The sequence below is a fragment of the Hyaena hyaena genome, unplaced genomic scaffold (assembly GCF_003009895.1).
Source record: "Hyaena hyaena isolate Hyena2069 unplaced genomic scaffold, ASM300989v1 scaffold_146, whole genome shotgun sequence".
In the NCBI taxonomy this organism is placed as follows: domain Eukaryota; kingdom Metazoa; phylum Chordata; class Mammalia; order Carnivora; family Hyaenidae; genus Hyaena; species Hyaena hyaena.
The window spans coordinates 313,782-425,422 of NW_024080778.1; the positions used below are offsets into that span (position 1 = coordinate 313,782).

General features: G+C 39.3%; 1 protein-coding gene, 1 long non-coding RNA gene and 1 pseudogene across 4 annotated transcripts; 2 read left to right on the forward strand and 1 right to left on the reverse strand.

Moving 5' to 3' along the window:
- Positions 1-409: 409 nt before the first annotated feature.
- On the reverse strand, positions 410-101,821 carry EGF (epidermal growth factor). 3 transcript variants are annotated; one of them, XM_039238758.1, is made up of 24 exons: positions 101,695-101,821; positions 74,112-74,311; positions 71,497-71,678; positions 70,910-71,137; positions 69,960-70,162; positions 53,908-54,033; positions 52,518-52,640; positions 47,697-47,819; positions 46,441-46,566; positions 44,481-44,617; positions 42,055-42,203; positions 37,594-37,698; positions 35,694-35,917; positions 31,954-32,121; positions 30,853-31,002; positions 26,795-26,914; positions 23,525-23,641; positions 22,796-22,921; positions 17,993-18,115; positions 16,479-16,623; positions 10,496-10,660; positions 6,327-6,444; positions 3,176-3,281; positions 410-1,233 (listed from the first exon to the last, which is right to left on the reverse strand). In XM_039238758.1, exons 1-24 carry the CDS (start codon positions 101,819-101,821, stop codon positions 1,061-1,063), a joined length of 3,564 nt encoding a protein of 1,187 aa, XP_039094689.1. In that variant the 3' UTR covers positions 410-1,060. The 3 variants fall into 3 exon arrangements, with proteins under 3 accessions (XP_039094689.1, XP_039094691.1, XP_039094690.1); XM_039238760.1 differs by lacking the exon at positions 53,908-54,033; XM_039238759.1 differs by lacking the exon at positions 17,993-18,115.
- LOC120236139 lies at positions 10,634-38,421 on the forward strand. The gene is made up of 3 exons (XR_005529584.1): positions 10,634-10,689; positions 11,467-11,575; positions 38,254-38,421. It is a non-coding gene; the product is annotated as an uncharacterized LOC120236139 (long non-coding RNA).
- On the forward strand, positions 49,797-50,664 carry LOC120236151 (annotated as a pseudogene).
- Positions 101,822-111,641: the final 9,820 nt, after the last annotated feature.

The window sequence follows — 111,641 nt, forward strand, 5'->3', positions numbered from 1 at the left end:
TAGCTACAAGAATGAAATTTAATTGAACACCTTATGAAGTTTTATTTTATAAAGTTACAGCAATAGATTTCAAAATTATTTTCAAAAGTGTAAAAATAAGAAGCCTGGAAAATCGCTTTGGTTCAACTCTAATATCCCTTAGACTACAATTTATTGCTTAACCAGGAATACAATAAAATGTTTATATTTATGGTGATTTTATTTGAATAATTAGAAGACATTGATCGTTCAAAACAAAAATAAATCTAGAAATGTGTTTACAATTTCATCTTTGAAAATAAGTAAAAGTTCTGTGCAAATACATGAAGGGAAAATTTACCATTTTTATTTTTAAAAATTCCATGGGGAAAGGATAGTAATGCTTGAGAAACACTGGTCTCTTGGGTAATGTTTTAATATAAAATATTTTCATTCAAAGATTTTAAAAAAGAAACATAAGCCAATTCTGAAGAAATCAGGTTCTCGGTACATTAATTTATCAAATTTCATTCTGTGAGATTACCAGCATGGACCACACCTGTGATAAGTTAAATGCCCACAATGTATCATACCAGTGATTTTAATATTCTAATCATCTTATGAGATTGAGCTAAATGTTCTCTCCACGTAAAAGGAATTTCTTACAACTGACCAAGCCAGTGTGTTTGCCTTCTTTCACCCCAGATTTCTTCTGGGGCTGCAATGAAAAAAATATCTGTCTGCATTAACTAGTGAAGACAACACAATGTACAAAGCAATATGTACTTTGGTTTCTAATGAGTTTCCTAGTGATTCTTCCCGTGACTCTTCCTTGAAAATCTGTAGCAGTTCTGGTTGGAGGAAGAAACAAAGCACGACATATTTGTCTCCAGGATGCTGACTAGGTGATTAGCTGTAGAGATTGTGACACCAAAATCTGTATTTTCCCTATACTTTTTGAAATGAAGTTTTACTGTCTATCAATACAGTTTATACATCTTGACCTTCCTTTTAATTCCAGTGTTCACTGAGTCAGCTTCTTTTGGTGTTGTAGATCTGGGGCCCTTTGTTGCAATAAGGGGTTTGCTGACAAGAGAGATTGCTACTTCTCAACCCCCAGAGCAATGGGCTGTGCCCCAGCGGAGGGGAGATGAAAACCCCACTGCATTCCAAGGGGACTAGAGCCTTTATCATCGGATGGTGGAATGCAGCAGCCTTGCCCTGTGCCCATGTACACCTGGGGCTCATTTCTCTGTGATGGCAGCTGTACTGACCCTATACAAAAAGAAAAAGAAATTTTAGGATTCACATCATTCACAAATCCAGCAAGAGAGGCCCTCATAATAGTGGTTGGAGAGTAGGCCTAAAAGATGAGACACAAGATGAATCCATTCTCAGACTACCTGGACCCAATTTTTAAAGCAAAAAGTGAGTCTTGGTTGGATGGGATGACTCAAAGGCTATGCTACCTGACATTCCTCTTTAACTCTCTCTGTGCACTTCTTCTCTCCCCATCTGGGAGACTTGAGAACAGAGGTCAGGTTTTAAATACACTTGCATGCCTATCCCCTAGCATGGGGACTCTGTCCCTAGCACTGTGCACACTTAATCTGCACCAACTGATGTTGGCTGAGGTCAACGAATATAGTTCCATGGATCCAGCCCAAGCACAGTCTGTATCTTAATGAGCTTTCCAGAAACAGAGAAGAAATTGGCTCAGAGCCAGTCTCGATCTTTTATCTCATTCTCCACTCTATTTCCTTACCTCGGATCTTTTTGTGCACTTTCACCACATATATTTATGAGACAGCTGGACGTGATTGTGGGGGTGTGATCACTCATACTGGAAGACAGTTTTATGAATGGCCCACAGAGAATGGGTCAAGCTGCAGGAGAGTGAGCAAAGAGGGAGATATTCTCATCTCTTCCTGTGTACTCAGCTAACCGAGTCCTTAGTTCTTTTTTGGAGTTTAACCATACCTTGGTCAAATCATTGTGCTACTGATTAACTGGCAAAGTTATATGTACCTTTACATTGAATTACTTATATAACAAAGAACTCTGTGCTTTTGGCTCCTCAAGGAAAAGTAATATGTAACTACAAGGTATTCCATTACTTTCTGATAATGTGAGTAATAACAAAACCCAAATAACTTTTGAAAATGCTGAATGTATTCGTTACGCAAGTAACAACACTGGTAACAGTGTATATAAAAAACTATATTTACTGTAATTTTAACATTCAATTCTTAAGTGTACCATAATATCCAGGGCCTTCCTCAAGGAAAAAAAGTTCTACTGAATTTGGATTATACGGCAATACGTGTATGAGACAGAAATGTAGAATGAGTTTTTCAAAACAAGAATCCCATGTTTTCTCTATAAGGAAATCTGGAGAGGAGAGTATAGTAACAAGTATATTAACAAAAAGCAAATGTCAGAAAATATAAGTAGAGTTGAAGCCCCTCTCAGCAGAGAAACTATTTATGTTGGCTCAAAGCTTCTCTAAAACTTTCTAACAGCATATGATTCAAAACATATTCAACTTTGTCCTGTGAATTATGAAATAAAACTGACATTTGAGCCCCATGACCGAGATGTTTATCATAATGCAACTCTTGGCAAAAGTATTATTTTAAAGGGTGTCTAACTCCATTTCCACTTTAAGCAGAACTGAGTTCCAGAGAAGCCTGAGAACGTGGTTAATTTTATGGCCCCTCTCCCAGTAGCCTGAATGGACTTCACAGATGGTCAGGCATCTGGCTGGGGGCTAGCTCCTGAGAAGACTTGAACACTTCCAAGTCCCCAGGAGGACCCCCAGATCAACTCAAACTCAGAGGAACCTTCCTAGTAGAACATGGAACACATTTTCTTGGAGCCATTTGTAATTTCACCAAAGTATACCTACAGCTACCAATACAGATCCCAAACCCCAAGAATGACCTCAAAACCCAACCTAATTCAAAATATGGAATCACTCATTGTGTACATTCTCCAAGTGATCTAGCAGACTGGTATGTGACCAGAGTTTTGAGCAAACATGGTGACCTCACATAAGATAGGAATCCAATCCAAGTATATTTCTCTAAAGTTCTATGGCATTCCAATATAGCCCAGCTGCTCACATAGCTTATACAATTCAACCATTGTTTCTATGATTCAACAAACTTTCACGATCAGGAAAACATTCAGGATCCAAGTAAAGAGAGCCATTCACCTGTCTCCAGAGAGGAAAACTGGTTAACATCTGCTGCCTCACCGTCCTTGAGGGCCACAGATTGACTTCCATTTCTGAAATTTTGGTGTTCCTTTATAACCACAAACTGCAGAGAATACAAGAGAGGGAAGGAGAGAGAAGACATTGCTATAGTTCATAAATTATCTCAATGTACATTAAACCAAAGTCTACGGCTTCATTATGTTCATGCTATGGAAGGTGAAAGCTGAAAGGCCCTGTCAAATTTATTGCTCTTGCTAATGAAAAATTCAAGAGCTGTGTGTTTTCCTCATTAAAGCAACTAGGCACTACCAATGGCTTTACTGAAGAATCTTATTCTAATTCTGGAATCCCAACTTTTGGGTCATGGATCCCAAGGATCCCACTGTTTTACTTTAAGCAATCCAAGAGTCCACACAGGTTCTAACCATTGCCCAAAAGCCAGATAAGATCTCATATATGTATGTGACCCAGCTGTTCAAATATGTGCTTAGTTTAAAAAATTCACTTAAACATGCTATCAAGTTCTAAGTAATTTGAGGTCATTAATGGATAATAATAACAAATAGTGGAACTACTATTTTGCAGGGATCCACCAAATACTTTCTCATAGTTGAATACTTTGGGAACAGGAATTCTAAAAGGCAGGCCAAGAAAAATCCAGCCATTTCTCTTTGGTCAAAAAGTTGATTATTTTGTTCTTATTGTGTTACCCATAATCGACTGAGCACTTGCAATGGAGGCTAACCAGAGTTCACTGGCTCACATTCACACTAGATAGATTAGCTATTAAAACAGATCAATAAAAAAAATAGATCAAGGGGCACTGGGTGGCTCAGTCAGTTGAGCGTCCGACTTGGGCTCAGGTTATGATCTCACAGCTTGTGAGTTTGAGCCCCACATCAGGGGCCTGCTTCAGATTCTGTGTCTCTCCCTCAGATTCTGTGTCTCTCCCTCTCTCTCTCTGTTCCTCTCCTGCTCAAGCTCCATCTCTCTCTTAAAAATAAATAAGCATTAAAAAAAAAGAATCGGTTTCACACACACACACACACATCAATGATAAGATTAAAGGAAATAAGTTATCCCATGCCGAGGACAAAGGATGTAATTTGCAAAGTTCTTCCTCACTGGTGAGTAACCCAGCAGAGGGACTGTCCCAAGATTTTAGCTGATCATGAGCCCATCAGAAATGGGTTCTCTACAGGAACAAAGCCCAGACTCAGAAATACAATGAGGAAAAGGGAACAGAAAAAACCTCCCTGCTAACATTTCCCTTTGAGAAAAGTATAGGAAGAATACTGACTGGAGTTGATTAGGGAGAGAAATGTTGGTGAATCCCATGAACATGTGTTTTCATTTTCTTATTTTCCACAATGCTAATTATCCTTCACTGCTTTCTCTTCATTAATGGTTTCTCTGCAGCAACATATTGCAAAATCACTACATGACCCACTGTGGAAGGGCACATACACATTATTTCTGAATGAAGTCAAAATCCAGCCCTCTGTACTGCAAATTTTCCAGCCACATGTGTTTCTGCCAAGAGAACAAAAGCCCTAGAATTCTGGGCTGAGCTGGAGAAGGCAGCTGATGGAACCAGATTCGGGTCTGCTGCTTCTCCTGCTAGTTCAGATGCTCAGGTCTCTCTCACTCCCACTGATATCTGCAGCAGCAGTTGGTGTCAATGACAATTATGGTGGACAGTTAGGACAGCTAGGGGGACAGAGCTCGGCAGCCTGAGACCTCCTAGTATAGCTCTTTGACAACATGTTGCTAATAACAGTGCCAAGTGTTTTTGATTTTTTAAAAGACTAGACAGAGATTGTTTCTCTCACTCTCCCCTGATTTCAGTAACATGAAATAAACTTGCTACCCAAAACCTGAATGAAATACCATATAGACCAACAGATGCAACAGTGGTCATTTAGAAGTCTACATAGTCAAGAGGTCTCAAAGAACTGAGGACATTCTATAGGTAAGTCCACCCAGAAGCACACACTTATGAAATCTGGAGATATAGAAGTGGTCTTAGAGGACATCTAATCCAAACCTCTCAGTGTCCTGAAGAGGAAACAGGGGTTAAATGGCTTGCTGAAGATTAGACAGCCAATTAGTAGGAGGGTAAAGCTAGATTTCACAAGCTCACTTTGATTTGTACTCAAATTTCAACCAGAAAATAAGTATACACTGAATGCCTATCTTACAGCTTCTTAGCAGGGACAGTGATCACCTGGTAGGTAAAACTGTGGCCACGAGACAGCTATCCTCTGGGAAGGCACAGTGAGATGAAGGTGGGGTGGGGGGCGGGGAGAAATAGTGTGGGAAGGAGGCCTCTGCCCTTCCATCATATCTTCCTAATAATCTTTTCCCTATTTGCCTGCAGGTTTCAATCCCACCCCCAAGCATCTGCCATATATTCCAGCCTCATCTGCAGTATATACAACAAATTACCAGCAGTACGTACTGAACTGGTCAAGTATCTCTGACAGGTGTCTGGAAATGGAAATTCGAACAGCTTTAAGAGAGCTTAGCCTATCCCAAACTTGCTGTGTACTGTTCCAAGATCAGTCGCTGAAGTGGGTGATTTATGAAGCATTTTGAACTTCCCAATCATTATGCTTTTTGGAAAATGTGTAGATCTGCCAGATAAAATACAGGACACCAAGTGAAATTTGAATTTAAACTTAACATTCAGTGTAAGTATGACTTTAACCATGTATCCTATATTTTTATTTGCTAAGTCTGGCAACAATTCTGGTGCTGAATTCTATAGATTTAAAAATGTATGGGAAGAAAAAAAATATTAAGAAAACGAGAGCATCAACTGTATTTCAATGAATAAATAAATAAACAGCTACAGTTAGAAACCAGAAGAAGCAAAGGAAGGAAGGAAGGAAGGAAGGAAGGAAGGAAGGAAGGAAGGAAGGAAGGAGAAAAGAAAAAAGAAAAGAAAGAAATTAGAGCAAAATCTTGGGTGTTTTTAAGACATGATTTGAAAGAGATTACCTAAAAATTGGGAAAGACTTTTCATATAACCCATAAAAATGTAAGTTATAGAAAGAAGGTACATGAGAGAACACATAATGAGAAAAACATTAACTGGGATCCATATGAAGCCAATGTTTTGCTTCGTGTACTTTGGTCACATTACCCAAGGTTGGGGACAGGAGGCCATCCCAGCCTCGCCATCTGTAGACATGCTACTGCTAACTTCTCTGCTCGATTCTTCATGAGGATTCTTTAAATTTTTGGATGGCAGCTTCTTTGTCCTGCAATAAAGCCAAAATGTGAGACAATGTCAAAACAAAACCCAACCAACCAGAAGCCCTCTTAGTGAGGGTCAGAGACAACCGCTTTTACTACTGAAATGTAGGTACTTAAAACATTCACATTCACTCACATCTACTGAGTACTAACTATACTCCAGGCACTACCCTAGTACTGGGGATATAGCAGTGGAGAAACAACAAAGTCTACCTTAACGGACCTACAGTTTGGAGGGCAGGGATTGTCTACAGAAATAATATCACAGCAACTATGACACAGACTATGTGAGCTCCATTTTATCAGTGAAGCCTGTGGGACTGGAGGATTAGCAGTGACTTGCCCAAAGCACATAGCTACTGAAGGCAACTCAGGAGCTGGGTCATAACGACACAAAGCCTAGGCCTCTACCATTGTCCTGGTGGCCTCTCCTGCTCAAAGGCATCAGATGCAAGGACACACGGAGTGGAGAACACAAGAGATTACTGCCCCATACTTGCCAAGCTAGGAAACAGAATAGGTTTCTTGCCTCCAAATCTAGCTTTATAAATATTTACTTGTTTGACAAACATGAAGCACAAAGTCTATAGAAGGCATGGTGTCAGGCACTGAGGGGAAGGATAGAGTAAAGGGAGGGAGATCTAAGATTAAGCTGGGACCCCTGTCCCCAAAGCAGTAGCCTCTAGAGGCAGAGAGATGGGTACATAATGTATTGAGCAGCCATTTAAGGCAAGGTAATGGAGGAAATGTGATGGCAAAGACAACTAGGCAGCTCAAGATTCCAAAACAGTGCTGCTCTCTTGGGCAGGTGGCAGCTAAGTCCCTCTAGGAGTGTGACCCTCTATCAAATAGGCCTGCCTGGACATCTGACCAAGGGTAGTAAGGAAGGTAGATGCTCCTATGAAAACCATTCTAGAAACTGAGTTCAGTGTGACAGATGGTACCAGGTGGTGGCATGGGCTGTTACTGTTTTTAACCAAAGGCATCTAGGAAAGTACTGAAGCAAGTGGGTAACAGAAACAGTTCCAAGTTGCAAAGTAACAAAGTTATAGTTTGTCACAGAATTCTTCCTGTTGATTTTCTTACAAGGGAATCCTTCCAAGAAATCAAGCTTTATGAAGTAATAATATTACAACATTAATTCCACAAGCATACTTTTGAAAGATATACCAGACAAAGAGTGTTAAATGCTCAATCTAGACAAGGCAGGCAAGGGGGTAATACAAAAGGAGGAAATAACTTATTCTAACTCTTGTAAAGGAAATCATTCAGGGGCACCAGGGTGGCTCAGTCAGTTAAGCATCCAACTTAGGCTCAGGTCATGATCTCACTGTCTGCGAGTTTGAGCCCCACCTTGGGCTCTGTGCAGACAGCTCAGAGCCTGGAGCCTGCTTCAGATTCTGGGTCTCCCTCGCTCTCTCTGCCCTTCCCCTGCTCACACTCTGTGGTTTCTCTCTCAAAAAACAAATAAACAATAAAAATTTTTAAAGAAAATCATTCAACATGCCTAAGGTCTGTACTTATTGGTATACTTTACTGACATGGCAATATTTAGACAAGCAGTTTTAATTTGATCTTCTCAGAGTCAATATAGCAAGAGTACAAATTGCAGTCAAACACATAACTGAAAATCTGAGTAAGCAGTTCCACTGATCAGAACTATTAAGTGAATAACCATAGATTTGCTCAGAAAGAACTTTGCAACTCTGGATGCATTTTGGTAAAAAGTAAAAGAAAAGGTTCTGATGAGTTTCCTTCATAAAGAAATAGTTCTTACCACTTTTTATTTAGGTATACAGGGGTCAGAAGCCAAAAACGTTCTTATTTGTACATCAAGCCAACACTGACCGGCTGAGCTGGTCTTTGAGTTCTAAGTCCAAAAGGCCAGCAACCTGACATTAGCTTTCAACCCAGAGCTCTGAAGAACATTAACAAAACATATAACTTATTTACTATGTCATAGCCCATAGAATAAGAAAAACTATTTAATAATTATAGCACACATGAACTTGAGTTTCTTGTTTCCATTTTTTCTACACTATTTGCCAAGCATCTACTTTTCTTTTGGCACTCAGTCCAATGGGATAAATCTTGATTATTCAATATTCTTTCCACAAATCCAATACCAGGTTAAAAAGTGAAATGGTTATTGTTGGAACTCTGAATTACAAATTTCAAGTTTGTGCTTGAGAATCTTGTCTCTCAAGATGTAAAAGGGTTTAGAGTATGTTACTCTTTAGGGGAAGATTATAGTTCCTTAAAAAAAAAAATCATCATTAGATTAAATGTCATTATTAAACTGGCATATTAAATCCTATATGCCAGTTCTACACTAAACTCTTTACTTAACTTAATTCAATTAATTTTGCAATAACTCTTGAGATAAGTACTGTTTATTTTATAGCAAAGGAAATTAATGAATACAAAAGTTTTAGATAAGATGCCTGATGTTACTTAAGCATGACAGGGACTTGCACCTGTGTCGTCTGATTCTTAGAGCCCATGCTATTAGCCACAACACTAAGAAACAGCACGATCTCAGACTAGCACATCTTGGATGACATGCTGAAATTCCCCATAAGGCACAACACTGGCCTCCTGAATGGTTGTGTAGCACTGGTAAACGTGACTGGGTTTTTATCTGCAGATGGTGGGATACGTATTCCCTACATTCCCAGAGAACAGGGACTATTAAGTGAGTCTTAGGCTCTTTAGCCATATAATGATGAAATTGAAGTAGATAAAAAGTCCCCTTCACCCCGAATGTGTTTTGACTCAATAGTTTTGTACCACACAAACCATAACAGCACAGAAAATGCTTTTCAACATTGATGATAGTGGAGGACGATGTCCTTTTTTAAGGAAATGGAAAATAATGGGTGCACCTGGGTGGCTCATCAGTGGACTGTCTAACTTCGGCTCAGGTCATGATTTCGCTGTTTGTGGGTTCCAGCCCCGCATCGGGCTCTCTGCTGACAGCTCAGAGCCTGGAGCCTACTTTGGATTGTGTCTCCCTCTCTCTCTGCCCCTCCCCTGCTCACACTGTCTCTCTCTTCTCTCTCAAAAAGTAAATAAACTTTTTTTTTAATTTTAATAAAAAATAATGGAAAATAAGCAAACAATGTGATAACTATCCCATCACCTTAATGTATTATGTTTTTAATTTTGAAGTTTATTTTATTTTTGAAAGATAGAGACATAGCATGAGGAGAAGGGCAGAGAGAGAGAAGGAGACACAGAATCTGAAGCAGGCTCCAGGCTCTGAGTTGGCAGCACAGAGCCCAACTTGGGGCTCGAATTCACAAACTGTGAGATCATGACCAAGCTAAAATTGGAGGCTTACCTGACCGAGCCACCCAGGCACCCCTATCTTTTTAATTAAATGTATAAATATTTTTGTTCCACAGAGTTTGAAATTACTAAAAAAGAGCAAACCCAAAAGGAACTTCTGAGTGAGGGAAAATACTGACTCCATTGAACAGAAGTAATAGTATATGGAAAGTTGACTCAGTGGGAAAGACAGCCATGAGAAATTGAGTAGCCTATGGGGGGAAGCATGTGATGCTAAGAGAAAGAAGTGGAATATAAAAGTGCATTATGCTCAGTGACAACCCTAGAAACAACATAGACATACTGACAAAAGACTGGAACAGAATAAGGAAAAGTAAAGCCATGATGTTTCAGAGCAGTGCAATCCTGACACATTTCTTGTTTTCTTTGACTCTACTCCACCTTTTTAATAAACGTAGCAAGGTTGTAACAAAAGTTCATCTCACGGAGGCAGGCATTCCCCTGGGGGAGCAAGAGAGCAAGGTAGAAAGTGCCAATGGAGGGGCGCCTGTGTGGCTCAGACCGTTGGGCGTCCAACTCCTGATTCGGGCTCAGGTCATGATGTCACAGGTTCGTGGAATCAAGTCCCGCATGGGGCTCTGCGCTGACAGGCAGAGCCCGCTTGGGATCCTCTCTGCCCCTCCCCCGCACGCACACGCACGCTCACGCTCTCTCTAATAAATAGATATTTAAAAAAAGAAAGTGCCTCTGGAAAGAAAAGGTCACCTGTAGTGGTGCGCCCCCCACAGGCCCAGCAGCAGCAGAAGGACGAGCGCCACCACGCCGACGGCGGCCCCAGTGACTCGCCGCTGTCTCCCTAGGCCGGCGTGGCGCAGTTCCCATTTCAAGTCTCGGTGCTGACATCGTTCCCCGACATAGCCAAAAACACAGCTGTAACAACACAGAAGCAGAGGTCAGCGGTGAGCCCTGGCCAAAAACAGAGTTTTCAGATTCGAGACGCAGCTGTCTTTCCACCTCTGCGTTTCCAGGCTCCGCTCTTTAGAAGCATATGGGAAATCCATCAGGGGTCAGTTGAAAGCACTCTGATTTACACGTTAATGCGGCATGGACTTCCCCTGAGGTCTGTTTGCTCTGGGACGGATGGGGGATATTTGCATACCGCCTCTATAAGGCATTGCGGAACATTGATTAAAGATCAGCTTCTGTTAGGCTAAAATCCCGAGGAGCTACCTTTAAGACCAGCACAAAGCAACTCTGCCCTAAGAGCCAGGAGAGTTTTTAAACAAATGTTTGGCTAGATTGCAGTGAGTATAGGTCAAAGGAAGGAAGAATTTGAAGGCAGAGCCGCTCACTTGGGACTAGGCTTATAAAAAGAATGTGTAGTCTCTGAACAGGAAGTACAGCCTAGTCAGCTAGGGAAACATTTATTTTCTTTTTTCAAATTTTTTAATGGTTATTTTTGAAAGAGAGAGAGACAGAGCGTGAGCAGGGGAGGGGCAGAGAGAGAGAGAGAGGGAGGGAGACACAGAATCCAAAGCAGGGTCCAGGCTCTGAACTGTCAGCACAGAGCCCGACGTGGGGCTCAAACTCACAGACTGTGACATCATGACCTGAGCAGAAGTCGGGTGCTTAACTGAGCCACCCAGGCACCCTTCTTTCATTTTTAAAAAATCACCACTGACCCAAGAGAAAAGGTCTTAGTGGCAACACGTGAACTTTTGTTTACTTTCTTCAAGGGAGAAAAACCTAAATGGAGGAAAAGGGGCATGCAGGCGCAGTACCTCATTAGTGAAACTGTAACTAGCGTCACCAGCCACCAACACGAGGTCGACCTTTTAAATAAAAGTAAGTGAAACAATGCTGCCATCTACTGGGAATGTATACTTGCAGAAATTATGGGATCCTGGGTACAACTATATTCTATTACTCTTCACAAGGGCATAAACTTCAAAAAAATAACCTATTAAATATTTTGAGATACTCACTTGTCAGGAACTTCTTCCCCCCCTTGGCCCTGAATCAACTATCCACTATGTCCATATCACCCCTCATTCCAAAAGGACTTGAAGGAATGAATACACAGGGAATTGGTACTGGTCCTCATGATGGGAAGAGACAGCATGAAAGAAATATTGGATGGAGTTCCAGAAGACCTAGATCCCAGGCCAAGTTCTACCTTGAGTTGGTCATAAGAGCACTGGAAAGTCTCTTTCAGGGAGAGAGGGAAAGGAACTAGCATTTGCTAAGCACCCATGTGTCTGACATTATGCTAGGCACTTGTAGTCATTTTACATTCAATAGCAAATTCCCATTTTATAGATGAGAAAAGTGAGGCTCAAAGGCTGAAGTAATTTGTACCAGGTCATACAGCTAGTGAATGGCAGGGATTTTGTTTGTTTTTGTTTGTTTGTTTACTATAGCTGACACACAATGTTACATTAGTTTCAGGTGTACAACATAGTGATTTGACAAGTTTATATGTTTGCTGTGCTCACTGCAAGTGTAGCTAACATCTGTCACCATATATCACTATTACATCATTGACTATATCCCTTATGTTGTGTCTTTTATTCCTGTGACTTGTTTATACTCTAACTAGAAGCCTGTGTCTCCCCACTTCCCTCTACCCATTTTGCCCAAGCCCTCCATCTCTCTCCCTTCTTGCAGCCATCAGTTTGTTCTCTGTATTTATAGGTCCGATTCTGCTTTTTGTTTGTTTACTCATTTTTTAAAAGATTTCACGTAGGAATGAAATTATTTGGGAATTTGTCTTTCTTTTTTTTTTTTTTTTTTTTATTTCTGAGAGAGAGACAGCATGAGCAGGTGAGGGTCAGAGAGAGAGGGAGACCCAGAATCAGAAACAGGCTCTTAGCTAACTGTCAGCACAGAGCCCGATGCAGGGCTTGAGCCCATGAACCGTGAGATCATGACCTGAGCCGAAGTCGGACACTTAACCAACTGAGCCACCCAGGCACCCCGGGAATTTGTCTTTCTGAGTCTGACTTACCTCACTTAGTATAATATACTCTAGGTCCATTCATGTTTTCTCAAATGTCACATCTCATCCTTTTTGTGGCTGCATCACGTGAGCACACACACACACACATCTTCCTTATCCATTCATTCATCTATCACTGGACACTTAGGTTGCATCAATAACTAGGCTATTGTAAATAATTCTTGCAATAAACATAGAAGTGCATACACTTTTATGAATTACTGTTTTCATTTTCTTTGGGTAAATACCCAATAGTGGAATTGTTGGATCATATGGTATTTCTGTTTTTAATTTTTTGAGGAAATTCCATACAGTTTTCCACAGTGGCTGTATCAATTTATATTTTCACCAACAGTGTACGAGGGCTCCTTTTTCTCCACATCCTTGCCAATACTTGTTACTTTTTGTCTTTTTGATTTTAGCCAGTGAATGGAAGGTTTGATCTGAATGTTTTTCTGATGTCAAAGCCTGTGTTCTTTCTGCTCCATTGAGCTACTTCCAAAAAGGGTTTTGAGCTCTCTGTACCTCTGAAAAGCCATTCTTCTTGGGGTGCCCGGGTGGCTCATTCGGTTAGGTATCCAACTTCGGCTTAGGTCATGATCTCACACTTCATGAGTTCAAGCCACGCATCGGGCTCTGTGCTGACAGCTCAGAGCCTGGAGCCTGCTTCAGATTCTGTGTCTCCCTCTCTCTGTCTGCCCCTCCCCCCTCATGCTCTGTCTCTAAAATGAATAAACCTTAAATTTTTTTTTAAAAAGAAAGAAAAGGAAAGCTATTCTTTTAGAATGGTATGTGAAAGAGAGGACAGGATCTGAGTGTAGGATGTATAAACGACCATCACATTATTCCAGGCGTTACTGGATACTGTTTTAACTCTAGCTATCTTTGGTTATAGTCGTTTACTACCAATGCCTAATAGCCTCTTTTAAACTGTTGGATACTAATCTCAGAGATTTTAGGGTCTTAAGGAATATGCCAATTACCTGGGCAAGAGTGCTGGGGGAGCCAATGTTGCATTGGTCTTTCTGGGCTGTATAAGGCCCAGAGCAGTCAGTAAGCACTTCACATGGATGGGCCGCCCACTACTAGTTCTTTGGGTTATTAACTAGCTCTGTTAAACCAAGCAAAAGATTCCTGTGTTTATTTATTTAAATCAACTATTCAAACCTGAGTTTGTTTAAATCATTTTAAGAAATCCTGGACTGGGAGGGTGGGAAAGAGGGGAAGGGGGGTGATGGGCATGGAGGAGGGCATTTGTTGGGATGAGCACTGGGTGTTATATGTAAACCAACTTGAAAATAAACTATTTAAGGAAAAAAAAAAAAAAAAAAATCCTGGACTGAAAAAAGGTCAACAAGACTGTTACCCACTGTGGTGAACTATGATCAAGAACTGAGGGCATAGGTGTGCAGCATTTCTCAAACTGATTTGACCACAGAACTCTTTTTTTTTTTTTTTTTTCGTGAAACATTTCACAGCACTGGTGCTGGAGGATCTTGGTCTCGAGAAGACCTGCCCAGAGGATGTGGGGTGGTTCAAAGCCAATGCAGAATAAATGAGGACCTCCTCTTAGCTCAGGAGGCTTGGTCTTCTGAGACTCTCCAGACCAGGGAATCTTTGAGGAAGACATGGGCGTGGGGACTTCAGTTCTCACATCCTCTGCACCCCCAGGAAACTAGGGGATCTCTGTATCTGAGGGGAGTTTCCATTGCCTTCCAGTAAGGAAAGTAGCCCTTTCTAAACCTGCTCACAGTGCTAAGAACATTCTGCAGAAGGATGCCCATGAAGTGTTTTTAATAAAAGTTAGACTGGTGAGCACTTCTAGAGATGTGTTATTGTAGAATTTTTAAGAAATCTAAGGTGAGGTCAGCAGGGCAAAAGAGGAAAGGGTTGAATGTGTGATTAAACCACAGTTTTATTAAAGGTAGAATTCAAAAACAAAGTTGTGATCTAGATTAATGGGAACTCTGGTGATATTTTAAATATTGTTTTTGATTAAAGGTGCTCAAATGTGAGTATAATCTCTAGTTTAATTGTCATTTTGTAGCAACTCATGTTTAAAACACTATCAGGGAATAAGATATTTTCATCAGGATTTAATGACAGAAAGAAAAGCAGTGTACTAAAGGGTTCATAAATCATTTAATGAATTGGTCCTATTGGGTCAAATGAAATAATGTACTAAATACAATATGTAATTGCGAAATACCTTTCACATTACTGTAATGTCTTTTATAATCTAAAGGTAAAGTAGCATAGAGAAAAACAAACCATGGCCTAATAAATTTGTCTTCATAATTTCATTATTTTGGATAATAAGAAATTACGAACAAGTAAAAAAAAAAGACACTTATTAATCAAAATCAAGGATAACTATTGTGAATATTGGATTTATCTTAGGAAATTACAACATGCAAATATGAAGATGAAAGGGCACCTGGGTGGCTCGGTTGGTTAAGCTTCTGACTTGATTTCAGCTCAGGTCATGATCTCACAGTTCATGGGTTCGAGCCCCATGTCAGGGTTGACACTTAAGTGTGGAGCCTGCTTGGAGTTTGTATCATAGAGAATCATAGATTCTCACAGAGAATTCGTGTCATAGAGAATCATGTCTCTCCCTTTCTTACTGACCCTCCCCTGCTTGCTAGCATTCTCTCTCTCTTTCTCTCTCTCTCTCTCAAAATAAATAAATAAACATATGAATATGAATTCTATGAGAATTGAATCATTTTCACTAATATTCATGAGCATTTTTCATTATTTTTGTCTAGCTGACACAATTTATAATGCAAGACCATTCTCTTAGTCAGAGGATATAACTTGTTCTTCTAACAATTTAGACTATGTTTCTGCTGATTACTATTCATAAAATAATAAAAGCCTTTAAGCTTATAGCATGTATTCATAGATCCGAATATTTTATCACTTTTTCCTCAGGCACAGGGAAAATTATCAATGAATCAGGACTCTAGCCATAGGAGACCTATTTATTTTTCAGTACCTATCAGTTCCCCCTGATTGACTTCAAAGTGTGAAATCCATTAAAAGTAAAACGTGATGCGGAACTAGATGTTGTGAGTGTGGTTTTCTCAAAAGCCCCAATGGAAATGTTTTCTGAGAAGTACGGTAGAGGGACCTATCGCTTCAGGTCATCCTCAAACAGCTTTTCAGTTGACCACATCCACGGTGAACCCGTCACGGGGACAAAAAAGGAGCAAAGGGCAGCAGGTGCCGCTTCCAACACTTGTTACTAAACAACAAAAATGTAAACACCCAGTATTAGAAAATGAAGACAAACAATCTTTTTTGCTAGTTTTGAAAACTGAAGGTAAGAAGTCCAATGTGAATATATAATAGTTTTGTAAATGCAGAAACATATTGTGGGTGTTCTCCACATATGCGGCAGAATATAAATCAAAAGTTTTAAGGAATTCTTTCACAAACCCAAGTTTTCAGCCAGAATGAGAGGTTTACGTCCCAGACTGTACCAGTCCTGACATCAAGTTAAGTAAAAGGGAAAATCACCAATTCTTTAAATGTGTATTTACTGTGGGCACTTGGGGGTGGGGGTGATATGCAGGGAGGGTGCAGTATGGACACACACACAATTTATCTATGTGTATTTATATACTTCTCCCTAGCAAAAACCTACTCATAGAAAAATCTCCTTGGTACAATTCTATCAGTTAGCTAAAAGTTATGGGCTGCAATATCATATCTTTGTGCCACCACAAAGATAGCTTGACTTACTTGCATGCGTATCTGTCCACTGCTTCAATATACATACACACACCATTATAGAGGCAGTACCCATCATAGGATGGGGGGCATTCCTGGTAACCATTTCGCACAGAATAGCGGCCATCCTCCATGGGAACAGAAGGAAGAGTAGAATCTACAAGAATCAGAGACATTACTTTTACTTTCTGAAGTGATTAAATCGTTCAGGTCTCAATATCAGGAATTAGTCTCTGTCAACAATTTGTGATATAGTGTCTTTTAGTGACAAGAACTGTCACAAGTGACTCTAGTGTCACTTTCCCAACCAGACTTCATGTCATTCACCATGAAGCCAGCCATTCTTTCCTTAGGTTCAGTATTATCTGACAGAAAGCATACCGGAGGCAAGTAAGAGGTTGGTCAATTGTAAATAACTCCATGAATCCCAAGTCACTGGTCTCATTATCAAAGCACATCTGTCATCCGCAAACTCAAATGAACTGTGTGAAATGACAGATAGGTTTAAGAGGGTCTTACTGAACAACAGTATCTTTTTAGGGCTCATAAATCACCCACCAATATACAATCCATTACCCCCAATATCCTGACGGCCTCAAAAATTTCTCCCGTATGAGGCTTTCTTCTAAAAATAGTTCAAATTTCAGGGGAGCCCTCAAAGCCAAGTCTAGCAACTTTGACAGAAAAGAAATGTTACCATAACAGAGGGAATGTCAAACTAGTAAAGTTCCTTTTATTGAATGGTTCTCTGCTCATTAAAAGGAAAACATTAGGATGTGTAGCTGACTATATAAATATTAGCAGTCCTTCAATACTTCTAAGAAGAGCAAATTACTTGAGAAAAATAATGTGTTAAAAAAAAAAAAAAAGATCTGAGTAAGTGCAGAAATTTCCCCTCTTGGGATGTTTTCTGCTTGCAGGACTGAGACAGGTAAATTGCTGGCAGTGGTGAGGAAAGAGTTCCCCATCCTGGTTTCCAAGGTTGGGGTGAAGCCAGCCACCTTGTGGGGATGGTGAGAAGCTACTGCTTTTTGGGGTTGGGGAGAGTCTTGAGGAAGCAGAAGTCAACCATGAACATTTAAAAAGAAAAAAAAAGAGATGAAGTTCTAATTCAGATCAAGAAATACTAATTTTTTAAGGTAATATTTTAAAATCGTTAAGAGTGATTCAAAATGCTAAGGGTCTAGATGTCCTTCCTGACCTGCTTTGACCTGCAAAGTTTTCCAGCAGTCCCAGAAATCAACGTTTCAAATTAAGACATTAGTCGCGTAGTTAAACAGAACCATCTGTATTCCCACCTTTATTGAATTGTGAATAATAAAAGAAGAACTTATTCCAGATGCTATTAAATTAAGAAAATTTGGACTATTTCACATTCTCAAGCTTAGTATCAACCGATTCAGGAAAGTAAACTCACCAGCCGATTCAATCGAATGATTTCCAGACTCTCTAGAGCAAATATATTGGGGTACAGAACTTTCCAAACTTAAGCCCCTTCCTTGGATCTAGACCACCCACCAACCTACCAGGACATGTCTGTCCAGGTTCAGACAGGCTGCCGGCACACATGCAGGTGTAGTTTCCCTCTGTATTTACACAGGTGGCATTTTCCCCACAGCTGTGCAAGCCCAGTTGGCACTCATCAATATCTGCCAGAAAGAAAAAAGGAAGTAGGGAAGAGAAAAGTGAGGTGCAGAGGAGGAAAAAGACTTATACTATTGGAAGAGCCAACATTCTGGAAGGGGAGCATATTCAACTTCTGTCATGCTGCATGCTTTCAGAGCCTTTGCATATTTTGATTAACAAATTATATCATGAGGGGCACCTGGGTGGCTCAACTGGTTAAGCGTCCAACTTTGGCTCAGGTTTCATATTGCGGCTCGTAAGTTCGAGCCCCTGCATCGGGCTCTGTGCTGACAGCTGTCTGGAGCCTGCTTCGGATTGTCTCTCTCTCTTTTCTGCTCCCCTTTTCCACTCACACTCTGTCTCTCTCTCTCTCAAAAATAAATAAACATTAAAAAAATTTTTTCAATTAAATCATGAATGTGGGACACAAAGATGAATGGGGTCACTCAGCTGCCTGCCCATTCAGGTGTTCTAAACTCCTGAAATAAGACTGGGATGTATTCCTATTGCTGGATGTATTCCAACAGCCGTTCAGTGGGAAGGTCGGAGATTGGCAAACTATCTCTAGGCAAACATTTAGAAAATCAAATCCTAAAAATTCATTCTTAACTTTTGCAAACAGATCTCCAGTCATTCACATATATGTTATATCAAACAAAGCATTTCTGCTTTTTTTCCTGCATAAATATAAGCAAGTCATCCCTTTCTTTCCCAACTACCATCATTTTCTTTCTCAATTACCATCACCCTAACATTGAGATCCTTCCCATCTTCAATTTTACATTACTAATAGAATGGACTCCCTCCAGTCCCTGTATCCCATCTCTTCCCCACTCTGCTCCTAAACACCAGTGCCAGATTACTCTTCCTAAAGCACATTGCTCATCAGTACACCACGTGACTCAAATGCTGCCAGTGGCTCTCTGTTGCCTAGAGCTGAGCTGCGCAAGATGGCAGCCATCGTCATGTGTGTGTATGAACACCTAAACTACAGCCAGTCTACACTGACCTATGCTGTAGGTATAAAACACTTCCCAGATTTTGAGGACTTAGTACCAAAATAAGAAATAATGTAAAATATGTCAATAATTTTTATATTGATTACATATCAAAATATTAATACCTTTGATACTTTGGATTTAATACAATATAAAAATTAATTTCACCTGTTTCTTTGCACTTTTTGTAACGTAGCTATTAAAAATATTAAAATCAGGCAAACCATGAGAGACTCTTGAATGCTGAGAACAAACTGAGGGCTGAGGGGGGGTGGGGGAGAGGGGAAAGGGGGTGATGGGCATGGAGGAGGGCACTTGTTGGGATGAGCACTGGGTATTAGATGGAAACCAACTTGAAAGTAAACTTTAAAAAAAAAGAAATATTAAAATCATATATGTAATTTACACTACAGTTTTATTGGACAGTGCTGGTCTAAAGAAGTAAAACCCTAATGACTGACCTTCAGCGTTTAGTCTCCTACATCTGTAACCCAACCCACTTGTTATGAACTGAATTGAATCTCCCTCAAAATCTATGTTGGAGTTTTAACTCTCAATGTGACTATATTTCATTTTTTTTAATGTTTATTTATTTTTGAGAGAGAGAGAGTCACACACAGAGTGTGAGCGGGGGAGGGTCAGATAGAGAGGGAGACACAGAATCCAAAGCAGGCTCCAGGCTCTGAGCTGTCAGCACAGAGCCTGATGTGGGACTCGAACCCACAAACTGGGAGATCATGACCTGAGCTGAAGTTGGCTGCCTAGCTGACTGAGCCACCCAGCTGCCCCTCAATGTGACTAAATTTAGAGATGGGGACTTTATGGCAGTAATTAAAGTTAAATGAGGTCATAAGAGTGAGGCCCTAATCCAATAGAATTGAAATTCTTATCAGAAAAGGAAGAGAATGATCTCACAGCTCTTCAGTTCAAGACACATATCAGGCTCTGTGCTGACAGCCCAGAGCCTGGAGTTTCAAATTCTGTGTCTCCGTCTCTCTCTATCCCTCACCCGCTTGTGCTCTGTCTCTCCCTCTCTGTCTGTCTCTCTCTCTCTCTCAAAAATAAATAAACATAAAAAAGATGTTTAAAACAATGCAAAGGAAGAGACACCAGATCCCCCATTCCAGAATGACAGCAGAGAGGCCATGTAAGTACGCAGCGAGAAGGCTGTGGTCGGCGAGCCCGGAAGAGCTGCCACCAGGAATTGAATCAGCCAGCACTTTGATCCGGACTTTCTGGCCTCTGAAACTGTGAGAAAACACTTTTCTGTTGTTTAAGCCATCCAGTCCGTGCCGTATTTTGCTCTGGACGTCTGAGCAGCCTGAGACATCCTGTTGCCAGCCTGTTTCTGTTTCTCTCACACCCACTCCACTTAGCGCTCAGCTGGGCCATTCTCTACCCCCGCAAATAGACCTATAATATGTTTATGCCTGGAATGTGCCCTCTTCCTCCACATTTCTGCCTCATAAAAATTTACTTTTGGGGTGCCTGGGTGGCTCAGTTGGCTAAGCGTCTGACTCTTGGTTTCAGCTCAGGTCATGATCTCACAGTTTATGGGTTCAAGCCCCACATCAGGCTAAGCCTGCTTGGGATTCTCTCCCTCTCTGTCTCTCTCTCTCTCTCTCCCCCACCAAATAAATAAATAAATAAAAATTCTGCACGCCACAAGGTCCATCCACAGTGATGCTTCCTTCATGAAGTCTTTCCTAATAACTCACACAGATATTCTTCCAGTTGTGAACTTTCACTATAGTTTTTACTTCTCCCATGATGCACGTCCTTCTTCCCTACTTATCATTAGCTCCATTTCTTCTAGATCTGACTCTTCTCGCAAGCAAGCTCTACCTCCACCATTCTGCCAAACGGTTCCTAGTGCCGTGGCTTTCAGCTAATAGGAGCCAAACAAATATTGGTCGCATTGAACTGCTATCCTGAATGGCTCAACCTGAGTCTTTTTTTACTCACTTCCTGTTATGATTTCTCTGAACTATTACCTTGAGAGTCAGAGAAAGCTTTTCTAAGAAGCAGAAACAAAGATATAGCCTTGGCCAAAAATGCAACCACTCTTAAAAATAAGAATAACAACAATACTTTTATATGGTGCTTATTATGTGCGGGCATGGCTTAAAGCACTGTATCTACATATATATGGAGAAGCAGGAGGAAAGAAGGAGGGAGGAGGAGAAACTCAGAGAGAGGAGGAGAGAGAGAGGAGGAGAGAAGCAGAGAGGGAAAACGACACAGAGAGAGAGAACAGGAACAGGCCCGTTCTTCCATGTGGCCGAGGACTCCATCCATGCCAACTAGGCAGGCTGGGCCGTGATGCCCTGTTGCGTGCTCACTACTGGAAGGAGGTATGTGAATGACACAGTGAGAATCCAGAGTGCAATGAATTTAAACATCCAAGAAAGTATACCTTCTTTTTTCTTCAAAGTAAATTAAATATAAAGCCTGTTTGTCTAAATTATCTATGAGCCCGCTTAATTAGAGCAGTGACATTTTCCTGACTGACAGCCAAATATGTGCTTAAAGGAGCATTTACAAATGACTGTGGACTCCACAAAGTTAATCTGATAAAGGTCTGATTTAAACCAACCAGATCCAGAAAACTGGTAGTTATGACTGATTTCATCTTTAACCTCAACATGTGGGAGAAAGCAGTAGCATTTTAGTTTCTTATCGGGCCATCTGCCCCTCACCATGAAAAGATTTGTATGTTTTCAGAAGGAAAAGAAAATACTGACAGAGACATGTTAAAGCCCTGTTAAACTTCAGATAACCACTTTGCCGGGCCACGAGGGCTTCAGGCAGGTCCCTACTTGTGCAGCGCTACTATGCTACTGACACTTGGAATGGTACCAGACATCCACTAAGTGAACTCCCAACCCAGAAGTCACACCCAGATCTTGGCAGAGGATGGCGATTATGAAAGAAATCCTAATCACTCTTTACTTGTATCTAAATGTCAGTGGCTTGAATCTCCCATCTTTTTTTTAATGTTTATTTAGTTTTTGAGAAAGAGACAGACAGAGTGTGAGCAGGGGAGGGGCAGAGAGAGAGGGAGATACAGAATCCGAAGCAGGCTCCTGGCTCTGAGCTGTCAGCACAGAGCCATCAGCACAGAGCCCGATGCAGGGCTCAAACCCACAAACCTCAAGATCACGACCCGAGCCAAAGTCAGACACTGAAATGACTGAGCCATCCAGGTGCCTCTTGAATCTCTCATCTTTTGAAACTTATCAAGAGCCACCTGATGAACCCCTTCATAGAACCACTCTTCCTTTCCTTCATGCACATGGCAGTGACTTCCAACAAACCGACATCAGCTCTGCAGTTCCCCACAGTTACTGCCAAATTCAGTGACAGCGAAAATGCTGTACAATTCCCCCCATGATGGCTCGAGGTATGGAGTGCTGGTGAGGCACTGGGTTCATTCAAACCCCAGAGAAAGAAAGGCAGAACGGCAAACCACCTCTTCAGGGTCTTGAAGCTGACGACTACAGTCATAGCACAAAGGCACAAACCTGACTATTCATCAAGAACTGAGAGATGTCAGTTTGAACATCACACAACTTCTCTTTCAGTCCTTACATGGGTGGCTCTTAAATTATAGCCTGTCTTCTCCTGACCCACCACACCCACCGTGTTTCATGATTATCTGAGGCCAGCCGCCACCCTCCTCCCTCGGCACACATGCTTTCTTACCAAGACAGTGAATCCCATCTCCTCGGTAGCCTTCTGAGCACTGGCAAACGTAGCCACCTTCAGTATTGATGCACTTCGAGGAGGTGGGAGGGCAAGTGGCGGTGCTCATCTCACACTCATTTATATCTGTGGGCAAAATGATCAACTAGTGAAATCTGTAGACAATCCTGGTATGAATGAGAATCATAGGAAAAAGTAATCGTTAGCTCAAATACAATCATTCGGCCGCTTGCAGACTGCCTTCCGAATCAATTTTTACAGATTTATTAGGTATCCGATTAGCTAAATATGGGTAAATAAATCACATTGTGCCAGAGTTTCAGACCATGAGAACTGACATTTTTACAGTAATCATTAACTTAAAATTTCAAGACTATCAATATAAAATAGAAACCTATCCAGCACAATCTCAGCTTTAACGGGGGAAAGTTGTATTTTCATTGGAATTGGTGAATTCATAAATTTGACTTGAACTCCAATTCAGTTTCTGAAGCTAATCATAGTTTTTTCCTTAATGTCAATTGCATATATTATGTAATTTTAATGTAAGCTCACTGAAATATAACCACATGTATTTCATATATTCTCTATATACCTTCCATTATCTCTTTAGCTAATATCAAATAACTTGCTCAATCTTGCCGATTACATAAATCCTCTGGAGATTTGAATCAGCATTATCTGATTCACTGTTTTCCAGATATTATGTGTATTGGCCTTTGCTCTTACCAGAACACAGTTTTCCATCCCCAGTAAATCCTTTCATACACTGACATGTGGCATTTTCTCCCTCTGAAACACACTGAGCCCATGTACCGCATCTTACAGGACCACAGCCATCGTTATCTGCAGACAGGGAGGAACCCATCAGATTATTTGAAGACCTCAGGGGGGAAAATGGACTTGAATGTTCTACAGACCATTCCAACACTTCCTTTCCTGAGTTCTGGGGTAGTTAACCTCCAAATAGAAACAATTTATTGACCTGTAAGCTCTATCTATATTAAAGGGTTCACCGGCTATATGTTTCCATTTACATGCTCACAATAAATCTCTAGCCTTAAAGAACTATTCGATGTTCAAAGAGTCCTGTGTGAACTTGTTTATAATTTTTTAAAAAGCATTTGCAAAGCTGAACTATAAAATTTCTAGGAGTAAATGGACTCAAGTTTCAGACGTTTTGTTTATTTGAGAATTTCCAACCCTCATGACATACAGTAGGGGTCAATATATTCTTATCCCTCAAAGAGAAACAGGCCTATATAACAAATAGATCTGTGTGCCACCATGACAGAGAAACAATAAATAACAAGTTACTGCAGTAATACAAGATACAATAGATTTATTGTCAATTTACTAAGATTATGTTTCATATATAAGAGAAATGTATGTCACAATGTATGTTTGTTATCAAGATTTATGCAGTGACTTGCAAACCTCAAGGCACTTTTACAAAGTCATGAACCGTACAAACTAAATGCCATAAATGGATCATTTCATTTCATACTCCATTGAAATGCAAATGCCCCAAGGGATGGAGCTACATGTTGAACCATAAATATGAGCAAGTTTTGTTTTTTTTCCCTTTGACTCTTATGTACATAATCATTCTCCAAATGTCTCCTCCCTTTCAAAGTGGAGGGGATCTGACATACCACTGCAGAATATGAACTATCATCTCTCTATTCACTGGTAAGTTTGCTCATCTGCGTACTAAGGAGTAAAAGAAGCACTCTAAAGTTGTCCATAAATAAAAGAAAGGTAAATGCTCTAAGTAGGATTCAGCTTCCACATGAATGTAGACACTGGGTAAGTGCATTTGATTTGCTTCACTATTTGAGTGAGGTTTCTCTTGTGGGAACACATGCCCTTCATTCTTGCTTGGTCATCTCCTGTCACTCATGACTCTTCAAGATGGATAAGTTCAGACTGAATCAATTATATTTGATTTGGCATGTATTTGGAAGACTAGAGCTCAAGTCACAAGGCTGTTCAGCGTATAGTGGACAGTATCCAATTACCCAACGCATTTTAAATCACTTGAAGAATTGCCTTAAATTAGAATATGATTCAGGATTTATTTGGTAACTTGCAAACCCCAAGGCAGCTTTTGCATAATGAAAAAGAAAAATAAGAATAGAAAGGCACACACTGAGCCTGATGAGGTGTATAAGGACTAGTTCATCTAGGGCCTAACAGGCCATGTTAATAATTTTACATTTTAATCATGAATTTAGAAGAACTTGTTCTTTTAGTAAACTTGGCAATGAAACTTTTTTATGATTGGAATTCTTTGCCATCTTGTATATAGATCTACTTGCTATATACCAGTCTCTGTGTCTTTGGTGAATAAGAATATATTGATATTAAACTAAAATTTATTATAGCACTTTCAAATTCTTTTCAGCATAGATATTTTGTTTCAATGAAATCTCACTATAAAACACAAATATGACCCTTAGCCTAACACATGTAGAACTAAAACTTTATAGACTAAGACAAAATAGAACACAGTTTAAATATGGAAAGAGGAGGTAGTTTTCACAAAGTCAATCAATTCCATCTATTCTGCACAAGGTACAGTATAGTCTCAGGTATGAAGTCAGACATAGCCTATTATATAGTATATATGTATTCCAAATCTTTGGCCATCCCCCCTCCCCCCGCCCCATCCCACCCATGTGTCTAATTTACTATCTTTCATTCATCTTGGTTTTGGAATCCCTCAAACATTAGTCTTTCAGATATGCTCCATGAACCTTTAGGGAAATCCCAGCAACTTTGCAATGGTTCTCTATACTGCTAATATTTATATAGCTCATCATGGTATCCCTAGTGCTTAGCATGGTGTGTGGCAAACAGTCACTAAATGAGGAATATTCCTACTATGATAATGTTTTCCTGACTTTTTCTCTTGACATGAATTAATTATTTGGTCATAGTTTGCAAAACTCTTTGCTAGAGTCCTTACATTAATATATCTTAGTCTCAGTTTTCAAATCTGTAGAGTGATAGGTTGTGATAAGAATCACATTAGAGGGTAAAGTATCTGATAAATTCTATCAATTTATAGATACAAAATTATTTTTGTATCTCTGTACAAATTATTATTACCAAAAATATCCACCTCTGTGTTTGCATTTTATTTTTTTTAAAAAGTCACACTGATAAGTTCTTATAAGGAGATGTAAGAGATCTCCAGGGTCTGGTACACTGGCAGACTAGTCTGCAGACCACAAAAGTTGCATGAGCACTTGAAGTGTATCTAAGATCTTAATGTGGAGCTTTCAAATTTGTTTTTAGCCACAGATATTTTGTTAAAATAAAATCTTAGTCAGAAGCATAAATAAATAAAATGTTTCAAAGTAGAGCTGCTCTGATTATAGGGCAGAGAGCAGAGTAAAGAAAGGGTGGATTTGCAGAAGTTCTAGGGCTGAGCTAAGCCCAATTTGAACACCATTGACCACATGAGTAAATAGAATATGGAATATAAAAGAATTAGGTTCCCTAAATTTGTTATATACCAATAAAATTATTTGGGGGAAAAATGTGCAATATAGAAGAAAACAATTCAATATTTGCTCTTTGTAAACTTTGGAGCAGCTAATGCAACCAACCTATATTTGCTTATCAGTTACTATCTACTTTTTCACACTAATGGAAGTATAGCTAGATGGACTAAAGATAAAAAATACTAGGGATGGATAGGGATACACTCAAATCTGTTTGTCTTATTTTTCACCTTTGTTTCTAAGTTAGATTTCTTCAAAGAAGTTTCAGTTCAAAGATTCTTAATAAGTAAAGTTCATGTCCTATCTAATAGGGAGACATTTTCCTCAGGCACACGGTTCAGAAAAGAAGGAGCAAAATTTGAGTCCAAAGTCTGGCTTCACTAGTTTTGTGTAGATTTAGCCAAGTTAGAGAGCGAATTCAAGATTCTAATTAGAAGGATGGAAATTGTTGGAACCAAAGCTGTCTTGGAGAACTCATCATGCATACCTGACACCATGATCTCAGCCACTAGCATATGTTGAGATTCTGTACTGTTCTCTTCAGATCCTCTATTCCCAGATAAGACATCCAGTGGCATTACTTGGCTACTTAGATCTGCTTCACTACCTACTGAAGGTCAAAAAAAAAAAAAATACAGTTAATTTACCTTTTATGATTCAAGAAAGTTTTGATTTAATTTATATTTGTAGCTGTTTGTTGGTTGTAAGTTCAGACTTATTCTCACAATAAGAGCACTCAACTAGCAGTATCTTGGTGACTTAGAAAACCACTTGACAGTTGAGGGCGGGGAGAGCCAGTGGGCAAAAAGACAAGACTATTTTAGGTATTGGCAAAAACAATGAGTAAAATACCAAAATCCTAATGGAAATAATCAGCTCATAATCACAGCCCACTGTTACTCCGGGCAAATTAATGAGATGATCTCCCCAAACTGCCTTCCATACATATTCTTTCTTCTTTAGGCTGCCTTCAATAAATTTTTTAGCCTCATTTTACCTGTACTTAGAAACATGAAGGGGCACCTGGGTGGCTCAATCAGTTGAGCATCTGACTTTGGCTCAGGTCATAATTGATCTTGCAGTTTGTGAATTCAAGTCCCTCGTAGGGCTCTGTGCTGATAACTCAGAGCCTGGAGCCTGCTTTGGGTACTGTGTCCCTCTTTCTCTGCCCCTCCCTTGCTCACATTGTGTTTCTCCCTCTCTCTCTCTCAAAAATAATTAAACAATAGAAAAAGTTTTAAAAAGAAACATGGAAGGGTATAAACAAGCCATAATTTAACATAGTCATGGGACCCAGCACATGAGAGAATGGATCCCCTAAAACACTTAGCGTCTTCTCTAAGCGTGGTCCATGGACCCCTGGGCTCCCATTGCACAAAGCTCACAAGGTCAAACTACTTTCACAAACACATGTGATATTATTTGCCTTTTTCCCCTGTATTGACTTTGATACTAATAGGGCAAAGAAATTAGGCAAAACTACTGGTGCCTTAGTATGAATTAAGACAATGGCACCAAGTTCCACTAACAGTCATGTTCTTCACTGCACACACACACACACACACACACACACACAGCTTCACTTAAGAAGACCCATGATGATTGGGGCGCCTGGGTGGCTCAGTCGGGTAAGTGTCCAACTTCGGCTCAGGTCATGATCTCGCGGTTCATGGGCTCAAGACCTGCATCCGGCTCTGTGCTGACAGCCAGCTCAGAGCCTGGAGCCTGCTTCAGATACTGTCTCCCTCTCTCTCTGACCCTCCCCTGCTCATGCTGTCTCTCTCTCTCTCTCAGAAATAAATAAAACATTTAAAAAAAAAAAAAAGAAGAAGACCCATGATGAAACAGTAAGAACTGTTAATTTTTTTAAAATCACAACCATGGAATACTTGGCTCTTTAACATTCTATATAATGAAATGGCAAGTATATATAAAACACTCTGTGTACACACTGAAGAGATGATGTTCGTCTGGAGGAAAAGCATGTTATGTACTCTTTGAGTAGCAAGTTGAAACTAGCCTCTTTTTTCATTGGACATAATCTTTACTTGGAAGACTGACTGACAAAGCAGGTTATTAACACTTGAAAATTTGGCAAGCATCTTCCAAGAATGAAGTGTGTTGTTTTAAGAAAAGCAATTGACAGTACTTGTTGCCAACGATAAAACTTCAGCTTTCATGTGAAACGTAGAATTCTGAAAAATCTTTTCCACCACACTGAGCTTGATAAAATCCCAAAACTCAAGGACTTTTCAAATGGGTTTGATGGTAATAATTAGTGAGTGTGCCTTGGAGGGGTGTGTGACACTTGAAAGATATGCACAAGTCGGCCAACCAGTATTTTCAAATGACTAACATGATGACACAAAATCATACATTGGTAAAAGAGTCACTCAAAGAACAAAAAAAAAAAAAAAAGGAGAAAAAACCCATTGGATTTTGATATAAGAGGTGACAAAAAGTTTATTGATGTGGCTTCAGATTCCACACTGCAGCTAAGGTTTAAGAAACTACCACCTGTCCAATCTCATATGGTATCAAAAGAAGATACACAAAAAAGGCATCTGAAAGGCTATTAAATTTTCAGTCCTCCCCCCCCCTTTTCCAAATCCATGTCTGTGTGAGGTCAGGGTTTCTTCATAGGTTTTGACCAAAACAACACAACAGATTTAACATGGAAGCAGATATGAGAATCCAGCTGCCGTATATGAAGCCAGACATTAAAGGTATAAATGTAAAACAATGTCATTATTCTCCCTACGTATTTTTTATTTTAGAAAATATAGTTATTTCATAGTGTGCCTGGATGGCTCAGCTGGTTAAGCATCTGACTTTGGCTCAGGTCATTAACTCACCGCTTGTGAGTTCGAGCCCCGTGTCAGGCTCTGTGTGGGCAGCTCAGAGCCTGGAGCCTGCTTTAGATTCTGTTTCTCTCTTTCTCTCTGCCCCTCCCCCACACATGCTCACTCACTCTCTCTCTCAAGAATAAACATTAAAAATTTTTAATAAGAAAGAAAATATAGTTATTTCATTTATTTCCCTAAAAATACGTCATGTTCACACATAATAAAATATTATTATAATTTTAATATTTTTTAGTTTTGTTTTTAATTTTTTTAATGTTTTACTTATTTCTGAGAGAGAGAGACAGCAGGAGAGAGTCAGAGAGAGAGGGAGGTAAAGAATCTGAAACAGGCTCCAGGCTCTGAGCTAGCTGTCAGCACAGAGCCCGACATGGGCTCGAACCCACGAACCGTGAGATCATGACCTGAGCTAAAGTCGGACGCTTAACCGACTGAGCCACCCAGGAGCCCCTTTAATTTCTAATATCATAAATATTGGTAAATTTAACCCACATTAACAAAAGCTCTTTGGAGTTTTCAATCATGTTTAAGAGTGTAAACGGGTTCTGGGGTACCTGGGTGGCTCAGTCAGTTAAGCATCCGACTTGGGCTCAGGTCATGATCTCCTGGTTCATGAGTTTGAGCCCTGAATCGGGCTCTGTGCTGACAGCTCAGAACCTGGAACCTGCTTCAGATCCTCTGTCACACTCTCTTTCTGCCCCTCCCCCACTCACTCTCTGTCACTCTCTGTCTCTCTCTTTCAAAAATGAATTAAATGTTTAAAAAAAAAATTTTAAGAGTGTAAAGGGGTCCTAAAACCAAAAATATTGAGCACTGTCGTTCTAAAGCAACAATTAATATAAATTTCTGAAAACCCAAAATAACCAATTCTGATCCATGGATAATCAATCCATTTATTTGCTGTTAATCTGTTACATAACTTATACCTTGCCTACCAGATAAATGAATTAAAAATTTTTTAAATAAAATTTAAAGTCTCTTTGCTATGAAGACATCAAGAGATGAATCCAAATATTCCTTCATTATTTGCATACACACTCAAGGAAAGCAAATCAGTGCTTTTGATCTACTCTTCCATGACATTTGATTGACTCTTCCGTCTTCTTCCTCTAAGTCATAGTTAGTTATTTAAATGTGGATCACAAGCATTCTCAGGCTAGATTCCCTACACTTATTTAATATCCTAAAGTTACTTACTATAAAGGACTTTGGTTTTTCATACTAAGACCTGTCACGTGGAAGGAGGATTGTATATGACTACCTTTAAAACTGAAGCCATAAAATTTCTAAACAAAATGTCTCTAAACTTTATCTGAGGTGGTAAAATGCTAACGCTTATTTCCAAATTTGGGCCACTCCATTGTAAATGGGGGACCAGAGGGCTGGAACTTAACATTTTGAATATTATCTTTTATTTGTTCATTTTACAACTAGAAGAAGGAGGTCAATTGAATTTAGCCGTTAATAAGGAGCCTCAAAATAAAACATAAAATATAAAAATAAGGAGCCTAAACTCATAGGAAAGAGAAACAAAACAAAACAAAACAAACTTGGCATCCCTAAGACCAGGGAAGCTTTTAATAACATAAAATACTAAAAATCAGCAAAAGCATAGGATTGATGTAGAACTATATTCCTGAGCCAGAGTAAAATAATTTAGCCACATAATTTATCATCTTACCTGCCGGTATTTGATGACCATTCAGAGCCAGACACATTTTCCCATCTGGGGCTTTCACAAAACCTTCACGACACAAACACTGAGCAGATCCAAACCTTTCTTTGCAAATATGTTCACAGCCTCCATTTTGGTGTAAGCAGGGATCTGCTCCTTGTAGGGAAAAGAGGTACATTCACAGATGGGCTTGGAGATGAAAAGAGTGTCATTGATACAAATCACAGTGTACAGTTTTTGGGGAGAGAAACTTAGTGTATCTAAATGGAGCCTATATCAAGAGCTATTTCAGAAGAGCTTCTAAAGGAGCCAGTTGTAAGACAAGCTCAGAATGTTATTACGTTATGAGTATTTATTGAGTATAGCCAGTACTTTCGTTCAAGAAGCTCTTTAGGCAGATGTGATCCTTATTTCCTGATTCATCATCTAGTCAAACCGACAGGGGGCAATTCAGAAGGAAGTTACACAGGACACTGGATAATGCTCACTCACTGGCACTCTCAGGGGGTAGGGAATGGCCTCAGTATAGACAGAAGCTTCCACGGCAGGTGTCTAAATCGCACCCTCAACCCCTGACCCCACCCTCAGTGCCTTTACCAAAACGTCCTTGAAAAGGAACATTTAATAAAAGCTGGTCAGGAGAAGTAAAGATGAGATTGGAGAGATAAAGCCTAAATTTAGTACCAAGTTGTCTTAGTTTAAACTCAATCCACATCTTACAAAATCTTTTTTAAAATATTTACTTATTTATTTATTTTTGAGAGAGAGAGACAGAGACAGAGAGAGAACAATAAAGAGATCACAAACAGGGGAGGGGCAGAGAGAGAGAGAGAGAGGGAGACCTGGAATCTGAAGCAGGCTCCAGGCTCTAAGCTGACAGCAGCCAGCCTGATACAGGGCTCGAACTCATGAATGGTGAGATTATGATACGAGCCGAAGTTGGACGCTCAACCAAATGAGCAACGCAGATGCCCCTGCATCTTACAAGATCTTAACATCTACACAAATTAGTGAGAATTACAATACCCCCCTCCTCTTCTCCCATCAAACAATTAAAATAGTTGCAGATTCCAGCCAAAGAAAGACTGTGTAACATGTCCAGTGTACCTGGTTTTGCCAATGGATGAACTACAACCAGTGATGAGGGCTTCAGCATGCTGCCTCGAAGACGTACCCTATTTTGGCCAGTCCTCTTGTTCATTCTTATTACCGATGGCATAGTCCAATCAGAGAACCACACGTGATCCTCAAACACAGCAATAGCAAATGGGTGACCTGGAAGCAGTTTAAATCCATTACGTACATCTTGTCTTTGCCATGATTATTTTAAAAAAGGACAAGGCTTACAACATACTCACACAACTCCCACACCAAATCATTCCTTTAATATAGCTGCTAAGCAAGATACACTCCACTACTACAGCTGCATCAAGGAGAACCCATATGATGAGTGAACCTCATCTTATAATGGGAGCCCAGGAGGTCTTAGCATTGTCATACAGCATGTGGGAAGTGGAAGAATATGGGTTGACTGACAGAATATCAAAAAGAAGAAGACCAGGATGGGAATGTTTCCATGTTTGGTGATTCTGACACTACAGTAAGTGATTTTTACCTCTCTTTGCATTAGGTTCCCTGTCTTTTGAATGACTGTAATAAAGGCTGTTGTATGGATCTTTAATAATTTGAGGTAATTGAATAGCTGTCTCTTTAAATTCCCATCTCCACCAACACATTTCCCTGCATTTGCCCCACCTCCTTTCCTAATTCTCTTGTTATGTGCTATTAGTCCACTGACCTGTGCTCCTGGTCTCATTCTTCCTGCCTTCTCTCGAAACTTGTCTGTCAATTACCCCTTTCTTTTACATCTTTACTTTCTTCATTCTACTAGCTTCCTTCTCTTAGCGGATCAATATCCTTATCTCCTTGGCCTCTCGCATATTTTTGTCTTTTTCTTTCCCTTCTTAACCAAGGTTTTTAAAAGTCATTTATTATCTACTGCCTCCATTTTCATGGCTCCTATCAACCCCTAAGTGGGTTCTTCTGACCCCACCTCAATTAAACCCACCTCACCATGCTCCTGGAACTGATAAGATATTCAAGTATTTAGAGTTAGCTAGGAGATACTGTAAAACACTATCTCAAGTGGTTAGAGGCTAAGCTAGGGAGCTCCAAATTGGGAAGCTTTAATCATGTCCAGTCATATTTTCCAGGACAGTTTTGCTTGTTTGTTTCTGATTTTGCTTTTCTTTTTGTCTTTGCAAATGAACAATGGGTTTGATAGGTTAGAATAAATGTCTCCCTCTTCTGGCAGCATACTCAGATGACTTGTCCTGGTGACCATGAGTCTCCATCCATCATTATGGACCAGGGCCATTAAGATATATTTTAGTTTCTAGTCCTTTGTCCCCAATTAAAGCCATAAATCATCAAGGAAATTCTTTTATATAGCTATGAGGTTCCTTTGTTATGGTAAAAAACATCTAACATAAAAGGTATCATCTTAACCTAAGTGCACATTTCAGTAGTGTTAAGTACACTCACTTTGTTGTGCAGCCAATTTCCAGAACTTTTTAATCTTGCAAAACTGAAACTCTATATCCATTAAACAACAATTTTCCATTTTCCAGTCTCCCTAGTCCTTAGCAAAGCACCATCTTACTTTCTCCTTTAATGAATGTGACTCTTCTAGATACCTCAAATAGATACAATCATACAATGTTTGTCTTTTGTGACTGGCTTATTTCACTCATCATAATGTCCCCAGGGTCCATCCATGTTGTAGCATGTGTCAGAATTAGCTATGTTTTTTAATCTTTTTAATAAATTTATTTTTCTTATTTTTAATATTGAAGTATAGTTGATGAGAATTAGCTATTCTTTTGAATAAATACCTCACACTACACATAGTCTTATTTTTTTAAGTTTATTTATTTATTTTGAGAGAGGCAGAAAGAGTACGAGCAGGGGAAGAGCAGAGAGAAAGGAAAAATCTCAAACAGGCTCCATCGTCAGCACAGAGCCCAACTCGGGGCTTGAACTCACAAAACTGTGAGATCACAACCTGAGTTGAATTCAAGAGCTGGATGCTCAACTGAATGAACCACCCAGGTGCCCCTTCTTTATTTTTTTAAATAGAAGAACCACAGTTGAATGTTAAATTCAGAGCAAATTCCTTCAATCTTGACATTAAAAATCCTTAGCTAGCAGCGGAGAAGTTACCATTTATAACCAGTAGATGGCACTGTAATGATGGAAATGGTCATTTAGTTATTATTAAATATTTGATAATAACTTTTAATAGGAAGTCATATTAGTCATTAGATTACAGCAGCAACAGAAATCATTCACAAAATATCTGTTATGCCTTTGGTTTAGTATATGGTATGTTTACATTCTGGTTAGGAATTTTCAAATTCCTGTATACTTTCATACAGCAAAGCTATAATTTCCCATTTATTTAGGTGATGTATTTTTTAAATAATATACAACCCCCTACTAGACTTCATGACATCACAGGAACCATATTTGTTTTACTCTCTACTGTATTTCCACTTTCATCAAATAATTCAATAAATATTTGTCAAGCGCATGGGTGAATAGTTTACGGTCGCACATAAGCTTTTAACTTATTGTAAAGTGTACCTTAAATTTTTAAAGATTCTTGTAAGTATGTAAAATATTCAGTTAAACTTACCATGATCTATATACTTCATAATACAAATCTAGAAATTCATTTCCTCTAAACCAAAAAGGATGGACAAAATGAATGCCTTACACAGATTATTAGTTAGCCTCTTCATAAAAAAGACCATAGTTCTGCATCTTCTCAACCAACGATGTAGCGTATTCAATATCTCACTGGATCTCACTTTAATATTCAATCTATTACTAAATTCTCTCAGTTTTTCATTCACAATGATTTCTTAAATGCTCTAATCCTCCATTGCACTTTGAAATGGCAGTGTTGTATCCAAGGCCTTCATCAGCTATTGAGTGGACAACTGTTGTAGCCTCCTGACTAACTTTCCTTTCCTCCAGATTCCAATCTCACCCTTATGCTGTTACCTAAGTGGTTACCAGTCTTGTCATATACATTTCCTGCTCAAAAACATGCAATGGCTCCTGGTACATTCAGTATTTCTCTTTTAACATTTAGCATAGACTACAGCATTTTAAATATATTTATGAACATATAGAACATTCCATGCAAAATCTGAAAATATAATAGGATAGAAAACTATATTTATTATTCTTTGCGTATAAATGGATATTTATTAATGTCTAAAGGTGATACTATCACAGTTGTAGAAATGACATAGTCTAAAACATAAGAAATGACAACAATTCAACCAAGTTCTTATTCCTAAAAGATCCTAAAATGTTTAATATTTTCCTTCTGATTTGGGCAAATCTTGGCAAAGAGAAATGATTATATGTCACTATGTTTTGTCCAGTATTCCAATATGAAATTAATCTTTGTAGCACAGGAATCCCCCAAGAAGTATGTCCGTCTGTTTGTCACCATATCGTTTTATCATATGGCTGAGGGAGGGGGGACTCTTAGGGAGGAGTGTGTGTGTAAACATATTTTGTGAGGTTTGTTTGTTTTTATTTGAGAGAGACAGAGCAGGAGAGAGAGGCAGAGAGAGAAAGAAAAAGAATCTTAAGCAGAGCTTAAGCCAATGCAGGGCTCAATCTCACAATCTTGGAATCATGACCTGGGCTGAAATCAAGAGTCAGACACTCAACGGACTGAGCCACCCAGGCACCCCAAACCCATCTTGCATTTAACACTCATTAACACTCAGGCCAAGATGAAGAAATCACCCATCCCAAAGCCTCACCTACATCGTTCTGGGCAAGTCTTTGGCGTTTTGAACCATCCAGATTGGCCATTTCGATCACAGACTGCTTGGCATCACACCAATACAATTTGTCAGTTAAGTAATCAATAGTTATTCCACTGGGCCAGACCAGATCCGAACTAGCTATAACCAGTCGGCCAATGCCTTGAAGGGAAGAACTTTCAATTCGTGGATTAATCCCCATATCAGTCCAGAATAATCTCCTTTAATCAAGAAAGCATACAACAAATAAAATTTGCATGAAAAAAAGCTTCCATTCTTTCATCACTGAAAATGTCAATGTAAATCACTTTAGATAGAATAAACTGAAGTGGTACACTAAGTAACATAGAGAATATAGCAGTGGACATTGGAAAAATAATTCTCAATAGCAAAAATTATCTTTCCTTGTAAAGCATCTTGGACAGGAAATGCTGTATTAAGGCTCAGGTCATTGGATAAAGAAGAAATTATTAGTTTGAAAAATTGTACTATATTACTAATTGAAAGTGTGTTCAAGAGCATATTCTTAAATTAGTGTTTCATGCTGCAAAAGGCAATAAAATCTTGTTAGCTTGTCCCTCTGCCATGCATACATAAACTCACTATATATGTTAAATTACAACATAAAGGGAATGGCATATTTATCTGTTATCTAGTTTTATACAATGTACTCAGCTGGTCAATTTTAAGTTCCATAAATCAGATGCTGAGGTGCATTTTTTGTGGTCAGTGTGTTCATTACCTTTTATGCTGGTTAGTTTGGAGATGGTTATAGTCCTACTTTTTTAATCATATGGCTGGCTCCAAATCAATTATCAATTACTACCAGCCTATTATTTTCCATAGACCATTGTAACATTGTCACTCAAGCAAAATAGGGTTAGTTTTTTTTTTCTTAAATAGTTTATTGTCAAGTTGGTTTCCATATAACACCCAGTGTTCATCCCAAGTGCCCCGCCCCCATGCCCATCACCTCCCTTCCCTTTTCCCCACCCATCAGCCCTCAGTTTGTTTTCAGCATTCAAGAGTCTCTCGTGGTTTGCCTCCCTCCCTCTCCGCAACTATTTTTCCCCTTCTCTTCCCCCACAGTCCTCTGTTAAGTTCCTCCTAATCCACCTATATGTGCAAACATACGGTATCTGTCCTTCTCTGCCTGACTTATTCTGCTCAGCATAACACCCTCAGGTTCTATCCATGTTGCTACAAATGGCCAGATTTCATTCTTTGTCATTGCCATGTAGTATTCCATTGTATAGATAAACCATATCTTCTTGAAAAATAGGGTTGGTTTTTAATCCTTTTGTTTTAACAACTAGGAAGGAAATCCATTATTCTCCTTAATTCTCTAAACCTAAACCACCATCTGTCACCAATGTCACTAAATTCACAATTAAAAACATAGTCTTCTAATATTTTATGATTTCTACTTCCACATGTCTAAATCTAGGAATAACCTATCATTTGAACTCATCTTATAATTTTTCTAAATATAATTCATAAGCCATGTAATCTAAATACCATCCTCCACTCGGGAAAGCAATAATGTAGAGTTTTAAAGAAAGTAGTTTAATGGGCTTGTGTCTAATTGATTAATGAATTACAGCGCACTCCTTTTTTTTAAAAAAATTAAATTTGCTTAAAATGAAGGTTATCTGAATAATGAAGCCTGTAAGTATGAATAGAAAGTCAAAATCCATTAAAAAGATGAGAAAGTTATAGCTATGATAATAACTAGCTATATCATTTCTGAAAATTTGAACAAATCGCATGGGTTTTTCTTGACTTCTGATTTCACTGAACACTTGAAGTATTAAGACAAATTTTGGACACTAGTATATCAAACATGAACTGTCTCATGACCTCTATGGGAAAGTGCCTTATTTTTACAAATACTTACTTGGCCATTGGATGAACAGCAATTCCTCGTGGCTGAGAGATGTCCTCCTTGATGATTATTTCACGATGCTTTCCATTTAAATCACTCCCTTCAATGACACATTTCCTAAAATGTATGTAATATAAAGGAGCTTGTTACATAAATTTTACTTCTCTTTTTAAGTTTATTTATTTGTTTTTAGAGAGAGTGAGCATGAGTGGGAGAGGGGCAGAGAGAGAAGGAGAGAGAATCAGAAGCAGGCTCTGCATTGTCAGCACAGAGCCCGATATGGGGCTCAAACCCCCAAACCCCACGATCACAACCTGACCGAAATCAAGAGTTGGATGCTTAACCAACTGAGCCACTCAGGCTCCCCTACATCAACTTTACTTTTTATACAAAAAAATCTCCTTTTCTCTGTTACTTACTGAAATGCAAAGATAGGCATTCTAAACTACCTCCATCACATACGCACACACGCACGCACACACATACACACACAGGTCAGGACACACACCCATGAATTCTACTTTTCTTAAACAGCCTTTTAGTTAGCATCCCAATGTTTATCTCGTGCGTTTAAAACACACAGTGAAAGGATAAGGTAAGAAGGGATGGTGTCAGGAGCCTGGCAGGGACAAAGCCAGTGGTGCAAATACCACCAACCCCTTTTCTTCACAGCCTCCCAGCTCCGTCTGAACCCAGCGAAAGCCAGAGGAGAGGATCTGTCAGCTTCGTGGCCATAGGTCACGGGAAGGAGAGAGAGGAGGCCTCAAAGGGCCACACAGACAGCCAGCACAAGGACAGTGGGGAGAGATTTATACTGACGTAATTTTCTTCCATATGATTCTAAGACAAGTAGGAGTACTGAAATATTATTTGCTGTTCTTTACATTAAAAAAATAATAACCTTTGGAATCTGGCAGGGGAGAAAAATCCTTGTTTCCTCATTTTTCCATTGATTTGTTAAACAGACTTTATGGTCAGATAAATACTGAGCACCTACTGTGTGTCAGGGATTGGCCGAAGCATTGGAGACAACAGTAAACAAAACCTTGTCTTTGTCCTTACAGAGCTTAGAGTTCAGCAAGAGAGGGAGAGAGAACTATAGCATGGAGAGTATAAAGAATGCAATCGGCGGACTCGAGGCAGAGGCTTTATTGCAGCACACTTCCACCCCGCGCACTAATCCGGGCTTCCCAGCAGCACCCAGGAGGAGGCAGAACCGCGGGCAGAGGGGATAAGAAGAATCACCCCTCCCCACCACATGCTGTGTGCTCAGCCTTTTCCCTACTGCAAACCAGAGTATAATTATCTTTAATTCGTTCAACAAACACCTGGAAAGGCCTACTTCTTGTTCTCGTGGGCAATGTCTGCATGAAACAGGCCTGCTCAGAAACACAGGGAAGAACTACTCTCTCTTCCCTGTTCTGCTAAACACTAAGGAAATCTCTGTGTGGTTTATTCGAGTGCACTTTCTAGCCACTCGGTCAGGAAGGGGCTTCATACATTCCCCCTCGCAGGTTATATGAAGGAGAGAGGCAGAGCTAAAACTGGCTCAGGGCCTGTGCTGGTCAAGTACAACTCAAGGCAGTGGATAATTTGAAGCCATATGTACTCCAGGGCCACTTTTAAAAGATAATTCTATTCCCAGATGAAGTGATAGTCGGAAAGGTACTGCTGCGTAGAAGGTATTTCTGAACTCAATGTGTCAAATTCACTCAATCACAACTGTCACTGTCACTGTCCCTTGGTGGGAGGGAAGGAATTCTGAGGCCACTTCCTTGTGACCAAGGGAGATAAAGCTGTCAGTTCTGATCTCACTGGTACGTCATCTCTAAATTCTTACTGTTTTGAGCAGGAGTGAAATGATGAGAATCAAGACGGACATAAGCTCCTGACCCTGGAGCTGTCTTAGGCAAGACTGCTGGAATTTACTTTCAAAGCTCCCCAAGGGGTTCACCCAATAATAGACCTCTATTTGATTCAGCCGGGAAGCAAATCTCTAACTCCAGTGTTGGTGATGGGAAAGGAAAGACAAGGACGGACATTTGGGTGCACAGGAGTTCGAGCATGACCCTTTACCCAGTGGAGCATCGCTCTCTTTTATCCACTATCTAATTGGTCTCCTTGCCACTGGGTTCCTCCAAAACCCACCCTATTTCCCAGATAGGAGTTGTTCATCCAGAACCATAGAAGATCAATTTATACCTCATGATAGTTTTTGTTACCTCAGGAGAAGAAGCAAACATATTATTTTTACCCTCCTGATTCATTTTTTGAATGGGACTTTGACTTCCAGAATCAGGATTCCTTAAATGTTAAATAATAGCATTGCCATTGGAATGATCAATTAGCTTCCTTCCTATGTTTAGATGATAATTTGAATCTGTCTTTTCCTCCGCCAATATAAACTGTAAGCATCCACTCTGGTTCTTTTAATTGGTTAAAAGTTCACATATAATCTAATTTCATGAACTTGGAATCTCAGTTATTTAAAATCCAATTTCTAGCTAATATCAAGGTTTTCAAGCTATAAACCTCTCATTTCCAGACAAATTAAAGGTTTTCTTGTAACAGCTGCCTTTAGAAGGAAGAGGACTTAGAAGGGCTTGTTATTACGGAAGGCAACGAACTAGGAAATTTGAGGTCTGATTTTCCAGGACACGGAGGTGTGTGACGATCTCCTGAAGGCATCGCCTTGTTGTAGGTACCACGGGGCTATTAATCAAACACTGTTAAAATTAAAGGTGCCATGCACATGTGGGAAATATGAGGAGACCCGGCATCCTCACAGAGGCCAAGAGCGGCTGACATCTGCTGTCCTGATCAACGCTTACCCTTCTGAGAACAGCCGTGTACAAGCTCTGTTATTATGCACAGCTGACATTTTAAAACGTCCTTTCAAGTAGGTTCAACACAGAGGAGGCTGTTATTATGATTTTTATCATCACCACAACTGAAATTCGAGATCTACTTCTTGCTGGCTGCTTGCCATTGGGAGTGTTATTTTACATCTTTCATTCTCAATGTTTTAATCTTTAAATTGGGGACAAGAAACCTCACCTTTTTCAACGGTGTCACGGATATAAAGCTCTTAGCACAGTGTCTGATGCACTTTAGTGATTCAATAAAAAAATGTCCAAAGAATAAAGTGTTATGTTTAAGTGAGTGAATGAATGAATGAATGAAAATATATTTACCCTGGATATAAAGGTGCCATATTATTGATAACTATACACCATTCCATACATCTGACTCATTTATAGAACACCATTTGTTTCCCATGGATTATCCAGAGGGAAAAGATTTTCTGGAACATAAAATACCTACTCCCAAGCATATAAACCCGTTCCTTGGGACTAGGAAGAAGTTCTGTGTTGGGACCACTGATTTCATAGAGGTGAAATACTAATTAATTCTATCTTCTTTTACTCTGTACGCATAGATACAGATATTCAGGTTGGCTACCATTACACTTTATGGCTTTAAAAAAACATCCTAGAGCACAGAGCATTTCAATACCATTCTGTGACAGCTGCCTGTGTTCTCTGGTTAGCAACCTGTCTCAGAAGCAACGACTGGGCTCTCATGAGCACACCTAAGAGACACAGCCCCTTCCCCCATGACATCCCCCATCCCCTCCCTACCTGGCCACATTCCCAGGGCTCACACAGGTCACACACACACCAAATGCAGCTGCCACTCCTGCTGTGCCCAGAGGGCAGAAACATCACAGTTTCTCTCTAGTTCTGTTCTTTCCCACGTAAGGGAAAGTAGACCATCTCTTCAATCTCATGGGTACTCTCCTCACAACTCCCACATGAAGCCCTGCTCCCTCCTTCATGTTTATTAACAGGGAGCCAGCATGTGGATCTTAGTCTGTAAAATGAGAGGGTTGGGCTAGTTGATCCCTGAAGCCCCTTCCATTGCTCCCTCTGGGTGTGTACACCCCTCATTTGGAAATTATTTATGCATGGCCTTACTTGTACATCTCTTGTACTGATACGTAGACCAAGCATTTGTACTGGTTTTGCTGTGTACGTGTGCCTTAGGTCCCTGGATGAACTGTAAACTGACCACAAAGATGGACAGTTTCTCACGCTCCTATGCATTTTCCTCATTACCCAGGACAGGGCTTTAGCCATAGCAGGTGCTCAAAGGATGCCTGTTGAGTGCATTCAGACAGGCTTTGCATTTCTTTGATTACCACAGCCTGAAGTGCAAAAACACATGCTACTTTCTTGGTTCTCATAATTCTCCCTTGGATACAGATCCAGTCTTGATGAAAAGAGGAACATCCTGCTTGGTGGTGTGGGGGGAGTGAAGGGAATATGGACGGCGTTAGGGGCATTTTCCCTCCAGTCCCAGCCAAGTGCCCAGCAATATTTTCTTGAGTACGAAGTGGAGGATGAGGCCAGCAGCATTACCTATGCCATCACTCCCATCCCTCGTAGCTTAAAACTGAAGGTGGAAGCATACCCTCTGTCTGTCCAGTAGAATTTCCGATCAATCCAGTCTATGGCAAGACCTTCTGGCACATCTACTGCTTCCTCAATAAGCCTTTCTCGCTGAGAACCATCCATATTAGCTCTCTCTATCCACTTCAGGGCTGTATGGGCAAAATATATCTACAAAAAAGAACACAGGCATTTCTCTCTGATTTCCTTTTAAAAAAGTAACGTGGAATATATACAAATGCAGTTGGTAACCTTCAGATCATACAGTGTAATCATTAAGAGCTTGGCTTTGGAGATAGACACACCAACAACGGAATTCCACCTCTGCTGCTTCCCAGATATGTCCTGTTAATTCAGATGTGTGCACTGCTTCCTCAGTGTCTTAGACTCATTGGTTAAATGGGGATAATAATACCAAATGCATTATCATACATATATATGTGAATATATATGTATATATGTGAATATATACGTATATATGTGAATATATATGTACATATATATGTACATTATGTGCATATATATAAAAAACTCCTTAGCCCTGTGCTTGACACAATTTCTATTGCTGCTTGGTAGTTTATTAATCTTTGATCATTGGTTAATAACAAAGCCATTGCACTTGAACTCTAATGGCTTCTACAGCCTGAAAGGGTGCTACTTTCAGATGAGCACCTGAAAGCTGGCTGTGTCTTCTACTGCTCAATTCACAGCCCTGCACTGTACTCCAAGTAGGGAGACACAGGTTCCTCCCTCGGTTTTGGCCCTTATTTACCTCATTGTGCTGACCAAGTCATTTGACCTCAATTTTCTCAAGGGTAAAGATGACAAAGTTAGACTAGATATTTGCTAAAGTTTCTTTTACCTCTAACCATATTTAATTTCATTTTAATCCGCCTTGTTCAACAGAACATACCTTGCAGGTGCAAAGCTCTCTTTCAGTCTACTATGCAGACTATCAAACAGGCACAAGAATTTTGTGAGAGTGTTAAAAACTGCCATGAGTCAGCTGACAATTTAATGACAGCATGTGTGTAATTTTAGCCATGAGTGCATATGTGTGCATAAACCTGTAATCAATGATGAGAATGCTCATAAACATTCATTATCTAATGAGTTATCATCTTTCAAGATAAAATAGAAAAGGTTCTATTCCATAACACAAAAATGGGGACTTCTTATATTAAAAAACACTAAGCTAGAGCTCTTTATCTCAAATTCAAATGTGCACATGAATCGCCTGGATCTTGTTAAAATGCAGATTCTGATTCAGGGGTCAGGGGTGGAGCCTGGAAATCTGCAATTCTAACAAGCTCCAGGTGATGTTGATGCTGCTGGTCCAAGGACCACAGTTTAAAAAGCAAAAAATGAGAACTGGACCAGAGAGATGAAAACTAGCCACAAGGTCATTCTAGGTCTCTTTATTCACCTTATAAAGAATGCTGACCGTGTAGGGAAAAAAACTATTTTGGTAATAAATGAGTCTTGAAGTGATTGTTTCTATTGATTATTTCTTTCTGTTAATATCATTCTTCCATGGAATCATATAGATTTAGTTCAGGGAAAAGAAAGAAGGATTTTTTGCTAGTGTTTAAGTACAAAACTTCTATTTGCAAAAACAGTTATGTTTGGCATCAATCCATAGCAATCAAACACAGAATCGATTTGCTTCACTCTGTCTCTTTTGGCTGTTTACCATACTGCTTCAAATCAGGAAGAAACAAAAACACAAAGTTTAAAATTCTAGGAATGAATGCACTATCTAGTAATAACTAAATGATTGATTAAGCACTATGTAAATTTATAATTACTGTGTGATTAACCTCCACAAGACAGTGTGACATATCATTTCAAGCACATTGTAACCTAGCACAAATATAACCAGAAATTAAAGATCAAATGGTCAGGTGATGATTCAGAAATTTTAAAAACTTAAAAAACAAAATTGATTATTATATAGACAATGTTGTAAGACTGTCATTCCCACATGAGCCATAAAATCTGTGTTTCTGATTTCCACGCTTGAGAGGTCATTGAATTCCATCTTTCAGGAACTTATATTAAATGCAGATGACTAACCCATACTTCCAATGTCCCACCCCAACCTCCCACTCCTTTCCCTATCAGCAAATAACTAAAAACCTATTGATGGCAGTCTTCCTACGTGTATGACATTCTGCTAGCCTCCCATCCTCATCTCCCAAAATGAAACTAAATTAAGGTTTTGCCCAATCATTCCCAATAAGATGGCAATCACAATAAGGACCAGGGTAGGGTTACGAGAACAGGAACATCCTTAAAATTTCCCAAATGATGTTCCTACATTTCTCTGTGCCTAATCATTCTGAGCTTAGCAGAGGATTTTCAAGTGACTCAGGTCATCTGTCAGGATAAAATCCTCTACTCTGTCTGTAAAGCACAGCCCCATCTGTTCAGACGACAAAACCATACCTTATTTTCCACAGGGTCGTGATCAAGGGCAAAAACCATTCCCATTTGGTGGCTGAGCAGGGATCCATAATCTGTTCCATCAAAACGCACATGTCGAATATCTTGAGAATTGGCAAATAGCAAAAATGGCTGTGGTCCTGTTAATCAGATTCAAGTATGGCCCCATTTTAAAATATACCTTGGAACCCAGAAAGCACTTCTGACTCTTCCTTTTCATTGTACCTACTTTCTGCAGTTCTCGTCTTCTTAACTTCCCACCAATGTGGTGTAGGCTAAGACAGGCAAGACGATTTCTTGTATGAGGCAACATTTTACCAGAATTCCATTTTACCAGATTCCACTCTGCCTAGGTGCTGGCTTTTAAAATGCAAATTACTTGTCAAAAGAGCCAGCATCAAATAGCGAATACTAGAGCTAGATGGTGCAAGTCTTAGTGCTATACTCTCCTTGATTCACACATATAGAAACATATTAATATTAGCAGATTGCATTAATTAATTAATGTCCAAATAAATACGCTTCTCTGACCTGGGCACTTCTGAAAGGGAAGCATGATCATTTGAGTTAATAAAAAGACCCCTGATCATTTTCAGAGCTCACATTACACTACCGTCACTGAAGCCCTGAGAAGTTAAGAGTACTGGGGTCTAAGGCAAGCTCTGCAAGGTCATCATTATGTTATCCGAGATCACAAGCATAATGAACTTTGGGAGAGATGACATCAATTTCATATAAAGCTAGGATTTCTAAGGCTGCTGCAGGATGCAAGAGATATGTCAGAAGACAAAAAAATTGGTCAAGCATACAGCTACAAATTAAATCTTGATATAAAAAGGACAAGATTCGTCAAAGTATTTTGATGGCTACATTCACTGGAGAGATGAAAATAAAATCAATCAACAAATATTTAGTAAGCATCTCTAAAGATTATTCTGGTCGTGACTTTCACATATACTGGCATGCTATGCTTGACATTATGGCAAATCTTTGCTGAGTACTAATTGACTTAGAAATATTCCTCAAAGCCACACTGAGATACCATCTCACACCGGTCAGAAGAACTAAAATGAACATATCAGGAAACTACAGATGCTGGGAAGGAAGTGGAGAAACGGGAACCCTCTTGCACTGTTGGTGAGAATGCAAACTGGTGCAGCCCCTCTGGAAAACAGTGTGGAGGTTCCTCAAAAAATTAAAAGTAGAGCTACCCTATGCCCCAGCAATAGCTATACTAGGAATTTACCCAAGGGATACAGGAGGGCTGATGCATAGGGGCACATGTACCCCAATGTTTATAGCAGCACTTTCAACAATAGCCAAAACATGGAAAGAGCCTAAGTGTCCATCAACTGACGAATAGATCAAGAAGATGTGGTTTCTCTATACAATGGGATACTACATGGCAATGAGAAAGAATGAAAACATGCCGTTTGCAGCAACGTGGATGGAACTGGAAGGTATTATGCTGAGTGAAATAAGTCAGTCAGAGGACAGATATCATCTGTTTTCACTCATATGTGGATCTTGAGAAACTGAACAGAAGACCATGGGGGAAAGGGAAGGGGAAAAAAAAATAGTTACAGAGAGGGAGAGAGGCAAACCACAAGAGATTATTAAATACAAAGAACAAACTAAGGGTGGTTAGGGGATTGGGGGAGAGGAAAAATGGGGGATGGGCATGGAAGAGGGCACTTGTTGGGATGAGCACTGGGTGTTGTTTGGAAGCCAATTTGACAATAAATTATACTCATAAAAAAAGAAATATTCCTCAAAACCATGATTATTATTTATGTGATTCCTATTTATATTTACAATGTGATTTTGTGTTCCATCTCTGAAAATAAAAACTCGCACTTTCTACTCAAAAGCCAAAAGCAATTTAACTCTCCATCTTTCTAAGTAAAATGTTTTCACATAATCTTTTTGCAAAGACACCCGTTCAAATATTCACAGCACTAACCTGATGCTACACAGGTTTTTTGGTCCAGTTGTAGGTCATACCCAGGAAAGCAACCACATTCCCAGGATACCGGGCTAAGAGGGAGGCAGAGCTGGCTACATCCACCATTATCGGGTGATGAACAACCTGCAAAAACAATCCCTTGCTAATGATGCCATGTCATTCAAAAATATAACAATTTTTCATCAAAATATTGAATGAGCTAAGTATACATTGGCTTTTAAATCCATTTCCACAATCATTTATACTGCTGCCAACAAGTTTATTTTTCAGACCCTAAGAACAAAATGTCACCGCATTCCATTTTCCTGTAACTCGATATCTTGAGTGTTAACCCTTCCCATCCCAATATCCCTAGTCCTATTCTATCACTGAGCATGAAAACAAGTGCACTGGCAGTGGCTGCAATAAGAAATAGCTTTTGATGAATTGGACAGCTGATCTAACTCTTGCTGGTGAGTAATCTATTTTTTCTCACATGTATTTGTGGCCTCCTGATTTCTTTTGCTTTCTTTATTTAAAAAAAAAAACTACACATAACTCTTCTGCTAATTTTAAGTTATAACCAGCCCTCTATAATGCTTCAGTCTCTATGAAGATCAAAGTAGAAAAATATTTATTAGCTGCAAGGAACAGGCTAAGAACTCTGCGTCCATCATCTTTCAATGCTGGCCACAGATACAGAAGGCAGGTATGACTAACTTCTACAGATGAGAAAAATAAGAATAAGGGAGGACAAGTAACAAGTCCAAAGTAAGACTGCTACTAAGGTAATGCTATCTCATCACTGTCCAACTTCAAAGCCCTTGCTCATAACCACTACTCTATGCTGTCTAAAAACAAAAACCATATGGGGCGCCTGGGTGGCTTAGTCGGTTAAGCGTCTGACTTTCGCTTAGGTCATGATCTCACGGTTCGTGGGTTCGAGCCCCGCATCGGACTCTGTGCTGACTGCCAGCTCAGAGCCTGGAGCCTGCTTCAGATTCTGTGTCTCCCTCTCTCTCTGACCCTCCCCTGCTCACGCTGTCTCTCTCTCTCTCTCTCCTAGAAATAAATAAAACGTTAAAAAAAATTAAAAAAAACAACAAAAACCACACAAACAAAAACATGATATAAATCTACATGCTCCTCTGTTGAATAAGTATCTTTCTATTTGTAATGTTGAAAAATCTATTCCCCTCTATCAATGAGATCAATCTTCAGGGGTCACTCAGAAAATTAATGTTTTCAAACAAGCAAAAAGTAAATAAACTTACCACTACATGTTTTTCCATCTGTCTCAAGCACTGAGCCTTCAGGACAGAAACATAGGGGACCATCTGATGTCAGAACACAGTCATGGCTACATTTAGATGCATTGCTTGGACAGGAAATTAATTCTAATCAATGAAGCATAAGGTCAAGATTAATGTTACACCAGATTTGTAGAAATTTAGCAAAATCAGCTGCTAATAAAACATGCTGTGCTGAAAAGAGTAAGTTAAATCAAGACCAGACATTTATGAAATACTTTGGTAAGGAAGCTGTAAAAATAAAGAAAAATTTCAAATCTAAATAAATTAAAGAAAGACCTCTCATTTTGGAAAGTGATTCTAGCTTTCTCTAAGTTTCTTTTATATCAAATAATATTTTCAAAATTATTAATCATCAATATTCCAAAATATTTTTTATATTTTTATTTTTGAGAGAGAGACAGCATGAGCAGGGGAGGGACAAAGAGAGAGGGAAGCAAAGAATCCAAAGCAGGCTCCAGACTCTGAGTCGTCAGCACAGAGGCCAACATGGGGCTCAGACCCACAAACCATGAGATCATGACCCGAGCCGAAGTCAGAAATTTAACCAACTGAGCGACTCAGGCACCTCCATTCCAAAATTTTTAAAATGGAACTTAGCCAGATCATTTGCAAATTCATCTGGAAAACTAATTGCATATGTAAGAAAAAGTAAGAACATTGTATGAGTGTGATTAGGTATAAGAGAATGAGAGGCTCTTAATAAATATCAAAACGTATCCTAAAGGAGCCTTAAGTAAAACATTGGGTAATGAGTGTGGGAATAGACAGAAAGGATAGCAGAATCAGATAGAAAGCTCATTTTAGAAAAGACTCAAGTACACATAAGAACATACTATGTGAAAAAGATATTTTAAATCAGTGAGCATATGAAAGCTCATTCAAGCATGTGAAAGCTCATTCAGTATGGTACAGAAATAACCATGAAATGATTTGGGGCAAAAGTTAAATCCCTACCTTACACCGTACATCAAAATAAATTCCAAGTAAATCAAAGATTAAAATATAAAATACGTGTGCTTTAGAAGTTTTGACAATCAAGTGAGATTATGAATGTCATGCATGGCACATAATGGATTCCATAACACATTAATATCATGCACTTAACTATATTTGCCAACAGGTAAACACATGGTATTGAAGGAGGCAGGCACAAATGTAATGGGTAATTTCCAAAAAATTCATTAGCATCCATCTATTTTTAAATGCCCTAAATGCCATAAGCACTTATGACACTGAGACTGACCTATTCCCATCCTCTGTGAAACAGGACTAGGCAACATACATGATTTTAAACATTAATTTATGGGGCGCCTGGATGGCTCAGTCAGTTAGGCTCCCAACTTCGGCTCAGGTCATGATCTTGCGGTTCGTGGGGTTCGAGCCCCACGTCGGGCTCTGTGCTGACAGCTAGCTCAGAGCCTGGAGCCTGTTTCGGATTCTGTACCTCCCTATCTGTCTGAGCCTCCCCTGTTCATGCTGTCTCTCTCTCTCTCTCTCTCAGAAATAAATAAAACATTTAAAAAATTTAAACATTAATTTCTATTTAGCTATTTTAGTAGATTCAATAAGAAACCTATAAGAAGGTACTTGGTTATGTAATCTTAAATTTGAAGTCAGCACATCCATATAAATTCATAGTGTTTTCTCTTTTTAAAAAGTGTATTCTTGGGGCGCCTGGGTGGCTTAGTCGGTTAAGCGTCCGACTTTCGCTTAGGTCATGATCTCGCGGTTCCTGGGTTCGGGTCCCGCGTCGGGCTCTGTGCTGACTGCCAGCTCAGAGCCTGGAGCCTGTTTCAGTCTGTGACTCCCTCTCTCTCTGACCCTCCCCTGCTCACGCTGTCTCTCTCTCTCTCTCTCCTAGAAATAAATAAAACATTTTTAAAAAAAATTTTTAAAAGTGTATTCTTGGCTCTGATGCCCCAAAAGCCTGAACACCATGGCTAACTTAGTAGCAGATTATATTCTCTAAATATAATTTTCTCATTAAAAGAAGCAATGCCCTTTAAGAAACTGCTAATTCCAAATATAAAACAAAGAATATACAAGACAAGTCTGGAAAACATGTCCTATGAGAGAACAAGGAAACTATTGAAGACCACTAGGGTCTTTGAAGAGGCTCTCACTGGCCAAGGAGAAGACAATTTGCTCATCGGTACGGATAACAACTGCAGTGGGTTGAGCCATATTAAAAATGTTAAAAACCCATGAGTTGATAATATTCAATTTTTTTAAAAAGTCACTGTTCATCTTTGGACAGTGTTAAGGAACCATATATAAACAAAGAAGAAAAAATCCAACATTTATCCTGCCTTAACTCTAAGAATTGTATCTTCAGGTAACCAAAAAGCTAATGAGAGAAAGTACTCTTTATGAAAGTATTCCAACTAATAACTAAAACTAAATAATACAACTAGATATCACCATTTGAAACCCTTGGTGAAATAATACATCTAGTAGATTATTGTTAATGGCTGCCACCACCATTCATTGAAAGACTATTGGGCTCTTTCTCATTTGCAACCATCTTAGCAACTGCTCTTGTTTAGAGATTGTCCCGCACCTAAGGCAGGGAGATGGTGTCCACACAGAACATGAAAGTCACTGGAGTAGATCAACTCTAGGCTCCAATTCATTATGAAAAGTGGAAAGTATATACCCGAGTACAAGAAAACTCTGAAAATCATTAGATAAGGCCAACAAAACTGGTCATCCTCACCAATAACTACTGCCTAGCCTTGCAGAAATCTGCAATAGAGTACTGTGCCATGTTGGCCAAAACTGATATCCATCACTACAATGGAAATAACATTAAATTAGGCAATGCATTGGAAAATATCACGGAGTATGCACACTAGTTGTTATTGATCCAGGTGATTTTGAGATCATTAGAAATATTTCTGAGAGACATCCACAGAAGGTGGCAGAGTAGGAAGAGACTAAGCTCACTTTGTCGTCCCAGGATACACTTAGATAACACCCACATCAGTAAAAATAACCCAGAAAACAACCTGAAAACTGGCAGAATAAACTTGCCACAGCTAGTTGTAGAGACCCAGGTGGGAACCAAACTGACATGGCTATAAGCACCCCATGTTTATTATAGCATTATTTATAGTAGCCAAATTATGGAAGGAACTCAAGTGTCCATTGACAGATGAATGGATAAAGACGTGGTGTGTGTGTGTGTGTGTGTGTGTGTGTTCATGTGTGTGTGAATATAGAGAGAGAATATATACATATACTACGGAATATTGCTCAGCCATTAAAAAAAGAAAGAAATCCTGCCATTTGCAATAACATGGATGGATCTAGATAGTATAATGCTAAGTGAAATAACTCAGAGATAAATATTTATCGTAAGATAAATATCATAAGAATTCATCATATGTGATATTTAGGAAACAAAACAAATAAACAAAAGAAGACAAAGAAATGGACTCTTAATTATAGAGAACAAACTGATGGTTATCAGAGGAGAGACTGGTGGAAACATGGGTGAAATAGGTGAAGGGGATTAAGAGGACACTTATCTTGATGAGGACTGAGTAATGTATAGAATTGTTGAATCCCTATATTGTGAACCTGAAACTAATATAATGCTATCTGTTAATTATACTAGAATTTTTTAAGAATAAAAGATAAAATAAAATATTTTTTTAAAAAGATGGGGCGCCTGGGTGGCTCAGTCGGTTAAGCATCCACCTTCAGCTCAGGTCATGATCTCGCAGTTCGTGGGTTCCAGCCCCGCATCGGGCTCTGTGCTGACTGCCAGCTCAGAGCCTGGAGCCTGTTTCTGATTCCGTGTCTCCCTCTCTCTCTGACCCGCCCCTGCTCATGCTGTCTCTCTCTCTCTCAAAAATAAATAAAACATTTAAAAAAAAAGTTTTTTAAAAAAGAGAAATATGCCAAAACAGACTGGTGCAAAATAAATCATGCAAAATTTTTCTTTAGTAAAACTGACCAGAGCTTGTTTAAGAAAAGAAAAACAAAAGGCTACTGAGGAACTTTGTAATGAATGACAGAGACCAGATATGTCTCCTGACGGAAGTATAAACACACCTATGCAGTTTTCCTACCAACAATGTCAAAGCTGGATCTGCTCAGGTGCTTATGTCTAACTACAAGTTTGCAGAAAGCCAGGGACCTCATAGAAGAGCAATCAGTAAAATCCAAAATTTGGGAAACCACAGGAAAAACACAGTTTCTTCAATAAATACTTAGAAGGATAAAAAAAAGAGAGAGAGAAGAGGGAATCTGTAGAATAAAAGAAGTATTAAGCTAAACGCAACACACAGCTCTTGTCTGGATGGTTATTCAAACAAATCAACTGTTTGAAAAAAAAACTTTGTAAGATAATTTGAACACTGTCTAGACATTTGAGGTTATTAGGGAATTATTGCTAATATTTTCAGGTATTACAATGCTATTGTGATTATACCTAAAAACGAGTTGAATATTAGATGATAGCAAGGAATTACAGCTGGTGTTTCAGATGTAATAATGTATTATGATTATGTTTTTTACATGCTTATCTTTCAGAGATACATAATAAGATATGGATAAAGAACCAAGAAATACATAGATTGAGAAATTTATATATTTGTTTCCCAACCTTAGAGGTTTTGATTTAATAGGCCTGGGGTAGAATCCAGTCACTCACATACATAATAACTTATCAAGGTAATTCCAATGCATATTTCTGTTCAAGGCCTACCAACTCAGATCATAGCCATCATACAAACATGACTGCAAATGAGAGTAAACAATGCAATAAATACTTACGATGACACCGTTTCCCATCAGGAAGCAGAATAAATCCTACAGGGCATGTGCAATAATAAGATCCAGGGATGTTTTCACACCCAAGAGTACAGCCGTGATTCCAAAAGGCACATTCATTGACATCTATATAAAGACAAAAGTAGAACATAATCAGATTATTTTTTTAAATGTTGCTTCATTTTTCAGAGAGAGACAGAACATGAGCAAGGAAAGGGCAGAGAGAGAGGAAGACACAGAATCCAAAGCAGGCCCCAGGCTCAAACTATCAGCACAGAGCCTGAAGCAGGGCTCGGACCCACAGACTGTGAGATCATAACCTGAACAGAAGTTGGATGCTTAACTCACTGAGCCACCGAGACAGCCTTGCTAATAAGTCAGCATAAAGTAGAATATCTCACACTTGTATTTCCTGTAACTGACCATGGAAAGACTGCTTTTGCTACTTTCACAAAGAATGAAAGATTCAATCGTCACGAAAGCCATTTTTATTGTCACAGTTTATACTTTCAAATAAATCTATATTTTCATACTAGAGTTGCCTTCAGGAAATAGTACAATTTCCCATGAAAAGATGCAGCCACTTAAGGCAGGGACTCGTGAAAGTTCTTGAAGTGGGTACGACATCCCTGCTCTGTTCTTCAGCCTTCTTAAGGCTGACAGGAGCCCTTCACCTGAATGTAAGAACATTCCCCAGCAGCTTCCTTCTGATGGAAACCTAGTCTTCTAGGCTACTATTTTATGCTATGGCTCTCTCCCACTAGTCCCAGATCAGCAGGAAACATATACTTAACCTTAAATGTCAGGTTTATCTGACCTCTCACCCCAACCAATTCTACTGAATGTGTGCTGCAGCCATTGGATGCTCTTCATTAGTAACTCACTGGACCTCCCAGGAGAAAGGATACAGTATTTCTCCTGGGTTCACTGAATTGGTCCTGAAGCTTCAAAATAAGAGGAGCCCAAGATAACTAGCCCTGGTGCACATTTTCTCAAGATCCTTCCAGATCTTTATGGGATAAGGTACGGACTTCACTTGCTCTATGAGGATCTAATAATAGTTATGGAACTATCTTACTACCTTAAAAAAAATCTGAAAATCCTGACCTTTGGTACACTATCAAACCCATGGAGGTCCATGGAGTCCACTCAGCGAATCCCTGCCTTATATCAAGCTCTGAGTAGTCTCTGAAAGCATTAGATCTAGGAACACAGGACATAAAGGAGATCTCAAATTTTTTACAAAGGCTTCAACAGTAGAAAAAAAAATATTTTTCTGGGGGAAAAAGGAGAAACCTCAATTGGTTTCACTTGAGGCTCTCGATGACCCCCTGGAGACCAGCCGTGGCTCAGGTGGCCAGCACTTGTTTTAGGTAGCTACCCCGCACATTACCTTCACAGTACTTTCCATCTGGGCTTAAAGTATATCCCTCTGCACACGTGCACAAATGGGACTTAGAGTCTTGCCCACACACGCTGCCTGTGCAGTTACCTCTCCTCGGCTGGCAGAGTTTCTGACCTAAAAGAGAAGATGGTTTATTTGGTGTGGAGGTGTATTTTGACAAGAGACACTGCTTGATCTCTTCATGGTTCTTAGAAGTCTAATCTCCCTGTGACAAAAGCAGAGGTGTTGCCTTTCATGGTAGTGACACTGCTCTGGAGCCAAACAGTATTAGTCTGGATTCTGAAGCATTCAGAGAGGCAGCCAATTTACTTCTCTAACTTTATTATTCCTATGAAAGCACTCAGGATCGGACATCCTAATTAGCTGGAGATTTCATTCCTGGGATTATAAACACTAAACACGACTTGTCAGCTTTTCATTTCTGCTTTATTTATTACATGTAATATATAATAACATACATTTATACATATACAATTCTGTACATTTCCCAGTGCTCATCAAGATAACTGTACTCTTTTTTCTTTCTTTTTTTTTAATGTTTTATTTATTTATTTATTTATTTTTAAATGTTTTATTTATTTCTAGGAGAGAGAGAGACAGTGTGAGCTGGGGAGGGTCAGAGAGAGAGGGAGTCACAGACTGAAACAGGCTCCAGGCTCTGAGCTGGCAGTCAGCACAGAGCCCGACGCGGGGCTCGAACCCACAAACCGCGGGATCATGACCCAAGCGAAAGTCGGACGCTTAACCGACTAAGCCACCCAGGCGCCCCAACTGTACTCTTTTTTCTAACGTTTATTTTTGAGGGGTGGGGTACAGAGAGAGAGGGAGAGAGAAGGTTTAAAGCCGGCTCTGCACTGACAGCAGAGAGATGGATGTGGGGCTCAAACTCACAAACCAAAAGCTCGTAAACTGAGCTGAAGTTGGAGGCTCAATCGACTGAGCTACCAAGATACCCCAAGATAAGTGTATTTTTAATCCCCTTTATTTCACTCATTCTGATTTACTTTTATAAAATATAATAATAAAACATACAAACAAAAATTCTGAAAACGAAATGTCTGTTTAAGAAACAAACTTCAATCCTAAGAACATCTTTTTTTTAAGTACAATATAGGTTTGATCTATATGTTTCACTGTTTTTAGGATCATTATTTAAAGAACGCCTTTCAGACTTAAAATATACCACTGCCATATATCTTGTCCCCAAATTTCTGACTCCATTGCTGCCAGTATTCCATGTTTTACAAAATAGCCCAGGGTAAATAGCAGAATGTATTCTGCTTAGTGAGGTAGGTGCTTGAGTTGAATTAGCCAAAATATGGTGCAACAAATGGCCAACTTAGCACCTTTGATTTTCAGTCAAGAGACAACTAGCAACACATGGATCCCTGCTCAAATTCTGCTGCTGCTGCTGCTGCTGCTGCTGCTTCTTCTTCTTCTTCTTCTTCTTCTTCTTCTTCTTCTTCTTTGCCAATTTTAACAATAATAGGACAATTGGTAAAATTTTCTGGGAGATTAGAAGTTAAGCTTGAGTCTGAGGGCAGATTCCAGGATCCAAGTAGAAATGGAGGCCAGAACTCTGACAAGAGGTGACAGCAAGGAGGAAGACCAGGGTCATGGATCTGAAGTCATGGTGGGGTTGAGATCAGTGAGAGCCTGTGAATAATGAGAAGAACCAAAAGGAAGGACTGCTAAAAACAGCCTTGCTGTGAACGGCACGGAGAACAAACCAGAAGGAGTGAGCTCAGCAGTGCAAGAAGCTGAGGCTATTCTCCACGTAGGGCTGTTCCTCTAGTTTCTGTTTATCTACTTATAAAGATGTCTCCTCACTGTGACTCAACCCATTTCCTTCTATTTCAAATCACTATACATTCTTTTTTACCAATTGCACCGTGACACAGTAAAAACATATTCTCACCCTCTTGAAAATGTCCCTAGTGTGCATCAAGACTACCCCTTACTTAGTGTCACCTTTTAGAGATTCTGATTTGGTAACAATCAAGAGAAAGGCCCAGAAAGCTGCATTTCAGGAATCATTCTGGTTCTGTAGCTGGGAGTCTTCACACCACACTCTGAGGAACACCTACTGAACATACTAATGAAACCTCTCAGCCTCACCTCAGTTATGAATACCTCCTTTTAGCAAGTCTGTGTTATCTCCTTGGTTATTTTAAACTTGCTTACTCAGGATTCCTGGGTAACTCAGTCAGTTCAATGTCCAACTTTGGCTCTGGTCATGGTCTCATGGTCCATGAGTTCGAGCACCATATCCGACTCTGTGCTGACAGCTCAGAGCCTGGAGCCTGCTTCGGATTCTGTGTCTCCTTCTCTCTCTCTCTCTCTGCCCCTCCCCTTCTCATACTCTGTCTTTCTCTCAAAAATAAATAAAACATTTTAAAAAATTTTAGCCTGTTTATTTGGACATGGTGACAGAATTAAATACAAAATAAATCTTGCCAATTATTCAATAATTGAATAATTCAATAATTGGCAATATTCAATAATTGGCAGTATTACCTACCTACTGAATCAGTTCAGATATACACATTGAATGGTTTCTTGGATATTAATTCTCAAAATTTTGTTTCTTGTCTATGGTTTTTACATCAATCACACATGTATAGTTACACAGCTTTCAGGTTCCTACATGCTTCACATGTTCAAATTGTAACTAAACAAAATGAAAAATGATCCAAATTTTAAAAGTAAATGATAAAATTAGGAGTCAAAATGCATTCACTTCAAATTTCAAAACATGTGTTTTTTTAAATTTATATTTATGTTTAAATTTACAAATTTTGCAAGAGAATAACAACAACAAAAATACAGAGGGTCTGATTTGACCTTTATTAAATGATTCATGAATCTAGCAGGTGGAGAGGCAGTCCCTTAACTCAGCCTTTTATTTTTTTATTTTTTTAAAATTCTTTAATGTTTTTTTAAAATTTATTTCTGAGAGAGAAGGAGAGAGACAGCGTGAGCAGGGGAGGGTCAGAGAGAGAGGGAGACACAGAATCCGAAGCAGGCTCCAGGCTCTGAGTTGTCAGCACAGAGCCCGATGTGGGGCTCGAACCAACGAACCGCGAGTTCATGACCTGAGCCGAAGTCAGACGCTCAAACGACTAAGCCACCCAGTTGCCCCTGGACTCAGCCTTTTATTTTTTTCTTCTTTTCTTCTTCTTTTTATTTATTTATTTATTTATTAAAAATTTTTAATAGTTTTGGACTCAGCCTTTTAATGGCAACAAAATGTTTCCACTTTCTTGGTAATAAAAAAATGAGGAATTATGTTTCCTATGAATGCCCCTTATAAAAATCTTTCCAAATCCAGCATGATAGCAAGTACTGGCTGAAGGACTAGGAAAACTGAGTTCTGTCTTGATTCTGCCTTTACATCAAATCATGATCTCTTTAACCTTAGTTTCTTAATCCATGAAATAGAAGTGTTGCAATAAATATGCTTTGAGATCTCATATTTTAAAAATGAAATTTTTATGGTTTTATACAGAACCAGATGTTTGAGGTAAATTCCTCTAAGTTTATACCTCTAAAGAGTCTCAAACCTTAATTACTGCTTATGATGTGTTAAGAGGGATTCAAACTGCCTAATGAAGAAAAACAATTAGAATGCAAGGTACAGGAAATGCTGTTCTTCATCTAGATCCAATATTACTTAACCCTTTTTTTGTACTCTTCTACCTCTCACCTGCGCCCACCCCTGGTCTTATCATTGCCATGCATCCCGTTGCCATCACAATTACATAGGTCCATCCTTTTTCCATTAGCCAATAAGCTTCTTGAGGATAAGGCATGCATCCATTCAGATTTCATTGTCCAAACGGCACCTAGCATAGTGCCTTTTCCAGCACAGGTATACCTCAGACACAGAATACATGCACAAACAAACCGGACATCATGTCACCTGTGACCCAGATCCTTCACTTAGTTATTCCTTGAACTTCCAGTCAACCTTAGGGTTAGAACCCAGATAGTCAGACTATGCCAGCCCAGGACCCTGTCCATGCTACCATGATGCTGATGATTTTAATGGTACTCCTTAGCAATATATATCACTCTTTAATGATGAAGATGGGCAGGAAAGCAATCACTATTCTCCTCTAAATGGTTAGGCTGAGGATACGACCTGAATTCAGGCACTAAACACTTTAAAAGGTCATTTTAGGAAGTGGCAAAACACAGAGGATTGAGGGCTATATTTTTGTTTAATCTTCTTAATCTGCTGCTGTTCTTTAGCTTCAAATTAGGCCAAAGCCAGCACTCAAAACTGCTGCTGCTGACCTCAAATAACACCCCTTCTCGGAGCCCAGCAGTGCAGCTTAATTACCTCTGAGATCACATTAAAGCTCCTAATCATGGAGTTAATGTCCACCACCAACTGCGCCTTCAATAAATGCCTGCCTAACACACAGGCTCTCATGAGCTTTTCTAACGCCAAGTAAATCTGTAAATTTTACCTTGGCCCATTCTGCAATGGTGCACATAGGATTCCCCAACCTGCTTTGTTCTCGTGGTCACCTTTTCTCTACCTCAAATGCAGTGTAAGACTTGCCTCATCAACAGAGCCTTTCTAGTCTCTTCCATTTGAACCCATTCACTTTAGCCAGTCTTATAACTAAATATTAGCACATCCAGTATTTAGTATATACAATAAAAAATTGGAATAACATTTTATAAAGGATTTACATTTGTTTCATTTAAGTTTTATAAGAAGAGCTTGAACTATGCAGAGCACATATTATCTTTCATTTTACAGATTAAGAAATAGTGTCTTCAGGATCACATATAGGTAATAACAGATAAATCTAGGACTCAAGCTCAAGCCTTCTGGTTGTAGATCCCACCTCTTTATATATATATATGCATGTATATATGTACACTTGTATGTATGTGTATATATATAACTATGGGTTTTTATATAAAAATATATTATATATATTCTTTTTTAAAATTTTTTAATGTTTATTCATTTTTGAGAGAGAGAAATACAGAGCATGAACAGGGAAGCGGTAGAGAGAGAGGGAGACACGAATCCAAAGCAGGCTCTAGGCTCCATGCTGTCAGCACAGAGCCAGATGTGGGGCTTGAACTCACAAACCATGAGATTATGACTTGAGTCAAAGTCAATACTTAACCGACTGAGCCACCCAGGCATCACTATAATATATTTTCTATAAGAACCTAGTTATATTTGTGTTTCCTTTATTTGTTGTCTTCCTCATTAGTGAGTTCCTTGAGTAAACGACTTCTTCAATTTCCTTAAAAACTTTCTACTGTATAATATATTTATTCTTCTTTGTTAATAGAAATAACAAGGAAGAAAATACTACTGTATTTTCTGTGCTATTAGAATCCCCATTACAATAAAAACAAAAACCACTTAGCCAGAATTCAGCTACTCAGTATCCTGATCCATCTAAATTCCTCTAAGAATCAGAAAGTAAACAAATCAACAGCCTCTGAGCAGTTAAAAAATACAGTAAATCTTGCGTTGTGAGTAACTTGTTCTGTGAGTGTTCCCCAGAACAGGCAGCACTTCTAATAAATTTTAGCTTGATAAACAAGCAACATCTTGCAATATGAGTAGTACGAAACATCACATAATCACAAATGAGCCAATGGTTCTCTCCCCCCCCCCCCCTCATTGCGGGATTGTGGGTGATTGTCTTCCATGCTCAGATGCTCAGTCTCAGGTCGCAGAAATCAGTGATTTTTCAGAATGGTGGAAGGTGCCCACAACTGGCACTAGTGTATTTTTTGTCACTTCAAAGCACCTATAGACAGGCCTTTGCTTTTCCATACAAGAGTAAGCTTAGGAATGCTTTGCTTCATTCTAGGTCTGGCTGCCTACAGATATAGACCCTTTCCTCTGCTGCCTTATTGTCAGTTGCATTAAATACAGTGTATGAAGAGTTTATTAATACTGTATTGTAAGGGCACCTGGGTGGCTCAGTCAGTTAAGTGTCCGACTTCGGCCGAGATCATGATCTCGCGGTTAGTGAGTTTGAGCCCCCCACGTCAGGCTCTGTGCTGACAGCTCATAGCATGGAGCCTACTTCAGATTCTGTGTCTCCCTCTCTCTCCCCACCCACTCATGCTCTGTCTCTCTCTCTCAGCAATAAAGAAACATTTAAAAACTTTTTAAAAATACTATACCGTAGTCAACATCTGTTAGTGATAATGAAAGTCATCCTATACAATAACCCTCCTCTCTCTTGTCTCCTTCACACCAGCCACGAAGGTTTTCAAAGGTAAGTGCAGGTTAATTTGTTTATTTTCCTTTGCATTTTGTATTTTCTTTATTATTTTGTATTGTATTACATACTGTAATCATTTTTACATGAATATTTTTGGGTTGTGGAATGAATCATCTGAGTTTCCATTATTTCTTATGGGGAAATTTGCTTTGATATACAAATACTTAGGATTACAAGCATGTTTCCGGAATGAATTATGTTCTCAAACCAAGGTTTTACCATACATTCTTTTTACTCTTTTTACTCTCAAAAGAGTCTTATTTTGTTGCCATTTCTGACAGGTGTGACCATGGCAGCCCACAGCATAGAGATGGAAATGCAAGGTGTTCATGCCACTCCCACTGTTACCGCCCCACCCCCACTGCATTCCTGGCTGACAGAAGTGACCTCAGGATTCCAGTGAGCCCACACATTGCCTCAGCCTAGCCTTCCAGACTGCCAGGGCCAGTGACTGGGAGAAAGACCAGAAGCCTCAACACAGGGCTCCTCCTGGAGAAAGATGGTACAATTTGAGTGTCAAAATGATAATAACTGCAATGAATAGACACATGTCAAATATGTTTTAAACCTTAAAGTTTATCAACATGCTTACAGAGACCCCTGGAGCACCTGGGTGGCTCCATCAGTTAAGCGTCTGACTTTTGGCTTTGGCTCAGGTCAGGATCTCACAGTTCCTGAGTTGGAGTCCCACATGGGGCTCAGCACTGGCAGTGCAGAACCTGGTCAGGATTCTCTGTCTCCCTCTCTGTCTCTCCCCTGCTCACTCTCCCTCTCTCACAAAAATAAATGATCATTTTTTTTAAAGACGCTTTACTTTGAAAAGAGATAAGGGAAAGAATTGAACATTTAATTTACATTTCCTATAAAGGAGCCTCCCCAGGGAAATCATAGTTGATGTAGAAAAGTCCTTCAGCTAACAAATGCACAAGCAGTGATACCATTAGAATGTCATCACTTTGAAATTCTAATGAAAAAATAGCTCTAGGCAATGATAATCAATAGCTTCTGAAACAATTATGTGAAAAGTTGATGGGAAACTTTACAATGGATGGACCACATTGGCAATACCTGTACTGCTGATGACTCTTGAACATCACAATAAGATCCAGAGTTAGCCACTACATGCCCCCTGGTGTGATCAACAGGAAGAACACAGTACCTCCTAGAAAGTATTCTTACAAAAAATCTGAATCTGATCAGGCTTCTAGGCCAAAACTACCTGTTTATAGGAAATACAGAATCATGTTAAATACATAAATCATGGGGTTATGATCTGCAAAATCCAAAATGTGGAAATTCTATAGGACAAATGATCTGGCTTCCTCAGTACATAAATGGCAAAGAAATACCTCAGATTAGCAAATAAATAGAGTCCACGGCCAGGCATGAGAAAACCAGCAAAAAGTAAGTGCTGACTGCAAGAAAGAAAACAGAAAAATGATAAAGAACCATTCAAGTATTTCAAAGACATTTCAGGTAGTAGCAATTTGGTGTCAGTTTTGGGGGTGCCTGGGTGGTTCAGTCAGCTGAGCATCCAACTCTTGATTTTAGCTCAGGTTATGATCCCAGGATCGTGAGATCGAGCCCTGTGTCAGGCTCTGGGCTGAGCATAGAGCTAGCTTAAGATTCTCACTCTCCCCCTCTGCTCCTCTTCCCTGCTCATACTCTGTTTCTCTCTCAAATAAAAAATAATAATAAATAAATAAAATAAAACCCAGCTTTGTCTCACACTCATGTGATGAATGCCCTGTGGCATGTATCTTTGTAATCCTGATCCCCATCATTAACAAAATGTCAACAACTATCTATAAGTAATGTTAGGAAGATACAGCCATCCATATTATACTACGATTTTTCTGAAAAATTAAGAGATGTAGGTGTTTGAACTGGATCGTTTAAAATTATATGAAAACAGGGGCGCATGGGTGGCTCAGTCAGTTGAGCACCTGACTCTTGATTTTGGCTCAGGTCATGATCTCACAGTTTGTGAGTTTGAGCTCTGTGCTCAGGCTCTGTGCTGACAGCATGGAGGCTGCTTGGAATTCTCTTTCTCCCTCTCTCTCTGCCCCTCCTCTGCTCTCCCTGTTTCCCAAAATAAATAATTTAAAAAAATTTTAAATATATTTATGAAAACAGAAAATAAGCATCAGTGAAAATATAATATGGTACAGCTACTGGGTGGAAGATAGTATGGTGGTTCCTCAAATGGAAATACCATATGATCCAGCAATTCACTTCTGGGTATATATCCAAAAGAACTGAAAGCAGAGTCTTTAGATATATGTACACTCATGTTCATTGCAGCATTATTCACAATAGCAAATAGAGGGAAGTAACCCAGGTATATATCGGCAGATGAATGGACAAGTAAAATGTGGTATACACACACAATGGAATATTATTCAGCTTTAAAAATGAAGGAAATTCTGACATACATTATAATGTAGATGAAATGAGAATATTATGATAAGTGAAATAAGCCAGCCACAAGACAACTGTATGATTCTACTTATATGATGTATGAGAGAAGTCAAAATCATAAAGACAGAAATTAGAATGGTGATGGACAGAGGCTGGGGAGATGTTATTGATGCATACAGAATTGTGGTTTATTAAGATGAAAAGAGTTATGGATGTTATGAAGATGGGTGGTGGTGATGTTACACAGCAATGTGAATGTACTTAATGCCACTGAACTGTACACTTAATAATAGTTAAGATGCTGATGTGCCTAGATGGCTCAGTTGGTTATGCATCCAACTCTTGATTTCAGCTCAGGTCATGATCTTGCTATTTGTGGGTTTGAGCTTTGCTGTCAGGCACCAAGCTGACAGCACAGAGACTGCTTGGGATTCTCTCTCTCTCTCCTTCTCCCTTTCTCTCTCTCCCTCTATCCTTCCCCTGCTCATGCACTCTCTCTCTCTCAAAAAAATAAACTTAAAAAATAGTTAAGGTGGTAAATTTATGTGTATTTTACCACCATAAAAAAATTGGGGAAAAATTATGAGAAAAAAATACTCACATTTCTAGGATGATTCTTTTCTAGAAGTTTCCAAATAACCAAGGTTTTATAGTAGACACTCCAGCAATGACATAAACAAAATAAATCAGAGTCCCACCTGGCTGTTTTATCTATATTAATCACTTCCATGAGCAGGTAGATCTCCAGGTGGAAGGAATTCCCCGTCATGAATGCTCAGAACTAAAGAAATTCAGCAATATTTTGGGCAAGAAATGAATGCAAATTATTCTGCACAGTACTGATGATAGACACCCTTCATTTCCCACAGAATATGCTTTTGAAACTCTCTTATGAGCATAACACTGGAATCTACATTTTTTAAATGTTTTATTTATTTTTGAGAAGAGAGAGAGACAGAGTGCTAGCAGGGGAGGGGCAGAGAGAAATGGAGACACAGAATCAGAAGCAGGCTCCAGGCTCTGAGCAGTCAGCAGAGTCCCATGTGGGACTTGAACTTGGGAACCACGAGATCATGATCTGAGCCAAAGTCAGACGTTTAACTGAGTAAGCCACCTAGGGGTCCCACTGGAATCTACATTTAAAGAATACAAAAAGAAACAAAGAAGAAGAAAGCAAAAATATTTGGACCTTTTGTAAAATAATATCTGTGAGCAAACTAGTTGCAAAAATCACCAGAAGTTGAGCTTGAAATAATGTCATTAACACTGTATACAAAGGAGTTCCCACACTGGCTCTGAGATTCATATAATAGTGTTAGTGTTAAGTGTTGGAGCAGCCAGGAGAGCATTGTTGCCTAGTGACTTTATCATGCCAACAAAAATGGGTGATCAGTTCTGTGACAGCTGGGGGAAAAGTGTGTGTGGGGTGTGTGTGTGTGTGTGTGTGTGTGTGTGTGTGTGTGTGAGAGAGAGAGAGAGAGGTTTCAGCCCCATGGTCTGTGCACACCAAAGCATTTAACCCCTAGGAGGCCATGGATAGACAAGAAAACACCAAATTACACGTTTTTTGGAAAACAAATAAGGCAAAATCTAAGAGATAAAATGATAGACAATAGTAAGAGTGTGATTGGGGAAGAAGCATGATGTCACCCGAGCTGGGTTCAAATCCCAATTCCTCCAGAGTGTGACCTGGAACAATATATTGTGCCATTTCTGCAACTCAGCTTTTTAATCTATAAAACAGTAATAATAACCACATCTAGTTCGTAGGATTGTTCTGGAGATTAAATGAGATAGTATGGGTAAAGCCAGAGAAGATAATTCTTCACACACTCAATAATTATGACTCTTTTTATTCTTTCTTTCTTTTTTTTTTTTTTTTTTAAAGTAGTCTGCATGCCCAGCACAGAGCCCAATGCAGGGCTTGAGCTCATGACACTGAGATCAAGACCTGATCTAAGATTAAGAATCAGATGCTTAACCAACTGAGCCACCCAGTTGCCCCTATTTCTATTATTTCTAAGGATGATAAAGCCTGTGGCGTTGTCCTATTTTCTTTCCTACACAGCAGCACATGTGGCTCGCAAATATATTATTTCTGGCTCAAACCTCTTTCTTGAGATCTAGACCAATTCACAGAAAAAAGAAAAAAACACAAAGGCACAATGGGAATTAAGTGAGAAAATTGATTAAAACATTGGGAGTTTAGGGGCATCTAGGTGGCTCAGTCAGTTAAGCATCCGACTTCAGCTCAAGTCATAATCTTGCAATTCACAGCCCACATTGGGCTCCATACTGACACACTGCTTGGAGCATGGAACCTGCTTTGGATTCTGTGTCTCCCTCTTTCTCTGGCCCTCCCCTATTTGCTCTCTCTCTCTCTCTCTCTCAAAAATAAATAAACATATTAAAAAAATTAAAGCATTGGGAGTTTAGTTATAATAAACCAAAGGGAGCAGCCCCAGTGAAGGCTGTCTGTTGGATCAAGGGAACCTCTTTAAAACTTGTTGAGCATATCATTTCAGGGAGAGAGTGACAACGGGTATTCTTTCAATTTTTTTTCCCAACTATTGTTTATTTATTTACTTTTTTATAGAACAAATCTTGTATTTTCTGTTGTGGAATAGGCTACACAAAACATTTTGAGCGTATCTCTGGGCTTCTTGCTATTTCTTTTTTTTTTTTTCAACTATTATTTATCAAATGTCCTCTAGGCACTGAGAGTACAATGGAGAGGTGTCCTCCTGTCCTCATAGGAGTAAGAAAATTTAGGAAGAAGAAAATAAGTGCCAGGTGAGGGAAACCTGTTACTCTGCGAAAAGCTAACCGAGGCTCACCATGAGTGGATCAGGAAAGTTGTTTCTGAAAGGAGGAGTTTTGAGCTCTTTCTCAGAGAATGAGGAGAATGAGCCCGTGTGGAGAAGGAGAAAGCAGGTTTCCAGACATGCTGAAAGGCCTGGGGAAAGAGCAAGCATGTCTTGTGGGAGGAAATGAAACCTTTGAACATGGCTGCAGCACAGAATGTGATGCACGTAATAGCAAGAGATGAAGCTGAGAACCTTCTGTGAACAGCTATGAACAGGTTGAATTAAGAGACTAGACTTTTATTATTGGCAACAGAATTGTTGATCGGTTTTAACCAATGATTGGTCTCTGATTTCTTTTTTTTTTTATATATTTTTATTTATTTCTAGGAGAGAGAGAGAGAGAGAGACAGCGTGAGCAGGGGAGGGTCAGAGAGAGAGGGAGACAACAGACTCTGAAATAGGCTCCAGGCTCCGAGCTGGCAGTCAGCACAGAGCCCGATGCGGGGCTCGAACCCACGAACCGTGAGATCATGACCTAAGCGAAAGTCGGACGCTTAACGGACTAAGCCACCCAGGCGCCCCTGGTCTCTGATTTCTAAAGGGTTATGCTCCCTGCAGCATGGGAAAGAGAGGCAGGGGTACTGATGAAGCAGACATTAGGGATGGATTGCTGCCAAATAGCGCACAAGTGGTTCGATGGCAGGTGGGAGAACTATTGAGGGCTGGAGGTTGAGCTGATGGGGTAGGAGTGGGAAGGAGAGTAGAAAGGGTCACACTCAGATTTCTGCCTTGGGAGATGGAGGTGAGATGCCACTCATCAAGATAGGGTGATTTCCCTGGAGCCAGGGCAAAGGGAGGTTACAGTGCGTAGGTCAATTATTTCCTTTGTGCCTGAAGCTCATGCAAGGAATCCAAGTAGAAATGTTCAGAAGGCAGATAAATATATGGGCCTTAATCAGGAAACTTTCCACATGCCCATGGCAGGACCCTGAGCCCCGAGGGTGCAGACAGCAGGCAGGTGTGGCCCAGATGAGAGAACTGAGTGACCACTCTCAGGAAACTGCTCAGAAGCATCAGAAAACCAGCCTTATGGTGAAACCGTGGCTCTACTTTGTGGACTCGGGGATCAGCCATCAGCTGCAACCAGCTCCTCTATATAAGCTCTAAGCCACGGATTATCTAAACCAGCAAATTACTGTAGTCTTCCTTTTGAAGTGCTGTGGCCTTGCCCTTGGTTGGACAGTCTTCACTGGGGCTGCTCACTTTCATATGCTATGAATAAATCCCCAATGTTTTAAATCCATTTTCTCTGCAGTCCAACTCTCACTGTGCCTCAGTCTCTCTTTTTTTCTTATTGGTCTAGATATCAAGAAAGTGGTCTGGCTAGAAATAATAGATTCAGGAGTCAAGCGGGCTGCTGCATAGGAAATAAAACAGGAAAACTGTGTAGGTTGTACGGCCCTTGGAGACTAACAGTGCACTTAGCCAGATAAGTGGTTCTGGGGAATCACTTGGGAAAAAGACATCCCCTTTAATTTAATTTAACCTAGCCTGTCCAAATCATTTAACCCTGAAACTTTTTTGGCCCCCAAATAATCCCATAAAATCCCACAGAACTAGTGTTTTTTCTAAAGAACATGCTTTGATAAATGATAGCTTAGGCATTTGGCATGAGGTAAGTGTATTGATACCCTCATGTGTATAAATACTTACATTTTATGTAAAATAATAATATCAACCAGGTTACACGATTTTTCTCTTATCTCCCCATTGAAGTAATCTCACGACTAAATGTTCTGCAAACCAAAGTACTATTACCGTTCACCTGTTATAAGTCCACTATCCAGAAGAAACTAACCAGCCTCAAGAGTAGTATGTCTTTAAATGCGAAGGCACTTTGAGAACCTGATGGCAGCTCTATACCGTCTTCCTAGGGTGGGACAATTGCATGTTTTAGTCTGACCATACAATCAAGAGATTCACAGACCATAAGTCCCATGTAAAGAATTCCTCCTCTGCCAGGCACTAAAACAATTTACACCTATTTAATGATGGCTATAGTAACAGTGTTCTTGAAATCAAAAGTCCTTCACAATTGGAGTATACATGAAGCACAATATCTCCAATAAAGCCAATATGTCCAATGTCATCATCTTCTAGATTTCAGCTTAGCCTTAGCCCCGCAGCTGGCAGCGGCTTCTCAACCAAATGTTGTTATTGGCCAGATTGTTTGAAGCTGTTTTGTAATAAGTCATTATAGATTTTCTTCTGAAATTCATGCTTTCAATTATCGTATTTGACTTCCCTTGCAAAAAAAAGCTGAATAATAGTGAAGGATTCTGAAGAGTTAAAAAGTTTATGGTGGAAAGAACAATAAACTAACAGACTTAGCACCAGGATTTTTTTCCCTCAAAATCTATCATTAACAAGCTGTGTAATCTTGGAAAACTCACTCTACTTCTCCAGGCTTTAGATTTCTCAGTTATGAAATGAGTGATTGCTGACCTTTCTGTCTCACAGTGCTACTGTGACAAACCGATACAATAGTGTTCATGAAACTACTTAGGATACTATGAGGCTACACATAAATGTAAGAGATGCTGATGGACCTATCTATATAACTATTACGAATGACAATAATTAGTCACAGTAGTTGTTGGTTCTAATTTTGTTGCGAGTCATCAGCGCTTGGACAATGAATCCTATTTGAAGACAGCTTGAATTTCCCATGAAAGGAAATATCAGTTTCACCGTTCATGTGTGGAATATGGTCACCATGTCATTTATAACACTTCCACCAGGTTGTTGCTATTTAATGGTATACTCCAACCCACAGAAGAACTGTTTCCCACAACTTCTGCTTTGGAAATTCAAGTACATCAGTTTTCAAAAAATGACTTATCTGGGGCACCTGGGTGGCTCAGTTGGTTGAGTGTCTGATTCTTGGTTTCAGTTCAGGTCATGATCTCACAGCTCGTGACAGCGCTGATGGCGCTGAGCCTGCTTGGGATCCTCTGTCGCTTTCTCTCTCTGCTTCTCTCTCTCTCTCTCTCTCTCTCTCAAAAATAAATAAATACTTATAAAATAACTTATCTGACTAAACATTTTATCTTCTGGGATTTATTTTAGTCTTCGAATTCTTCATTACTTGCGTTAAAAGCATAGTCATTACACAAATTAAATTATAGTTTTAAGTTTTTAAAGAAGTCAGTTAAGAAGCACTTACACTATTAGTTACCTCCTTGAAGACATAAGTAATAATAATGTCAGTTGCCCTAGATTCTAGCCTCCCTTCAGCAATCTCGTGCCTGTTCTCCTGTTCAGTCTCCACAGCTCTCTTCAGGAGCTATGTCTAGGGCAGGAACAAACACATTTATATACTAATTGTGGCAGGGACTCACAGTCTCTACCATTTCCCACACTGTTACCAAACCCCAGTGGCAACCAACAGGTAGAAAGAAGAGAAAACAAACAATTCCACCTCGGCTTCAGAACCTCACAAGGCTAATTGGGGATAGGATTAAATATGTGTCAAAGCCTGCCTGAAATTAAGCTTTTACATATAGGAAATGTTAGTATAACATCATTTGCATGGTAGATAAGCCATACCGAGGAGCCTGCCTAAAAAAAGGATGTGCTGAAGAATTCAAACAGAGAAGACTGCATTTGAAAGCAGAAATTTGGGACTATGACTAGATTCAGTTAATCCACTCGCTTATTAATGTTATCTAAAATTCTTCATTTATAAATAAATCAATAACCACTGAATATAAGGTGGTTTGAATAAATTAATAATACATACGTACCAGACATGGTCCCTGCCTGCACGGCATTTATAATCAAGCAGGAGAGGAAATAAAGAAGAAAGCAAAGTAATATGTAACAATACCTCAGGATGAGTCCTATGAAGAGTGTACTGAGGAAAAAAATAAAGGTGGTGAGAGGTGGGGCCCTTGCCTCCTCTTGACTGGATGACCAGAGAAGGCCTACCTGAGGACATGATACTTAAGCTCAGAATTGAAAGGAATTCTGAGCAGAGAAAGGAGTGACTGCAAAAGTCTAGAGACATGAAGGGGATGGCACGTCGCAGCAACTACGGAAAGACTTGAGTCAGAGTCCAGTGAGGGGAGGAGGAGTGTTAGATCAGTTTCATCAAATATTGATCGCGCTGGTAAAATGTTACATTTCAGTCTACAGGCACAGGAAAGTTTTTGAAGGATTTGAAGCAAGGGAATTAGTGGATCAGATTAATTATTTAAGGGCAAGAGGGAAACAGAGAAAGATGAGTTGAGTGGCTACTAGTACAACAGGCCAGGCAAGAAATCCTGGTCGTTTGGACTACGGTGGTGGCAGTAGAGAGGAGAAATGGATATTTGAGATGTATTTAGGAGGTAGAATGGAAAGGATTTGGTGTTAGATGGGAAACCGGAGGTGAGGCAGTGGGAGAAATCAAGGATGGCCCCTAAGTGTCTGGCTTGAACAGGTGGACAGGTGGGGACTAAGTGCCAGACCCTGTTCAAGGTCAAAGATTACTCACCAGGTACCCAGGCATCATTCTCTGCCTTGGGCTGTAAGAGTGGATGCACCACTTTGATTCCACCAGGTGGTACAAATGATGGATTGAGGTTGATTCTAACCATATCCTTCCCAGTGTGTTTGTTAGCAATCCAAATTGTCTTCTTTTTCCATGTTGAATAGAAGATACGATCACCAAAAAGGGACATTGCAAACAAATTGTGCCTAAAAAAACAAAAACAAAAACAAAAGAAACACAAAGAATGACAGAACATTTCTTCCTGGGCTTATTCACATTTCACTTCATTTCAGTGTATTGACTACATTTTAATTACCCACCTTTTCAATTGTTTCCTATTTAGGTTTAGAAGCAGATGTTAAATTTAAATTTTTATTTATGTAGTCATAATCTGAATTAATGGGATATAATTCCTAGCTTAAACTTCATTGTCTTATTCTTTTGCTAATCAGCACTTAAGTGTGGTGAAAATACAATAGTGAAGAAAATAGGAATTGTATAATAGTGGATTCTGGTTATATCCATTTCACACTTGACTAATTTCTGCCTCTTGCCACAAGCGGGAGAGAGTCAGTTTCAGGCAAGATAGCAAATCAAATGAATCATAGGTGCTTCACAAATACATGACATAGTAATTCCAGAAAGAATAAACTGTAACCAACATGTGAGAACTCCCCAGATGCCAAAACTCTGTTAATTATTTTTATTTGCATTTCTTAATTAATTTTACTAAACTTCACAATAATTCCAAGAAACAGCTACTACTGTTATCCTCACATTAAAGGAAACTGAGAAGTTATGTAACCTTCTGGAAGTCACTTGTCCAATAAGTGGCAAATCTAGAACTGGTACTCAAGTCTTTTGGACTCCCCCGTCTGTGCTAAACCACCCCACCAGTTTAGCTGGACAAACTTCACACAGCAATTGTTCTTTACACCAAAAGCACAACTTACTGTGTAAGATGTTTGCTAAAATGTACAGAACCTCCATCATAATTACAGGAACAAATATAAGAATTGCTTCCGTCTCTATTGTACTGAATCCAAAAAAGCCGTTTATCAAGCACATCCAGTGACACGGCTGTTACTCTTTCTGATGTTTCTAATAGAATCCTCACTTCCGCACCATTGAGATCTGCTCTGTGGAGGCTGCCAGCCACCTCTGAAGCCCAAAATATAAACCTGAGAGGAAGCACATTACATAGACACGTAACTGAATGTAAAGTCACTTAAATGGTCACCGCTTTCAGTATTTCAGAGGCCCCCAGGATGAGTTTGACTATTTTGAATGAAACTCCAATTCAACAAATATTTATTGCCCTGCTGTGGAAATTCCATGTGATTCAAGTTAAAAAAGCAAGTGTGCTTCTAGAGCAGCAAATTACAGTAGAAACGAGCACTACCTGTACAGGGAGCCTGCCTTGGTTCAAATCCAGGCAGCCTTGTCAATGAGAAGGTCCTTTTGAGTTCAAAATATTATGATTCCAGGTATTATCATCAGAGTTTTGAAATACATTTCAGTGTCTGAAAAGAGCAGTTACCTTTCTACTGGATCAATTGCTACATTTGCAGGGTATTTTAAGGAGCTTAAGAGAACACGGGAGTTGTTTCCTTTCATGTCTGTTACTGTAATGGTTCCTTCCTGTTGATTTGACCAAATAAGTTCTTCATTTATCCAATTTATTGCCATTCCTGAAACATTTTTCTCTATATTGCATACTGTCTGTAAAATCAAATGTCAAAATATTAATATTTTCTCATTCACATCAATACTGTTTTTATCTTTGTGTAGAAAAATCTATTCTCTTAAGTACTTGTCATTTTTATGGGCTCACAAGACCTTAAAATATGGCACAGATCAGTGCCATTGTTTTGATGGAGCAATGTTAACCCTACCACATGAATGTTTCTGGGCATAGGATTTGTATTTTAGTTTTAAAGTAGGAAACTATCCTGTGCTTATTGAAATTAGGCAATCAACCATAATGTGCTAATATTTTCAACTATAATAACAGTGGAATTTCCATGCTATTTTAAAGACACTTTATCCATTTGCTAATGGAAGTTTCCATATCCTCACCTGAACCCAATTCTTTTTTTTAAAAAAAAAGTTAATGTTTTATTTATTTTTGAGAGAGAAAGAGACAGCTTGAGCAGGGGAGGGTCAGAGAGAGAGGAAGACACAGAATTGGAAGACAAGATCCAGGCTCTGAGCTGTCAGCACAGCCCAACGTGGGGCTCGAACCCACAAACCGTGAGATCATGACCTGAACTGAAGCTGGATGAGCCACTCAGGTGCCCCTCACCTGAACCCAATTCTAAGCTTTGTCAGATTCTAAAGATGTCCTTGACATTTGTGCAGAGCTTTAAAATAAATGAATTTCTCATTAGAGTCCCACTTTCACAGCCCCTCCTCTTCCATCAGGCCCCTCCTTTTGTACAAGTCCTCAGCGCCCTCACACTCCGACCCTATGGTCCAAAGGGAAGGGCTTCTCTTTATGCCCTTGGGTAGGAGAGCCCACAGAGAAAAATGCATGATAAAAATGACCAAACAAAAACCTCTGTTATCTCCTAATTCCAGAGCACACAGGTAAACCAGTCAGTCTTCCTGGGGGGTAGAGGGAGGGGGTGTGGAGAAGCCCTGGTGTGTGTGGTTGCAGATTTTCTGGGCTTGTAAATATTCCTACCATCACTGATTTCCAGCCAGTGACATGACATTACTGAACTTGGAATGGGCACAGATCAAACAATGTCACGAGCTTGTACTATTCCTATACCTCAGACAAAGTAATCTAGCCAATCCATCTAATCAGTTGCTAATATCTAGCTTACCCAGGTAAATTATATTTTAACAGGTGTCCTTTTTAAACAATGTTTTAATCCAAAGAAGGGAATACAATGGTGGATTTTAGGCATCAACTCAATCCTCTCCTAATGACTTGACACAAATTCACAACTGTTAAACTTTTTTTCCTAGCTTGTGACAGGAAACTCTCCAGATTTTGAGACTCAAGATTTTGAAACTATTCTTCTATGGATGGTTAGAGAATAATGAGTAGCCATCCTTGTTAAAGGTGACATTAGTAAGTATCAGAGACGTGATGAAAGAGATTAGCATTTAATTGAAGCTTTTAAGAATAACTGCAGGGAGAAAGGTTTGGTTTAAAGAAAAACAAACAAAACAATGAGCACTTTGTGTTGGGAATAAATGCTTAAGGTTTCTCCAGTCACGTGTCTCTATAATCCACTTCTCAGGAATCGAGAGAACATTCCTCCTGGGACTCATTTAAGGGCTCCATCAGTTACAGAGAAAGACTAAAGATCTTTTGTATGTACTTGAAGCAAAATACTCTATATCTGACACCTGCTTTATTATTCTTTGTTCCAGAGTGCAAACACCTTAAGAATCAAAAAAGGTTTCTCTCCTAAATATCAGGTGCTAAAACCCCATGACAGACATTTAGACAAAACAGGTTCCCAACTTCAGCACAACTGACATTTGCAGTCAGATAATTCCTTGTTGTGGGGGCCATCCTATGTATTTTATGTTTCATAGTATCCATGGCCTCTGCCCACTAGAAATGCTAGTAGTACATTCTCCCTCTTTCCCAATCCAGGTATGAAAACCAAAAATGTTTCCAGACATTGCCAAATATCCCCTGAGGGGCAAAATTGCCTTCAGCTGAGAACCACTGGAACCAGTCATATAAATAATCTGGACTTCATAAACTTACATATTTTCAAAATTACCGTCACATCCTGATTCTTTTGGTGGCTTCTGAATATCCTTGTCATGTTTATGGGCTTGTTTAGTAACATGCCACAGATACAGATTAAATAAATATCTATGGGGTGCCTGGGTGGCTCAGTCAGTTAAGCATCCCACTCTTACTTTCCCTCATGACCTCATGGTTCATGAGTTCGAGCCCTGCTTCGGGCTGTGCACCAACAGCATGGGGCCTGCTTGGCATTCTCTCTCTCCTCTCTCTGTCTCTCTCCTCCAAAATAAATAAATGAGCTTTAAAGTAAGTAAATAAATATCTACAAATGCCAGAAACATTTGAATTGGAATATAATTTCCATTCATCTATACATTGCAAATTAACTATACAGCCTATACAGAAATCCCTCAAATATTTCGGGAAATGTACTTTACCTCTTGCCTTGTCCCATTCAGAAAAACTCTTTGTAAAAGTTGTCTTTCTAGATCTACCCAATAGAGTCTTTCCTTATTGTAATGAAAATCCATGATCACTGATAGGCCAGCATCTGCCACCAATGGCTCGTAATTAGTTCCTTCCAGGTCAATCCTAAAGATACTGCCTCCATGGGAGAAAATTAAGAAGGGTGCAGGACCTGTGTGGGAAGAAAGAAATTTTCAGGATTTTATATGATTTACACGAAATATTTCCGTATGACAGCTAATACAAGTAGACTTAATTCTTAATTACTGGCTTTATATTTTAAATGAAGACAATTGTATAGAGAACAAGTTCCTGTAGATATTCCTACTTAATTTTATAAATCATCTTCTTCACAAGTTGATGATAAGAAATGAACATCGCCCAATTGTGAAAAAAGAACTATTTGAAGAGAAAACCACTTTCTGCTCTGATCTACCTAATGCCATTTTATGTTAAAAAAGAAATCACCTGTTTTCTATTGTGGCTAGGGTATGAAGGTAACTTTTAATTATGTAAATTGGAAATAATAGTACAGATATTATCATTTTTGAAATGGAGCCCACCTCCTCTTCTTACCTTATGAACAGAAAGAACCTCAGGGTAATGTCATAGCAATGTCAGGGTAATGACACAGAAGATGATGGAAAGAAAAGGTCTCAAGTGGAACCAGGGAAAACTGAAATGCCTCCCTGCGAACACTCTGAGATGCCTTGTCCTCGTTAGCATGGCCACATACAGTCCAGCACGCCCAGTTAAATCTGAATTGCGTGTATATTGCATGGGACATATTTCCACTAAAAAATTATTTCACTGTTTACCTGAAATTCAAAATTAACTAGTTGCCCTATATTTTTATCTGCTAAATTTGGGTGATAGACCTCACTGGATTTTTTATTCCTGCACAGCCTTGCCCGGAACCCTAACGCTATCGTCTCCTGTTCTAGGTGATGCCACTTTCTCTCTCAGACTCCCAAGTATTCAACACCTGCTTGGGGAACCTGATACCTCTCTTTGGAAACCTGAGCACATATTATCGGCTGACTCTGCACAGAGCTTGTCTTTGATGCTTCAAGATGATGCCAGAGAATAGCTTCATCTCCTACAGCCAGATTAGTTGCCTCGGTCTCTTCTGCCTGAGCGCGAGAAGGCTCCTTCAGCCCTGCCTTTAGTTAATTTCAGAACCTCTGGGATGAGTGGGGGATTGGAGATGAATGCTAACATATTGTTGCCCCTCTACCAGGTTCATATTATTCTCACATATTATTCACACTATATCCACATAAGACTTTAATACCTTAATGTGACATAGTAAATGTGTTCATTGTTCTAGAGATTAAATGAAATGATGGATTAACATCCTCTTACTCAGGAATTGTGATCTATAGTCAGAAAACATTAACTCCACCTTAGAGGACACCGGGATAGATACAAGAGGAAAGAAGAGCTACAAGATCATGAGAGTTTAAAACTGGTGCCCATGAGAGTCTAAGAGAACTAGCTCATCACTCTTCCCATATCTTTGCCACAACAGAAGACCCCTGAACAGATACGGAGGAGAGCCCCCTTCCTATTGCCACTGCAGCTGTGGAAGCAGAGGTATCGTGGAAGAAACGGGAAGAGGGCTGGACTGAGACCTAGGAGGCCTTGTTTTTAGTCCTGGCACCATACCTTCCCTGCACAGGACCTCCCTGCTGCACCAGAGGATTATTGAGGAAAGAAATGAAATTTTAGATGGGAACGTATTTTATTAATTATGGAACACTACACAAATATGATTTGCCATTGCCAATTCCCATAACCAAGGTCTCATATATAGGTTTGTGCCACTGTTCGGGTTTGAAGCCCTGGAAGAGAATATTGGTGTAACTCCTCTCTCCTACAGCAATGTGTCCTGGAGGAAAAGAAAGCATAGCAAAAGGCATCCTAGACTCACAGCTACTGATCTGTGGGCCTGTGGTTTTATTGCTAGGAGTCTTCTCTTTGAAATGTGTATCATGTATTCTCTATAAACTGAATAAATGTGCCCAACACATATTACTAATTTTCTTATGCACTGATACTTGATGCACGAATGATCCAGTTATTCATTCAATAAAACTTTTATTTATTTAAAAGTATTACTAAATGGAGGCATCTGGCTGGCTCAGTCAGAAGAGCATATGACTCTTGATCTTAGGGTCATAAGTGTGAGTCCCATGTTGGGTATAGAGGTTATAAAAAAATAAATAAAACTTAAAAAAAAACAAATAGGAGCATCTGGATGGCTCAGTTGGTTGGGCATCTGATTTCAGCTCAGGTCATGACCTCTTGGTTCGTGAGTTAAGCCCAGTGTTGGGTTCTGTGCTGACTGCTTGGAGCTTGGAGCCTGCTTCAGATCTGTGTCTCCCTCTCTCTCTGCCCCTCCCCTATTCACACTCTGTCTCTCTCATTCTCAAACAAAAATAAATATTTAAAAAAAATTTTTTTAACAAATACTGAATGGGAAGTTTCCAGGTTTAAGAAAAAGGAAAGAAAAGGTACTCTAAACATTTAATTTTATTTTTTTAATTTTTATTTATTTTTGAAAGAGAGAGAGATAGAGACAGCTTGAGCAGGGGAGGGTCAGAGAGAGAGGGAGGCACAGAATCTGAAGCAGGCTCCAACCTCTGAGCCAGCCGTCAGCACAGAGCCCACCACAGGGCTCGAACCCACAAACCATGAAATCGTGACCTGAGCTGAAGTCGGACGATTAACGAACTGAGCCACCCAGGCGCCCTGAAACATTTTAGACAGAATATAGCACAATGCTTTGTAGATAATAAGTACTCAAAATTTTTGAATAAAAAGTAATAAAGAAATAATTGTATTTTGCTTATTTGTCTGGCTTTTATCAAAGGAACAAAGCCAAAGACACCAGCAGATCTATCAAACTCATAAAAGCAGAGCCAATTTTACAGTGGTTATTTTAGCAATAGCAATAATAATAATAACAATAATAATAACAACAACAACAAACTTCCACATCTTGATCTCATTTATCCTTAATACAACACCAGGAGCTAGATGGGCCAGATATTACAATGAATAAATCAAAGAGAAAAGAGAAATCTGAAGAATACTTAGATCCATAAAACATAAACCATCACATTAACTAACTTTTCAAAAAATATAAAATATTGACTACAGTACTACATATGAGTTAATGAATTTACTCTTCAGATTTTTTCCCCATTCACTGGTGAATCATAGATAGCATCCTCTTAGAATTAAAAGCATCCTAAACATTAGCTAATTCAGTGTTTCCTAAAATTATTGTTCAAAAGAATCAGAGTGGGGCGTGTGTGTGTTTTGCAGATCCCTTCCTTTGAGATTCCAATTTAGTAGGACTGGGCTGAGGGCTAGACAATCCAGATACATCTTGGTGACCTGGAAATCACAGATCTAGTTCAGATGAAGAAATTCAATGATGCTTCCCAAAGGCCACCACTAGTTGGTGCTGAGCTGGATTTAGCAGCCGGATTTTGGCCTCTTCCCTGCCTTGGTCTGGGTTGTCATATGTCAAGACAGTACAATCTTCATTTTGCTTATGTAACTGATTTTAGTTTCACTTCCCTCAAAATATGGTTCATTTCCCCCCCTACTCTGTTGGCATCATTTTGTGTAACCCTAGGGCCTGGGTGAGTATTTGTCGACATAAAATAAATGTAATAGGATTCTTTTAAAAATGAAAGACTTTGAGAATAAGGCTTGGTGAAATAGTCCTTCTGTATTGCTACAGGAAATGATAACTAAGTTAGGGTTTTTCAGACCTGTCAAAGACTGTCACCATCAGTGTGTGGGACAATCTGTGGATCTGAATGTCAGCAGAGTGTGCATGTTGGAACTGCTGAACTCTCCTGTGGCAAAACCTATGGCGTTTATTCAGGGCGCCGTTCAGTGAGAGGGAAGTGCACAGAAAATCAAACATCACTTCTAAGGAATGGAAACCCAAAGACAGCAAACTGGTCACAGCAAATCAATTGGAACCTCTCACTTCTCAGCCTGGGGATTAGCAGGGGATCTGCAGAAATTACAAAGACGGCCAGAATGCTCGGAGCATCCTGGAGATTTTCATTAGGGACTCCAAGAGCAGGTTCAGACATCAATTAGGAAAAGCAGGGTTTGATTGAAGTGAGTGCCAGAAACAGTATTTCATAGCATGCCCTTCCTTCACCTCCTCTATGCGGTGGGAGCGGCCCCACACAGGTAAATGAGAAAAGAAGCCAAGGTGTTCTGCCCCCTGGGGGCAAAGACTCACAGGACCTAGTTAACACATAAATGATCCTGGCAACCAGATTAACAGAAAATCCTAATCTTCTCTCAGGCAGACAAGCGTCCTGCTCTAAATCTGGAGACAGACTGAGGGTTTACAGGACAGATAGTGAAAAGGAAGCTCTGGACCTTCAGGATTCAACAACACCATGCAAAAAGAATGTCGAATTAAACTGATGGACCTGGTGATATAAGCAAGCTTGACACCTCTCACTGCTCCTACCATAAACCCCTAAGAAAAGTCATTTTCTTACTGGCTCTCGAGGGGCTAATTTGAGGGGTAACTTGGGTTTTATGAAGTGCAGAAAGTTTTATTTCACTTTTAAAAGACTATCCCCATCTGTTTTGGTGGACAATCATAGCTTTCGTCTCAGCTTATTCATTAGCGTCAAAATTCAAGGCAGGTGAGAGAGAAACCAAGTGACCCAGAAATAATACATCCAGAAAGGGGAACCAGAGAGGTGAATTTAAATCTTAAACCCGAAAGACAAGCCCGAAGGATCAATTTTGCTTCCTGAAAATGCGAATGAAGTTTGCCAACCTAGTCCCAGAGTGGTGGTAGACATGCCTCATCTAAAGCAGAAAATAGCCCATACCTAACCCTCAGCCCGATTCTCATTGTAGACCTTAAGAGGTCTACTCTCAGGTTCTCGGGATAGTAACTGAGATGAGAGGTTAGGACTTCTCACTCTTTAATGTGCCATTACACTTTTTGATACTCTAAGGAGGCAGGTGGTGAATACCACCAACAATAGCCAACATCTTGGGTATTTTCTTTTAGGGTAGCACATTGAATGTATTGTTTCATTTGATTGAATAACACCAGTAGGTAGGCTCTCAGCATTTTCATTGTACAAAAAGAAACTGAAGTTAACTTGCCATAGTCACGTGGCCAATAAGTAACAGATTGAAATTATTTATAAATGATAAAGCCATGTGTTTCTGATCACAGAGTCTAGCTTTCAAACATCATGCTGAACTACTTCTCTCTAACTGAATTCAACAAGAACTCTTACTGGTTAGGGTCTCATAGTTCAACTGTGTCACAAAACCCACTATGGGAAAGACCGCTCTAGGCATGTTCACCCTGAGGCAAGATTCTCTGCATGCACGTTCCAGGAACTGATTAGAAAATGTGTCCCTTTAACGCAGGAGCCAAGAATATACAATAGAGAAAAGACAGTCTCCTCAATAAATGGTGTTGGGAAAACTGGACAGCTACCATGCAAAAGAATGAAAATACACTACTATTTATACCACACACAAAAATTAACTCAAAATAGAAAGACTTGAATGGAAGACCTGGAACCACAAAATTCCTAGAAGAAAACATAGGTGCTAAGTTCCTTAACATTGATCTTAGTGCCATCTTCGCAATCTGACTCCAAAGGCAAGAGTAACAAAACAAAAAAACAAAAAAACAAAAAAACAAAACAAAAAAAACAAATGGGACTACATCAAATTAACAGCTTCTGCACAGCAAAGAAAACCATCATCAGATGATAAGGCAACCCAGTGAATGGGAGAAGATATTTGCAAACCATTTATCTGATAAGGTATAAATATACAAAATATATAGAGAACATCTACAACTCAAAAACAACAACAACAAAAAAAGTCCTATTTAAAAATTGGGAGAGAGGCACCTGGGTGGCTCAGTTTGAGTGTCTGACTTTGGCTCAGGTCATGATCTCACATTTTGTGAGTTCAAGCACTGTGTCAGGCTCTGTGCTGGCAGCTTAAGCCTAGAGCCTGCTTTGGATTCTGTGTCTCTGTCTCTTTCTGCCCCTTTCCCACTCACGATCTGTCCCCCTCCACCATAAATAAACATTAAAAAAATAAGGACAGAATCTGAGTCTACATTTCTCCAAACAAGACATAAATATGGCCAATAGACACAAAAAAAATATGCTCAACATCAGTAATTCCTAGGGAAATGGAAATCAAAGCCATGACATAACACCTTACACCTGTCAGAATAGCTATTATCAAAAAGAGAAGGAATAGCAAATATAACAAGTCTTGGTGAGGATGTGAAGAAAAGAGAAACTTCATACACTGTTTGTGGGATTGTAAACTGGAGCAGTCACTATAAAAACCAATATGCAGATTCCTCAAAAAACTAAGAACTACCACATGAATCAGCTATTCCATTTCCGGGTATTTATCTAAATAATACAAAAACACTAATTCAAAAGATATGTGCACCCCTATGGTCACTGTAGCATTATTTACAATAGCCAATACATGAAAACAAACTGAGTGTCCATCAATCTATGAATGGATAAAGACATGGTACATATATTTATACATATTGGAATATTACGCAGCCATAAAAATGAATTCTTGCCATTTGTGACAGCATAGGTGGACCTAAAGGGTATTATGCCAAGCAAAATAAGTCAGACAAAGAAAAATGAACACCGTATGATTTTCCACCTATGTGAAAGAGATAAATTACAAAAAAGAAACTAAACAAATACACAAACAAAATAAAACAAACTAAAAATACAGAGAACAGACTAGTGGTTACCAGAGGAGAAGGGGGTCAACTGTATGTGATGGATGGTAATTAGATTTATGGTGATGATCACTTTTCATTGTATACAGATGTCAAATTATAAAGCTGTATACCTGAAAATTATATAATAATAATAATAATAATAATAATAATGAGTAAAAAGAAATGGGTCCCTTTAAATGGATATTTAATGGAATTAATGGATATAATTCCATCACCTGGATAGCTGTACATCTAAGTTTATAATATATTGCACCCTATATATATGCACCTAATGTATTCCTTCACCATCTGCAAAGGCAGCAGTGTAGCATCTTCAGATCTCTCTCCACTAACATTGCCCTCTTCCTCCTTTGATGTTCTTGACTCCCTCTTATAAGGAGCCTGGTGATTACATTTAGGATCCACCAGGCATCCAGGATAACCATCCCATCTCAGGATCACATTTGCAAAGTCCCTTTTGCCATATAAGGTAACATTCAACAAGTTCCAGGAATTAAGATGTAAACATATTTGGGGCATGTTCAGTCTATAACAATAACGTTGAACATGTTTACATGAACTTACTTAGAACCTTTATATTCTCTTTGGTGAAGTATCTGCTTAAATACTTTGCTCATTTTTTAAAGTTTATTTATTTTGAGAGTGAGAGAGTGAGGGAGGGTCGGAGAGAGACGGAGAAGAAACAGATAGCATCCCAAGCAGGGATCTGTCAGCACAGAGCCCAATGTGGGGTTCGAATCCATAAACCGTGAGATCATGACCTGAGCCAAAGTCAGATGCTTAACCGACTGAGCCACCTAGGCACCCCAAACCTTTGCCCATTTTTAACTATGTTATTTGTTTTCTTGTTGTTTGATTTGGAAGGTTTCTTTAAAATATATTTTGGATACAAGTGCTTCGTCAAATACACGATTTGCAAATGTTTTCTTCCTGAGGGCAGGAATGTCTTTTCATCCTCTTGACATTGTCTTTGATGAAGTACAGTTTTTCATTTTTTCCCTTTGTATAGCATGCTTTTGGTGTCACTTCCAAGAACTGTTAAAGTCAAGACAAAAATTTCTCCTTTGTTTTTTTCCTAATAATTTTATAGTTTTACATCTTAAATTTAGATCTACGATCCATTTTGAGTTAATCTTTGTATAAGGGATGTTGAGGTTGAGGTTCATTATTTTGCTCAGAAATCTCTAATTGATCCAACATCATTTATTGAAAAGACTATGCTTTCTCCATTGAATTGCTTGTGCACCTTTATCAAAGATTGAAAGACCATATTAGCCTAAGTCCATTTCTGGACTTTCTAGTCTATTCCACTTAGTCAATTTCATCTAGTCCATTCCATCTAGTCTATCTCCTGGCTAATACCACAGATCAGTATAACTGTTTAAAAACTCATAAAAAAGCAGTTTGTAGAACAGTGAATCTGTGAGGAACCTGTTATAAGGTCCTGTGCTCTAGGTAATCCTTCATCTTAAGTAAGCATGTTTAAATATCCCTCATCTTGTTAGCATAATATTATGCTCAATTTTATTTAAAGCCTGCTGCTACCCTACTAAAATGCAATCTCCAATATTAAAATATTAGAAGTTTTTCTAAATGTGTCTTTCTCTCTCTCTCTCTCTCTCTCTCACACACACACACACACACACACACACACACACCCCAAGACTCAGAAATCACTGTCTTGACCTGTCTTCTCAGTTTTTCCACTGTATTTCCAACTCTTTGCTGGACATTTGCAGTTGGGGATTTCCCACAGCCCCAAAAGTCCCTCTGTATGTTAAAAATTGAGATTACACAACACTTTCTGAGTAGTTCACATTTACTAAAAAGCCTGAATGTAGCATAGGAATCTTAAAATCTGGTTTAAAGTTCAATGTTTTGATCCTTAGTCTTTGATAGCTGTCATAGCACCCGTCCCCCAACCCCACATTTCACAATTAGATGTATGCCAAACAAAAGAAATACTTCACTGGCTCTATGTACAAAATCATAAAATATACTTTTTAAGTGCATCCATCAATTATTCATAAATGGTGTGGGATTTGAATCTATCTTCCTAGATTTCAATCAGGAAAGCCAAACTAACCAGGCAGTGTTACCTTTTATATTTTAACAAGTAAATTAAAAAGGGACAAACATTATCTAGAAGTTTTTCAAAGTTCCAAAAACATCTGTTTACAAGGTTTTTTGGGTTTTTTTGAAGAGTGCAGACATGAGAATTTTTAATAGGTGGCATATTGACATTAGGTTGTTCAACAGCCCAATCACCTAACAGTGGAAACTTTTCCAATACCTGTTTTCAAACTGCTCTCTTTATACACAAGTTTCTTACAACCAGGAGTTACTTCTTCATTGTTAGAATGTCACCTTCAATTTGGAGGGATAAAGTTCTGTTTTGTTAGTTATATTTTGAGTGGCATCCTAGTAACAGCTATCTGTCATCACAGAAAAAGTAAAAAAAAAAAAATTGAAACACTTTTTTTTTTTTTTAAAGAAAACTATGTAACATTTCCTTGCTCTCAAGTGCTTTGCTTCAGGATACTTTGTGGGAAGCCTGTGGGAAGAATATGTTTTCGTGATTACTCCCCCTCCAATTCAAAGTATTACAAAGAATCCAGTTTAGTCTTGTTTTAGAGGAGTACAGACATCAGTAATGTCCCGTAGCACTTTGTGCAATTGCAGTTTCAATCTCTGGACACCACTGCTTCCCTGGGACACCGCCAAGAACTGTAACATAGGGCCCGCTACGATCTCACCTAAGATCCCTTTTTTGCTGATGTTCCAGTAAATGCAGCGGTTCCATTGCCACTGGATACACTTATATTACTACTTTTTTTCATAATGCATTTATGAACATATAAAGAAGTCATTGACTATGGAAAAAATTTCTCCTCTGGTACATTTTTTCCTTTATTGGCTAATGAAAAAGTATCAATTCTTTGTGCATTTCACTGTTGAAACAGAGGCGAAAACAAGAGTGGCTGAGGTCACTAGCACTGGAGACCGAAAACCCCTTTTGATTCTTTTCCACTACTTAACTGTGTGACCTTTAGCTCACTACTTAACCTCTCTGTGTATCTGTTTCTTTATTTTTAAGTGGAGATGGTAATAGTACTTACCTCAGAGAATTATTATAAATACTAAATAAATTATTTCATTCCAAATGCTTAGAATATTTCCTCACATATAGTGAGTTCTCAGTAAGCGCTGACTATCACCTTTCTGGAAAATACCATAAGCCAAGATATATTAGAAACACCTTTACTTTCACTCAACTGTGTAGTTTTTATACTCTTCCTTCAAAATTTCAGTAATGCTTATCTGCAAAGATTTCAATAGTACTTGCTGACAAAAGAATACATTTTGATCTGTTGCCATGTGGTTTTCCATGTCTTATTGTAGCTATGTTCTATCACCACAGGAAGCAGGAGGAATACATATTTCACTAATAGGAAGACTTCTCTATTTTTGCTGTGATGTCAGAAATCTCAAAAGAGCCTTCTAACTTTTTATCATTAAGCTTAGTAAGCATAGTCTTAAATATCATAACTTTTTTTTTATGTTTATTATTGAGACAGAGAGAAACAGAGCATGAGTGGGGAAGGGGAGGGGCAGAGAGAGAGAGGGAGACACAATCCAAAGCAGGTTCCAGGCTCTGAGCTGTCAGCACAGAGCCTGACGTGGGGCTCGAACCCACAAACCGTGAGATCATGACCTGAGCCAAAGTCGGACACTTAACCGACTGAGACACCCATGCAACCCTTAAATATGATAACTTTGAACACAACTATAAAAATCATAAAAAGTTGCTTCACATTCTGGATACTCATTTTAAAATATCTTGCTTGTCCTCATGGCTTCATATTGCCATTAGCTAACATTTCAAGGCAACTTTTACACTTCTGTGGTTTATCACTAATAATAATAAACATAAATCCAGATTTCAGGCTGTCTTGTTATTTTTTTCTCTTTTTTTTCCTCCTTATTTTTCATCAAGTCTAAAGAGACATTGTTTTGGTCTCTTATGCAACCAAGAAAGAGCTTATTCTAGGAACGAGAGAAGGGTGGGTGCTGTCCTTCCCTCATTATTCTCTTGAGCTTGCATTAGTAGCATTGTCTGTAGCCTTTAGTTCCTTTCCAGGAAGGTTTTTAAGTCACTTGTTGGACTTTTCAAAAGTTAGTTTTGGCAAATCCAACTAATCTGGTCCATAAGTCCTCAGGTATGGACTGCATACCTGCAGCCCACCCCACGTCTGGCCCTCTGGACTGGGAACCCCACTGTCCCCTCGGGAGACGCTGGATATTTGGATCAGTGATGTCACCACTGTCGGTCCAAACACAAAATTAATGTTGAATAAATATTTGTGGAATTTAATTTATTGGTATAATTTATACAAAAGGAAATCTTAGTCTCACAAGGCACTTTCAACATAAACAACTAGATATATTAAGAGACTTGTCCTAAAGCAACTTGATATTATTAAGACTTTTTGGTGGAAAGAACTAATCATTACATTTGTGGGCTTTCAACAGTTGGTCATGGGAGGTGGCATGTAAGTAGTCAATTTGATAAAGGAAGAGTCCAGGATTCTGAGTTCAAGGTGATATAGGGTCCCGATGAGATGCTTCGCTTCTCTGGATGTCAACTTCTCATTGGTAATATGAGGCAGTTGGGCTAGATGATCTTCCGGGTCTATCTAATTTAACACCAATTTAATTCCTATCCTGCTGGGCTTATCCTTGTTTGTAGTATTTTGTAAAGAAGCCTAAGCTTGTGGTAAATTCATAAGTAGATGTTCCTTAACTATTTTTTCTATGAAATGTTTTCTTCTTTCTGCTTCTCTAAACTTCAGATACCAAATCAATCACTAAAGGAAACAAACAATAACCTAAAACAAGTAACTTCTAACCCCACACTGACACTACAAGTTGAACCCTCTGAAGGAAGTCTAAGAAGCTAATGAATTGATTAAATCTGTTTCTTAAAAAGTATTAGAGGTTCAAAATTTGGTGTGGGTCTCATTTATAATTAACACAATTATCTTCTTTCACTACTTTAAGATAATGTTTCTCAAATTACAAGCCTCAACAAATAAATATTTGCCTGTACATACTATACTCTGAGCATCCCTAGACAAATAGACAAAAACAATTAAATTAAGAAGTGTTGGGCTCTAGATGCTTCCCAAGTCCAATTTCATTTTTCTTACTAATTCCACCCTGACCAACCAATTAATCCTAAGCCCCAGCTGAATATATAGCTATATAAATATAGAAAAAAAACTCCTTCATGTAATTTCTTTGGAATGTTGAAGGCAGATAAGATTTAGTAATAACTTAGAAAAAATAATTGATTGGGAATTTTGTGTCATACTTTATCATCAAGGATAATAACAAATCACAGAAAATTGTGGGTAAGATGATTGTGAGGACTTGGCTCATCCCAAGAAACTAAGCATCATTAAAAATGTGAAGAAATAGGCATTAGAAAAACTTCACAAAGCAAAGGTGTTCTAAATGTCTCAGCTTACGGTATTTGGTAGAAAGCAACAGCTAATATTTACCAGAAATTCACTAAGTCAGGCGAGAGTCTAAGTACCTTATATGAATTAATTTATTTAGCCTTCATAAAATCCTATGAGATAAGTACTGGAAGCTCATATCAGCTACATAACTGAACCTCATTAATTTCAAAAGCTGAGGCCTAACAACTTGCCAGGCACAGCCCATGGATTAAGGGTGGGGGAGAACTTTCATGCAGATTAAGGCAACAAGCAAGGTAACATCAGAACCACCTGCCTGCAACTGCTCCGCATTTCCTGTGACAAGGTCAGTCCACATGTGTAATGCGCCAACCACAATTCACTCTGTTTAAAATGTGTCCTTTGTTTCAAAAATGGCATTTCACCCTGCCTGTTGGAAATAATAAAACCTAGTCATTTCCTACGCATCAACATAGCTTATGTGAAAGAGGGATATCCATGCAGAGTATGCTTCTTTTTGGCTTTCTGTTCCAGAAGATAATGTATCATTATGTAAAGAAATTCACCTAACATCCTTTCTTTCTTTTTTTAATGTTTTTTTTTTTTTTTTTGAGAGATAGAGAGAGGAAGGGAGAGAAGATGGGAGAGCATGTGGGGGAGGGGCAGAGAGGGAGGGTGAGAATCCCAAGCAGCTCCACACTGTCAGTACAGAGCCCGTTGCGGCTCCATCCTATGAACTGTGAGATCATGACCTGAGCCAAAATCCAGAGTCAGATACTCAACCACCTTAGCCACCCATGTGTCCCAATTGTTGGGTGCTTTTTAAATGCACTGAAATTTTAGATGGAATTTTTCTCATATACTTTTTTTTCTCCTTACATTGACATTGTTGCCAGGATTCATTAGAATAATCAAGAAATATAAAAATTTCGGTTGATTTTTCAAATTTGTTTTCCAAAATATAATAAAATTACTGATCCACTCAGAGCTTTTAGAATTCTCAATAATGTTGCTTAAATCTAAAAGATATATAGTTCTAAATACTGGGTAAATCAATGACAATAGCCTTTACACTTTCCCTGCAGACGAAGGAGGGGTTAAATTCCTTTTGGCTGAACATTCTATGGTAAACAGAATAACTGTATGCTTCAGAGGGAGGGAGAAAAACATCAGAAGATTCCTGATAGCTTCTAAACTCTGTGCGTATTTTTAAAGCTCATACGGGAAGGGCCCCAAATATATCGGATTGTTGTCAACAGCTATATGGTATTGAGTATGACTGATCTTCTATAATTGATCTGTTTATACAAGGATGCAATCTATGGAAGAATAAAGATCCTTCTTCAAGCTTTTGAGATTTTAATCAGAAAACTATTGAAATGAATAAGATAAAACACTATTTCTCAACCGCCACATCATGTGCTAAAGACCAAGGCAGCTGAAAAGATGTTGTTAGGACTGTCTGTATCCTAGCAACCATCTACCCACAAAGAGAACCACCTGACTGAAACATACCTACAAAGACAAAGCTGGTCTATAGTAGCCTGACAGGCTACTCTGCATGGAGGAAGAAAGTACTACTTTTCTCTGAGAGGCCTTTTCTATCGTGCCACTGCGAGGGGGCTTGCAAATAAATCAGCCCATACCATTATTGTCACTGGGGTCTGCTGGATCTCAAATGCCTCCACACTCACACAAATACGAGTGTCCTAAGTATCCTGGGAAATGCTTGGGAAACCCAGACGCTGAGGGACATTAGCATGGTTAGCTAGGCTTGGGAGAATCAGAAAATCAAGGTCATAAAGTAAAACCAGACGCACACACCAATTCAAACTCCAGGCTTCAAAAGAAGGTCAAGAGGTGATGAGAGCAAAAGTTTCTGCACAGTATTTGACTGAAACGACTGAAGTTTCCATACATCAGCCAAATTCCAGCATCAAAGTAAGTTAGGGAAACTGAAGGACTCCATAAAAATCTGCTTTTTACTTCTTTTTCTGCTTCTATTCTTGCTAGGGCTTGCACCCCTGCTTTACATATGCCTCATAGTACAAATAATGTATGTCCTCCTTGTAAGGAACAAGGAGTTAGTGGTTTCTTTAGAGTCTTCCGGCACATTCGATAACATCTAAGGAAGGACTGGGTGAGAATGACTGAGAGAAGGCATCCCGTGCATATTCCAGACCACCAGCACTAGACATCTGGATGCCAAGACCCCCTGGCTCCAAGGAATAAGTGACTTATGGAGGACACATGGACCCTTGTCCTGGTTCTGACTGGATCATGCCTGGGGGGACATGTCCACCAGACCACAGTCCACAGTAAAAACCCCGGATCCCAAGCCAAGATGAGACTCTCTATCTTTTTCCTTTCTGAGTCTCCTGAATGCTCTGTCTGTATCTGCACTCTTTCTATATTTGCAATGAACTCTGCTCTCATGCCCTCCCTCCCCGCATGTTTGATTTCTATCCTGCCTGTAGCCAAGGACTCTCTTGGGTGGTCATTGCAGGAACGCCTCTGGGTCCTTTGGAGTTGGCCTGCCTACATCAAAAGGAAACATGTGAATTGAAGGGGTCCAGGACAGGGCCCCCCAAAAATGTCCACTTTGGCATGCGGATTATGAGCTGAAGGCACTTCAGACTCTGTGGGCTTAAGAGGAAATCTGGCCCCTCCCTTAACTACACAGAAGAATCTAAATTGGGGGCCCTTCCCAGAATAAGAGTTATCAACAGAAGTAAATTCTACCTGAATGATCCATCTGCAAGGCAGGGCAATCATCCAACTACCAAGAATCTACTCTTCTCATCACCCTGTGAATAACATTCCTTCTCTCTGGAGTCCCAGACACCTACTGCTTCTTAGTTCAGAATGACAACTATGCCTCATGTTGCCTGTCTTTGGGACGTCCGTGGCGATGTGGATTCCCCATACATATACTTATTAAATTTGAGTTTCTCCTGTTAATCTCTCTCATGTCAACTTGATTCTTATTCCAGCTAGAAGGACCTTTTAGAGGACAAGAAACATTTTTTTTAAAACTATGTTTTATTTAAAAAAATATATTAGGTAACGTATTTTAGAAAAGTATATTTTCCAAAGAACATGCATTTGAAAATTTTAGAATGTTGGAATTTCACAGTTTCATAATATTCAGGAATAACTGCTACTTCAGGGTTTTGTTGAGCTGTTGTTCCTGGTGCTTTCAAAAAGTTCATTGCAGTGCTAACGTTAGAAACTATAACATAACAAAACACTGACTAACATAACATTTATAACAGATCATTTTGTTCCCTAGCTCTAGGATTTCTCAAATTTGGAGTAAAAACTAAAGCTGAACTGAACATTAAACTGCTTCATGAGATTTAAAAATTTCTTGAAAAATGTTTAGAAATTCCTTGAAAGACAGTATGTCCTTTAAAACTGATTTGGACATTCTGAAAAAGCTCTCCAATGTAGTAGTTTCTAGCTGTTGAGATTAGTTCATGATTATCTCGTTTGTTCATAACAAATTTACAAAACTATCTTATTAAAATAATTGCTAAAATATCTTAGATTGAGTAATTTATATGTATTGGAAAGCTGCTAGTATCCTCTACTACAATCAAAGTGATTTAACTTTTTGGTTAAGAATATTGCACAGATTTGCGAGGGTTTATTTTTTAGGTAAGGAATACATGTTACCTTTTATCTGAGGTCCAGTATTTGATTTTGTAACAACATAAATTAATCCAAATAAGTTAGTACAACAACTTATAAATCACTTATAAAAATAAGAGAGGAGATATACTAATTGTTTCATAATCCAAACTATTTGATTCTCCTAGTACAGTAGTCCCTTCTTATCTATGAGAAATACATCCACGACCCCCAGTGGATGCCTGAATCATCAGATAGCACTCAACCCTATATAAACTATGTTTTTCCTTATAATAAATAATTATGATAAAGCTTACTTTATAAATTAGGCACAGTAAGAGATTAAAAACAATAATTAATCAGTGGCTCAGTTGGTTAAACATTTGATTCTTGGTTTCAGCTCAGGTCATGATCTCATGGTTCATGGGTTGAAGCCCTGCATTCGGCTCTGTCATGGCAGCACAAAGCCTGCTTGGGATTCTCTCTTTCTCTCTCTCACTACTCCTCCCTTACTCGCTCTCTCTCTCTCTCTCTCTCTCTCTCAATAAATAAACTTAGAAAAAACCAATAATAAAATAGAGCAATCATAACAAAATACAGTAATAAAAGTTATATAGAGTATTGTCTCTCTCTCTCAAAATATCTTATTGTACCGTATTTACTCTTCTTAGGATGTGACATGATAAAATTGCCTATGTGATGAGATGAAGTGAGATGAATGATGCAGGAATTGTGATGTTGTTTAGGCTACTATTGACCTTCTGACCTTATGTCAGAAGGAGAATCATCTGCTTCCAGATGACTGTGCAAGACTGAAACCACAGAAAGCAAATCCATGGATAAGTGGGGACTCCTAAACCACTAGCTGGGAAATAGTTTGCTTCCCTTGGCCTTGACCACCAGTGTCTCTCATCTGAGCTTCTCTACCTCTGGTCACACCACTGTGGGAACACAGGGCTCTGGAAGACAGTCTCCCCTACCTGCCACTTATTATATCACTTCACCTGAAACAGGATTGGCCTTTTTCTCATTTTCCTCAGCACAAGTGAGATCAATCTATAATTTTTAATAAGATCCTCTTTAAAAACTGGAAATAACAGGAAAAAAGAACAAACCATAGAGTAGCTTCCAATCACTGTTCAAGGCCAGACCCATGAAGGTTTCTTTTGAAGTTAGTACGCTGCCTCACTTCTGACTTGGCCAAAGAAGGGACACTCTTCAGCCCTGGAATTCCAGAACCCTGAAAGAGCCTGAGAGTCCAGGAAAATATCTCCTCTCCAGATAGTATTCCCACCACATGGTACCTGCCTCCAAGAATCTTCATTTCTGCCTCAAAATTAACATTCTCCCCTTGTGGAAAGAAAAGAGGAAGAAATAATGGTTTTTACCTGTGGTCAGACTGTCTCTTCTGAGAAATAGTTATTTTGTTTATTAAAAGACTTTATTAAGTTTTCTAGTAATTTAATTTTTTTTCTATTATTTAAAAAGGGAGGCCCAGGATATGATCAGAAAACAGATGAAGGGGCAGCTGGGTGCCTCATTTGGTTAAGCATCCAACTCTTGATTTCAGCTCAGGTCATAATCCCAGGGTTGTGGGATCAAGCTCCACATCAGGCTCCATGATGAGTGTGGAGTTGGCTTAAGATTCTTTCTCTCTGCCTGCCCCTCTCCCCCACTAGCACTCTATCTAAAGTAAAAAATGAAACAGAGTTGAAGGAAGAAGTCTAAAATGTTCTGCATAAACAAATGAAGAAAAGAAAGACAGGGTAGCAATACTTGTATCAGAAAAATAGACTCTAAAACAGAGACTGTAGGTGAGCCTGGGTGGTTCAGTCAGTTGGGCATCCAACTTCGGCTCAGGTCATGATTACGACAGTACAGGCCTACTGAACAGACCTCAAAAGGAACAAAAATCTCCACTAAACAACCTAAACTTACACCTAAAGGAGCTACAAAAAGAAGAACAAACAAAACCCCAAACCAGTAGAAAGAAGTAAATAATAAAAATTAGAGCAAAAATAAACAAGACAGAACTAAAAAATAATAGAACAGATAAATGAACCAGGAGCTAGTTCTTTGAAAAGATTAATAAAATTGACAAGCCTCTAGCCAGACTTATAAAGAGAGAGAAAGAGAGAGAGAGAGAACTCAGATAAACAAAATCAGAAATGAAAGAGGAGAATTAACAACCAACACCAGAGAAATACAGGAGTTATAGGAGAATGTTATAAAAAATTATATGCCAAAATATTGGACAACCTAAAAGAAATGAATAAATTATTAAAAACATATAATCTCTGGGGCACCTGGGTGGCTCAGCTGGTTAAGCATCCAACTTTGGCTCAGGTCATATCTCACAGTTCATGGTTTTGAGGCCCACATGGGGCTCTTTGCTGACAGCTTGGAGCCTGGAGCCAACTTTGGATTCTGTGACTCTCTCTCTTTCTCTCTCTCTCTCTCTGCCCCTTCCCTGCTCATGCTCTTTCTCTCTCTCTCTCAAAAATAAGTAAACATTAAATATATACATACATTTATATAACCTCTAAAACTGAATCAGGAAGAAATAGAAAATTCCAATGGACTGATCACCAGCAATGAAATTGAGGCAGTAATCAAACAACCTCCAACAAACAGAAGCCCAGGACCAGATGGCTTCACAGGTGAATTCTACCAAACATTTAAAGACTTAGCACCTATTCTTCTCAAACTATTCCAAACAATAGAAGAGGAAGGAAAGCTTCCAAATTCAATCTATGAGAGCAGCATTACCCTGATACTAACAACAGATAAAGACACTGCAAAAAAGAGAACTACAGGCCAATTTCTCTGATGAACATAGACGCAGAAATATTCCACAAAATATTAGCAAACTGAATTCAACAATACATTAAAAAAATCATTCACCCTGATTAAATGATTTATTCCTGGGATGCAAGGGTGGTTTAACATTCACAAACCAATGAGATACATCACATGAACAAGAGAAAGGACAAAAACCATGTGATCATTTCATAGATGCAGAAAAAGCATTTGACACAGTACAACATCCATTCATGATAAAAACCCTCAACAAAGTAGGTTTAGAGGGAACATACCTCAACCTAATAAATGACATGTATGAAAAACCCACAGCTAAGAGTGAAAAACTGAGGACTTCCCTAAGACCAGGAACAATACAAGGATGTCTGCTCTCACTATTTTTTTCAGCATAGTGTTGAAAGTCCTAACCACAGCAATCCAAACACATAAAGGGCATCCAAATTGGTAAAGAAGAAGTAAAACTTTCATTGTTTACAGATAACATGATATAAAGTCTATAAAGTCTATAAAGAAAACCCTAAAAGCTCCACCAAAATATTCTAGAACTGATAAATGAATTCAGTAAAGTCACAGGATATAAAATCAATGTACATAAATCTATTGCTATTTCTATACACTAATAATGAAGTAGCAGAAAGAGAAATTAAGAAAATCCCATTTACAATCACACCAAAAATAATAAAATACCTGGGAATAGACTTAACCAAGGAAGTAAAAGACCCGTACTCTGAAAACTATAAAACGTTGATATAAGAAATTGAAAATGACACAAACAAATGGAAAGATGTTCCATGCTCATGGATTGAATTGTTAAAATGTTCATAGTATCCAGAGCAGATTTAATGCAATTCCTATCAAAATACCAACAGCATTCTTCACAGAACTAAAGAAAATAATCCTAAAATTTGAATGGAATCACAAAAGCCCAAAAAGTCAAAGTAATTTTGAAAAAGAACAACAAAACTGGAGGTATTACAATCCCAGATTTCAAGATATACTACAAAACTGGTACTGGTGTGGTACCGGCACAAAAACAGACATGTAAATCAATAGAATAGAACAGAGAGCTCATAAATAAACCCATGATTATATGGTCAACAATCTTTGACAAAGGAGGCTAGAACATGCAATGGGGGAAAGAAAAAAACAGTATCCTCAACAAATAATTCTGGGAAAACTAGACAGCTACATACAAAAGAATGAAACTGGACCACCTTCTTACATCATACACAAAAATAAACTCAAAATGGATCAAAGACTTAACCGTGAGACTAGCAACTATAAAAGATCATGGAAAAGAACATAGCCAGTAATTTGTCTGGCATCAGCTATAGAAACATCTTTCTAGATATGTCTCCTGAGATAAGGGAAACAAAAGCAAAAATAAACTATTGGGACTACATCAAAAGAAAAAGCTTCTGCACAGTAAAAGAAACAATAAACAAAACAAAAAGACACCTACTGAATGGGTAAAGATATTTGCAAATGACATTTGCAATAAGGGGTTAGTATCCAAAATATATAAAGAACTTATATAACTGAATAACAGGAAGAAAAAAACACAGACACACACCAAATAATCCAATTAAAAATGGGCAGAAGACATGAACAGACATTTCACCAAAGAAGACATACAGATGGCCAACAGACACATAAAAAGATGTTCTACATCATTCATCATGCAAATCAAAACTACAATGAGAAATCACCTCATACTTGTCAGAATGGCTAAAATCAAAACCACAAGAAACAAGGGTTGGCAAGGATGTGGAGAAAAAAGAACACTTGTGCATTGTTGGTGGGAATGCAAATTGGTGCAGCCCCTCTGGGAAACAGTATGGATGTTCCTCAGAAAGTTAAAAATAGAACTACCCTATGATCCAGTGATCACACACTACTGGATATTTACCCAAAAAATACAGAAACACTAATTCTAAGGGATACATGCATCCCTTTGTGTATTGCATCATTATTTACAATAGCCAAATCCTGAAAGCAATCTAAGTGTCCATCAACAGATGAATGGATAAAAAAGAACTGGTGTGTACTAAGGAATATTACTCAGTCATAAAAAAGAATGAAATCTTGCAATTTGCAAGAATATGGGTGGATCTAGATGATATAATGCTAAGCGAAGTAAGTCAGTCAGTGAAAGACAAATATATGAATTGATCATCTGTGGTATTTAGGACATAAAAAATGAACAAAGGAAAAAAGAGACAAACAAAAAACCAGACTTTTAACTACAGAGAACAAACTGGTGGTTACTAGACGGGAAGTGTGGGGGGGAGGATAGATGAAATAGGTGATGAGGATTAAGAGTACACTTACTGTGATGAGCATTGAGTAATATACAGAATTGTTGAATCACTATATTATACACCTGAAAGTAACAGAACACTGCATGTTAACTATATTGGGAATATAAATAAATAAATAAAATCTTCTGCGGAAGGATGTAGGTCATTTGAAATAGATTAAGAAGGCCTTAATAGATTTCCCTAATATATTAAGGAAAGAGGGCTAGGTACAGATCACACAACCCAGGGAGAAACAGGCCCAGCTAACATGGTGAAAGGCTAATGCCAAGAAAGAGAGATGAGTGGTAAGTCTTTGCCACAGAGAACAATCACTTACCTTTCAAGAACAAGACTGAAAAATGCTTTGTTTAATGTACTGGATCAGAATGTGGCTTAAAGTCTTTTTTTTTTTTAATTTTTTTTAATGTTTTATTTATTCCTAGGAGAGAGAGAGAGACAGCGTGAGCAGGGGAGAGTCAGAAAGAGAGGGAGTCACAGACTGAAACAGGCTCCAGGCTCCGAGCTGGCAGTCAGCACAGAGCCCGACGCGGGGCTCGAACCCACGAACCGCGAGATCATGACCTAAGCGAAAGTCGGACACTCACCTGACTAAGCCACCCAGGCGCCCCTTAAAGTCTTTAGTTAAAGTCTGCACCCTTATGACTTACACATGAGAAATAAAACAGGGTAGTGTCCAGTGTGAGGTAACAGAGTGTGGGAATGGGTCAGCACATGAGACAAGTGAGGTCCAGAGTAGATGAGTAATTCTGTGGAAGGACCCGAGGGAACAGAGCCTTCTGTGTCATGTCACTGTCCCCATGAGCAGGAACCCTCCAAGATAAAGGGAGGAGACACTAGGTTTCCCCCTAACATAGGATGTTAGAATAGGATATTTTTCTTTCACCACTGAACACAGTGACTCAAGGCCATAGAGCTTTGGAATATCAGAAACTCCAGCCCATCCTTAGGGATGTGGTATGGCCTCTGGTCCTTATGAAAGAATCTCAGCACAGCCCTGCTGCCTTTTTCTTTCTTCTCTTATACACTCTGACAAAAGCCATTCACTATGAATAAGTCCCCTGTACTTGAAAAATAAATTAGCGATCTTTTTGTTTATCTCTTCATACCTAAGAGAACAGAGATGAGGTATTAGTGAAAAAAGAGATAAAATGTTTATTCCAACATGTTACTACTTCTCTAGAACAGTCTCTCCCAAGTAGGATGTGTATTATTTAGAGACTGAATGAAGATTCACTATTGTGTGGAAAGGAAATATTAGAAATATTATGTGTTGTGTAATGTTCATAGTTGTAGCTTTTAATTGTATGTAAGTAACTGACAAACAGACACATCCTGAGAGCATATGCCCACATTTTAATTGTTTACTTGATGGGATGGAATTGGAGACTACTGATGTTAGAAAGAAAGAAAGAAAGAAAGAAAGAAAGAAAGAAAGAAAGAAAGAAAGAAAGAAAGAAAGAAAGAAAGAAAAGAAAGAAGGAAGGAAGGAAGGAAGGAAGGAAGGAAGGAAGGAAGGAAGGAAAGAAGAGAGGGAGAGAAAAAAAACAACCATTCATTCACTCAAAACAAGGAATTATCTCAAATGGATTTTCATGAAGGCAAATTTGTAGCTGGTAAAACCAGATCCTGAATTTACATAAGCCAACTTAGTAGTCTATTTACTTTTAATGGGAGACAATTACTTGGTGTCTCCTGAACACGAATTTCCACCTTCCAACTTCTAAACTGAATGTCAAATATTTGGACAACCCCAACATGCACAAAATGTAAATTCATTTAAAGAATTATCTTATCATTTCTTTATATGCCCTCAACAGCTTTAAAAATCTTAGCGAAGGGACAGCTGGCTGGCTCAGTCTGAGGAGCATGTGACTCTTGACCTCAGGGTTATGAGTCTCAAGCCCCACATTGAGTATAGAGATTACTTAAAAATAAAATCCTTAAAAAATATCTTAGAGAAATTGGTTCCAAATGTAAGAAAAAAATATGCAAGAATTTAAATAATCATTTTAGGGGTGCCTGCGTGGCTTAGTTGGTTAAGCGTTAGACACTTGTTGTCAGCTCAGGTCATGATCTCATGGTTCATGAGTTCAAGCCCTGCATCAGGCTTGTGCTGATAGCACTGAGCCTGCTTGGGATTCTCTCTCCTACTCTCTCTCTGCCCTTCCTCTGCTGGTACTCCCTTTTTCTCAAAGTAAATAAATAAACCTTAAAAATTTTAAAGAATCATTTTCAAGTGGCTTGTTTTTGCTATTGTTATCAAAATAAAACTATTACTGGTAAGAAATCTAACAAGCAAATTTAATGTGTGCTCAGTGGAATTTTTTTAGCAATTGATGTCACAGAAAGACAAACACTGGAAGAGTAATTCCACAAGGACACTAACTCAAAACAGGTTGAAATGTCTTCATATTTTTAATAAAAATTTCTTCTGATTATAAAAATATATACAGGGGCGCCTGGATGGCTCAGTCAGTTAAGCGTCCAACTTCAGCTCAGGACATGATCTCATGGTTCGTGGGCTCGAGCCCCCCATCGGGCTCTGTGCTGACAGCTCAGAGCCTGGAGCCTGTTTCAGATTCTGAATCTCCCTCTCTCTCTGACCCTCCCCTGCTCATGCTGTCTCTCTCTCTCTCAGAAATAAATAAAAAACATTGAAAAATTAAAAACAAAAATATGTACAAAAATATAAGTATTAAAATTATTTTGACTACATTTTTAAATGTAAAACTATCATCAAATTTTTCAATGTGACATTTTTCTGGGTACAAAAATAATTCAATATTGTAGATGAAACTAAGCCATATTCAGAAAATACTACTACTGTTACCACCAATAAAAATAATTTTGACAACAATAAAAATATTAATAGCAACTAAGACTCATGGAGTGCTAATTACGGGCCACGCTCTGTTTTATGCACTTTATGTGTATTAGTTTAGTGGTTCTGAGCCCAGGCTGCCCATGATGGCCATTAGAATCGCCAAGGGAGAATAACAAAGAAAATGATGGCTGGATTTCATCTCCAAAAGAGACTCTGACCCAAACGGACACTGGTCCATTCACCTGGACATTGGTGAATGTAATGTATGGTCAGCATTGAAAACAAATATATTAACACAATCCTGAGAACAACCCTGGAAGGAAAGAGTAATGATCTCTGTTTTACAGTAAGGAAAATGAGACATACAATTCATAAGCAACAGGATTTGGACCCAGGTCTGTCTCCAAAACTTAAGTTTTTACCACTAACCTCTACTACCTCTCAAAGACCACAAACCACTGCGTACTTGAGGGAGTGGTTTCATTCACATGGTATGCATAAAAGATCATTTCTATAATTTCTTTGCTGTTAGATTAAAAAAAAAAAACACTTTGGGGGTGTCTGGGTGCCTCAGTCAGTTAAGCATCTGACTTTCAATTTTAGCTCAGGTCAGTATTTCCTGTTTTGTGGGTTCGAGCCCAGTGCTGTCAGCCTGCTTGGGATTCTCTCTCTCTCTCTGCCCTGCCCACACTCTTGCTCACACACTCTCTCACCCTTCCTCTCTCTCCCTCCCTCCTTCCCTCTCTCTCTCACTCTATTTCTCAAAATAAATAAATAAACTTTTAAAAAAAACAAAACCTTTTGCATAACCTTGGCTGTGAAAACAAACAAGACTCTGATCCTGGAATTACTGTGCTTTGCACATGACTGGGAAGCTGACCAAGCCTTAGGCAGTGCTGAATCGGGGATTTCACTGTTTACTGCTAAGAGTGATCTCCCCAGTTGGCTAATTTGGTGTCCCAGGATCCCTCCTGCAGCCAGCTGTCTCAGGGTTGGCCTGTACTTCTTCCTCACCCTTCATTTGCCAAGAAAGTTCAAATAAATAATACAGATACATACAGCAAACAGGAAAAGTTCCTTTTTTCAACTGATATGTCTCCTCCAGGGCAAATAGGCTTGAAAATTCAGGAGCCACTTGCCAGCAGTTTTCTTTATTGCACTCCTCACCTCTTCTGGCTCAAATAGAGGCTGATAAAATACTCATTTAGTTAAAAAAAAAAAAAAAAGGCAGGAGGGGTAGAGGGGAATGAGAAATAAACTCAATGCTATGTTATCAGGAGGTTTATTTGGCCACCAGTCACATGAGTGACAACCTTGAATAAAGTAACCTGAATCTTGTCAGACCACAAAGCATTCTTCCTGCTGGCCAGAGGTGGTCTGTCTCAATGCCAAAGGCAAGAAATAAGGTGAGTAGAATTTAATTGGGAGAAAAAATAGATGATAGCAATCTATTTAGAGAGGAGAAATACTATCCTCTGAAATGCAGGGGGCACAGGGTGACTGACACCCGGGCAGGTATCAGCTAACATGAGATGTGGAGTGTAAAGCAGGCGGGTTACACCAGTGACTTGCAAGGAGCGGGGGAGCAGGCATGGAGTCACAAAGCAGCGCCCAGACCTTCCACGCTCTGCGGGGTCCGTGCCACTGCTGAAATAAGGCATCTCATGGTATGATGAGATCAAAGCGTTTTAGATAAGACACGGTATCAAGAGGACATTTACTGAGCACAAGCCGCAGCCCTCTGGGTAGGTGTGTGTCACGTGTTGTCTCATGCGGTCCCCACGACAATCCTGAAAGGGGGTACTATTATTTCCCAGCAGCATCCCAGTATCACTCAAGTATTAAATAGGCAGAATGGATTTGAGATGAGGTGCATTCGCTTCTAAAACCTTCCACTCTGGGCACAGTCCCCCTTGACTCACTATCTCTACCCTGGGCTTCAGGTTTACTTGGTGCAACCAGCCTTAGTGAAGGCACTTTTGAGCCACCGGCAGGGACTGTGAGGAACACAAGGCAGAGGCTCCTTTGCTAGTGGGAATCGGGTTGTTCCCCGGGACTCTACAGCTATGTGTAACAGTTCATTTCTGTCATTTATTGTGCTCTCTCGGGTTTTGCTTTTTGACTGGCTCCTTCCATCTCCCCTCACGTCCCAGGCAGATGGCAGTGCCTGCCTCTGGTCACTTGCCAACTGCTCTCAGAAAGTTCTCCCACCCCAGAGAGGCTCCAGTCCACTTGACATACTGTCCCAAAGCTTTTATTTCTGCTCCAACGGCTGAGTAAATGGTTCATGGCGTCATTTGGCCTTTAGTCACCCCCTTTTTGTAGCTATCCTCTGGGACTATATGATTAACAGGTCAGGGAGAGACTTCTCATTCATTCAGGAAGAATGTATAGAGTACATACTACGAGGGGGAAATGTTCTAGGTGCTGGAGACCTAGAGACGGCTAGAATTCAGCCCTTCCTTCCAGTGCCCTAGGGTTCAGCTCACTTGCTACAATGAGCACCGCCTGGAGACAGAGTCCTGAGATTCTGAGCAAGAGCACCTGATTTCCTCATTTGTAACTTCCTGCATGGGAGAGCCAGGGCAGGAGCCCAAGGCCGGCAGTTTGACTCAGAATTGTTCTCTTTATTCCAATTATTTGGTGCTGTCATCCGGAGGCTTCTGGTCTGAGAACTGTACTATGTTTCCCTCACTCTACCTCTTTTTGGGAGCCAGACCCCTTTACAAAAGGTCAGGGTGACAGGATAGGTATGTTAGAGCAGTTAGTGCCTTCGAATGAATGGAAATGGCTTCTTTGTTTGAGCAGCAGGTTGGAGACTTACCCAAGGAGTAAAAAAAACAAACCAACAGTAAGAGAGGGTGAGAGAGAAAGAGGAAGATGAGAGAGGGAGAGAGGAAGGGGGGAGGGGAGGGGAGAAGAAAAGGAAGGAGGGGGGAGAGAGATTTTTCAGGCAAAGTCCTTAGGCAGGATTATTATTTGCATTCAGCAAAAGTCCTACTTCTCCTTGATTAAAAACCCATTTAGTGTCAGAGGGGGTGTGGCATATTTATTCATTGTTATTTCTTAGCGGTGCGCAAAGTTACAATGCACCTGTTACTAGAAACCTGGAGTTGCAGTCAGGATTCCAGAAAGGGCAGGGGAGGAGAGAGAAGGGAGGAGATTTAATGTGAAACTTAGCTTAACTTTCACAATGGTAGAATCACGTTTGTTCCCTATTCCCTTCCCATTTGTAGCTGTTTTTTAAAGCAACTTCTGAGTTCTTACACAAAGTTATCAAAGAAGGAGCTTTTTTACGGCTTACAAAGAAACAGTTTTTTGAAAAAAACAAAACTCCACCTGTTTCCTCAGCTTCCAATATAAAGCTGACCAACTGAATAAAAACAGAGGCGTACAAGAAATGTTCAGCTAGTTATAAATGAGAACATAGTCACTCACACACATAAGAACAGTTTGAGAGTCGTGAACCTTTATAGTTGGTAGCAGATTACCTCTAACAACCAGGAAGGAAACATACGCGCATTAAAAAACAACAATTAAGCAAATATATACACCCAAAGACAAATCAGAAGAAATCGCCCAAGTATACAAAATGGAACGAACAGGCATTTGAAGGCAGTTTCTGGGAAGATGTGAATGCCTTTTCATGAGATTACTTACCCGCACAAGTACAATTCCCCTTTCCTGAGGGAGGGCCTGGAGGACAGTCCCCGCCTTGCAGTACTGAGAGACGAACAAAACTAAATTTAAAAACTACTGGCAACAGAATGATAAGGAAGAGCAGCATAATCTTGATGGGCTTGAACGTTCAATAGGAAATAACGTGACTTTGCTCGAGCATAGCCCAGGCAAAGGGGGTCCGTCCGACCCCAAGCGTGTCCCCCCGGGTTGGCCTGCAGCCCTGGGGCATCTTTTACTCCGCTGTTTTGCTGTAGTCCTCCAGCTCGGTCTCCTTCAACTCAAGACAGTGGCCTGCAGCCTGAAAGGGACACTCCAGGAAAGTTCTTTCTCTACGTTTTTGGGAAGTCCAAGTCCGTAAGAAATACCTGACACCCTTATGATAAATTTCGCAGTCAAACAGCCACAGTCTGGAAGTTTGCAGCTGACTTCACTGTGACAGCCAGAGCGGTGTAGGCAACGGCTAGCGAGAGAGAAAAGGAAAGAAGTGATGGAAAGTTCCAACCACGACCCTTGATGAGGCTGCAGGGAGAAATACAGAGATAGGATTCCTCCCCAAACAGTTTCTCTTTATGAAAAGTAGAATGACTCCCTTTCCTTTTAAAAGGCCTTCTGGCTCCACCTCCTCTCTCCCTTAGTGACACTTGAGTGAGCCTCTGTTTGCAAATGTGAATGTGGGCAATTCCACGCTACAGGAAAGCAGGGAAGGCTGCCAGAGAGGAGATAACCGGCTACTCACCATAAATATTCCCGGCAGAACTAGGGACAGAGCAGTTAGTAGGGGGCTGTGGAGTTGCTCCTGATGTCTTGGAGGTACCTGCTGAACAGTGGTGGGGTTTAATGCCTTGAAGGATGGAAACAAAGTTAAACTATGCCATACGAATCTGTGGTGAACAGCAGTGCCGGTAATTAGGACTTGGAGTAATTGATCACTCACGGGAGCAATATCAGAACACAGTGTCAACACCAGTGCACATTCCTGGAGCTTAGCTGTTTTTTTCTCTCTCCTGTATATTTTATAGCGGAATTTGAAAGATTATTCTTTCCAAATCAAAGGGAAATCCCTGAAGCCAAATGAAGAGATACAGTATGCACAGACACCTTTTCTTTCAGCATGAGCATAATAAAATATCATGAGGGGCCAGGAGTACAGGGAAAGGAGTGGGCTGTTATTAAAGAGCCGTGTTGGAAAAAATAAGCTAATAGTGCAAAACCTGGGAAGCACTGGAAATCTAGCAGAGCTGAATGCTGTTCCTTCTGAGACAATTTAAGCTATCTTTTCACGTATCAGGGATAGAAAATAAAACCTTAAAGTATTCATCATCTGTCTCCTTCAACCACTTTGTACTTGGAGAAACAGCAGTCATTTCGTCAGGAGTACACCCAGGGCCCAGAAGTATCCAGCAAGGGCAAACCATTTACCCCAGAATTGATGGACAACGGAAATTTCTGCCAGTTTACTTCATCCTGGAAAACAAGCTTTCATGTAAGTTGCCCAGAGGTAGTTTTCCAAGTGCTAGTCAGAATGTAGATAAAGTGATAGTCACGAAAACAACAGTCACACTACTGAACACCCATTCTGGAAGAGAACGGGAAGAACTCCAAGCCTTTTACTCATATTTAACTATGTCCTCATCATTCCTCAAATACTGGGTCACTTTCTGAAAGAGCTAAAGTCAGGATTTCTCTGATTTTAGCCAGCCTCTGCCAGACAGCTCTGATTTCTTACAGGAGAAACAGACCCTGGCAGGCAGAAGTCATGTGGGGGGGATATATGGAATATTCCATTGCTTTCTGGGCTCATTTGGACTCAAGAGTCGGCATGAGTGTCCTACAAATAACCTGAACTAAGTTACTAGCCTTGTTAAGCTTCTCCTTCAGCAAAATGCATTGTCAGTGTTACAGGTGACAACAATTAGAAGGACTGCCAAGCATCAAGTTGGATTAGTGGAGAGGCGCAAGGAGGGTGATATGAACGCAAATAGGAAGTAATCCACAACCATATTCTATTTGGATATGAATATCTCTCATATTACTTTAGGTGGTGAAAAGGCTCACTTTCCCACTTACATGCCACTTGGGCTAATGTTGTCATTAACGTTAAGCATAAGCCCCTTAGGAGATGGAGGCATCAGCATGGCTTTGGTGGACACCAAGACCGATGACTGATGGAAAAGATCAATCTCAGCTAATCCACAGACAATTCAGGATTTCCCAGATAGCAAATTTTTTTTAAATGTTTTATTTATTTCTAGGAGAGAGAGAGAGAGACAGCCTGAGCAGGGGAGGATCAGAGAGAGGGAGTCACAGACTGAAACAGGCTCCAGGCTCTGAGCTGGCAGTCAGCACAGAGCCCGACTCGGGGCTCGAACCCCGAACCGCGAGATCATGACCTAAGTGAAGGTCGGACGCTTAACCGACTAAGCCACCCAGGCGCCCCCCAGATAGCAAAATCTTAAGACAGCTACCCACCCAGGAAGGACTTGCAGGGATATTTTAGTACTCCATAGTCTTACTCCTAGGTAAAACTGAACCTCTCCTGGGCAAATGAACATCCTCCTTATTTTAAAGTTGCCCAGAAATCAGTTTTATGAGCCAAATACCCACTTTAGTTTCTGGAATTGAGTTAAATTAACTAATTTCCTGATTAGTGAAACATCTATATGTGATAGGGCACTGTGTGGAGTACGTGAAATAGAAATCATGGTCCCCTAAGCTCAAGAGCTTGCTTAGGTGGATTCACAACAACAAAAATATAATTTATGAGTATAAGCTAATGAATGGCCGATCACCAATTATTCTGGGGGTGTCAGGAAGGAAGGGGCCACAGCAACAAACTGTGGACTGGAGCACGCAGTAAGGCTTTGTGTGATACATAGGAAGTCTCAGAGAAGCATGAGGAGGAAGAAAGCCTTGCTGACCAGACGGTGTGGAACAGGAGTGGACAAAGAAAAGAAATGCTTTTTTATTAGATCCTTAGATCCTGATGGGGCACAGCTTGATGGGACCTACTGGCAGGTCAGTAAGAGAATTAGGCATTAATGGCAAGGAGCCAGTTCTGAATGTTTTTAAGCATAAGTGGACATCAATAGGAGATGGGGGGCTATTGGGAGACATGGTTAAATGTGTTGGTCACCCTTCTTACTTTTCAGATACAATTTTCCTGTTGAAGCACAAAGCAGCTAATTCTCCTGGGTTACCTATTGCTATATGCACAGCTGCTATTAATGATCACCCCCACCACACCATCAACAGATTGCTCCCAATGAGCCAGGTATATAGGGGTAGATGCTTTGTTCACATCACCTCTAATCTTCCACATCACCTTGCCAGGTGGATATTATTGGTCCATTTCACAAATGAGGACACTGGAGATCAGAAGAGCTGAGAGAGTTTCCCAGTATCACACACATTTGTGGGGTATATGAACTCTAAAGTCATTATCATCTCCTTGGGAGCCGTGGTTTTGATCCGAATAAACAGGCTGGGGCATTATCAAAAGAAAGACCAAAACTTAGACTACACATGTGGAGATGAGTGCAGGAACCACAAGTGACAAGACAGTGTATTTTGGTAAGAACAACCATTAGCACGTACCATCCACTTGCAGAAACAGTATACAAACTATTTCATGGGCTGTCTCTACCAATGACTATAAGGTGGTATCAGGGTAGTTCCCACAAATTTGAAAGCACTTTCTTGCTTTTCAAAGAGACAGTTGTTGGCATTGTCTGGCATTCCTGGGATTCATATGTGGCAGAAATCAAAATTGTTTTAAATGAAAGAAATTGGGAGAGACGCAGTCACAAGAGTTTGCTACAAAAGGCAAATTATAATTCATCAAGATATGAATAAGAAATGTAAAAGTTTTATCAAAAAAGAAGGGCAATTGTGCTCCTTAATATCTATCCCAATGAGCTGAAAATGTATGTCCACAAAGAAATCCTACAAATGTTTATAATAGCTTTATTCTTAATTGCCTAAGGTTGGAAGCAACCAAGATGTCCTTTAAGAGAAGAATGGAAAAACAAACTGTGGTATATCCATGCAATAGAATACCATTCAGGAATAAAATGAACCATCAAGCCACTAAAAACATGAAGAAATCATAAATGTGCATTGCTAAGTGAAAAGAGTCAATTTGAAAAGCTACATACTATATGTATTGAACTTTATAACATTCTGGAAATGGCAAAACTATGGAAAAAGTAAAAAAATCATTGGTGGCTAGGAGTTGGTGTGGGGAGAGATGAACAGGTGGAACATGAAAGATTTTTAGGGAAGTAAAACTATTCTGTATGATACAATAATGTTGGATACATGGCATTACATATTCATTTATTTATCCAAGCCCCTATAATGTACAAGAGTGAACTCTAAACTATGGACTTCAATTCATAATAATAATGCATCAATTTTGGCTCATCAATTGTAACAAATGTAGAGCACCAATGCAAGGTATTAATAATAGGGAAACTGGGGCGGGGTGGGGAGGAATATGGCAATTCTCTGTACTTTCTGCACAGTTTTTCTGTGAGCCTAAAATTGCTTTTACGAAAAACAGTCTAATTTTTTTTTAAGAAAAAGAGAGAAGTCACTATCTACTCTCCAGGTAAGCAATGCTATGCTTAACGTACAGATCAAGTAATGCCGTGCTTCTACCAAATGAAATCAGATTTTAAAATGCACTTGATAAACAAGAGTAAAAGAGGAATCCTGTCCCTTCTCCATTTTTCAGTTAAGTCCACCCCAGTCATCTAGAGACGGTCCTCGGACCAAGAAGAAGAAATATGACTTCAGAAACTGAACAAATAAAAAAGAAGAGCAAAGCAATCTATAATATATAATTTATAATTCTACGAAGCAGCAACAAAATTTAAATCTGAAAGAACAGCTCATTCTAGACTGCATTGCATTTATTTACATAATCTCAGCATGCCTGTTTGTTTGCAACCTGAGGAGTTTCTTGGATGAAATCTGAAACTGGCCCTTTTACGGATCTGGGGCTGGGAGAGAGGGAGGAAAGAGGCAGGCCACTCTAGATTGGTAGGTGGCAGTTTGTGTTTTGTTATTGTTGTTACCCTGAAATACAGAATCTTATTTAGATATTATTTAAAGGAGGGGGGAAATCGTGTCAAGAAAGACCAGGTGGAAAATGGATTTCCAATAAAATGGAATTTGGGGGCCAAAAAAGTCTAAAAAGCCACGAAAGAGAAATGGCACCACTTTTTTACTTGAACAATGGCTAATTACTTGCATTTTTTGGCATTGTTAATCATTGAAACTGGGTTTTCCTCTGAACTCCACACAGAACAAGCATTGCACAACTTTATCATAAAACACCTGCTTTTTACACACATTTCAAGACAAGCAAGGGAGGTGGAAGTTTTAATAAGCAAAGGAACTTACATATGAGGCTTAACATAGGAGGCTGCAAGATGAGTGGACCTCTGCACTCACTCGCCAAAATCTTGAAAGTTTATACAGAAACCTTAACAGGGTTCTATCACACACATCGTTCGGATAATCTCAGCCACACTTCGGTCTCTCAAGGCTGCGGCCTTTAAATGGCTCCGGCTACAGGAACAATGAGCCGAACGTATATTCCAAGGCCAGGATAGGAGGTGAGGAGCCTGCAACTGTCTGGCCCAGCTCGCGGGTCAACAGGCGGTCATATCTTCTTGACGACGACCTTCTCCAGCAATGGTGCCGTCATTCTCTCAGGTATTTTTAACTCCTAAAAATGTTAAAGGTTAGGGAAAGAACCTCTGGCTTTTTATTTTAAATCATCCACGGTCCAGTCTTTCCCCTGACCTTCCGTCCCGCCGAATCTATAAGACGCACGGGTGTGTTAAGTACAGTGTGTTCGAAGGCTGACAGGAGTATTGGAGACGCTATAAACTTCACGTAATTAAAACTAGTTGGAAACTAATGAAAATGCAAACCACGGTTTGCAGTTCTTTCTTTGTTCTGATTATATTTATAAAACTGTGAAATAGTATCTTCTTCTACCCTAGGAGAGAAATTATTTGGGGGTAAATAATCATAGTTTACCATTTAAAATTGGAAGGAGAGATGGTGGAAAATATTTGAGTAAATGATATATTTTTAAAATTTCAAATACCAGAGAAATAAAGTAAATTAAGTTGTTTTCATTTGGTTTCCCAGCCTGACTTCTACTTTAGGTGCATTCATTATGTGTTTTATTAAAATAAAACTATTGGGGCACCTGGGTGGCTTCGTCGGTTAAGCGTCCGACTTTCGCTTAGGTCATGATCTCGCGGTTCGTGGGTTCGAGCCCCGCGTCGGGCTCTGTGCTGACTGCCAGCTCAGAGCCTGGAGCCTGTTTCAGAGTCTGTGACTCCCTCTCTCTCTGACCCTCCCCTGCTCACGCTGTCTCTCTCTCTCTCTCTCTCTTAGAAATAAATAAAAACATTTTAAAAAATAATAAAATAAAATAAAACTATCGTAGGGGTGCCTGAGTGGCTCAGTTGTTTGGGCATCCCACTCTTGATTTCGGCTAGGGTCATGATCTCACAGTCATGGGTTCGAGCCCTGCGTTGGGCTCTATGGGGCGTGCAGCCTGCTTGGGGTTCTCTCTCTCTCTCTCTCTCTCTCTCTCTGTCTCTCCCTCTCCCTCCCTCTGCCCCTTACCTCTGATCACATGCATGCGCAGGCACGTGCTCTCTCTCTCCAAAAATAAAATAAATAAAGTAAAATTAAATTAAATTAAATGTACCTAAAGAGAACAGATCTTACTCATAAAGTCTGATCTTGGCAAATGTATATGCACATTTAACAAACACTTTGACCAAGATGTAAAATGTTTCCATTAGCACTAAATTTTCCTTTGTGCTCCCTCCAGTCAACCCCATCCACATCCACAGGCAACTGTTGTTCTAATTGCTATCATAGTTCAGTTTTATCTGTTTTGAACCTGATATGAATGTGGTCATACAGTAAGTTCACTTTTGTATCTGACTTCTTTTGTTCAACATGTTTTTGACATTCATCCATGTTGCATGTATTGGTACTTCTTTCTTTTTTATTGCTGGGAGTATTCTTTAGTGTGAATATATCACAGTTTGTTTATCCATTCTCCTATTCATGGACATTTGGATTGTTTTTAGGTTTGGCTCAATGAATGTTTTTATTTCTGTTTAGTTAATACTTAATTTCTGGTTCATAGGTTAGGTATATGTTTAACTTCATAAGAAGCTGCCAAACGTTTTTCCCAAAGGGGCTTGCTCCATTTTATGCTCTTTTCGGCAACACTTATGAGTTCTGGTTGTCCCACATCCTCACCCACATCTAGTATTGTCCATCTTTTTAATTTTAAATATTTTAAAAAGTGTGACTTAACGTTACATTGCCATTTTAAATTTGCCTTTCCCTGATGAATAATGGTGTTGACCATCTCTTCATATGTTAATTGATGATGCACCTTTTGTCAGATGTCTATTTATATCTTTTGCCCATTTCTTTATTGGGTTTTTTTCAGTTTTTAAATGTTTTGATTTATAGTTCTTTATATTCTGGATATAAATTCATAGCTACGTATTACAAGTATATAAATAAGTATTTCTGCTCTGTGTGTCATGCATATTCCCTCCCAGTCCATGGCTTGTCCATTCATATTCTTAATAGTGTCACTGATGAGCAAAAGATTTTAAGTCTGATGAAGTCTAAGTTATTAATTTTTTTCCTTATAGTTACCTTTTGTATGTGTTCTCTCTAATAAATTATCGCCTATTCCAGGCTCAGTATATTCTGCTGTGTTTTCCTTCTAGGCACTTTATAGTTTTAGTTTTTATGTTGGGGTTTGTGATTCATCTTTATTAATTTTTGTATTTTATGGGAGCTTGGGGTAGAGGTTTAGTTTTCTCTACATATATAGTCACTGAATATATAGTTCAATTTGTGAAGAACGACATCTTAACAATAATAAGTCTTCTAGTCTATGAACATTCTATATTTCTCCATTTATTTTAAGGCTTCTTTATTTTCTCTCATCAATGTTTGTCACTTTTCAGTGTAGAGCTTTACATATCTTTTGCCGAATGTATGTGTATTTTATGTTCTTGAATATTCCTATAAATGAATAGTTTTTCACTTTTATTTTCTATTTGTTTGTTGCTCCTTTATGGAAATAAAATTGAGCTTTATATATGGACTTCATATCATGTAGCCTTACTAAATATTTCATTATATGAGGAGTTTTTACAATGAGTCAAAAGCCTAATGTTTCTCCCACAATACCAGATGTAAAATTTAAAATAGGACATAGTCCTGTTTTTTTCCTCAAATATCAGCCATCATTCAGGAGCCATATCAGGAAAAAGACTGGAAAAGAAAACCTCTAACTGGCCCTATGAAAAGTAGACATTTACTCCATTTTATGGAAGGCAAATCTAAAGTTGGAGAGGTTAAGATCTTGCCCAAAGTCTCAGAGCTATTGAGTGATGGAAATGGCATCAAGTGATTGGGATAGACATACACTCCCAAGTCTGTCTGACTCTGGAACTTGGGCCTAAACCACTAGTCTCTAGGGCTTCTTTTAATTTGCTAATAATGACAAGATGGGCGCCCATCCCCCATGCCAGCTCCTGTGACTGGGGCACCAACAAGAAAATATGAGTTACCCTATCCATCCTTCTGTTCTCTTTTGCCAACTTCTTGGTGTCTCCCCTGTGTTGAGAGTCACCTGATAAGGTCCCTCTGGCTGCTGGTTGTATTGTTTGAGAAATGAAGTTGTCTTTTTCAGTGATCCATAAAGATGTGCCTGGAGATAATAAGAAAAAGAGGCAGCCATTACATTAAATAAATAAATGTCCAGATCATCACGGAAGTTTAATTCAGTACTCAAGACAGGGAAGTCACATGTGAATGTAAGAAAACAACCTGAAGAATGAATGCAAGTGTTTGTGGCATAACCAATAAATGGTGTTATTCCAAACTCTACACAAAGACTTTACGTATATTGGAGAAAGCAGAGAGGAAGGGATTTAGCCACTTTTGCTGAGACCAAGACGTCCTGGGCCAGTTGTTAAAACACTTGAATCTCAGATCCTGTGATAGCTCACCCGAATTAAATCTATGCCATGGAAAGGATTCATTCTCGTGGGTCACCTGTGGCTCCAGTTTCCCTGGATGCATTCATGTATTCATGTTAGCCTCCCATTAAATGTATCTGCTAAACCAAGAATAACAAAATTATACAACTGTGGCATTGTACAGATAAAACTTGCAGGTGGTGTTCTTAAACTATGCATCAGAATCTGCCTTATTTATTGAAAGGGAAATTACATTGTTTCCAGGGAGTTTGGGAACTACCATCTTCATTCTTAATCCTCTCAAATGAAGGAAATTACAAAATAAAATTGAGCTCACTATGCATATAAATAAGTAAAATGATGGCCTCAGTCCTCCCATGTGTGCTGAGGCAAAAGGAAGCATTGAGATTATCTTCTCTATAGCTTGTCCAAAGTATGACTTCTAGAAGCGATCCAGTTTATAATTATGACCAAAATGAACTGAGGTTTCTGATTGCCTAGCCCACTCACAATATAGCAGACTTTGACATGATTCCTGAATTACATTCTCATTCTCTATATCAGGAAATGATATGTTTTGTTTCTCGCCAGCTAGATGAGTGGTCAGTTTAATATAACACATATGTTGATCTTGTATCAAAATAAGTCTGACCTTTAAAAGCCAACTTGCATTTGGTACAACCCTTTTAGCAAGCAATTTGGCAACACATTTCACAGCCATAAAAATATTCATAGGCGTTGACCATGTAATCTCACACTTGGCAATTTCTCCCTAAAGGAATAACGTCTCCACTAAAAAAAGAAGTTATAATCATACAAAAAGGTATTGTAATATTACTCACAGTAGCAAAAATTAGAAAGTGTTCATTTACAATA

Coding starts and splice junctions, on each gene's coding strand:
- EGF (XM_039238758.1), bottom strand. CDS start 101,821: ATGCTGCTCTTCCTTATCATTCTGTTGCCAGTAGTTTTTAAATTTAGT. Junction 42,204..44,480: donor ACGACCCTGTGGAAAATAAG/GTATGGTTTTGT, acceptor TCTTTTTTGTAG/ATATATTTTGCCCATACAGC. Junction 37,699..42,054: donor TTCTACTGGACAGACAGAGG/GTATGCTTCCAC, acceptor CATACATTTTAG/GAAATGTGTCATTGAAGGGA.